This window comes from Lemur catta, chromosome 8, assembly GCF_020740605.2.
Source record: "Lemur catta isolate mLemCat1 chromosome 8, mLemCat1.pri, whole genome shotgun sequence".
In the NCBI taxonomy this organism is placed as follows: domain Eukaryota; kingdom Metazoa; phylum Chordata; class Mammalia; order Primates; family Lemuridae; genus Lemur; species Lemur catta.
In genome coordinates, this window is record NC_059135.1 from 12872309 (window position 1) to 12978816 (window position 106508).

At 42.2% G+C, this 106508-nt stretch overlaps 2 protein-coding genes and 2 long non-coding RNA genes across 5 annotated transcripts; 1 reads left to right on the plus strand and 3 right to left on the minus strand.

Annotated features, from left to right (window-relative positions):
- The first annotated feature begins 26341 nt into the window (after positions 1-26341).
- On the plus strand, positions 26342-85400 carry SERPINE2 (serpin family E member 2). Of its 2 annotated transcripts, none has more exons than XM_045559102.1 (9): positions 26342-26521; positions 62641-62921; positions 65540-65767; positions 70984-71181; positions 78302-78500; positions 80085-80185; positions 81202-81288; positions 83624-83707; positions 84658-85400. In XM_045559102.1, the coding sequence occupies exons 2-9, from the start codon at positions 62663-62665 to the stop codon at positions 84693-84695; spliced, it is 1194 nt and encodes a 397-aa protein (XP_045415058.1). In that variant the 5' UTR covers positions 26342-26521; positions 62641-62662; the 3' UTR covers positions 84696-85400. The 2 variants fall into 2 exon arrangements, with proteins under 2 accessions (XP_045415058.1, XP_045415059.1); XM_045559103.1 differs by having other exon boundaries at positions 26342-26513; positions 62640-62921.
- On the minus strand, positions 65530-69859 carry LOC123643537. The gene is made up of 4 exons (XR_006736823.1): positions 68977-69859; positions 68161-68290; positions 66903-67055; positions 65530-66460 (listed from the first exon to the last, which is right to left on the minus strand). It is a non-coding gene; the product is annotated as an uncharacterized LOC123643537 (long non-coding RNA).
- LOC123643538 lies at positions 81129-92871 on the minus strand. The gene is made up of 3 exons (XR_006736824.1): positions 92720-92871; positions 88567-88630; positions 81129-81948 (listed from the first exon to the last, which is right to left on the minus strand). It is a non-coding gene; the product is annotated as an uncharacterized LOC123643538 (long non-coding RNA).
- Positions 92872-93917: 1046 nt separating this feature from the next.
- MRPL44 (mitochondrial ribosomal protein L44) lies at positions 93918-102749 on the minus strand. The gene is made up of 4 exons (XM_045559104.1): positions 102495-102749; positions 99731-100199; positions 96644-96822; positions 93918-94245 (listed from the first exon to the last, which is right to left on the minus strand). Exons 1-4 carry the CDS (start codon positions 102671-102673, stop codon positions 94074-94076), a joined length of 999 nt encoding a protein of 332 aa, XP_045415060.1. The 5' UTR covers positions 102674-102749; the 3' UTR covers positions 93918-94073.
- Positions 102750-106508: the final 3759 nt, after the last annotated feature.

The following is a 106508-nucleotide window of genomic DNA, read 5'->3' on the forward strand; positions in this document are numbered from 1 at the left end:
CAGCAGGCACCTCAGAGAAGGGTAAGAGTTGTGGGGGAAGAGTGAAATGTGCTGTGGGTCACCACACCGTTAGGAGTTCACAGCAGAACCTTGTGTAGGAAAGAGGAGGCTAAATGAGCTTGGAGGTTACCTTCAGCTCACCAGTGCTGTGATTGTCAGGAAATTAGTGTCTTTGGTACTAGTCATCTCTTGTGTGTGCCTGCCAGCCTCTCTTCCTTTGAAAAACTGTCCCTCCTCCCTCCATGTTGGTAGGACAAGATCCCTGTTTGCCCTGACTCTTGGGTGGGCACATGACCTGAGACTGGCCAATGAGAGTAGACCATTACTCTGACCATAGTGATTGGTGTTCTCTCCTCTGTCTTCACCTCCACAGAGAAGCTGTCCTGCCAGTCTATAATAAGAGGTACTCATCAATGATTCTCTATGGTAGAGCCCCATTTGCTTCCATTGTGGAGCTAACCACAGGTGGTTACATGTTCATTTGCCTGCTTATTGTTGATCCTAGATTACAAGCCCCATGAAGGCAGAGGTCTGCCTTATTTGCCAATGCCCATCCAGCAACTAGCATGATGCCTGGATGGCATCATTTTTTGCAGAGAGCAACAACTGAATGAATAAAGTGTACCAGAAGAAGAGGTAATTTAGAACTTCTTGGTCCTTGGCCAGGCTAAAAAAAGCAAGGGGAAGCTTAACCTACTGGGAACAGATAGCTTCTTTCTGGCAGAAATTGGGAATGTGGTGAGATGGAGTTGGGGGGAGGAGACCAGATCATCTGCCTCAAACACCATCTGTGATTCCGCACATCGTACCCATTTCAGTGTATGTTCTCTCTGTCCTCACAAAACTTGCTCTCAGGAAAGAGCAGATAAACTCCTTCACTATGTTGCATGTGATTTAAAAACAGTTTAATACGATGAGCTTTTCCAGGGCATTTTGAATTTTAATATCAACCAAAGCCTCAAACTCTTAACAATCGATAACAGCCATGGGGGCTGGGGAGAATAAAGGATATGTGGGGTGTCCTTACAGCATACAAATAAGGCTGTCTATGATATCCTCAATTTGTAAAGAAATAACATACTATTATCTGTGTTTCCATACTTATTGGATTTAATCCTGCATTTCCCATTATATACATATTTCCCATCATATACGCAACACACAACATATATATAAAAGGAGCAAATCTTTAAAACTTGTGCTTTTAGAAGGTTCCGGAGCTGAGAGAAAATGGATTCTTTTTTTGGTAATCAATTCACTTTATTTGTGTCCCTTTTGTGGTAAGTTTTTTTTTAATTTTAAAATATTACAGAGGTACAAATGTTTTTGGTTACATTGATTGCTCTTGTAATGCCTCAGTCAAGGCTATAAGAGTGCCCATCTCCCAGATATTGTTCATTGTACCACTAGGCGGGTTTTCACCCATCCACTCCTCTCCCCCTCCCCTGCTTGATTTCCACTGAGTTTTACTTCCCTCTGTGCACACGTGTGCTCATCAGTTAGTTCCAATTTGATAGCAAGTACATATGGTATTTGTTTTTCCATTCTTGAGATACTTCACTTAGGAGAATGGTCTCCAGTTCCATCCAAATTGTCACAAAAGGCATTAATTCATCCTTTTTATGGCTGAGTAGTATTCCATGGTGTATATATATATATATATATATATATATACCATATTTTGTTAATCCACTCATGAACTGATGGGCACTTGGGTTGATTCCACATCTGTGAATTGTGCTGCAAAAAACATTTGAGTGCAGGTGTCTTTTTGATAAAAGGACATGATTTCCTTTGGGTAGATACCCAGTAGTGGGATTGCTGAATTTAATTGTAGGTCTACTTTTAGTTCTCTGAGGAATCTTCATACTGTTTTCCATAGAGGTTGTACTAATTTGCAGTCCCACCAACAGTGCATAAGTGTTCCTTTCTATCTATTGTTTTTGTTCTTTTTAATAAAAGTCATTCTAACTGGGGTAAGGTGCTATCTTATTGTGGTTTTAATTTGCATTTCCCTGATTATTAGTGATATTGAGCATTTTTTCATATATTTATTGGCCATTTGTCTACCTTCTTTTGAAAAGCTTCTGTTCATGTCTTTTGCTCACTTTTTAATGGGGTTGTCTATTTTTTTTCTTGCTGATTTGCTTGAGTTCTTCATAGATTCTGGTTATTAGCCCTTTATCAGATGTATAGCTTGCGAATATTTTCTGCCATTCTGTAGGTTGTCTATTTGCTCTGTTGATTATTTCCTCAGCTGTGCATATGCTTTTTAATTTAATCAAGTGCCATTTATTTATTTTTGTTATTGCTGTAATTTTCATTTGGGTCTTTTTCATAAATTCTTTGCCTAGGCTGATATCTAGAAGAGTTTTTCCTACATTTTCTTCAAGAATTCTTATGGTTTCGTTGCTTACATTTAAGTCTTTTATCCACCTTGAATTAATTTTGGTGAGTGGTGAGAGATATGAGTCCTATTTCATTCTTCTGCATATGACTATACAATTTTCCCAGCACCATTTATTGAATAGGACTTCTTTTCCCCAGTGTATATTGTTGTCTGCCTTGTCAAAGATCAGGTGGCTGTATGTGGATGGTTTTATATCTGGGTTCTGTGTTCTGCTCCATTGGTCTATGTCTCTATTTTGACTAGAGGTAAAGAAGGAGCAAAGCAAATAGCCTAGAACACTGGGGAAATTTTCATCAAAATCTTTGGTGTAAGACACAAGCAGAGGAATGGGAAGACATGAGGAAGAGGAAAGAAGGAGAAGGAGGACAAAAGACCTCTTAATGTTATGACGTCTAAAAGTGAGGCTGGAAATAAACATTTTTGCCTGGGGTGGATGGACCGGGTTTTAAAGTGTTTTTACATACACGTAGGAACATTTTTTTTCTTTGTTCTTATTGGGGCTTGGAACTGAGGTCTAAATAAATCTACCCTTAACCACTGTACTTTGGCTGACAGAGTTGTCTAACTAATATTAGTGGAATTCAAGTTTCTAAAGAAAAGTCTGCTCCTTCTCGGACACACCCTGTTGGTTTACAGGTTTCTAATCTCTCTTAAAACATAGAAGTGCACTTAATCTCTTTCTGGATGTGGGCCTAAACTGGTGGTGAAAGCCCTGTCACTATAGTACATGTTAATAGTGTGCTATTAATAAAGCACCAGGTCATTCGTGGTCACATGGATAAAGTCTTTACATAGTAGCCTGGCTGCTCTGTGTGGAAACTCTCATGTTCAGACCAGCTATTCTCAGCTAATTGGGTCTTCGAATCCTTGCCTATGGGCTCACTTCCAATCTGTTACTACCTGTGAGTAGTATTCATGCTACTATGTCAACTAAGCATTTGATTCCAAATTATGGAGGAAAATGTGAAAAATGCTACTAACAGTTATAGATGCTGGGTCTTAAATAAAATAACTGGTTTTTTATGTTTTCCTTCTGGAAGTCACCACTAGAGAATTAGGGGTGATGAAATGAATAGTTGAATACCCGGAAACATCTTAATGCCAGAAGAAGCTTGGTGACACCACAGACACCTAGAGAATGAGTCATGACCCCCCCCCACTTGTGGGCATCAGCTGCACAAAGGGACCTGAACCCAGTGCTCAAATGGTGAGTCATGTCTGGGTCATGAGCCTCCATGAGCCCCCATGACCACTTTTCTGTGGTCTTCTGCTAGGCCTCTGCTAAAAGAACAAATAAAATGGTAATTTATGCCTTTGTACCCACCAGTGAGCCTGTTAAAGGGATTTCTCAACTTTTTAATACCTCTGTTCTTAGCATGAAAGAACAAGTTGATGCTTCACTAAATATTGTCATTTCTTCAAGCATTTGAAATGTTTTCAACAGACCACAAAAGCTTTGAATTTCCCATATTATTTGTAACCATTTCAAATAGACTCTAATGCTTAATTTAATTTGTATTGGGGATTTCTACACTGATTGATCATATTCTGTCTGTAAAGTGGTTTTGGAAATCATGAATACTAGCATTTAATTACATGGACATATTTTTCCAATAAGGGTCTGTTCAGTTTTGGCCATAGATATGCCTCGGGTCAAAACAAGCTGCTCTATGAAAAATAAGGTACATAAACCAGTTAGAAAGAGAAACTCTGTGTAAGGCTACAGTTCAAAAATAACACACTCACAAAACTCCAGAATGTACATCGTCACTCAGTTCTAGCTGCATAACTCTGGAATAAAAATGAACTCTTCTAACTTTCCATTTTACAAATGAGACCCAGAGACATTGAAAGTCTTCTCCAGTCATAGTGCTGGTTAATAGCAAAGGTCAGACTGAGCTCTGTACTGTGTCTTTAAAAATGAAGCATCACCTTTGCCTTATGGTCCTTTTTAAGTCAATTGTGTTCACATATTCAATCAACATACCTTTAATGAACGATCACAAGGTGCCTAGCACAGGAATTTGATTGTGAAATAATGCAGACTTAGTCCCTGCCCTCATGGAGCTTATATTCAAGTAGGTGAGACAGATGAACAAATAAACTAATTTCAAATTGGGATATGTACTATAAAGCAGCAGTCCCCACCCTTTTTAGCAACAAGGATCAGTTTCATGGACGACAGTTTTTCCAAGGACTAGTGTCAGGGGATGGTTTCGGGATGATTCAAGGACATTACATTTATTACACAGTCAAACCTCTCTGCTAATGATAATCTGTATTTGCAGCACTCCCCAGCACTAGCATCACTGCCTCAGCTCCACCTCAGATCATCAGGCATTAGATTCTCATAAGGAGCGTGCAACCTAGATCCCTCACAGGTCCCGTTTACAGTAGGGTTCGTCGCGCTCCTGTGAGAATCTAATGCCACCACTGGTCTGACAGGAGGCAGAGCTCAGGTGGTGATGTGAGCTATGGGGAGCAGCTGTAAATACAGATGAAGACTCACTTGCTTCCTAGGTACTCACCTCTTGCTATGCAGCCCGGTTCCTAACAGGCCACAGACCAGTACCAGTCCACAGCCTGGGGTTTGGGTACTGCAGTTATAAAGGAAACAATCAAAGGATTGAGAGAGAGAATAACAAAGAGTATCCACTTTACCTACCTAATGGTACTTCCCACTTTTTGACAGAAGGGGCATTTAAGTTCAGAGATCTGAAAGATGATAAAGAGATAGCCATGGAAGGAGTTTCGAGAGGCATGAGAAGAAGATTCCAGACATCCAGAGGTGCCTTCAATGTTGTTGAGCATGAGGCCAGTCTAGACTGTCCTCTGATAAAGGACATGTTTATGATGTCCGAGGATGAACCAACTGCCCAGCCCCAATGCACACCTGGTTCAACTCTTTCTTCAGCTCAAGACAATTCTTCTTACATCCATAAGAAGAGAGTTCCTCTTGTTATTTGGAATGAGACCCACACTCTCACCTATTTTCTCTCATACCCCATCCATCTTCCAAAAATAGCATAAGGAAAAAGGCTGAGCTTGCTTAGGTTTCCTGCTCAAGGAGTCTTGACTCCTTCCTGATTTAATTAAGGACAGATCTTCCTAAACAGAAAAATATATATATACAATAAAACATAGGACTTAGGAAATTATTCAAATACTTCACAAGTTGATGAGAATTCCACTTGCCCTCATCAGTTATATTTATAGCATAATGAGCTCAGTTCTCCATATTTTACAGACTAAATAGATGTATAACTGAAAAATGATGCTCAGAAAATACATTTTCATGCAGCCTGCTGATTTGATAACATGGAAGTTCCTGACCATATCTGAATCCATTGCCCTTCTTCAAATCTGTTCCATCAAAATATCCCAGAGCCCCTGATGCTCATCTTTATTTAAATTTTTTATTGTATCTTTTGGGCATAAATAGGAAAGTTTTCTCAAAGTTTCAGCCAAGCCCATTCGAACTACCCAGTGTCAGACCTCATATGTTATGATATAACATTTTGTAGACACCATGAACATAAACCCACCCTCTCTAGCTGACATAGTACATAACTTCACCCCTCAGATGATCTTGGACTTGACTACTAACGCTCGCCTGAAGCCTGGTTGCTCTCCAGCCAGTTGGTTCAGCTGGGATGGTAACTAATGAAGTTGGAAACTACAGATTCAGTTCCCCTGGGCACTAATTAGCTTCACACAGAGAAAAATTCTTCCAAATTTCCCTCCTAGCCCCAGCCATCTATTTTGGAAGTGCACTCACTCTAGATTCTATAGAATGCCTCTTCTTTCCAACAAAGTTTTTCACAAGACAGGTTTAGACTCATCAGCTCAGCCCCCTTACTTCAGATTTACTTCTTAGTTGTCTGTATTCCTCTTTCCTCCCAACATCATTGAAATAGTTCCTACTAAAACCACTAGCAATCTGCTAACTGCCCTGAGTAACAGGGAGAGGGAAAAAAAGAAAAAAAAAGCAAACACAGTCCCTTCATGGAAGATGAATGAGTCCTAGTGGATACTGTGTGGCCAGATCCTTCCCCAGCTGCTGGGATGTCTGGGGGCTGGAAGCTCTCAGCCGAGTTGCTCTTTGGGCATTTATGTCAGCTGGAGGAAATTGTTGTCTTGCCCAGAGTTTTTAGCCTTTCTGGGGACAGTCAGCATCTAATAACTGGTTGATGGGGAGTGGGTATAAAGGTCCAGCCCTCTTTCCTTAAATTAAGAGAACCCTGAGGAGCCATTCTTGTTCCTGAGCCCCCTATAGGATAAACAGAAGCCTCTGTAGTAACTACCTTGGTATGACATCATCCCTTGAGGGGCCTGGCCATACAGTGGACTCTTTCCATCTTGCAAGGACAGTGATTGGTTCGGATAGGCATATAGACACATGTAAAGGGCTATATATTTGTCTTTCCTTTCCACAGGGCCTCAGCCAGAAACATTATCCAGGGGCTTACAGAGCATCTGACCCACTGACATGGGTCCTATATAACATCACATTGGACCAAAGAACATTATCATGGGATCTACTGATACCATTACTTACTGCACCATTCAGAAGCTTCAGGCCTGATAGAGCAATGGCATGGACTTTTGAAGGTGCAATTATGGTGCCAAATTGGATATGATACCCTGCAAGGATGCCCACTCCCCCAAGATTCAACATACACTCTGAATCAGTTAGCATTATATGGTGTTTGGTCACAAGTATGTAGGATGCATATATTCAGAACAAGGAGGGGAAGTAGTAGTGGTCCTGGCCACCATCATGCCCAGTGATGTGCTTTTGGTCCCAATAACACTAGTTTCTATGAATTTAAAGGTCCTAGTTCCTAGAGTGGTAACACTTGCAACAAGGAGCAAATCAAGAGTCCCATTAAACTTTAAGCTACTGGGCTGTACCCAGTCACTTCAGGCTTCCTGTGCCAAGAGACAGGAAGGCAAAGCAGGTTGTCTCCATCCTGGCGGGAGTGATTGCTTCTGGCCATCATGAAGAGGTGAGCCTACTATTACACAGTGGGGAGAGGGAAGAATATGGTAGATACCCAGGTGACCCACCTGAGGGTCTCTTGACACCTCTTTGCTCAGTTTTGATAGCAAATGGATAAAGGTAGCAGCCATAGCCTGAGAAGGGCATATTGACCAGTGTTCAGATCACTCACGGTTGAGGGTCTGGGTTATCCCACCAAGAAAACCCCCTAAACCAGCATAAGTGATAGCTGGGAGTAAGATAAATCTAGAGTGGGTAGATCAGTTGCAGCTTCAAGACCAGCTGCAGTGATGCAGGCTATAATTCATCCCATTAACCATTTTCTTGTAAGTTTTCTCAGGGAAAGTGATCAACCAGAATTCTGAAGGAGTTGTCCCCACAACTTATTATATGAAAAAATCAGATCCAATCAGCATAGGGGTGGAATGTAATGCGTGTTTTAGTGCACCACCCAGATCCTCCCTCTCAAGATTGGCATCTATTCACCTAATTGCTTGGCGTGTTGACAGCTGAAGATTTTCAGTTGAGTTGCCCTCCAGAAATTGCCCTATGTTAAGAGTCACCTCACACAAAGCCATGCCCACTTTTCACTTGCAGCACACATGCCATGACTGCTTAATCCTGTGGGGGTATAAAGTACAAACCACTTGGACTCAAGGCAGGACAACTCTGAAAGACCACTCCAGTTTCTGAGCTCCCCATGGGGTAGGATGAGGTCTTTGTGACTGTACCACAGGCCAGCTTCCCTGTCTGACTAACCTTGCTTCTCTCACTCCCCCATGAGTACTGATGTTGACAACACTCCCCAAAGAACTTTCCACACACCAGTCTCTGTCTTAGAGACTATTTCCTAGAGAACCTAAGACAAAAGCCTTAATATGGAAAGATGCTATACCATAGTGTTTAAGGGCATAGATTTTGGATTCCCATAAGGCTTGTTCAAATCCCAGTTTTCCATTTAATACTAATCTGTGAACTCTTAAACAAGATGCTTACATTCCCTAAGCTTCTGTTTCTGCACCTGTAAAATTATGATAACGTGAGACTCAAATGGCTATTCAATGAGTAAATTATTAATACATACAATAAAGTTCTTAGCACAATGTTTGACATAATAAATAATAAATGGGAAGCACGTACATTTAAGTGTTTCTGTTGAGTTCCCCTGAAGCAGACCCTGAGCCAAGTATTTGAGTGCAGGTAGATTATTGAGGAGGTGAGCCCAGGAAGCGCCCGAAGTGGAGAAGGGAAGAGAGATGGAGAAAGGAAGAGAGCCAATACTGAGTATGTTAAGGAGAAAGTTATTGCTGTGGGCAATTGGGGCTCAGTCCCACCAGGGACCTCTGAAAGACTGGATGGAACCTGCTTTCCTCAAGTTGAACCACCTAGGAATCTGGGGTATTTATCCCCAGCTCCTATCTTTTGTCTGTTGACATCCTTTTCCTCAGGCATTAACTTCTTGGTATTTTTAGTCTGCCTCAATTTCCCCAGAGCCAAATGCAACCCAGCAATCAGAGAAAGCCCTTAGGCAGAAAGTGAGAAGTGCATGCATGTGGAAGCCACTGGTGTGTGTGAGCCTGGTGAGTGCTGAAGGAGCATGGACAGGGCAATGACAGCTTTGGCTGTGACATGTATTTGCACACATTCTACAATACCAGCAATCTTCTTATACATTTTCGCTGCATTCATAAACTCTCCTCCTCTCTTGGTTCCCTCACTGCCTTATATTTTGGGGGTATAGTGAGGTGGATAACGTTCCCCCAAAATATATGTCTGTGTCCTAACTCCTGGGACCTGTGAATGTGAATTTATTTGTAAAAAGGGTTTTGCAGATACAATTAAATTAAGTATCTTAAGATACAATCATCCAGGTGGGCCCTAAATCCAATGATAAAGTGTCCTGGTAAGAGAGAGGCAGTGGGAGTTTTGAGGCTGGAGAGGAACCGCAGTGTGATCACAGAGGCAGAGAGTTTGGAGTGACGAAGCCAAAAGCCAGGGAATTCCTGCAGCCACGGGAAACAGCGGGGAAGGGCTTTCCCCCAGAGCTTTTAAAAGGAATGTGGCCCTGCTGACACCTGGATTTTGGATTTCTCACCTCCAGAACTGAGATAATAGATTTCTGTTGCTTTAAGCCACCTAGTTTGTGGTATTAATAATTTTCATGACAGTTCTAGGCAATTACTACAGAGAGTTTCTGGGGACTTGTTTCTGATCCATCCTCAGGGAATGCCAGCAGCCTTTACAGGAATTTAGTTTTCACGGAATAACTTGCACACAGACCAGTCCTCCACTCACAACTAGGTTTGTGCTTGGAGGACTTGCACCAACAGTGTTTCCCACAAGGGCTCCAGGTCTTGAGACCTGGGAGACCCTGGACCCTGTGCGCCTGGCTCCGAACTACAAGCATAGCCCTGCTCTCAAGTTCTCTGGCCATTTCAGAGAAAACATAGGACACAAAATCTCTTCTACACTCAGAAAGCTTGAAAAATATGAGTTAAATCAAGGCTAGTTGATGAAGCTGATGCCTCCATTAGAAACACTTCAAAATGCTTTCTGCAAATTAATGCAAAAGTTGGATATTTATTCCACAAACACTCATCAGCTTCCATGGTGTGTCAAGAATTTTGCTGGGTGCTAACTTTTTGTATGCAAGAATCCCCAAGGAAAAGTTTTATTAAACGCACATCTATTGAGGCCCACATTCCTCCTCTAGGCAAGGGCTGTGCACATGGTGTGTGAGGGTGGAGAAGAACCACTTTGACTCTCTTCAGAGAGTTCTGGACCTCTGACTACTTACTTGAGATATTCCTGCTCATCCCGCAATCCATTTGGTTCTGACGTGCTGTCTAGGTGTGATATATTGGGGAAGGACTGTCCCCAGGCAAACTGGATGCAAAGGCTGCAATAGCCAAAGAGTTCCATTCCCATTTGAGAGGATGACATCTACATGCTTGAAATAGGACGAAAAGATGATCCTTCTCAGCTGTCCTTCCTGGACCAGCTAGTCCAACCTCCTCTAAAATGCTTCTGGCCCGACTAACCCATCCACCTGTGGTATTCTGGGCTGAAATGCCCATGCTGCCCACACATTTATATTGTTACTTAACTGCTTTGTTAAGTGTCATCTCCCCCAGATAGTTGATGAGTACCTGGAAAGCAGGAACAGGATCCTATTATTGTCCTATCTCAGTAAAACAGGTAGGTATTCAATAATTTGTTTGAACAAGTGTTGGATGAAATTCCTTAAACAGTTGAAAGAAATCAATGAATTTTGACAATTCTCTGGTCAGCGCCTCCTATTGGCTTCTCATCACACCCAAAGGAATAGCCAAAGTTGTTACAGCAGCCCCCAGGGCCCTCTGCCACCTCTAGGACCTCATCTTCTAAGCCTTCCCCTTGCTCACTCTCCGGTCTACTTGCTGTTCCTTGAACACACCAAGCACACTCTTTCCTCAAGGCCTGGCAAGGGTGGCTAGAGTCAGCAAATAAAAATACAGCAGTCCCAGTTCAAGCTGAATTTTAGATAAATAAAGATTTTTTTTTAGTATGTCTTATGTAATATTTAGGATATACTTACAGTCAAAAATATTTGGTTTTTGAGATTCAACTTGAACTGGCATCGTGTATTTTATCTGTGAAGCCCACGACCTGGTCCCTCTGCACAGAGTACTCTGCTAGATGTCCGCAGGGCTCAGTCCCTCACTTCCCTCAGAAGCCACCTCAGTGCAGAGGCCTGCCGTTAGCACCGTGTCTGAAAGAGCACAGCACCGTCACCAGCTCTGCCTCTCTCCATTACCATCTCCAGACTTATTCATCTTTTTAGCACAAGGACAACCTGGCAGAGTACATGTTCACAGGCTGTTGTCCATTTTCAACCCCATATGAGCAGGGACTTGTGTCATTTATTGATGTATTTCCCATTCCCAAGACAGAGTCTGGCACAGGCTGGCCCTTAGTAACGACTTGCGGAATAAATAAATTTGCATGGCTTATAATGTGCTTTAAATTATTAATTCCTATAGAGATCATTTGCAGGTAAATTTCCAAGTTTAAACTTTCAGTATTATTTCCCTTCAAGGGTAATACTCCCCCTCACTCTCTCTCACCCATCACAACAGACCTTCTTAATAAGAAAACATCTCAAATGAAAAGGGAATTGGCCTTGACTCTCAGGCCTCTTCAGTTCAGTCTTTTCGCTCCTTTGTTGTGTGCTGAATGCCAGCTTGGAGACATAAGATATCGCTTATTTAGAAGTCACATGAAAACATTTCAGTTCTCATCCTTTAGTTGGCAGAAAAGCACAGCAACACAAGTCCACTGTTATTTGAATCAGGAGACTTGTCTGCCCTTGAGTTTTCCCTGCGATGTTGCGTGGGCCAATGTATCTGTAATTGACAATCTGAAGAAGGCAAAGATGAGCATTAGTAACTGAGGGGATGACCCTGCTATTCCATCCCATGTTCTGCTTTTCTATTTGGCCCTTGCCCAGGGATACGAAGAGAAACTGTCCTCCATTTTATTATAGAGTTCAGGTATAAAGGAAATTATAGCTGTTGTACAAGCTGCCAGACGAGGCATACATTATTCTCATCTCTGTTTCTTAAACACCTGAAGGATGAGGCATTCTGGCTTATGAGGAGTTATCAATAAGGAGAGGTGATCTCAGCTCGCTCGACCAGTACCCAACAGAGCAGGTGTTTGAGCCAGAATTGTGCTGGGTCAGTCTGGAAAAAATGGGGCTCAGAAGCTACAGCTCTCCAGTGCCCTAAAAGTGAAGATTCTTTGTGACTCTCTCCTGCCCCTACCACCACCACGCATCACCGGGTGTCTCATTCCTGGCCAGCTGACACCTGATTCCAGGCTCTGACTTGGGATTCTAGAGGTCCCCGCCAGGCACTAACCTTCATGATTTTTCTTGCTTGTTCAGAAATTGTTAGTGGTGCTCTAGATTTCTGCCCCATCAGGGGTCATCTGCCTGGCTCTCAGAACACTTTCAGAGTGTTCTTTTTGCCAACTTTATACACTGAAAACCTTTCTAGCCTTCAAGATCCACTTCAGCCTTTTCTTTATCTCTCCCTACCCTCAAACTTCACATTTAGGATTTGAGCAGATACTTGCTGCATTTGAATGTTTTCTGTTGCTTTTTCTCCCCAACTAAATTGTGAGTGCCTTAAGATCTAGAATGAAGACACGGAAAATAAAAACTACATCTGAGGATTGATTCATTTGTAAATGGCCTTAATGGCACAGTTAGTATCACACGTAAGTTGGTAGCTATACCTTTGGTTCTGTCCTACAAGCAATAAGAAAAATAGAGGTCTTTGTTAGTTCAATGATTTCCTGACATTGGACTGTAGACAAGCTTATTTGACCAAATGTGGGGATGTTTCTTGACACCAGCACAATAAAGGCTGGCCTATAGCCTCTTGTGAGGGATCTAAACTAAACATTTATGTGCTCATCGCTGATTATATATTATCCTGAATTCTTGCAACAATCTTGGATTGTTAACAAAAGGATTGTTATCCCCTTTCAGATTGAAAACAAGCTCAGTCAGGTAAGAAAATGTGCCCAAGTTCACATAGTTAGGCAAGAGTGAAATCAGCATTAAATACAGAATGGGCTAACTTTCAAGCCCTTAGGCTTTGGCTTCCAGGGCACCTTCCATTCACAGCACGGGTGTTCTAGATTTTAAGCACTGACACCATCAGGATAGAAATGGGTATGGACGCAGAAGAGCTATCTGTCAAATGCGCAAACACACTGGTAGCATTGCACACCTGTGAGTTAGTCGATACATTATTTCTTTACATTTCCACGGATATTTGAAAAAACTAAACTCCTATAGTCTTCAGAGAACACCACATTTGCTGAAAATTTTCACTTGCTGAACCTGATAGTGCTCAGGAAATATTAAACATCTAAATATGATTGATTGTTCTCCCGAGGGGAGGAAAAAAATCAATGTTTTACTTTTCCTTCAGTTTGGTAGAGCTTTTCTTTTTTCAGGAGCTTCCTTTAGAAATTTAAATGTTTAATCCAAGTAAGTCCTGGGAACCCACATAGCTCTGCCTTGTACAGTTGTGTCAGAAAAATGTGTGGTTCAATAGCCAAAAAGTAACTTAATGGAAATTCTACTTGTTGCTTGCATGTCTCATAGAATATCAAAAGGAATCAAATTCCTAAACCATCGAACACAACTCCAAACCCCATCATCCCTCACCGCCCCCCCACCCTGTTTGGTTTCTATACTGAAGTTTTGTCAAAGCCTCTCATTTGCCACATTCCCCAAATTCTTTCTGACATTCAACCCACATGAATTCTCTCCCTTCCACTTCTCTTCTCTCTGGGTCAGTATCCCTCTCCACCCCTTCTTCTCATTTGGCATCACAGGAAAAACAGCATCAGACTAGCAGAGTCGCAACATTTCTAAATAGGGGAAATTAATAATGGCCTCAATTTTTCATGACTCTCTATATCCACACCTTTTGCAATCTGACTTTGTAGCTCCTCCTGACTAGAGGTGGAAGTGACTATGTGCTTGTTCTGAGCTCAGACCTCAAGAGGCCTTGTCTACTTCCTATTTCTCTCTCTCTATCTCTGTCTCTCTCTCTCTCTCTGAACTGTAACACAGTTACGTGAACAAGCCCAGGCTGCCTGTTGGAAGATGAACAGAGGAGAGCCTAGTTGTCCCAGCTGAGAACATCCTCGATCAGCCTACAGCCAACCAACCCAAACATGTGAGAGCACAGCCAAGATCGGCAAAGCCAGCCGGCAGCTGGGCCACCCACTCATCATAGATGCATGAGCAGGCCCAGCCAAGAACAGAAGTGCCCAGCCAACCCACAGTCTCATGAGCTAATTTTGTTGGCTGTTTTAAGCCACTACCTTTTGGAATAGTTTGTTACACAACGCTAGTTAACTGATACATTAGTGAAAGAGGAGAAAAATCAGATCTGGGAACAGAGGGGAAATAGGGAATACTTACTCAGGAGTAAATTTTGTGGCGTTTTTTTTGGGTAGAAGCTGATATTTATCAGTGAGCTTCTAACAGCAATACAGGTGTTCAGTGTTATCATTTCCTTCTTTTTGTCTGATCTACCAAAATAACTCTGAGCAAATGTAAAAGCTATCCATAGACTTCCTATTACAAATGTAGAAATCTTTTCTAGCCCCTACTTGACCCTAACAATTTAATCTGCAATCCTACTTATAATCCAAAGCAAAGGTCTTTTTCCACCACTCACCTGGCTTCTGGTCAGAGTCCATTGCTTGAGCTTTGCAGAGAGCAGTGCCTACTGTATCAAAGAAACATTTATCACAATCTGTGAATGGCAACAGCAATGTGTAAGTCACTGGGTCCTGACAGAGCTGTAATAAAATCTACATATTGGCTGCATCCACCTAGGAAATATTCTCCCTCTGAGAATATTTGTTTGCCTTCAGACATTTTGGACATAAATTGTTTGAAGTTAGGGTATATAGCTCTGAGGCATTGCCAAACAAACTGCTTTCATCACATCCAAATTCTATCCCCACAAGACATTCTATAGCTCAGTTTTTAAAAAGCAGAGCTATAACATAATAATGATGATAAAACATTTTCTCAAGATTTAACAAACACATATACTTTGAGATAAATTGGATTAGGAAATTCTATGTAATGTCACCATCTGGTTACTCCTCCAAAACGTTACAACTATCTCTGTGCCAATAATCAACATTTTATTAATGCCTTAAAGCGAGAAGAGATAGGTTTTTAAAGGACCTACAGGAATTGTTTTGTAGTCTGATAATCTCATAAAGGACAGTGTATCAGAGTATCTTTGTGGGGATTTTCTTACAACACAGAAATCAACTATAACTAAATTAAGAAAAAACAACGTACTGAAAGGACACAGGACAACTTTTATAATCAAAGGCAAGACTTTAAAACAACAACAACAAAAAATACCAGACTCCAGAAGGGACAAGGAACAGAGTAGCTGCAGGTATGAAAGAGTCTAAAACTATTTAATGTGTCACCTCTTCAAATTGCCATTGTCATGATGAATGACCTCCAGCTGTTTTCAGTCTTTTCATGGGATTTAGCTTAAGAGTTGGATTGCAAAAAGAGAGCATCTACTTGCTCTAATTTATGTCACCTACTCAGTCTTGCCCAAGGGAAGGCAGGGCCACCTTGATTGTCACTCCCCACAGAACGGCTTCTAATGGGGTAGACTGTGTGGGGAGGGAAGGAGATAGTTCCCCAAAGCAACATGAGGGTCCTATAATCTGAAGAATGAACAATGAACACTGGGAAATGAAACAACAGAAGTCTACCACAGAAATCTATGCCAAACGTTTTGGTAAACTGAATGAAACCTAAATCTAAGACCCCTTCCCTCATTCCTCTACCATCTTCAGCTCTACGTGGACACTTGTAAACAGCATTAAAAATGCTCCATGGACAGGCCTAGGGGGAAGGTGGGGCATAAAATATTTTAAGGGCAATTTGAAAGGAGAGAGGGAGCTTTTGGTTTAATTGGGCATAAATCCGCATTATCATCACGGACGAGGCAAGGTGGGAAAGAGAGTAGAGAATGTGGGAAAGTGAAAATGAACACAGACAATCCAAAACCAAAGGAGAAAGAAAGAAAGAAAGTCATTATCAGGGGGAAAAAATGCCACGATAATTATTACTCTTCTGTGAAACTGTACAGACTAGACAGACCCAGAACAGGTGCCTGTCTGTGATAACATCACTACACTCTACATCTTAAATGAGTGTTGGATGCCTAGAACAGTCTCAATTTTTGTATCTTCCCAGCTAATTCTACTCAGACTCTCTCTCTGTTCTCTTTTTTGAATTTAAACCGACTCTTTTCTAATTTATTTAATTTAATCTTGTGCTATTATTGGTGATGGTGGAGAATATCATGTCACTATATTTCCTACAAATATCTTCTCATATGCTTCCCAATCCTCCTATAAATCAAGTGAAATGATTCTGCAACTTCTTCCCATTGGTCCTATGTGCTGAGCCTTTAACAAGCTTTTCTGAAAAAAGAGGCATCACCTTCACTGTGTTCCCAGAAGAGACAGGGGTCTGTTTGTTCTCCATTCAGAGTGGAAGTTATAAAAAAACAAACGATCACATTGAACTGACTTGAGAGTTGATCCCCATCCCTCCCTTAAAGATGTGTGCATGTGAGTGTCCTCTCACACAGGTGCCATGGCAGAGTTTCCCTGGAGAACATTAAGGCATCTCAACCTGGAGCTATATTGGACTCTCAACATCCAGATTGGTGGGAAAGAGGCAGAGGTCAAAATAAAAAGGAGCCAGAGTGAGGCCAAAGGACAGCCCGGGCCATAAGACCAGCCCCCACCCAAATTCGCTAATTATAAAATATAATAATAATACCACGTAACAGTTGTATGTGCTGGACTTTATGCCAAGTGCTTTGCATGCACCATCTCATTTATTTCTCTTACCCAACCTTGCTTTAGATTTATTTTTCTTACCTGCAGATGAAGAAACTAGGGCTCAGTAGGTAAAGAAGAGGATTTAAGGCTACACTTGCAGGAAGCATCAGACCTGAAATTCAGACCCTGTGGTCTGGCTCCAGGGCCCAGTCTCAAAAGCACTGTGCTCCCAAGGGCGATGACACCCAAGGCTAGAGGTGCAGAGGAAGTACCTAGTCCGATGGGAAGCTGCCTGGGAGTTCTGGGGGAAGGTGGAGGGCCAGCGTCCCAGGAGGAGATGGGGGACCCAATCAAGCCTGCTGGGGCTTGGCCCTGGTCTAAAATCTCAGCAGGAACCCATATACCAAACAGGGTCGTCAGTGTCCGATTGCCCCAGGCATGCCCATTATGAAGCCTGGAGACCTGTTACCTGCTGGGTCACTCAGGCCGAGCCAGTCAACATGAGAAGCAAGACTGGAAACACAGCAGCAGCCCCCAGGCCCCAGGGCGATGCTCTGTGTCTAGCCCTGAGCCTAGATAAAAAACCAACAGAGTTCCTGAGCCCCCTGTGTTCCTCTTACTAAAATATTTTGCATTTACTGCTTAATTTCCTCTCCTTTGCTCTGCCCTCTACAGCAGTTCTGCCTTCGCAAGCCCAGTTCCCATGATTGTTGTGATCCCGAATCAAGACAAATGTATGGAGACACGGTACCCGGAAGGATGGAGAAGAAGGTGAGGCAATGGTGAGACAATGGCCACATAGCCTGAAAGCTGGGGAAAGTGAAGGTGAAAGAGGGACAGGGGAATGAAGTGAGAATCCCAGAACTGCTTTAGGGTCAGGGAGGAGAGATGGAAGCCAAATGAGTAGATCTGGGGATGGATTCTAAAGTGCATTTTTAACAAGACTCTCAAAGATGCTTTTGCAGGTCATCCTTGTACTACATTTTAGTAAATACTGAGCTTAGTGATCTGTAAGGTGGCTTCCTTCCTCTAGAAATCTTGGAAGAGATGTTCGATGCTAAGATGACACAGACACCAATTAGCCAACAGCTTGCACTTACAGACCTCCTTGCTGTTTACTTGCTTGTTCCTAGAACCTTTAGGGTAGAAGTCTACAAAGTGTCAACTGGAGAGGCTGAAGAGAGTCCTCCAAGTGGCCTTTTATGGGATTATTGCTTAAAAAGTGACGGTGAATCTCTGTGTGGGATAACTTAATAATTTGCTTTTATTCTTTAATAAGAACCAGTTTTTCTTTAGGGTCTCATAAAGACAGCGGCATCATTATCCTCATTAAATCCAAAATGGTGTGCAAGGAGAGGTGATAAGTGGAAGCAGATGATGTTGGTGGGACACAGGGTCCTTTGTCACATTGGAAAAGCTGGTGGCCTGGAATGGTGAGAACCGCCGCTTTTCAGTCAGTACAAGATGCAGCACAAAAAAAAAAAACCTAACCCCTAAAAAAAAAAAAAAAAAAGATGCAGCACAATCAGCTCCTGCCCTGCAGCCAGGTACAGAGCTGGTTATGCAGCCTGCGATTTTTATAAAATTAATTAATTATTATAATAATTGTTTTTAACTCAGAAGCCATCTTAAGAATTTAAAGACTGTGGTTGTTCTCACTCTGTAATCTGAGTGAGTTTTGATGATTCAGGGGTCTGCCTCAGTGTTTGGAGACAGATCACTGTAATTCTCAGGGAGTTTTTCTAACCTAGCATGAAGTTAGGAACCTAAGAGAACAAATCTTTTTTTTTTCTTTTTTCCTGTTTAGAACCAGAAATCTCAGGACACTTGTCTTCATTTTCTATTCCCCTGAGACCTTTCAGTAGGGCCCAGGATTAACAATAATAAATGCTATCATTTATGGACTTGTTCCCGACACTATAGAAGGTGTACCATAAGGCTTGGTGTCTTAGCCCATAAGGGCTGCTATAATGAAATGCCTTAAACTGGGTGACTTATAAACAACAGAAACTTATTCCTCACAATTCTGGAGTCTAGGAAGTTCAAGATCAAGGTACTAGCAGATTCAGTGTCTGGTAAGGGCCCATCTCCTAGTTCATAGACAGCTGCCTTCTCGCTGTATCCTCACATGGCAGAAGGGGTGAGGCTTCTTTTATGAGAGCTCTAATTCCATTCATGAGGGCTCTGCCCTCAGGACCTAATCACCTCCCAAAAGTCTCACCTCCCAATACCATTCATTGGTGATTAGATTTTAATATATGAATTTTAAGGGGGCATAAACATTGAGACCATAGCATCTGGTATAGAACCAGCCAGGAACCAAGCTGAACCAATGAAGCACAACTGTGTGCTTCAGAATTAACAGTAGAAATAATATCTGTGAATTTCTTTGGACTTTACAAAGCACTTCACCTATTTTATCATATTTCTTTTTCTCAACAACCCTGTAAAAGGTATTGTTACTCTTCTTTTGGGAATGAGGAAATTGAGGCCCAGAGAAGTCAAGTGACTCACCCACGACCACAATTAAGAGGTGCTAGAGGACCCAGGTTTTTGGCTCCAGGGTTAAGTTTTCTGAGTTCTTCCCATCATGCAATGCCCTAACAGCTGAAAGAGGTGGGGACTTAGGACATATGAAGGAACAAAAGCATACAGACTGCCCAGGTGTCAAACCTAGCTTGGTATTCAAGTGGCTGTCCCCTTTGGAATAGTAAAATTTATTGCACTTTTCATTTATTCGACAAATATTTATTATAGACTTCTCTGTGCAAGGCACTGTGTGAAAATGTAAAAAGATACACCACATGGTCCATTGCCTTGTGGTTGAGCCTAAACCAAATGCTAACATCCAAGGCAGGATGTGGTCATGTGAAATAAGCAGCCCACACTCAGAGCCACAGGAGTGGGAAGTGAGGAGAGATCAACACTGGGCTAGGCTGAGAGGGGAAAGTTGTGAGGATGAAAATGATTTCAGTGGCAGAGAAGAGTGGTAAATTATGTCCAAAAATGGCAGAAGTAATGCTCCCATTCTGTGTGCCCTTTTTAAATGAGTTTGCCACTCCTTTTATTACAGATTAAATTATGTCCCCTAAAATTCATACATTATAGCCCTGACCCCTTAATGTGACTGTATTTGGAAATAGGGTCTTTAAAGAGCTAATTAATGCCAGATGAGGTCACAAGGGTAGGGCACTAAGCCAATAGGACTGATGTCCTTATAGGAAGAGGAAGAGACAGTCTGCAGCATCTTGTTATGGCAGCCCAAGCTGACTCATACATCTCACATCAAGAGGTAGAGTCTACTTCTCCTAATTGAATCTGAGATAGTCCTGTGACTTGCTTTGAATTGTGATAGCAGAAGTGACATTGTGCCAAATCCAAGGCTAGTTCTTAAGAGAACTTGAAATTTCTGTTTTCACCACCTTGGAGTGTTAAGCCATCATGTAAAGTTTAATCACTGCTGGAAAAATCACATAGAGAGCCATTCGAGTTTGAAATACAAGGTAGAAAAGGCCAATGAAGATTAAAAAAAAAAAACAAAACCTGGAGAACAGGGAAGACTGAGAGTTCCTCCCCTCCTCACTGAAGATCCACACACGTGAGTGAGGTCATTTTGAATCTTGCAGCTGCAAAAATGAAGTCAAAAGACACAAGACGGATCAAAGATGAACCATCCCAGCTGAACCCTGCCCAGCCAACCAATAGAATCACAAACAAATAAAATCATTGTTATTTTAAGTCATTAAAATTTGGGATAGTTTGTAATGCAAAGCTAGATAACTGATACAGCTGGCATAAGAAAAGGGTATTCAGGGCAGAATTCATTCAGAGAATGGTTTAAATAATGGCACAGTGGTAGAAAAATACAATATAGGTGAGTGAGTAATTCTGATTGGGAAAGGCTTTAGGAACATAGAGAAAATGAGAAGATAATGCTAGAAATGTAGGTTGGGGTTAGATTGTGGAGAGCTTTCATTATAGTAAATTTTTATTAAACATTTACTATGTGTCAGACATCCACTAAGTCCTTTTCATGTATTAACTACTTAATCCTCACATAACCCTATAAGTAGGTTATGCTATTATCCCTCATTTTACAAAGACAGAAACTGAGGCTCACAAGTTAAATTACCTGCGAAAAAATTTCATAGTGGTGACACTGGGATTTGTACACAGGCAGTCTAATGCCAAAGCTGTGCCCATAATCTCTACAGAAGATTGCCTAGAGCAAGAAATTTGGACCTTAGTGAGAAACATGGAATTATTTTAAACAGAGGATGGCATGAGAAGCAGAAAGACTAGGCTGGCAGTTGTGGAAAGAATCTGGAAGCTGAGAGAACAGCCAGGGGTACTATTGGAATGGTCCAGGTATGAGATGATAAAGGTCTGTACTAGTTTGAAAGCAATGGAAAAGGGATATGGAGGGATTTGGAAAAAAAAAACTATATTAATAACACCCACGGAGTGGCTGGATATAAGATAAACTTAAAAAAAAGAAGAGGAGTAGGAACTCATTCCCATCTTTCTGGCTTTGGTGACCGAGAGAGCAGGCATTCCTGTAAAACACATAGGGCATGAAGGAGGAAGAACTGGTTTGAGGATGAAGTTAATAAACTTAGTTGTAGACTTGTTAGGTAGAAAGTGATGGTGGGACATTAAATGGAGGCACTTAGAGATATATGAGTGGGACCTTGGGATAGTGGCTAAGGCCATCTGTAGACACAGGCTTGGATTTCCTCCATAATTAGATCATTTACATACATCTAGGATGGGTCAGTTAGGAGTCCTTGTTTGCAAGCAACAGAAACTGAATCTGGCTAAAAATAGAAAAAGCTCACAGAAACAAAAAGTCCACCTAGGATATCTACTTAGAAAGGGCAGGGACTAGGGCAGCTCTGAGATCCAGACTGGTGGAATTCCTAATCTCATCAACCTGGGATGAGTCAGCTCCAATTACTTTCTCTACTACTTTTGAAATTCAAAGTACTGGGAGGGAATCCAGGTAGCTAGGTCACCAATGCAATAGTCCCAGAAACTAATCGTATAAATGAACTGTTATAATCAGTCTCCTTTCCCCTGGCTGAAACAATCTTGCATAACAACATTTGCATCTGTAATGTGTGACAAGTTAACGTTATGGTGTAATGTCTTTTAAATAGGGGTTAGATAGGGGAGAAACAACTACCATTATCTTACTCTTCCAGTCAAAGGTCATACTGTTTGGGTGCATGGAGGAGCAGCGGAGGTAGGGTAGAGAGAGAAAAGACACCTTGACTTCCATTCCTAACAAAATGGTGCATAGAACAGGAGAAGTAAATCCACTATCAAAAGATGGGGCAGGGGTGTGAGGCAGAATAGATGCTGGATGGCCACAAACCAATCAACGTTCATTCCAATGGAAAAAAGTGTGGAGAAGAGAGGAGAGAGCTGAGGGCAGTCAGTATCACGGTGCCCAGCTATTGGAGGAGAAAGATTTAATGAGGGAAAGATGAAGGCAAGGTAAGGAAGTGGAAGAGAGAGAAGAAGCCGAGGAGTTTCCAAAAAATGGGCAAAACATGAAAGTTAAATGCTGCCAAGGGATCAAAGGTGATGAAAGATGATGAAAGGTGATGAAGAATGATGAAAAACTGCTGGGGTTAGCATTGCAAGTTATTGGTGACATTCGAGAGAGAAGGAGGGACACAGGAAGTGAGGAAGAGTGTGAGGGGAGCACGGATGGGGGTAAGATGAATTTAAGAGACTCCTGGAAGGAGAGAGGAAGCCTCTATTGTTCGGTCATAACAGGAAGCAGAGGAGCGAGGTTGCTGTTTGAAGGGATCAGTACCACAATGATTCTCAGAATCTGGCTCTTCCATCCCATCTGGTCAATTACAAGTAGAAAATAATACCCAGCTCAGCACTTAGTAATGTCTTTTCTCTGAAGCTTTTGGTGAAAAGTAGTGACGACAATAGGAAAGTGCAAATTGAGGCTCCAATTTAATCTGTTTCAGAAGTTACAGAAAGAGTGAATGGATTCATCTGACAGCCAACTTTAAAAGCAAACAAGAAGACAGATACCTTTTATGATCTAAAAACAAAACAAAAAACAAACAAACAAACAAACAAACACCCAATGCAATAGTCCTGAAAACTAATTATGTAAATGAACTGTTATAACCAGTCTCCTTTCCTCTGGTTGAAACAATCTTACAAAAACAGCATTTGTATCTATAATGTTGTGTAACAAGTAGCCTTATGGAGTAATGTCTTTTAAATAGGAGTTAGATGGGAGAGAAGCAACTACCATTATCTTATTATCATAATATCGGTTAGTCTTCCAGACAAAACATCATCACCCCGTTGGGAGTTAAGGACAGTTTTTACTTAGATACAAGGTTATACTGTTCGGGTGCATGGGGGAGCAGTGGAGGTGGGGTGGGGGGATTTTCATTTATTCCAAGGCACTCAACACTGGACCTCTTCCAAGAGAGGAAACAAGACTAAATAGATCATTTGTTTTATTCTGTTTGGGCATTTCTTGCGTTTCTCCCAACTGCGGCTTATGGACACAAAGCCAAACTCAGAGCCTGGCTGGAGCTGGCTAAACTCCAGGTCAAAGGAATAAACAATTTGAAGCTCTATTTGAGGATTAAGGCAAGACACACAATTGAAGGGCAAAATGAAATTCTGCTGTGAATACGAAGTTGCAAAGAGTGAGTCAGGTAAAAGTGTTAAATGATTTGGATCTCTCACATAAAACCACCGCTGTAGAGGTAGGAGGGAAGTGTTGATTGGATATACATCTGTGAGAAATGCATTTCAAAGAGGGTCACAAACCGGAGGAGGAACATGCTGCTTGTGGGCACCAACTGAGATAGGAACACAACTTCTTTGGGACAGCCCCCTAATGACTCCTAATGACGGATGTCAAAGAGCCTGGTCATTTGAATGTCATGGAAAGTGTAGCTTGGGTTATTGTTTCTGTCTTCTCTCTTCGGCATCAAGAAGGCCGGCCAACGCCAGCCATGCACACTCTGTAACAAGTATAGTTGGTATTCCCAGCATATCCCACTGGCAGAATGGGTCTTTGTCTTGAATCACTTTTCTTTGGGAGACATCCTTCATCTGTCCCATCCAACGTCCAAGGAGAGAGAAAGAAACATTAGTGGCTGGGCTTAGTTTACCATATTAAGTTAGCACTGCATGCTGTCTTATTTCAGAATTGACAAGTCATGCACAGTATTGCTCAAAATGTTCCTTCCACAGTACTGGGGAGAACAGGGAAGTGAATGTCAGTCATAAAAATGTAAACAAAAGAAGTCAGTCCTAAAGACTTCTGAATGTCTGTTATAAAGAATCTGGACCCCATTTATACTCTACTTGGGAAAATAATAAGGTTTTTTCCCCAGAAAACATTGGCTCCATTAAAAGACTGAAACCCTTTAAAATAATGTCTGTGCATTTCTCTTAAAAACTGGTTTAACTTTAGAATAACTTTACTAAAACCTTAAAGTTATAAATAATTAACCAAAGTGTGTGAGATATGAATCAATGTATCAATGTTGTGATATTATACAATAATTTTGCACAATGTTACCAAGGAGGAAAGCTGGGAAGAGTGTACAAGGGACCTCTCTGGGTTATTTGTTACAATTGCATGGGAACCTATAATTACCTCAGTTAAAAATTCTATTTAAAAAGGTGATTGAGATAGAAATGGATACAGGGAATCTGGCAAGCTTTCATAATCTGGCTTCACCTATATTTCCTGATTCTAGTTTGTTTCTCAGGTAGTTTCTTGAATGACTCCCTTATATCTGGAAGAGGCTACTCCCAACTTCCCAAACACACTGGGCAAGCTCATTCCCACTTCTGGGTTTTTGTCCCACTCCACCTCATCTGAATTTTTTCCCAGCTCCAGCTCAACTTCCCTGACTGGACCAAGCCACAGCACTGTCATTGAAGCAGTCACGAACTAATAGTTGGCTATTAGCTCCACCTGCCAGCAAACATTTACTGAGCAACTGCTAGATGTGTAGTATGGCTCAAGGCACTAGGGATGGGGTCAGCTGGGAACCATATTGAGTTGGTTTCTCTTCCCTGCTCTCTGGGAGCATATTCCAGTGAGGGAGAGCGGAAGAAAACTAGCAAGAAACAAGCAAAATAAATAAAATCATGATGAGGGCTATGAAGAAAGCAAGAGGTTGCAGGGGAGGAAGTGACCTTAGCTCAAGTGGTCAAGGAAAGCTTGTTAAAGGAGCGGACATTTGAGTTGTGACCTAAAGCACAGGGAGGCAGTCATGAGGAGACCCTGGGGCAAAAAGCATTTCAGGCACAGGAAACAAGAAAAAAGGATGTATACGCTGCCCTGTAACGGAATACGAATATTCAACATGACTGCAAAATAATTAAACAGGTTTTCTTTTTGTGGACCGTGTTTCCTTCTTATCTCAGGGCCAAAGCTCTCATGCTTGTTTCTATGTAAGAAGGACTGTGACAGCGTCGAACTGGCTCGGACTTTATACTTTTACAAGCAGCCCCTCCCCTAACACACGTACGCACTGTGTGGCATGGCCACCTACATGCCAAGGGGGGATTGCAAACCGATCTTCCCAATTACTCTCAGCAGCAGATGCAGCCTTAATTCAGAGCTGTGTCTAAGGAAATTTACCACATGTCTTCCTCACAGCTGGGGCCGTGGGCCAGCTAGTGAGGGCTCTGCACTGAAGGCAACATAAATTATGTCATTAAAGTTGCGCTCCTACAAACCTAACTTGCAAAGGGGGGCTGGATAAAGCAGATCCGGGTAACAGCGCCCGGGGTGGGACAGTAATCTGTGGCCTTGCCTCCGGGTCTGCGCCTCGGCCGCGCACAGGGTCCCATCAGCTGTAGTTACCCGCTGAGAAGGGCTGGACTCCAGGACTCTGCCGGTACGTTATGCTGTCACCGCAGCCAGGAATCCAGTTTTCTGGATTCCCTTGTCTGCTATCTGCCTAAGGCGACCTTCTGTCCCCCAGGCAGGGAAAAGTCGGTTCTAGGACACCCCATAAAGCTCCTCGAGGGGTGATCTGCCCCTTCCCGGCTGCGTCCTGGCACCGTTGGTTATTCCAGCACCAGGAGGGGCGGGCGCTGTCCCAGGGCGCCCTCTGTCTCTCCCACGGGGCAATCAAGACGACTTGTCCTGCGTCTTAGGGACGCGCCACGAGCCCTTATATCCCCCCAGCAACCCCCCACGCACCCATCCAGGCGACCCACGTGCAGCTCGGCCCCGGCTGGCCCGCACCTCGGGATCGGCGCGTCTCCCAGGCGCTTTCCGGGCGCTGCCCCACGACGGGGACCCCTGGGGGGCACGATCCGGGAGGCCGCGGGCGGAGCGGGGGCGTCCCGGAGTGCGGGCGCGGGGACGCGGCGGCCCGCTGGCACACAAAGGAGGCGGCGGGAAGGCGGGGCGGGGCGGACCGGGGGCGGGGGCGGCAGGAAGGGGCGGGGGCCCGCGCGGCGCCGCCGATAAAGCCCCCGCCGCCGCGGCCGCCCAGCTCGCGCTGTGGGGCTGTCCGGGCTGCGCGGCGTCTGCAGGCGCCACCGCCGCCTCTCTCCCTGCCCTGACCCTCCCGGCCGCCGCCGCCGCTCTCCCTCCCGCGGCTCGCCCGCCCCGCCGAGACCCGGCTCCGGCTCCGGCCGCGCCGCCCTCCGCGGCCGCCACCTGGGGATCCGAGCGCCGAGCGGTGAGTACGCGCTGCGCGGTCCCCGGCGCGGGAGGGGCGCGGCCGGCCCTGCCCCCGGCGCGGGGGACGGTCCCCGGGGCTCCGCGCGCCGCCCGCTCCGCACCGCGACCTTGCGCCCGGCCCGGAGGCTGCGGGGCGAGCGGGACCCGGGGCGCCGACGTCGAGGCGGAGGGAACTTTCTCAGCTTCCCCCTGGCTGCCGCGGCCAAGGCTGGGTGCGCGCCGGGCTCATCGGTCCCGCCCGCTGGGCACCCCGGGTGGGACTCGAGCAGGGCAAGCCGGGGCGCGCCGGCTGGGGTGTCCAGATGTGCCCACACCTGGGAGCCCCGGGGCCAGCCGAGAGAGTCCCCGAGGCCGGCGTGGCCTCTGTCTGTCCATCCGAGCTGGCGCCCATGACCCTGAACCTGAGCTACCCAGCTACTCGCGGGCGTCCCCTGCCCCGTACTTTGCCTGTGTGGCGCCGGACACGGAAAGACAAACGGACTCTTCCTTGTTACCTCGGCCTGAGCAGGGTGGAGGTGAGCAGTGGTTTGGAGGAGACCCCTTAAATTGGCCTTTGGCAACCGTTTTAACCCTATTGAGCAGGTCTTTGCTATTTTCATCATCTGTAGAAATGCAAGTTGTGAGGCTGCTTAGTGACTACAGGTAAAGTGAAAGTACAGTACTCAGAAATTCTGGGCGAAATTAGGCGTTTAATTTGCCCACAAACTGAGCAGAGAGGGAAGGCTTCTATTACATAAGACAGCACTCCACCTTCAGGTACTGTGGAAGATGCTGTTGATGGTTTTGGTGTTTTAATGAACGAAACACAGTCTTTGTGTGTGTGTGTGGAGAAATCTCAGATGCTACTGCGTCTTGCTTTGACTACTTTGCAGAGAACGTTCTTATATTTAGCATCAACATAAAAAGGTGTTTGAAGGTTTAGCTTTCTCTTTCAAGCTAGAAAGCAGTTTACTTCTCTGAACTGTTCTGGAACAATTTATGTGATAATTTTGTACTTTGGAGATTTTATATCAAAAGTTGAACACAGAGAGCTGGAAGAAATGTCAACATTGCTAATCTGTGCATCCTAAACCACACTTTGAAAATTCAGGGTACTATCTGCATATCTAAATAAGTAATTATTTGCTGTTTGAGATACTTCATTAAAGTTTTTGGCTATGCAAATGAAAGTGCTAGCCTAAATCATCTGAGGTTTCTTTGAACACCCAAGTCTTGATTCTTTATTCAAATAATGTTTGAAAATACTGTACAGTGCAGGGCAATTACTGAAGGTCATGAAAATGTCATCCATCTTTTATTCTAAACACAAAACTGATCTATGCAGAAAATTTCTACCTCCCGTGAACTTCACATGTTAGTATAATTTTAAAATTACTTAGTCTCCAAAGGACATTAATTTTCAGTCCCTCACATGGGGATTAAATAGTAGTCAGAGACTGTTGGAGGTGGTAGAGTTGGAAATGGGGTGGTGACCTGGCTAGGTCCTTGGCTCCACCTCCATGTTGCCATCTCTTCCAGCCATTCCTTCTCCCACAGCATGGGGACCTTGGCTCATGGCTTTTTTCTCCTCCTCTTGTCCCAAAGTCTGTGTGGGGGATCTAGAGTCTAGATTCTCACTTCCTTGATCATCTCAAATCCAGTGGCCTCCACCCACTCCAGCTATTAAGTCCTCTACATCCAAGTCTCACTGTCTCCCAGAGATGCTCAACTTCTCTTATTTATTTATGTATTTATTTTTTGAGACAGAGTCTCACTCTGTCTCCCCAGCTAGAGTGCAGTGACATCATCACAGTTCACTGCAACCTCCAATTCCTGGGCACAGGCAATCTCCTGCCTCAGCGTACTGAGTAGCTGGGACTACAGGCGTGTGCCACCACACCCAGCTAATTTTTTTTTCTATTTTTAGTAGAGACAGAGTCTTGCTCTTGCTCAGGCTGGTCTCCAACTCCTGAGCTCAAGCAATCCTCCAGCCTTGGCCTCCCAGAGTGTTAGGATTACAGGCGTGAGCCACTGTGCCTGACTTGATGCTCAACTTCTGAAATCAGAAACTTTAGTATATTAGTGTCTCCATCCCACAAGCTCCTTCTTTTCTGGTTGCAAACTGAGATTTTCATTGTGATCTTCAACACAAGAGATCTCTAAGCTTCAGGTTTGCTAGGTGACTTCATAGCCCTCTCAATCAAGAAAACAGAGGTCACCAGGGTCTTTTTTTGTCCTATCCCCTCTCCCCCTACAAACTTTTCCGTATTTACCCAGGCATCCAATAAATCTTCTTAAGCATCTGCTGTGTGAGGGTACTTTGCTAGGTCCTCATGTAGGGTACATGTAGCAGATCCTCACTTTTTTGGAACTGTCATTCTTGTGAGAGAAAACAGACAAAAAGCAAACATAAATATATTATAAAATGTATGATAAAAAATGAATAGGGTAGAATGATAGAAGGAAAGTCACGTTGGTTGGGGAACTTAGGGAAGTTTAGAGAGAAAACCTCCTTGTGGCAGTGACTAATGTCTCCAGCTGTGTCCTGAGTCACAGTGCCTCCCTTTCCTCAGGAATCTCCCTCCCTTCTCTCATTTTATCTGCAGTCTCTCCCTAGGAACTCTTTTCTTTTTTAGCAGTATTTTTTAAATGCCTTAACCTCCCTTGTCCCTGCATCCCCAGCTCACCTGTAGTAACCACCACGTCTCCCCAGGCTTCTCGCATTGGTCTCCCCTTCCTGCTCTGTTCTCTGCCAGCTGGCCAGGGTCTCCCCAAAGCAGAAGACCCCATGATTTCCTGAACAAGCCATCTTCTAGGTACTCACCAGACCTCTCTGCGGCATTTGATGAGGCTCTTTCATTCCTTTCTGGTGCTTTTTTCCTCCCTAGTTGCCATCTTCTGGTTTTCCTTCTTCCTCCCTGGCATCTCTGCTGCTTCCCGGGGTTACCCAGGTTCTGTTCTCAGCCCTCTTCTGCTGTCTGTAGAGTCTTTGGGTGGATCACGTTTCCACAGCTTCCACTATCACCACTATGAAGTGAGTCCCAGATTGGTGTCCCAGTTAAGAGCATTGTCGTGTATTCCAACCGGTTACCTGCAGTCTATTGTACGTATCCATGTCCTTTAGGCAAGAAAACCCAAGATAAGTCTAGAACTGATTTTAGCTTTCACTGCCCACCTTATATCCGCTTCATTATTACCAGAGATTAGTCTCTGGGTTTTTTTTTTTTTTTTTTTTTGGGCAGTGGCTCCATCATCCACCGAGGTGTTAGAGCAGGAGCTTCACATTGGCGCCGGGCTCCTGCACTCCCCGCACCCAGACAGTTGCCAGCTCCAGTTGCTTCTCCATAGCGTGAACTCCCGTAAACCTCCGCCACAGTCATGCAGAGTCCAGGGTGGTAAAATGGTGGCCAATGTGCCACTTCCAGCTGGCAGATGTGTTGTTGGCTGAACAAAGTATGCAAAAATTGAGGTAATATTTAGGAATCTGAAGATGTCACTTGGATTAATAGTTTCTTTGAAAAGTTAGAAGACCTGGAATAAGAGGCATATGTTCCCGTGTGGCCACACTCGCCGGTGCCGAGTTTCCAATACCTGTCCCTGCTGGAGGCTGGTTACGTTCTGGGCCCCCCTGGCCCCGTGGCCCTCACTTACAGTAGCTTCTGGCTCCCATGGACTTCGGAGCTAGCGACTCTAGGCTGAGACGACCATTGGCCTGGGAATCTGGCGTCCCTTCTAATTGCCTTTCACGTTATTGCTGGTGTGACTTCAGCCCCCCACATTCCAATCTGCTTGTGTCTTTCCCGATAAAAATACAGTGCCTCCTTCTTGATTTGGGGATAAACCCCGACTCTGAAGGAGTGGTGATGTCACATCACAGGCTGGGGATCTCAGATTGAAAGGTGAGCTCTTTGTTGTCTCTATACCACGTTGCACCTGAGTGTCTCAAGGTGCTTTTGAACTTTGTAGGGTGGTTAATACAGAATTCTAGTGCTAGCTCACCTGCATCAAGACTGCAGCCTCTGCTGTTTACAAACCATTTCCACAGACCTCCCCACCACCACCTCCACCTCCTCACAGCCCCCCTGGGTGGAGATGGGACCGGTCAGTTCCACAGTGCAGACAGCAGTGGCGAGTCTGTACATAGGGAGGCACAGGCTGCCCCAGGAGCCCTCAGCCCTTGGGACAGGGAGGGCCCTGTTTCACACGTGGTGCTGAGAGTCATACAGCGTCTTCCCAAGGTCACTCTGCTGCCTTTGGACAGTGCTGGCCCAGAACTTAAGGTCCTCTTAGCACGAAGCTGGGGAACTTTCCACAGCATTACATGGGCTTACCAGGCTGTGGCCATTTGTAATGACCTGACAAAGTTGAAGCTTTCTTCAACCCCTTCCTACCTCCCGGCCTTGTCTCCTTTCTGAAACTTTATTTTCCTGCAAGCTGAACTTCCTGTAGACTCCGTGTACCGTGGGTGTACCGTGGTGCTACCCGGTGCCTCCTCACCTTTGCTCCTGCAGTACCTCTGCCTGCAGTTGTCTTTCTCCCACGGCATTCATTGTCGAGCTCATTTTCCCTTTTTCAAGACTAGTATCACCTGTTCTGAAAAGTCCTTCCTGACAGTCACTACCCCCAGCCCTCTGGGGCACATGTGCAGTGTGTACACACATGTACCACCTACCCCCTGTGGCATGGGTGCAGTGTGCACACGCATGTACCACCTACCCTGTGCATACCTCTGTGATGGCAGTTTGTGTGTTACAGCAACATGCTCTACCCGCTAGACTCTAAGCTTCATGAAGACGTGCCTGTGTTTTAGTCTTATTTGCACCAGCAACAGTGTGACCCAAAGGCATTTAACAGACATTTGAACTAAACCATATCTGCATTAGTTTACTGCATGCTTTATGGAAGAGTGCATGTATTTCAGGCTTAAGGGGGAGGTATCTCCCCCACCCTCTACATCTGGTTTCGATACTTTCAAATTTAATGTATGTGTCAATACTTTAAAATATTTTGGTCAACGCTGTCTTTTGAGATAACTCATTACTTAGAAAAAAACAGAAGTCTAATACAGAAGTGCTTCTGTGCCTGTGTTCACTTCAGTTATCCTTATCTGAATCTTTTTTTGGCTTGGTTCGGTCTTCCTTGAAGTCTGTTGGCTTGGCTACAATCTGCATTTCATGGTTTGTACAAAGTAGGATGCTTTTTGGTTTTATTTCCATTAACCTTCTTAGTGATAGTGAGATCTGACCTCTTGGTGACCCTTTTTAAGTTTTTTTGTTTGTTTGTTTGTTTTTTCCCATGGTAGTTTTTCAGCTAATATCTTCAGCTACATTTGGTGGAAAGAGCAGGGTGAAAGAGGGCGCCACCAGCAATCTGTATAGTTAACCATCTAGAACTCAGTTTCCTTGTCTATACAATGGGTATGTTGAAATAAATGATCTCAAGGTGTCTTATTTTTAAAAACCTATGATTTCTTGGCTAACTTTCTGATCCAGTTTTCTCATAAGTGTCAAGTCTTGATGAGATTTTTTTCTTAAATGCATTATTATGTGCTTTTTGTACTGTGAGATTCTGTCTCTCTCTCATTTAAAAGCCTGTAAAATCATTCTGTGTTAGTACTCAGAGCACTGTGGGCCAAAATGAAGATTTAGTTTGTATTCCCACTTAGACGCATTTATAAAAATGTTAAATAAATTGGGTCCCATCTACTTGGATCTTCTTTGTAAACCTGTTCTCCACTCATAAATGTGCCCATCTTCTCTTCCTGAACCGTCTCTCCTCGTGAAGAGGTTGCATGCCTGATCTGAAAATCAATGTTGGGTTTTAAAAAAATACTCTTAGGTGCAGAATGGAGTCAAAGGCAGTAAACTACATCTTTAGGTTATGTCTTATCTCTAAGTTCCCAATTTGTCTAAGAACACGAAAAGATTAGTACTGTTTTGTTTCTTTTTTGAGAAGCACTACCTTTCATCCAACAGGCCAAGTCTATTTCCACAGTCAGTGAGTCTCGTCTTTATTCTGCTGTTAGATTTCTGGGTCTGGCCGTAAGCCCAGTCCAGAGAAGTTGGCATCCCCTCTGGGGTTCTTTTTGTGTATGGGGTGGCCACTGAGCCTAAGCAATCCTCTGACTATTTGTAATTTCATTTGTGTGTTTTGACAAATATGTCCCCTCTTTCATCCTCAGAGTCCTCCAAAGGTTGAGGTGGACACCCTAGTTCAAGATCAGATCGGGAGCACTCAGGCTTCTAGTTCAACTGCAGACTCTGCCCTTTGCTTCAGAAGATCATTTGAGAATTAGAAGCCACTGTGCCTTTCCATTTCTATCAGTTAATTTTTAGGAGAAAGATAATATGGAGGAGATCTTTAATGTAAAAGAAAAAATATCCTGTGAAGAGGCAGAAAGGATTTCTCGCAGTGGCTGCAAATCTTGGTAAATACACTTTGCTGCTGTAACCCCCCAACACCCCAGTGAAAACTCCGGTAACCTGGGGAATTTCTCTTGAGAGCATACCGAAAATAGCATCAGTGCTGTCTCCCCCGCTTTCTCCCTCTGTGTAGTGCCAGAAAATATGGCTATTATAGAAAAAAATAACCACTTGTTTTTATCCTGAGTTCTTATGGACCAGATCTTGAAAGTGGGTGTGGGTATGTGAGAGAGTTTAATGCCAAATAGGAAGCCCACTCGAAATGAATCAGGTGACTACAAATAAAAATAGATACTTATTTCTTTCTTTGGGGAAAGTGCTATATAAATAATGGCAATGTTTGCTTCGTCTCCTAAGATCCCTTTTTCTCCTGCATATTTAAAATAAGAAATCCACTTAAGAGGAAGTTACTTTTATTGAGGATTTGGTCACTGTGCAGATTATAAGAACTATTAACTACTGTGTTATCTTTTGCTTACAAGTGCAGAAACCCAAATCAAAATAACTCAGACAGAAACCAGGGGAGAGCTGTTGCTTACATTGCCCACCCCCAGGCATGGCAGAGGTAGCTCTGGCCAAAGACTGGGGGCCTTGAGACTTTCTTCTGTCCCTCCTGGTCTCTTAACTCTGCTTCTCTCTGCTGATTGCCATGACTGCAGGTAGCTCCAGCCTCCTAAGCTGAGAGGAAAGAGGGTCTTCCCTGCCAGTTCTAGTTGGGAGAATCCTAGGGAGGAATTCTGATTGGCTCAGTTTTGGCCACATGTCCTTCCTGGTACCAGTGGCTATGGCTGGGTGAATGGGGTGCTGTGATTGGCTGAGGCAGAGTCACATGTTCAGCCCTGTGGTCAGGTGTGAGGGTGTATTGAGAAGGGTGTCCGGGGTAGGCAAGTTACCCAACCGCCATTGGTTTTCAGTTTTCCATTGACAGAGGCTCTGCGTGGTCTCCTTGAGCCTCATGCCTGCCTCTCGCATAGATATTAATATCATTCCCGCCCCTACAGCTGGGAAAGAAGAGTGTAGAGGAACTAAAGTGTCCACGGTCCTACAGCCTGTGTGTCCTGGTCACAGGGCCTGGGGGTGTCAATGCCAGAGCCTGGAGCCAGGTCTGTAAATGTGGGAACGATGAGCGGGTACCAGGGATTGCTGAAGGTTTATATCCCATCAATATTTATACCTTCTCAAAAAGAAATTCCTGTCAAACCACACACCTTCCTTTAGTAACACCACCAAAACACATGAGATGGAAGAGGCCAATCTTTTTGTGTCATGTCTGGAGTAATGTTTTTATGCCTTTTGCACCTCCCTCCCCATTTTGTTCCTTAGACACCTTTTTCTGGGCTTGAAATCTAAAATTAGTACTGACCTTTGGAGTGAGAAGGTAGAGTGCATTTATACGGATTTCAAGGGAATAACAGGCTAGCTGTATAGAACTCAATAGAACCAAAGAACAGGTGCGGAATGGTTTCTAAAAGATGCCTAATTGAACTTTGTTTAGGATTTAGCTCTTCTTTTTTCTAAAGTTTATAGTATTAGCTTTATTTCAAAATATGTCACTTCTGAATAGTAGTGATTTCCTCCTTTTCCTCCATAGAATAGTAATGAGTGGGGGGAATTTGGAGGCCAGCTGGGTTTGGTTTGAGTCTGTCAGTTACAAGTTGCAGGCTATGAGCCATAGCTCAATTTCTTAACTTCTCCAAGCTTCAGTTTCTTCATCTGCGAGTTAGGCAGAAAGGTAACCACCCTGTAAGTGTTGTGAGGATAAAAAGGAAGGTATACCTTAGGTGCTGAGCACAGTGGCAGGAATGGAACTGATTTTTGGCACACAGGTGGCCGTGGTGCTAGCTTTTATTTGTCACAGTAGTACAGGTGAGTACTTAACTTCCTCGAGACTCATGTTTTCATTGTGTCTTTGACTGGGTGAATGAGCGGCTTGCTCTGTGTGTTTGCGTGCTATGTTTCTGCACCCCTTTCCTGTAACACTCTCAGTGGGCACTTCTTCCCCGTGATCCGCTGGTCATCTGTCCTTCCTGGAGGCTTCAGGCTCTTGTGCACTGGCCACGAAGCAAAGGATGGCTGATGCATGAAATAACCTCCCTCCAACTCCAGCCTTGCATTTGGGAGGAAATGTAAACGGCCCTGTTACCAGGAGGTTTTTCTAGGGGCATATTGCAGGTAGCCCTGTTACAGTGGGTGTTTTTTTCCCCCTAGGTTAGTTGTGAAGAATGAATAAATGTCTATATAGTAGGAAGAATAATCTATTTCTTTGGTCCCCAACTCCCAGGCTGCAGGTACCGGTCAGCAGCCTGTTAAAACACACACACACACGTCCATGGAAAAATTATCTTCCGTGAAACCGGTCCCTGGTACCAAGAAGGTTGAGGAGCTCTGATTTGGTTTAGTATTTAGGTCTTTGCATGGGTAGCATCCAGACACTTCTCCTTTCATTCTTTTTTTTTTTTTCAGACTGTGACACAGTCATTCTACTATGTCTGATGATGTTCAGATACCCAAAAATAACCATTTTAAACACTTGCTGAATGTATTTAAAACACATGGTCATTTAATTACGATTTTATTCCTTTGATATGCAAAAGAGTTCTAAGAATGTGGAATTAACCTTAGCAAACATTCCCAGATAAGAAGTGTGTTTTCTGCTACCATTGATATGATTTGGGCGGATTTCTCTGGCATATATCCACTTGAGACTTTGTACAGTCTGAACATGTGCCCACACCTGAACTGTTGCTTTGTGAGGCGGGAGATGCCAGGGAGATTCTGTGTGATGACTTTATTTTAAAGAGAATTTTCTTTCTGAACATGTGGATTTTCTCTCTGAAATTAATTTACTAGAAGACTCAAATCATCTTATGCCAAATCTGTGGTAATTTCTAACATATTAGTTAAAATAGCAATTTGGAGGATTGGCTGAAGATGCCAAAGTATTCATAATAAACCTGTTCTTGTGCAGCAGGGTGGTAAATCATGAATATCAAAGTGCTGATCATACTAATGTAAATTAATTTAGCATAATTGAAGGTATGAAGACAGAGTTGTTCCCATGTATATATGTCACTTAGTAGCCTACAGTTTCTTTGCATAGGATAAGTACATTTTTTACATGTATGGTGGCAGAATTATATATTTTTTTTGTTTGTTTATTTATTTTTTTTTTTGAGACAGAGCCTCATTCTGTTGCCCTGGGTAGAGTGTAGTGGCATCATCATAACTCACTGCAACCTCAAACTCCTGGGTTCAAGCAGTCCTCTTACCTCAGCCTCCCTAGAAGCTGGGACTACAGGCACGTGCCACCACGCCTGGCTAATTTTTCTATTTTTAGTAGAGATGGGGTCTCGCTCTTGCTCAGGCTGGTCTTGACCTCCTGAGCTCAAGTGGTCCTCCCGCCTCAACCTCCCAGAGTGCTAGGATTACAGACATGAGCCACCATGTCCGGCCAAATTTATGCTTTTGTACTGCTCTCTACCTTGTGTTCTAGTTGTGTATGTATCTTATCTGACCCAGTAGGAACCTTCAAGTCTACCTTATTCTTTCGGGCTCCTTCTACCATACCTGGCACAGAAGTGCCCAAAAGATGCTTCAAAGGGGAGAGAAAGAAATGAAAAATTATGAATCATCAGTATGTCAAGTACTGTTAGGCATATTTTATACAAGATCTTGTTGAATCCTACTAACTCTTATAGGTAGAAATTAGTCCTAGTTTAAAGGTGAGAAAGCTGTGATTCAAGGTGTAGAACAACTGCTCAGATTCCCACTGGTGGGATATAGACTCCAGGTCTATGTGTCTCCATGGTAGACATTTCAGTCCTGAAACATTATTTTCAATGAATGACTGAGGCTGAGCAACAACACAAGGCCCCACCGATTAAAGGTCGGAACATTGCTGGACAGAGGATGAGTTTGGCAGTCAGATGAACTTGGGTTTAACCCTAGCTCCACACTTAGTAGTTGTTTGGCCTTAGGTGCAATACTCCACTCTCTGTGCTGCATTTCCATAGCGAGAGAATAGAGGTGGTGAGGACATTGCCCTCCTTGCAGAGGAAGAGTGTACTGTCCCTCACTCACAGGCAGGGAAACAACAAATACAGTGACTTAAGTCACGTGTCAAGGTCAGAGCTGTGGCAGGTTGAGAATTCCTGTCTCTGACGGCTATCACCTGTGCCAAGTCCTGGTTCATTGTGGCAGCAGAACTGCCATCACCTGCCACTCACACCCGATTAGCCCACAGAGGACCCCACTAACTCAGTGGCCCTCCCCACCCATCCCCTTGGGCCACATGGCTGATTCATGTCCCCTTTTCTCTGTCGTGTTTTCTCCCTTCACTCCCATGTTCTCAAGGAAGATTCTTACCAGAGAGCAGAGAGATTCCCGCAAGACTCGCTCTCGATGTATCTGCCCCGCACGGGACTTCAGGGGAACTGAAGGTCACAGCGCTATTGTGTTTGGGTGGCAGGCAGCTCAGAGCTAGCCTTTGAGCACTTACTCTGCGATAGGTTCTTGGAGGGGCACAGAAATACCTACGAAACAGGTCAACCTTGGAGGGGCTTGTCTATTTAGGTAGAAAGGGCATTTCTGTGATACTCTAACAAATTCAAGGTCGTCTAGACCAGTAGCATACCATAGTGGGGAGGAGAGGCAATCGGGATGCATTGTCTTTAGAGGATTTAAAAGTAATAATGAAATTGCCTTAGAATTGATTTACTTTTTATTATCATCATGCACCATAGTGATAAAATATTTCTCCACTGGAGCCAACGAGTTCTGCCACTCCCACCCTGTCCCTAATTCCTGTACTAGGTCAATAATCAACTGCCTAAATGAGCGCTACTAATGAGGTGTTTGGGAGGTCAAGCTGGCAGTGGTCAGTGAGGACTGAATTGTTGGGGAAGGCTGCACAGGAGTCCTTTCCCCGCCCTCTTGGTCATGACAAGACACCTGGAGAGCAGTCTGTCACCCTGAGGGCTGGAGCTGATGCCCAAGTGAGCCGTGGGCTGGGAAGGTGCTTTCTGTGCATTGCCATGCTGACGCCTCAGCGGCCCAAGACAGTTCTGCAGATGAGGAACAGGGGCAAGTGACAGGACGTCCAGGTCTTGATGTCCTCCTGTGTGAGCTGAGGGTAGTAATGCCCAGTTTCCAGGTGGCTGGCAGGAGGCTCAGTACTGCTAATGCCAAGCCTTGCACAAAGAGAAGGGACTTAAATGTCAGTTACTACTCATGATAATATGCACCAGAGGACAGTCTCTGTGCACAAGCGTGAATGTCTAGATAACCCTCATGGGTAATACAGTCCTTATTGTTTTCTTTTACTTAACTCTCCACAAAATCTTTTTTAACCCTAAACTTTGCAGAATTGGCATTTATTGATTTGTGTCAGTTAAGAGTTGGCTGGTTATTCTCTCACATGCTCTCTATGGCTGAATAAAAGCAGATAACTCTTTCACAAAGGGGAGATTAGTTCCCTTAAAAAGAAGCTGAAAGTTTTAATGGACAGCTGTGGAAAGGTGTGAAGCATTACTCACGTGTAACTTTTACTTTCATTAAATACTCATGACCACGAGACGCGGCAGTGTGCAACGCTGCATTACGTCCCGGTCTCTTCGGGGCTGGGCATGCAAACTTGCCTGAGCAGTGCCTTAATAAATCATTAAAAGGCACTGAAATGTAAAATTGTCTCTAGGAAAAAGACTGTCCCAGTTTAAAACTTGTGTACCTAGATATGAAGCAAAAAATTTCCTCAAAATTTTTCCTCGGAGAAAAAGGGAGTTGTAGTCTAGTAGGGTCCTTACAGTCTTTGCTATTACGAGATTCTGACACGTTCATCAGTCAGAGTTCACAAAAAAGCCTGGAGGGATGAGACTTACAAGTGACTGGTTGAGAACAGATGGGGAGGGCTCAGTAGCTTACAGTTCCCTTCGTCAGTATTTCCTTAGCAGTGCTTATTGAGGTTGCATGGTGAAAAGGGGTTAGATTAAAAGAGAGAGAAGCAAAGAAATTGAATACAGATTTAGTTACTATTCCTGAGGTCATGACTTCACCATTGCCAGATGCCGAATGTTGAATCAGTTAGGGCAATGCTGGTTGCTGCAACAAATAAACCCTGGCATGTACCGTGGCTCACACACGATGGAAGATTATTTTCCACTTGCATAAAGCCCAAAGTGGGTGTGTCTATTTGAAACCTGGGGATACAGTAACACAGCCATCTTGTGGCTCCACTTTATTTAACAGGCTGTTGCCAAGGTCATGGTGCTTGTCAGCATCAAAGCAGAAATACTGTGGAGGATGACGGCCTATGGGAGGCTTTGCTGGGCCAGCCCTGCGAATGGCATATGTTGCTTCACTCCCGTTTCATTAAGTATAATACCGTTCAGTCTTTTTTTTTCTCTTAATGTCTTTTTTTACATATATTTTTTGTTGAGATATATAATATTTGCACATATTTATGGGGTCCATGTGATAGTTTGTTACATGCATGGAGTGTGTAATGATCAAGTCAGGGTATTTAGGGGATGTATCATCTCGAGCGTTTATCATTTCTGTGTGTTGGGAACAAAGTCTAATGGTCACTCCCACCTACCACAGAGACTAGGAAATACAGTCCAGCTCTGTGGTTGGGAAGAAGCGGAAATGAGTTTGTCGAAAAGCTAGCTGCTCTCTGTCAGATGGAATTCTACTAAGACCATTAAAAGTCACTTTCTAAAGTAACACAGTCAATAATACACTGTGGGGATCATGAATATATTTTTATTAATATCTCTGAGGGCAACCGTCCTGATGCACTATGAAGGGCTTACTGCAGGTGTTTCGTGCCAGTGCCTCACATAGATTCGAAAAGTGCTGTGTCACAGGCAGCTGGAAGGTAAGGAGGTGCTGTGCTTGGGAAAATGGTTAGACACCTCAGAAGGTGAGGACACGCATGTGGAAGATGCCTGGGAAGACTCTGAATTGCATTACTTCATGGAAAATGGGGGTGGAAAGAAAAGCAGTATTTCTAATTCATAATATGTGTGATTTCATGTATTAGTCATAAAGTTTATTTAGCCAGGTTGACCAAAACTTGTGTGGGTGGGCAGGGATCTTTCTCATTGGGAAAAGAAGAGGGTTGCCTTTTCTGGGGGTTGCCTTATATTCAAGTACATATGGGAATTAGAAGTTAATCAAAGAAATAAAGGATTTATGCTGGAGGAAGGGGTGCCTACCAGTGTGGGGGAGGGTTGTCACATTTGCTGGCAACACAGTTCTGTGTCTGGGGGTAAACGGAGGGGTGAAAGTAAGGGAATGGGACCAACGCCAATCCTGTGCTCTGACTGGGGGCAGGAAAAGGAACCCACAGGGACTTGGCAGGGGGAAGGCAGGTAACCCTCTCTCTGGGAGAAGCCCAGTCTCCTGGTGGTGGGCACACCTGAGTGCTCTCTCTCCCCCCTTCTAAGTGACATGGGCAGGGCACACAACCTCTCTGCATCAGTGTGACATTCAGAGAGATGGCATGTTCACAGGGCTGTGCACGCAGTAGGAGCTTTATGAACATTTCCTCCCCCATCTCCTGTGCATCTACTCACCAGCCCCATCGCCGGGGAACATTATCTCTGTAATTGGCTGTGAGACACAGGGGAGGCGTTCTCACCTATGAAATGCAAGTTCATGGCAAAAGGAAGCTCGGCCTCCTTCATCCCTGATGTCCCCCGGTGTAGTATCTTATACTCCAGGTTAGAAAACGGTGAGAAGAACTCTCATTAAGCCATTGAGTTTTAAGTCTAGAAATCCTTGTTCTTCTATCTTAGCTGTGGATGTTGGGGTCGGGGGAGCAGCCTGGTCCCAAGAAGAAAAGTTCTGTGATGCCTAAGAGTGGTCACATTTCTCTCCAGCATGGTGTCTCGTGCAAACCTCACAGCAGCAGAGGGAGGAGGCTTATTGCTGATCTTCTAGGTGAGGGGACAAAATCCCAGAGCGGTTGTGTGATTCATCCCATGCAGGGAGGCCTGGGGCCCGACAGCAGGTCTGATCCACAATTGTGTCAAAGTGGACACAGGTTTCTTCTGGGAAACAGCCAAATGTGTCCCCAGCTCCACGCTCCTTTGGAAGGTATTAGCATTGGCTGCAGCAAAGGAAACTGAGTCGGGGTGAAGCAAGAACCTCAGTAGCTGAATGACCAAATCCATGTTTGGAATTGCACTTCCCGTCACCTCTGATAGTTTCTAAGCCTTGAAGAACTTCTCTGGTTTGATGGTTACTTGTTGGGGAAAAAAACCCAACATTTAAATATAGAGTGGTCGTCTTTTTTTAACATTCCTTTGAGATTGTGTTTACAAACTCTTTGGTACTGTAAGAAAAGAGCAAAAAGAGCAGAGTTGGAGGTAAAAGCGCAGGAACCTTTCTTAAAGTAGAAGTTTAACTACGTTCTCATATCCTCCCCAACCCTCTTTCCTTTTTCTTACTTTAGAAGTATTTCCAGACCCTGTGCCTATAGAAATATATATTTTTAATTTCCTTGCTTACTATATTTTGGACGATGACTCATGTATTCCCCGAGAAGTTAAAACAAGGAAACCAGGGACCATCTACCTGTTGTACCCAGCTCAGACTCTTTCTAGGTAACTATTTTATTTCGGTGACACCATAGAATTTCGATGGACCGAGCCTGTGTGGGTTTCTTGTACCAAGCCTGGGTAGAGAGGGTCTTAAATACAAGAACCAGAATGGAAAACTGAAAAAGAAGAGAATGTGTACCCAAGTATCACAGGATCACTTCTTTGGATGCTAAAACTTATCTCAAAGCAGCCCTAAAGTCATCTAATAAAAAATGGAAAATGTTTACTCCATGTTTCCTACAAGAATCCATTGTTTTAATGCAATGTCTATGATATATTTGGAGGGAGGGTAGGGAAGGTACTCTGTTTATTTTCCCTGAAGCTTTTTTTTTTAATTACTAAACTGCTTAAGTGAACCTACTTGGGGACATAGGTGTATCAGGAGGCTGATTTAGCCACACTGAGCTCTTCCTTCCCACTCTTCCCCGTCAGGTTCCATAACACAAGCTCAGCACCTTCCTGCCTTCCCTCCATTTGCCCTGGGAAAGGTAGTAAGTAGTAAGTAATTACTATCCACTGCAAAAGGCAGAAGAAAGAACATAGGACGGATCACCAAATGGTGCTGCATTTTATTTGCATGATGTCAGAAGCTGGCTGTTTAGATGAAGTCACTCAGGGGTACCCCCAGCATGAAGCACAGGAGACAGACTCAGAGTTTGTCGGGACAGCAGGGTGGCTGCAGGTCGGAGAGACTGACTAACAGTTACCAGACTCGTGAGAGATGGATGAATGATAATAAGAGGGCCTCTTGGCCAATGAGCACATTCCCTACCTTAACAAAATCTTCACAGGAAGCCTGCTTGTTATGGGAAGGTTGGTTGGTAAGTACCACGTAAAAGCAAGTTGATGGCCCACGTCACAGAAGTAAAACCTGGGTCAGTTCCCTATGGCCTGTAGGAAATTCCCTGATCAATCAGGAAGGAGGGGGGCGGTTAGTGGATCAACAACATCGCACACACTAGGTCCCTTCATTCCTAGATGTTGAGAATGCCTTATAGACTAATTGTAGTGTAGGATAATGTAAGAGAATAGCTCCTGATGACAGGTTATTGAAATTGATAATTTCTGAGTCCTTTCATTATTTCTCATTTTATTTAGAAACTTGTGAAACAAAAGCCAAGGGTTAAAGGTTTGCATATCTAAGGAATAACACTAAGTTGTGACTAGTACTTTCATTCATTCAATAAGTATATATCTAGTGTCCATTATGTAACTCTTTACATTCTGATGCTTTTAATTCTTTGCTGGTTATCATTTGTCAGTTGCCACCACCTCGAGTCACTCTCTCTCATCTTGCCCGTTAGAGAAAGGTGTGGCTCCGTTTCCATTTTCACCTCTTCTTACTAATTTGTTGCGTGGAGGACATTAGTAACCCAACAGTGCTATTGCATGTACAGTAAAAGCAAAGAGTGCCTTCTTCATTCACCTGAAGCTCTTAATACCACATGTCACTTTCTACCTCATTTCTTAGTCCTTAAGGATTTTTATCTTCTGTTGGTCTGTAAGCTCTTCAGGTCAAGCTTTGCTTTCTCTTCTTTGTAACTTGTCCTTTCCTCAGGGCTTAGGAACCTCATTAACTGTTTCATTAACTAGGAAAGCTCTTGAGCTGTTTGTGCAAACTCTAAAGCTCAATTAGAAATGAAGATGATCATAAACCTCATGACACCTTTTCCCCAGATCCCAAGATTCGGGACTCTCCTCCTTCAGCACAGGTCACTGCGGCAGCCCCTCTCTTCATCTTCAGCCATCCTTGATCAACCATCTTGATCAACTACCAGGAATATCGAGGTGGCCTTTCTAACTCCAGGGCAGCAGCTATGAGCACTTAAGAGATCACAGTTTCGACTCTTGATCGAAGGACGTTCTTGTACAGGGTCCTTCCTCCTGGCAGGCATCTCCTGGCTGCCATTTGGGAGATTTTCTCTGGGTCACAGAGGTTTGAACCAGTCAAGTCTGGAATATTTGTTTTCTCAGGAAAAGCAGCCCTATTAAAGCCATTGTTTTTAAAAGTCACTTGGAGCATTAAAAACCTCCGATCATCAATTCAGCTGTTGAAATTTAGGAGTGGTCAGGGCTTTGGGCAAGCAATATTGAATTAAACGTGTGGAGCCCTTTAAGACAGCATTTGATTGTACATTTGAAATAGGGAATGCAAATTGAAATTCCTCATGGGTGCTTTAAATCATGCATTATATGTGCAGTATTTTCAATTAGCTGCAGGAAAAAAAATACATTCAGTGTGGCTCTATTTTTACAGCTGGGAATTGCTCAGAGAACACAATTGACTATTTCATACATATGAGATTTATTTAAATGACTCGTGGGGCATTTGCAGTTTAACCAATAATTGAAAATATTGTTGCAGTGTGGCAGGTAAAAGTAGGAATCATTTTGCATTCCTGAAGAGGTGCTCCAAGCTCAGGAGCATTATATTAGTAAAAGGGCATCGGGTGGAGAGGGAGTTAGATCAGTATTGAGACTCAGCCCTTCACATCTCCTTGCTGGGTTTTGCTCCACCACGGAAAGAAAGAAAATGTTTAACTGCGGGGTGATGCTTTCCGGAAGGACCCCAAACACTAAGGCGTTCTCTAGTGTCTCCCTTCTGTTCTTATGTGTCACACACAAGGTTGGATCAGACATGAGGAGCCCTGTCCTTCCCCTGACTCCTTTCTGACTCCCTGTACCTTCTGCACCAATTCTTTGTGCCATTTCACATCACCCGTCACCTACTATACTGACACAGAAAGCTAAGTTGAGCCTCTCAGGATGGAATAATCAGCCCTTCCATGGTTGTTCATAAATGTTACTAGGGATTTGGAATGCATGTTCCCACTGAAATGATGTTGTAAGTGGTGATTAGGTAATGCTGTATTAAAATGCATTAGTACTCATGTGATTCGGACAGTATCAGTTAATTAGGCATTTTTTTTGCAGAATTAAAATACTAACCTCCAGTTTCTAACCTTTCTCTGTAATGGTGGTTCCTAACCAGGGTGATCCTTCCAAATAACCAGGGCCATTTGTCAATGTCTACAAACATTTGGTTGGCACATCTGGGCAGGGTGCTACCAGCATGTCATGAATAAAGGCCAGGGATCTGCTGAATATCCTACAATATGCAGGACAGCCCCCTACAACAAGGAATATTCAGCCCAACACGTCAAGAGTGCCAAGGTTGTGAAACCTTGCTGTAGAATATATGTAAATTCTTAAAAAAATAAAAATAAAAAAAAAGATCTCCCCAGATACTTCAGACCAGCAGTCCTCAACATTTTTGGCAACAGGGACTGGTACCAGGGCCCGGCCCAGGGATTGGGGACTACAGCTTTAGACTATACCTGCTTGTAAAATGGTGGCTTCTGTAATCGACCTTAGTATATGATGCAACTTAAGTTGACCATCGAAGGCCTGGCTTCTTCATCAACGCCTTAATTGTGTATTGAGCACCTCGGTGTCCATGTGCCATGTTAGATGCTGGGGTACAGGTGACAGGACAGACTAGGTCCCCACCATGCTCACAGGCACAAAGGGAAGGGAAGACAACAAATGTACCAGTTAAAGGGAACATAAGCGTGGAGGCCTGAGGCTAAGAACAGCTGGGCAGGTTCTGCAAACTGCAAGGACAGGGCACAGCAGTCCTGCCTTATCCGTAGCTTCAGCTACCCGAGGTCTGAGAATAGTGAGTACAGCACGATAAGGTATTTTGAGAGAGAGATAGACCATATTCACGTAACTTTTATTACAGTATATTGTTCTAATTCTTCTTTTATTATTATTGTTCATCTATTACTGTGCCTAATTTATAAATTAGACTTTGTCATAGGTATGCATGGATGGGGAAAAACATAGCATATAGAAGGTTCTGTACTATCCATGGTTCCAGGCATCCACGGGGGTTCTTGGAATGTCTCTCCCTCAAATAAGGGGCGGGGGACCACTGTCCCGAGAAGGAAGCCAAACCCAGACCAGGCAGGCCGACGCGGAGGCTGTGGGAGGAGGTTTGCGTTTCCTCGCAAGCCTGTGGGAACCTGTGGGAGGGCTTGACTCAGGTCTTGGTGTAGAGTCCGGGTCGGCTTTCCCTGTCATTGGAGCAGGGCAGGCAGCGAGTCGGGTCTCGGGGAACAGTGTCCTCCTGCAGAGATGCTAGTGGCACGTGGGCTGGGGGCAGAGGAAACGGAAAGAGGTGGACCATTCAAATGATGGTGCTTGTTGATGGTTCCCTGGGATAAGCGAAAGGATGAAGGGTGAGTCCTGGGCTTCTGGCTTAGATTCCCAGGGGTTGGCTGGTGCTGTCACTCACTGAGATGTGGGACCTGGGAGAAGAGCAGCGTTAGGGGCGAGGAGTATTTATTTTTCCTCCCATTCTAGAATGTCTGTGAAAACTGATAAGGGGACTCCTGTGTATCTTTCTACCCCATTTTAAAATAAGAAACACTGTGTTTTAGGGTCTGCTTGCAAAACTGGAAGGTTTTCTCCTGGATTACCTCTTCTTTCGGTTCCCATCGTAACAGGCTTTCCCATGGAGCTCAGGATTATTTCTAAATGGCCTCTTTGGGCAATTGTCAAGCATTTTCTGTATTAGGTGTTTCATCCATCAAAACAGAACAGTGATGAAGGTTGGTGCAAGATCCAGACTTCTACCACTGCGTCTCTTGACCACCAAGACGAGGCTGGTCTGGCTTTGCCACCTTAAAACTTTTTAAAATTAGTATAATCCCACCCTATTTCAGGTCCAGGCTGGTAGGAAAACACTTCCTTATTCACAAGCTTGGCAGCCTTGGAAAGAACACGAGGAAAATCGCCAGAGCCTGACGCCCATTTCCTCAGTCGGCCGGTGACCATCAGACGTTTCCTGACCCCGTCACCAGGGCCGTGGGTGGAGGCCACAGGGGCTGGGCTGCTGCCCCCGGGAGGGCACGGCCCCTCAGGTCTCCGTCTCTGAGGGCTTATGACCAGATGTGACACTCTGATAAAGTCACATTTGAGACCCCTGAGCCCCTCCTGCAGCAAAGAAATAAAGGAAATCAAAAAAAGATCATGAGTCAGTTAAAAAAAGGCAGCTTTAAAAAATCCTTTTGATTTTGAGAAATGAGAATTCTTGAACATTTTGCAGTTGAGGAGAAAGTTAAGCTGGCGTCGTATAGACCTTCAGAGGCAGAAGAGGGGAACCCAGCCCTTCATGATGAGGGTGGAAAACAGGTTAATGGCAGAGACCAGCTTCGGCTGGGGCCTCAGGAACTGTCCCAAGAACCTGAAATGTAATAAAAATGTAATACCTTTTGTGAGTCCTCACAACAACTCTTAAGGCAGGGACTACGATTAACACCCATTTTACAGATGGAGGAACTGAGGCACAGTGAAGTTAAGCACTTGTTGAAAGTCATGCAGTTAATTGGCAGTAGAGCTGGGATCGGAGCTTAGTTGGTTTGTCTCAGGAGCCTGCAGAGGCCAAGTACAGTGTCTGAGATCCTTTTATTTATTTCTTAAAGAAGAAAAGTTGATGCTGCCACAGACCAAATAATTATGAAAGTGTACAATTATGCGAAAACATATTTTGGTAACTTTTTAAAAAATATCTACAGTTTTAGTGTGCTTAGAAAAATAAAGTAAGTGATAGAAATATCTGTCTTAAGGTGCATTGGCATTTGTTGGCTAACTAAAATTTTATAGTAGATTTTTTTTAAAAACCTTTTTATTTTGAGATACTTGTAGAGAGATTCCATCTACCTTTCACCTGGCTTTCGGCAAAGTGCCATCTTGTGTAACTATAGTACAATAGCACAACAAGGAAATTGACGATGGTACAATCCAGCCACCTTATTCAGATTTTACCCATTTCACATGCACTGGTATGTGTACTTCTGTGCAGTTTTACCACATGTAGATCCGTGTGACCACCACCACAGTCAAGATACAGAACAGTTCTGTCACACAGGCCCCTCATGCCCCTTCTACAGTCACACCCATCTGCCTCCCTCCTGTCCTCCCTAACCCCTAGCAACCACTAATCTGGTTTCTACCTCTGCGATTTTGTCATTTCGAGAATGTTATATAAGCGGAATGATACACTGTGTAACATTTGGGGATTAGTTTTTTCACTCAGTATAATTTTCTTGAGATCCACCCAAGTTGTTGAGTGTCTCAGTAGTTTCTTTCTTTTTGTTGCTGAGTAGTGTTCCATGGCATGGATGTACCACAGTTTGTTTAACCATTCACCCATTGGTGAACATCTGGGTTGCTTCCAGTTTGGGGCTATTAGAAATAAAGTTGCTATGAACATTGGTATATAGGTTTCTGGGTGAACATGAGTTTTCATTCTTGGAATAAATGGTCAGGATTGCTGGATCATACACTTAAGTGCATGTTTAGTTTTGTAAGAAGCTGCCACACTGTTTTCCAGAGTGGCTGTGCCATTTTACATTCCCACCAGCAATGTGTGAGTTAACTATCTCTGCATCTCACCAGCAGTTGGTGTTGTCACTGGTGTTTATTTTAATTATTCTGATAGGCAGGTAGTGATCTCATTGTGGTTTTCATTTGCGTTTCCCTAATGGCTAATAACATTGAACATCTTTTCCTGGGCTTATTTGCCATCCGTATATCCTCTTTAATGGAATGTTTGTCCATGTCTTTTGTACATTTCCTAATTGTATTGTTCTTTTTATTTAAAAAACAAATAATAATTGGATTGTTTGGTTTTTGAGAGTTCTTTAAATATTCTAGATAGTAGTCCTTTGTCACATATGTGTTTTGCACATATTTTCTCCCAGTCTTTTCATGATGTTTGCAGGGTTTTTTTTGCACTTTTAATGTCAAGTCTAAGAAAAATATAGGGTCTTGAGCCCTGCCTCTTGCAATGTGCTATGACTGGATGTTGAGAAAGAAGGTCATGGAACAAGATGGACATTGGAGTGTGAACGGCTCTTCCAGCTTCTGTCCAGCTGGGCTCTGGTGTGTGTCGTGATGTTTGCCACGGTCATGGCCACGGGGTCGGCCTTGTCTTGCAAAAGCTGTAAGGTGTTGATGGTGCGAAGAGAAAAATATTTTGAATTTTTTTCTCTTGACACAAGGCGTTTTTGCACTTGCGCTCCTGCGTCTGGAACACGCTTCCCTGCCTCCTCCCTCTGCACCTTGGTCAGCTCTGTCCAGTTTATCCTCCAGTGTCTGCCCACGTGGCCCATCCCCAGAGCACTTCCCTGGTCACTGCCTGTCCCCTCTGCCCAGGTGGGCCTCAGCTGCCTTGGTTGCATGCTCCAATTGCTGTCAGGGCATTTGTAAAGTAAATATGTAAAAAATGAATGTAAATATCAATTCAATAATACGATGATTTGATTAAAGTTTTTTTCTCCTCTAGACTAGGCATTCTCATCCTCAGCACATACTGGCATTTGGGGCCAGACAATTCTTTGTTGTAGGCAGCTGTCCTGTGTGTTGTAGGATGTTTAGCAGCATCCCCGGCCTCTACCCACTGGATGCCACAGGACACCCTCCCTAGCCTCACCCAGTTGTGAAAATCAAAGATGTCTTCAGACATTGCCAAATGTTCCCTGAGGGACAAAATCACCCAGGTTGAGGACCACAGCTCTAGACTATGGGAGCTGGGAGAGTAGGTGCCCAGTCCCTTTTGGTCCCTCTCCTCTCCCTAGCAGCCCAGCACTGTGCCTGGCACACTGATGCTCCATTAGGATTTGTGGAATAAATGAATGGACGAACCATACTTAGTATCAAACACAAGGTTCTGAATGCAGCAACCTTGGAAATACCACCCTGACATCAAAGGAACGGAGTGGGTTTCACTGGGAATTTGAGCCCTAGGAATCTAGAGTCCCTCTCTACACCCTGTGTATGTGTTTCCCTGCCCCTCTGCCCGCCGACTGAAATAGGAGCGGGAGCCAGCAGTTCCTGCCTGATTAAAGCCCACATCCTCTGTTAATGCTGCCAAAGCGGGGCCCTCACCACTAAGAAAAAGCATCTCTATTACTTGCAGGGCTCGGAGTCTCCTACGGACTCAGGCCTCTTCTGAGAAAAAGGGCATCCCAGCCCACAGAGCGGGACCTCCTTCGGGTGGCCTTTCGGGGTGATTGGCACAGGGCTGCGTGGAGACCTAATGCAGCGCTCCCTGCGGAGATGCCTCTCCTCTCTAGCTGGGCTCCTCCCTTTCCGTGAGGGGAAGGAGGGAACTAGGGGTCTGGGCTCAGCTTTGCTTAGCTAAGCAGGTACCTGGCTGTCATTGGTTCAGAAAGTTCCCAGGGAGTGAGTACAGTGGTTGTAAGAACAATTGGGGGTATGTGTGAACAGTTTAGGTACCTGGCAGTTCTGTTTCCTGAACATGCATGATAGAGCTGGCTGTGGTTTAGCAAGAAAAAGGCTGCCAGGGCGATCAGCAGGGAGGACAGGCCAACAGGGGGCAGTGACCGGTGGTGTGACCCCGCCTCCCCGATGCTGCTGCACGGAAAGGATTTCAAAAACTGCCCGGCACTGGGAGGCTCCTGTCCTCCTGCAGAGGAACAACTGCCCAGCGACTCGGCCTGGGGTTAACGCCTTCCACCATGCTTCTTGCAGGAAGCTCAGAGTGACGTGGGCTTCCCCACCGGTAGCTGCAGAACTCCTCAACAGGCTGTAGCTGACCTTGGGCTGGTAAGTTGGATCAGGTGGGCTGGCAGGCCAAAGCTTCAATGACTGGTACCACAAACCTTCCCTTCTAGGACTCACAAAAGTAATTGGTTGGATCCCTTCCTCTCCCATGTAGAGAAGCCTTGGATGGAAAATGCCAGGGAGAACCAGTATGTGAACTGGTCTCAGTGCAGTCGTTGCTTTGGTGAGAAACGGTATAGGACTTCAGGCCGAGACCTTGATTCTAAATTAAGAAGTCGTGTGTGGCACCTAGGCGGAGGGTGGGCATGTGTGCTCCATTGTGCTCCAGAGCGGGCTCTCTCATCCTCGGCACGCCTGGCGTTTTGGGCCGAATAACTCTCTGGTGGGTAGAATGTTTAGCAGCCTCCCTGGCTTCCACCTACTAGACGCCCGTAGCACCTTTGTCCCAGATCTAGCAACCAAAAACGTCTCCAGCCATTGCCAACAAATGTCCCCTGGGGGGCGATGTCACCTGCCACCTCTAGTTGGCGCTGCACTAAAGTAACAAACATTATGTTCAATCCTATTACCTTGTAAAGTTGTGGTCACTTGTTTACTCTGAGTTCTTGATGATTTAAGCACTGGACAGAGAGGTAGTAAGAAGGCCGTTTCTTCACCTTTTCCTTGGTTGATTCCTTAAACCCCATCACAAGACGCAGCATGGCATAGTGGCCAAGAGCATCGGCTTTCAGGCATCAGATCCTTCACCATGTTCAGTTTATACAGTCTGGGCAGATTATTTAATTTTCCTGGGCCTCAGTTTTCATCATCTGTAAAATATGAATACTAATGCCTACTTCTTAAGCTGAGAACTAAACTAGATGTTGAAAATAAAGCTCTAGGTACAGTGTCTGGCATATAGTGGAGGTCTTAGTTTGTTCAGGCTGCTGTAACAAAATGCCATAGGTAGCTTATAAAAAAAACAAATTTACTTCCCTCAAGGCTGGGAAGTCCAAGATCAAGACATCAGTAGACTCTGTTTTCTGAGGGTCCACTTTCTGTGGCACCTTCTAGCTGTGTCCTCACGCAGCAGAAGGGATTAGCCAGCTTTCTGGAGTCTATTTTATAAGGGCACTAATCGCATTCATGATCTAATCACCTCCCAAAGGCCCAACTTCTAATGCTGTTACCTTGGGGGTTAGGATTTCAACATATGAATTTTGAAAGGACACAGATATTCAGACCATAGCAGTAGACATTCAGTAAATGATAGCTACTACTCTTGAGTACTTAAGAATGTATTACACAAATTTTAAACAAATTGGAATTTCTTTTAAAAGTTAGCAATAACAATTGCTGCTGCTACTAAAATAGTAATGGCACAGTTAATTTCCATTGAATTACAATTTATTTCATAAACATATATTGAGTTACTACCATGTACTAGGTATTATGCTAAACATAGGGAATAAAACTGTCATCCCTGCCATTAAGTATCTAATATGTTGATTTAGTCACATAAATAGGGCAAATCATGTTCATCAAAATAGAGGCACTGTTTATAGAAAAAAACTCAACATGAAATGATATGAGTTGTAATGGGGTGTAACATTCATCTTAGTGTACGTAAGGGGATCCCACTCTATTATTTTTCAGTGCTCTCCTTTTCCAATAAATACCACTTTTTGTTAAAACATTATGATCCTCTTATTTATCTCTGTAGCATTCTCTGCTCCACTTTAGTGCAAGTTTCAGCTGATCCAAAGTCTAAGTTCCTGCTGCTCATGTTTTTATAAACAGAATAGGGATGCTTGTTTTAAGTGATGCGTTCATTACAGAAATTTTGAAAAATATAGAACAGTATACAGTATAATTAAACTATATTTATATCCCCACCATCAAACATAACTGTGTAGATATTTTAATGTCTTTGTAATCTTTTTTCTGTGCCTCTGTATAATTTTTACATAGTTATACCATCAATATTTTTCTTTTTTACTTATTTTTTATTTTTATTTTTGGGATGGGGGTCTTGCTATGTTGCCCAGGCTGGTCTTTAACTCCTGGGCTCAAGCAATCCTCCCACCTCAGCCTCTGGAGTAACAGAGATTACAGGCATGTGGCACTGTGCCCAGCTTTTTTCAGTTAAGATATATCTTGAATATATTACCGTGTCTTTAAGTTTTCTTCAAAGATAGATTCCTAACAGCTGAATGATATTGTGTTGGATGGCTGTCCTCAACTGTTCCTTATTGTTGGATGTTGTAGGTCATGTTCTCCCAGAAGCAATCCCTGAGCCAAGAATAAAGTTCAAGTGATTCATTAAGGAAGTGCCCCCAGGAGGAACAGTAAGGGAATGGGAAAAGTGGGAATTAGAAAGGGAAGAAGCCAAGCAAGAGATAATACCTGGTGAAGTCCTACACTCAGAGCTTCTCAGAAGCTCTAGAGAGTCATTTACATTCAGACCAATGGTCAGTGGCTGTTGGCCTGTGGGGTGGGGATGGTGTATGTGAACTCTCAGCCATTGAAGGCTCACTAACAAAGCGAGTGTCACCTCCCACTAGTAGTTGTCCAGAGTAACAGATGCAAACCATCAGCAGCAAAGCACACAGAAGCTAGAGGATAAGTGCACAAAGCTGGTAAAAGGTCATCCACAGCGTCCCCTCCATTGGAGATTTAGGTTGCAATTATAATTGCTATTGCAATTATTTATTGGAAAGAATATTGCAATGCTTTTGCTACTAGAAACAACAGTGAATATTTTTGGACTCAAATCTTTTTTATTATTACATTGGGATTGATTGGTAAAAAGGGCATATTACTACTCTAATAGGTATATACATTTTTAAGATTATGCATACCAGAGATTGCCTTTCAGAAAGATTTTTTTTAAATCAGTTTATACTTCCAACACTCACTACTTGTTTTTTATTGGCAACAATCTAGAGAGTATTAATATGTCATCTATGAATTGGGGACCCATAGGCACATCAGGATTTTTTTAAATTTCAAAATATTAAGGAGGTACAAGTGTTTTTGTTAAGTGGTTGAATTGAGTAATGCTGAAGTCAGGGGCTTTTAGTGTACCCATCACCACAGTAGCGTACACTGTACCTGAAGGTATGTTTTTATCCCTTACCTCTCTTCTGACCTCCCCCCTTCTTAGTTTCCAATGTCCTTTACACCACTGTATCACCATGTGTACCCATCGTTTAATACCCATTTATTAGTGCACATCAGAATTATTCCAAGGGATCAGAGAAGTCATGTTCATGGTCCAGCTCTGAGTATAGATTGAATAAGTAATATTTCAAAATATGATTTTTTAAATGGATTTAGATTCTAATAAAAAGAATTTGCATTCTATTAAAGTGTTCAGGAATTCATGGCTATTTTTTATCATGTACTTTCACAAGTACTAGAAATATAATTAGTCTTGAAATATCTGTAATATCTTTTTATGTCTGAAAAAGGTATATCCTTGTTTTTAAAGATTGAAAATCATTTATGAATATCACTATAATGTCTTGGCTCATCTCTTGGCTGTTGGATGAGGAAATCACCCATTTGAACCACTACATCTTAAAGATTTGTCAAAAAGAAAAGTCTATGAACTTGATACCATGAGTAAAATGGATTGAATGACCTAAGTCAGCAGACTGAAAAACATATCTCAGCAGACTGAAAAACATATCTCAGAATCATTAAAAGTTTTTTGGAACATGCTCACCCACCTCCACTCCCATCATAACCATAACCGACCCTTCCATCCTCTTATAGAGACTTTGAAACACACCAGCATTTTCTCAATCTATTTCTGTGTCTTAAATAGTCTAAGGAAGTTATAAAAATACAGACAGGGCTTTATCAGGGTAGAAATGCTGGACTGTTTTCTCAGCTTGATCCTTGAGACTTTCTAAATAACTGTTGAAATAAAAATCAGAGACTATTTCAGGTCTTGAGCATTGACAAAGATAAGGGAAAGGGAGCCGGCATTTATTGAGCACCTGCTCTGAGCCAGGCACTGTACTAGTTACTATCTGTATTTCTCTTTGCACTTGCTGAATTCCTGTGACCACCCTTGAGATATGGTTTCTAGAATAACATGATAGAGGAGAAAGCTGAGGTTGATGAAGATTGTGACTTGCCTTAGCCTTCCTGGTTAATCGATGGCAGAGCTGGGCTTTGAACCTTAGATGAATTTTCCCTGAAACTTACAGGAAAATAGAGTACATGTCCAGTAACCTTGATTTTTAAAAGGTAGACAACTAACAAAGCCCCAGTCCCCTTCTTCCTTTTATCCTTCTCCCTTCACCCCCAAAGAGACATCAGAATAAACAAGTGTATGTACAAAAGGCACTTGGATATCAGTGAGAGTGTATTTAATAATAAAAGATGTGTCTTCTCATTGGAGAAACCTTTTAGACATCGTTGCCATACTTTTCAGTGGCTGAAAAGTTCTTTCCTAAACATTTTTAGGTTCCTTTTTGGCCAATTAGAGTCATACAATGAACCTACGCTTTGAAGTCAGATAAAAAAATTAAGAAAAGATTCAGAGGACTCTAAGTCTTTCTCCAGTAACGTGAAAGAGCACATTTAAAACCCCCCAAGCTACTGTCCCTTTGATCAGGGACAAGCAGGGAAGAACAAACAGGACATTGGCATTCCTGTTCTTTCTCTAAGTTTTAAAGATGCTGAGTCATTTTGGTAACAGTACACTTCCCAAGGATTATCAAGATGCACTTTAGTTTGGTTGTTCACCTGATTTGGTATCTTAAGTAAACATGGTAGATATTTGGAAAATGAAGACAGGTCTTGGTGGGTACATTTCAGTAATGTTTATACAGGTTTGGGAGAACAGATTCATCCTCTTGCCATCATAAGACCATATTTGAAGCTTAACCCCAATAACTTCTGTATTAACAATTGCTGTCACTTTGCAGATACAGCCTTAATCTCCATGGGTCATCTCTTGAAGGGTCTATAGAGTGCCTTTTGCCAAACACCCTTAAGAGTTAGACCTTTGCCTGTTGGCAAAATATTGGTGAGAAACATTTGGACTGACTTCTGGACAGCACAATCCTACTTAAAGCCACTTAGCAGTCTCAGACTGGCAGCCCAAAACCTTTCCTATACATTTATTCCTTTGGGAAGCCCTGGCAAGAGGAGCTATTGAGATGTCATGATTCTGATGCCATCTGATAGGCAGTTTTTCTCTCCCTACAGTGGCCCCTCTAGAAGAAATGGTTGGTCGAGAGGCAGATTAACAAGGCCCCTTAGATTCCAAGAACTAGGATCCTAGAAACACAGAAACCCAGTGTTTTCCAGTCCCCGAGAGAATGTCAGCTTTCATTGAGGGCCTGGGGGCAGGGGCTGAGATAAACTGGGGACTCTCCTTGTCATGCTGTGTGTCAGTTGTTCATTCCATTCACCTGCCTGTTAGGATCCCACTTTTAGGAGGGGCTTGATTCCGGAGACTCACATGAGGGAAATCCATTTTGATTATCCCAGCCCAGCCTTAATGCAGCTGTCTCCTCCACCTTCTCGTCATCCAGTGGGCCTCTTCTGGTCTCTGTGGCCATGGGAGGGAACGCTATTCACATATAAGCAGTCTGCCCTTTGTAATTTGATTTTCAAGTTAGATGTAAGCAGTCTGAGTAAAACTGTGTAAGCAGTTTGTCTTTCATAATTTGAATTTCAATATTTGGATATAGTCCAGAGAGTGGTGAAAATGGATTTCGGATTTTCCTTATCACTGATGCCCAGTATTCTCACAGTTGATTTAGAGTACATTTGATGAGGGTGCTCAGATTGTGGTCTCTAAATACTGTGTCTCACTAAAAGGAACCAGAGCTCCCTAGAGAAGTGACTGATTCTACCCAGGGCAGAAAATATACAAAATGAGCCCGAAACATCTTGTCAAACTAGAAAACAAGGAAGCTGACAAGACTATAGGGTCATATCAAAGGTTTAAGAACCAACCTGAAGAGACTCCATTTTGAGCATCAATAAGAATAATATTTATCGTTCATCAAGACCTTTAAAATATGTTGAAAACCACTAGTTCACAATGATACAAAAAAACAAAACAAAACAAAAATCCTCTGGTCAACCAATTCATTATGAATTATTTTGAAAACTGTTAGATGTAGGGAATGGATCAAGCATTTATCCTGGCTTTGCTACACGGACTGACCCTTGGGGTAAACAAATAGTTGGTTATCAAAACTTTCCTTTTATAGAAATATTGCAACCAAGAAATGAAGGTGGAAATTTAGAATTATAATAGCACCCACCATTTGGCAACTCCTAATTTATTTTTTTTTTTTATTTTTTTTTTTTTTTGAGACAGAGTCTCACTTTGTTGCCCGGGCTAGAGTGAGTGCCGTGGCGTCAGCCTAGCTCACAGCAATCTCAGACTCCTGGGCTTAAGCGATCCTACTGCCTCAGCCTCCCGAGTAGCTGGGACTACAGGCATGAGCCACCATGCCCGGCTAATTTTTTTGTATATATATTTTTAGTTGGCCAGATAATTTCTTTCTATTTTTAGTAGAGACGGGGTCTCACTCTTGCTCAGGCTGGTCTCGAACTCCTGACCTCGAGCGATCCACCCGCCTCGGCCTCCCAGAGCTAGGATTACAGGCGTGAGCCACCGCGCCCGGCCTGGCAACTCCTAATTTAAAAAAAAAAAAAATACACTCAGGGAATAATCCTGAGTAGCTTAATACCACAAAAAGAGACAGTCAGCCCCTCTCTCCTGATTCCAACACCTTCTACAACACCTCTACAAAATATTCTTGCAAAAAGTGAAAATTTACTTGAAGCTGAGCAGTCTCTAGACCTGGGGTCAGTCAGCCAACTTTTCCTGTAAGGGGCCAGAGAGTAAATGTTTTGGCTTTGCTGGCCATACGGTCTCCATTGCAACTAAGCATTTCTGCCTGCTCAACTCACTATAGTGGCACAAATGCAGCCATAGGCAGACAAAAAGTGTGGCCAGATCTGGCCCACGGGCAGTAGGTGGCTTGCAGACCCTGCTGCAGATCTGCCAATTTACAGGAAGTACAGAAGACAGAGGAATTTGTTAATAGCATTGCATGAATAAGTTAGCAAAATCCAGCCTGGGGAAACCACAGGACAAATAACCTGGTGACTTCAACAAAAAAGTTCCCAGGAACAAGTTAAAGAAGATTAAAAAAAAAACACACACACAAGAGAAATAACCAGTTGCAATTTGTGGAGCTTATTTAGATCCTAATTCAAATAAACTATAAAAAATTAGAACACAATCAGAAAAATTTCATCATAGACTAAATATTTAGCATGTTAAAGAGTTATTAATTTTGTAGTGGGATAATGATATTATGGATATATATTTTAAATCCTTAGGTTTAGAATGTATGTTGAAATATTTTGAATGATATGATGTCTACGATTTGCTTCAGAAATCATCTTTGATTTGAGATGAAACAAACTAAGCCATGATTTGATAATTGTTTTATCTGGATGTTATATACTGGGGGTTTATTATATTTTTGCATATATTCCAAGTCTTCTTGGACATAAACTTTTTAAAAGTATATACATTTTAGGCCAGGGGTGGTGGCTCGTGCCTGTAATCCTAGCATTTTGGGAGGTTGAGGCGAGAGGATGGCTTGAGGCCAGGAGTTCAAGACCAGCCTAAGCGACATAGCAAGACCCCATCTCTACAAAAAGTTAAATTAGCCAGAAATGGTGGCCCATGCCTATAGACCTGGCTACTCGGGAGGCTGAGGCAGGAGGATCGCTGTGAGGTCACAGAGACCTATGATCAGGGCACTGCACTCTAGCCTGGGTGACAGAGACCCTGTCTCTTAAAAAATACACACACACACACACACACACACACACACACACACATACATACACTCACACACACATTTTATAAAATATATCGCTTTAAAATATTTTAGAGAATGAGAGGGGATGGAATACTTTTCCTTCATTGAAAACTCTGGGTCCTCCCAAAACAGGTTTTCATTATCTGGCTCAGAGATAGAGTTCTTTCCAGTGTTTTTCCCCCACCAAACCGTTTACCTACAACTTACTTGTTAGGCTAAATAGAGCAGACAGATATCATGTTATTTATCATTTGCTCATGTGTTATCTGTAAACCATATTTTATTTGTAAACAGAATTTATTAGGTAGAAAATGGGCTGGAGCTGAATCTTTCACGACGGGCTCTCCTGGTCTCCCTTGCTCAGTCGGTCAGCACTGGCCCGGCCCGGGGTCTGGTCGCAAGTGCTGTGCAGCCTGGGGGCAGTGACGGGAATGGCAGCTGCTGGCCGGGCATGAGGCACCAGGAAAGCACGTCCTAGCCTCTCAGGGCAGGGACTGTGCAGAATGTTTGCTTTGGGGCCCAGTGAAACCAGAACTTCCATTCTTTTTTATTTTTCCTGAGAATAACTCTTAAGTTTAGGCTTGTATGTGACATTTCTTTTGACTTTTAGTTGCTTAACATACTTTGAGAACACTCTGTATTCCAAACCACTCACTTGCTGGGTTAGTCCTGTGGGTCAACCTCTGATTTAGTGTCTGCCGGCCGCACGGCCCTAACTTAGACCCTGTGGGCACCAGGAATCTAAAGCCCCTGCTTTCTGTGAGCTTCCAGTCTAGCTGTGAGGAGAGACAATGTAGGTGGAAAACAGAGGAGCAAATTGGAAACGCTGTAGGAATTCAAAGATGAGGATAAATAACCCCATCTGGGCCAATCAGGAAAAGCTTCAGACGGGCATGGAGGGAGCTGGGGGAACGTCTGAGTGTTGCTAGGTGGAGGGCAAGGGAGAACAGCAAAGGCCCAGGCTCGAGAAGGTCAAGGCCTGTGCACAGAAAATATGAGCCTTTAAGAAGAGAGTTGGTAGATGTTGGAGACAAGCGGCCCTCCCTAGCCCACCAGTGGAAGATTTTCCTGAACAATCAGCATTGCAAAAATTCAGTCCTCTGCTGAATTTCAGTGTCACACTTTGAACAATACGAGGATTAGAGCTGCAGATTTGAGCACTGGCTGTGCTGAAGTAACGGTTGAAGCCACTGGGTCTGTAGAGAGTGTGTTCCTCTAATGTCTGCCATCGGCAAGGGGCGCATTGGTGAACATGGAGATGTATTTTGAGTCTGGAATTTGCAAAACTACCAACCACTATTTACTACACTAAATCATGGTTAAGGCTCAAAGCAGAACCCAATTCAGAAACCTTCTCCCCATTGGGAAATAGAAAGGTTTGGAGTAAGAGAAACTAGAAGAATGTGGGGAAAGAGAAACCCGACATTTCTCAGGATATGCCTGTGGCGATGGCCTTTATGATGGGTTTATGATCTCCCTTCAAGCATGGCCTAAACTAGAAACTTATTTTCTACTGTTGTGAAAACATTATTCAAGAATGGAAATACTTAAACAGATTTATGATCTTCTATTTTGATGCTATGCAACACATTCGAGCAATACTTTTATTCTTTCTCTCTAATTTGAAAATTTAAAGTGTAGTTTATCTTAAAAATGAAAATAAACGGGTGGTTTCTATGTTCTTCCCATTATGAGATCTGCTTGTTCTAGAGATTAGCATTTCAAAGCCTGAGAACTCCAAAAGTTATTTCATGTAAGAGACTATATTTGGACATTTGTATTTAGGAATTATACAAGCCTAAAGTAATTTATGGATCAACACCCACTTTGCTGGCTACTGAACTTTGGAGAGAAGTGAAAGCTTATTCTTAGACATGTATATAAACCAGGTGAGTTTAGATGACTGAGCATTTGGCCTGGGAAACCAAGGCCAAGAAGAAATTGTGCCCAGAACATCAATCAAAAGTGGCTCTGATTCCAAGTTCTGCACAGCCCTCACACTGTCCCAAAGCGCTATTACGAAACTGTGCGTAGACAGCTCTCAAAAACTTCCCAAGTCCAAGAAACCAAGAAAAACACCCATGACAGTTTTCCTCCATGTCATAATGAAACTGTTCTTTTAGCAGAAATTCATAAGCAGGCAAAATTCTGTTAAAGAAGATCGCGATTTCTTTGGAAGACTGTCCTTGCTGACTCCAAGACATTGGAGCCGTTGGGTTTCTCCCTGTCACTGATCCTTTCGCCCTGTCTGACAGCGTTCTATATATATCACTAGTATTTGAGTCAGTCGACTTCAGACTCCCAGAGGCAAAACCAGTTGGGTGTCTTTTATGCCTTGTGAATGCAAATTGAAATATTGATTCAAATATTCACTAATCCAAGAGGATTTCTTTGAGGAGGCCTGGGGAGAGTAGCTTATAGCATGTTGAATGTCGATGCCAGAACAGGCTACGGTGCAGGAGTCAACCCTTGAGATGGATGAAGTTGGCACCAGTCACTGGATTTGACCATTTGGAACAAAGATTGTATGTGTTGTTTTATACTTATGATGACTTTGTGGTATATTAAATTTTAAAGGGGAAATGTTATTGCCTGAAAGAAAGAAAGAAAGAGCAAGAGGGAGGAAGGGAGAACACCATTCCTAATTTTTAGATGAAATGAGTAAAGCTTCCCTAGGCAGGATTTGGAAGCTCTCCAGTGTCCGGCGGGCTCCAGGAAACTCAGGGGATTGTCATGGTATCGGAGCCAGTCCGAGGTGCCAAAGTCAAAATAGGCCACGCTGGCCATCGTCAAGCCCCAAGTAGGAGCGTATGTAGGTCACTTACATGTTTTGAATTTAGACAGGCTGAGTTTACACAATTGTTTTACAATTAAGCTCTGGAGAAACACTGAGTGTTCTGAATTTTTTTTTTTAAAAGGTACTTGTTTCACAATATATGAGAAAATTGCCACAGCAACTTGAAGGATGGTCTCAGTGGTTCACCTCGGGGCCCCCTGTGTGCTGGGGAGCCGGGCGGGGAATTCTGTTTATGCCGACAGTCCTTGCCCAACCCAGGGCTAGCTCTTTCCTTCTTTCCTTGGAGAGCGTTGGCAGCTGACACGGAGGATCGAGATTAAACACAAGCATTTCCTTAGGCACACTCAATAAATGCTATTCTGATGCAAGGAAAAATAATTAGTAAAGGTAGAAAGTACTCACAAACCATCAGATTTAATCTCACAGTCTTTAGTGAACATCTACTGTGCCTAAGGGTGGGAAGCACAAAAGGTGTGTAGGAAGGAAGGCAAGTGCCCGTTCCTTCCCTGAGCACCTACAGACACTGCTTCCCCTCCCTCCAGGTCACCTGTCTCTTAAAAGCCTCCTTCTCTTTTATTCTCTGCAAACACTCCTAACCTCCCACACATAAATGCATGTGACAAAGGGGGACAAATTGGCTCCATGGGGGACTTGTGCTTAGTGGGAGCTCGGGCCTATAAGGGAAGAACCAAATTAGCAACGTCACGAATTCTGCTTTTGTTTTACCAGCTGCCACTGTTAAGTTCTTATTTAATGAAAGTATTTGCTTTTCCATAAATACATGTACATTTCCTACCTCTTGTCATAGCCAAAGAAGGCTCTGCAAGTGGTAATCAAGGAAAGAAGCTCATTTAAAACATATCACAGTGATTGAGCGTATGGGAGTAGGCAATGCCCCGTCCTCACAGTTTATTAATTTACCAATTGTTCTGCCCTGTTGTCCCTTTAAAGCTGTCACTTAACGTTTATTTTAATTGATAATTATTTAATTTAAAAAGTAGTAGGCTTCTGGTAAGAGTCAGGTGCATGTGGCTACAAGACAGTCATAGCAACCTGAGGGAGTCAGTCCCTTGTTTAAGACCCTCCAGTGATTTCTTGTGACCTTAGAATGAAATCCAAGTGCCTCACCAGGCTCTACAGGCCCTTCCGGATCGGTCTCTCCTTCCTCTTCACCCTCCCGTCCCACCTCTCTCCTCCATGCCCTTGACCTTGCTCCACACTGGCCTCTAACACACCAAGCTTATTCCCCCCTCAGGCCTCACCCTGCTGTCCCCCTGTCCAGTGCGCGCTTCCCCCACGGGCTCTTCCTCGCCTTTGAGCTCCCGTCACCCACGTTCCCGCTGCAGAGGTGGCCCCCAGCCCTGGTCCCCAATTCACTCACATTCCTTTGTTCTGTGCTGTTCTATTCTATTTGTTCATGGCTTTTATTCCTCTCTGAAATTACTTGACTGCTTGCTGGTTTATTTTCTGTTTTCCCTCTAGACTGTGAGCTCCACAAGGGCAAGGGTCTTGTCCATTGCATTTATGTCACATGCCCGGCACTTAGCAAAGGGCCTGGCACACAGGGAGCCCTCACTATATATTGGTTTCATTGAATGCAGGGTGGTTATGAGAGTTAGATAATGATTAGTATAGGTTCTGGTGCATGGTAAGGATCCAACAAATGGAAGTTTGCGTCCTCTCCCTCCGCACCTCCCCAGGGTGTGTGCTGAAGATTGATTTAATGTACACGTTCTATCTTAAATGTAGTCACATGGCGTTCAATTATGCCAAGCACAGTAAGTCATACCTAGTTGAGTACAAAGTATTGCTCCCAGAAGTCTTCATTTTAAGTATAATTTAAATTTTTTAATCTAATCTTGTAGGCCGTCTTTGCTGGAAGGAACCATGAACTGGCATCTCCCCTTCTTCCTCTTGGCCACCGTGACTTTGCCTTCCATCTGCTCCCAGTTCAACCCTCTGTCTCTCGAGGAACTAGGCTCCGACACAGGAATCCAGGTTTTCAATCAGATCGTCAAGTCAAGGCCTTATGACAACATCGTCGTCTCCCCGCACGGGATCGCGTCGGTCCTGGGGATGCTTCAGCTGGGGGCTGACGGCAGGACCAAGAAGCAGCTCACGACAGTGATGAGATACAGCGTGAACGGTGCGTGGGCACCGCACTCACCGGCAGGGGCCTTTGCCCAAGAGTCTTGTGTCGGGGGGCTTGGTGGCTTGGTGTTTGCTTACAGCCCTGAGAAGCAGAGCAGCCAGATGGGGTTTTGCTGGCAAGATCTGGAGCTTAGAGTCGGCCTCTTCTCAAGGCCAGATGCTGCGGTGCTGGAAGATGGGAGGACCAGGCTCTGGTTCCCTGTCCTGCAGCTGTGGGGCTCTGGGTCCGTGGCTGGATCTCCCAGTGCTCCAGTCTCATCCCTGCAGAGAAAACTTCTGTCTCACCCACCTCCCTGGGGTCCAGGGCCAAACTGTAACTTGTAGAACATGTGAGCAGGGAAGGCAGGAGAGGGTGGCTGTGGGGGGGCACCACAGAGCCTTGTGGTGTTGGGATCACCCTGCGTCTTGACTATGGTGATGTCACAAGAATCTGCATGGGAGATAAGGTTTTGTAGAGTCACACACACACACACACACACACACACACACACACACACACACACACACGCACACACACAGGAGCGTATGGAAAGCCAGTGAAGTCAGAGTGAGCGGGGTGGGCTACACCAGGGGCCATTCCCTGAAATGATGACGGTACCATTGAGGAAAACTAGACGAAGGACGCGTGGGACCTCCCTGCATATTGCTTTGCCACTTCCTATAAATCCATAATCATTTCAAAATAAAAAACTCAAAAAATTGTTTTAAAGCCAGGCCCAAGGAAAAAAGTTTAGTTATATTAAAAGGAAAACCTATTTTTGCCTATTGAATTGCAGGCGCATAATCTCCTGGCTCTGCGTTTTGCTTTAGCTCAGGGTCCTTACCCAGAGGCAACTCCCACCTGCCTTTCCACAAGCGCAGTGTGTACAGGAGCAGGCCTGGCTCTTTCTAGCCAGCAGCATGCGCCATGGCCTCGAGCAAGTCCCATTCACGTCTAGGCTGGAGATGAGGGAGTTTTCCTCCCTGTGTTCTTACATGGCCGCCAGTCCAAAGCTCTGAGAAGCTTGACTGCATCGGCGCCTTTGGCGGGAGAGTGCAATGAGAGCGGTGGGGATTTGGGGCCTGCCTTTGACTCTGTTCTCAGCGTGGCCTCCGGGGTTGCCAGGCCCAGATGCCGAACCACACTGCTCTGTTACCACACTGCTCTGTTACGCGGCATTAAACTTCTGCATGAGTTTGCAGTTTGTTCACCTGTTAGAAGCATGGAAGGACTAAATACTTGGAACACACTGTTCTGCCCCTTGCTTGGAAGTTCAGAAAACTCTTGGTAATTTATAACTTCATGGTGAATCACTGCTAAAATTTATGGCCTTTCCTAGTGTGATCCAGGCCCTGTCGGCCAATACCATTCCAAAATAGCAACTGGACTTCTGTTGTTTGTTTTAATGCTGACCCACATTCATTTTAAGTCATTATTTCTGAAGTTGTGACGACATTGGCTTGTCAGGGGTGGGGAACCTGCGGCCTCAAGGCCACATGTGGCCCTCCAGATCCCCAAGGGTGGCCCCTTGACCAAATCCAAACTTCACAGAACAAACAAACATAGGATTTGTTCTGTGAAGTCTGGGTTCAGTCAAAAGGTGCCCTCAGGGATCCAGAAGGCCATACGTAGCCTTGAGCCCCCAGGTTCCCCACCCCTGGATCGCACTTGGCCTTGGAAATGTCTTGGCCTCCGAAGCTGGCTGTTCCCTTACTCATAAACTGGGCCTGCCCCACAGAGCAGGTGCTCGGGAGAGGTCCAAGAAAGGGCCGTGCACACTGTAAAGCCCAGTGCGGTCCCCCGTAAGGACCATGGGGAGACTTTGCCCTGCCTCATGTCAGGGGTCTGAAGAAGATACACAGAGTCACAAATCGGCTCTTCAGGGGACCATCAAGGTGATTCTGGTAGGACATTTTGGGACAGTGTCATTTCGAAAAGACCCGAAATGATGTAAAAGGATCTGTAATTTGAGCTCTCTGCGGAAACCCACTTCATCCTTGTAACTTATTTTCCTCTTTTTCATGCTCTCAGACTAAATGGAGCATGTATGAATGGCTCGTGTAAAATAAAGCTTACATTGCCATAAAATTAATCTCCTTACTTTTTGAGCTTGATACCAAGTAAAAATCACATTGTTCTGGATGGTGGCACATGGTAATTTTTTATAGTCTCTCTAATGCTTATTCATTTTTTTTTCCAAAATAGAAAAAAGAAATCGCCTTGTTAAATCTTTGGCAAGAAAGGAAATAGCCCTTAATACTGTTAGACACGAGAGAGAGGATGAATTAGGAAGTTCCCTTTAATTTGTTTCCCCGGCTACAGAACTGAGGGGCGTGCCAGCGTTCATGGCCACCTGGTACCCGGGAGGATGAGGTCTACGTTGGGACAGTGTCGAGAACACCCCAAAGTGCCTGTTTTGATGCAGAAGCCCATTGATTTTTGAGACCTTTGATAGTAACCCCACCCCAGTTTCTTAAGAAATAGGCCCCTAGAAAAGCTGAAGACTTAGTCTGTTGCTGCTCATTCTTACCCTGTTTATGCTGTTCTTATTTGCTGTAATACAAAAGATTTTTTTTAAAAACTTTTCTAAATTCTTAGGGAAATACTGCTGTATTTTCTGATTTCCCCTTTAGGAGTCGGTAAAGTGTTAAAGAAGATCAACAAGGCCATCGTCTCCAAGAAGAACAAAGATATCGTGACAGTGGCGAACGCCGTGTTTGTCAAGAATGGCTTTAAAATGGAAGCGCCTTTCGTGACGAGGAACAAAGACGTATTTCAGTGCGAAGTCCGCAACGTGAACTTTGAGGACCCCGCCGCTGCCTGTGATTCCATCAATGTGTGGGTTAAAAACGAAACCAGGGGTGAGTGGCCGGAATATTTTGTATACCTTGTGAACGAAAGTGTGAGTTACACTCCAAGATTCTAACTGGCGTCCCCAAGTCCCATGGCCCTTCCGTTGAGAAACTGCCTGGACCCGAGTGAGCTCTGGGCCTTCTCTTCTTTCTCAGCAGGTCCCAAGACTCAGTTTCTCTTCCTTCCCCATTCACGCAGCTCACTGTGCCCTTGGGGGGTTTTCTCCCTGTAGTTTGGACAGTGGAGCAGAATGCGGCCCCCACGGCTCTCTCCTGTCCTTGCCTTGTGGCCTGGCCAGAGTCCTGGCCACAGGTGCTTGTCTGTTTCGAAGGTTTTCTTGTGCATCCCTTCCTACTTGTGCGTCTGCTGTTCCCTTTGCTGCGATGTCCACCTCATTAGATTTCTCTATTCACCTCCCAGGCCTTTTGCTTCTGCCATCGCCAAGACGTACGTGCCCTCGTCAGTTAGGACTGGCACGTGCTCATGCCTTTTACAAACCCCTCCACCACAGCGCTTTCCATATCACATAACCGTTACTCACTTACGGGTGTCTCTTCTCCCTTTAAATGGAAGAAATGTCTGGCATCGGTGTTTTAAGCCTGTTAATTTCTACACCGGAGGTCTAGGTGGCAACACGCAGTGGGAGCTGTAGGTCTGGAACAACAGAGGACCGTGACAGCTGGGAATGCAGATTTGGGCACCTTTTTTCATAAAAGGGAGAGTTAGAGTCACAAGAATGGAAGCAAAAGAGACTCAATAGGGAGAAGAAGCCCAAAGACAAAACTTGGGGGAAGCTGGCCTTTCAGGCCATGTTTCTCAAAGTGCGGTTCATGGTTCACTTGTGTCAGAATTACCTGGGCGGGGTGTGTAGAACTGAGATCCCCGGGCCGCAGACTAAATCAGAATCTCTGAGGAGGAGTTAGCAACCCCCAGTCTGTCTCTGCCACCCATCGCCACAGTCACGTACCCGAATGTTGGAGGACCGTCAGCAGAGCTAGTGACGAGGTGGACGAGGCATGCCCAGAGGGAGTGGAGGAGACCCGGGGTGGTTTTCTAAATCCATGGCCTCCCTCCCCCAGGGGCCCGGACCATGCAGGTGAGGCTCCCTTCCCGAAACCGCAAACGGTCAGGAGCCCGGCAAACCTGAGGGCGTGCGGTGGTGTTTCCGGGCTGCGGGAGGCTGCAGGCCTGAGAAGAGTGGCTGGAAGCAGAGGCACGCAGGGCCGCTCTCGGTCCCGACTCTGTGGCTGGAGACTGTGTGACTGGGGCACGTCATTGTACCCTCTCAGCCTTTGCCTGTGGAATGTGTCATTAAACCACATTAGTTTTACCACTTGACAGTTTGCAAAGCACCTGAACGTGCTGGGAAGGGAAGGCGTGGAGACCCCAGCAGCGCTTTTGACCCTATCGGACCCACTCTTCTGTTTTACACACATATCTTTCATCCTGTCTTTGCTATCCTGAAATGAAACTCATAGCTCATATACCCTATACACACACGTATGCAAATTTATAAAAAATTAGTACAATGCCAAACTATAATACAAAGGAAAACAAAATAAAAGTAATTTGTGTATACGGTTCAACAGGTAAACCCTGGGATATAACTGCACATGACTATAGCAAAAGTAGTCAGATTCTGAGAATAATTGGGAGCTGACCAAGGCAGGTACGTTGTACTGGGACACGTGACCACGAGCTGTGTTACCATTGCTGATGCAAGTTTTTCTGAAACGCTGCAAGACTCTTCATAAATTTCCAAACAAAACAAAGTACAGGCTCCATTTGATCTGCACGGTAGTCACATTCCTGGCACATTCACCATACGTTAAAAGGATGTAAAAAAATATATGCTTTGTATTTATATGTGAAAAAGAGCAAGGTTCTGGGCTCAGATGATTATAAGGAGGCATCTCACCGACACAGGTATCCAGTGGGGCATTTGAAAGTTACGAGAAAGCAGACAGTGCTTCATCGTGTGGAACTGTGTCGAGTATTGCAGGACAGGGAGCATCGCTGGCCACTGCTCCACTCAGCCAAAATTGCTCCCCCAAGTTTCCAAACTGCCTGCTGGGGGTGACCTGCCCCACCGAGAGGTACTTGACTGCATGATGAAGCTCAGAAGGACCTTGGAGCTCCACAGTCTGTGTCTAGACGATTGCCAGGCCTGTTCCATGGAGGTGACAGTTCATTCCCTAACAGAGTGGGAGAGTGTAACATGCAGGCCCCTTGCAGTGTCCCCGTGATGGTCTGACATGCCAGCCTCGTGTACTGTGTGTTCCAGCCACACAGCCCTCCTCCCTGTGCCCTCACCCCATCCTGTCTCCTGTCACCTTGCAGCCCCTTCCCCAGCCCCTGTGCATGCAGGCCCACTGCCTTCTCCTTGTCGGTGCCTACTCACCTCTGCACCGCCACGTGAGCAGAGTGATAGTTAAAAGCACAAGTTCTGCATTGGAATCTCAGTTCTGTCACACACTAGCCGTGTGGCCTTGGGCAAGTTACCGAACCTTCCTGTGCCTCAGCATTCTCATCTGTCAAATGGAGAGGTATAATAGTAACACCTATTAGAATAATTCTAACAGCATTAAGGCTGCTACGAGGACATGAATAATACACTCAGCAGCGTGCCCTGCATTTCATAAATGTTCAACCAGCGTGAGCTACTGTTATAGCTGTTGGCTCATGTGATGCCTCCTCAAGGAACCCGTCTGTCCCGACCTCAGTCTCCAGGTCAGGTCTCCCTCTTATTTGCCCTCATAGCTTTGGGTGCATCCACTTCAAGGTATTTGTTAAAGTTGCAGCTTTGTAGTTTTTTCCAAGTTATTTATGTCAGTCCCCACCTCACTCTAATTCATAGCTCTTTGAAGACAGAATTCCTTTTGTTTTCTTAAGAGAGTACCGGGGAGGGGGGGTGGTCAGTGAGAAATTACTCAATGGGTACAATGGACGTCACTGCAGTGATGGATGCACTGAAAGCCCTGACTTCACCACTATGAACTACATCCATGTAACAAAATTACACTGGTACCCTATAAATTTATACAAATAAAGTAAGTAAATGAATACACTTTTTAAAAAAGAACAAGTATCTGTCATGTGGTAGCTAGGTAGCTATCCAGGGATGGATGGATGGATGGATGGATGGATGCACATTTGTGGCAGTTATTGATGGTGGGTTTCCATGTGCCTTCTTGCCCCTGCACTATGCATTTCTTACCTTTCTCTCTTTGCCCTTCCTTTTTCTCTTTATATCTTCATAGCCGCGTATTATATCTTAGTCCTGCTGGTGGCAGTTGGAGGCATCATTTATCTCTGTAAAAAAGAACTGAGATTTCTGCAGACTCTTGTTGAGCACTGACTGTATACTGAACATAGTGGTAGGAGTGAGAAAAAATGAATGGCAGAGGGCTTGTTCTCATGCAGTTCGCAGTTTAGTTGGGGGAAACCAACACGTTAAGGTTGGCCAGAACGAAATACCACAGGTGTCATGGTAGTGCTAAGCATTGGGCTTTAGAGAAACCGAGAAGAGAGGCAGGCATCTTCTGCCAGGTGGGACGGAGGATCAGAGAAGGATTAGAAGGAGAGGGGACCACTGAGCTATGTTGTAGGTTCAAGTAAGAACTGGACGGGGTAATGTTCCCAGCAGAGGCGAAAAAGAACACTCACTGTGGGGGAACCAATTCTAATGAGCTTGCTAGTGGGAGAGCATAAAGTTCTAACTTCTTTCCCACAGGACAGTCCGTGGGCAGAGGCCAGCCTCTCACTGAACTGAATGATGGCTATTTATAGCTTATGTAGTCTCCTTCCTGTTCCTGACTTCAGCTGGCATTGGTGCCCCCTTGTGGAAGTAGTGAGTGGGTCAGGGAAACTTCAGTGTGCTTGTTTATCATGACTTATTTAAATGTTTGTTTCTTGTACACCAGGATCCTCTCGTAACTTCATTTAAAAGGGCTTAAGGCTCTCACTGCTGAAGAAGATACTCTTGCTTCTTCAGAAGTGGTTGGTTTTACTCTTGCCATTTGAAGTAGTATAACTTGCATTTATATTATACATTTGTATATATATGTATATGCCTACATATATTTGGGCAAAAAAATGCAGTAAACTAATTTTTAATAACTTTCAGCATTAGTGATCCCTAGTAAAGCACACACACACTTCTCTCGTTCTCTCTCACAGCTGAATCTTAAAAGGCCAAGTAAAAGGAGCCTAAATGGAAAACCAAAGCTTCAACCATAGATAACACTTTAAAAGGAGCTTTGTTTGCTCCTTCATTCCCGACACCAGTAAGATGGACCATTCCCAATATCATTTTCCTTCAAAATTAGAAGTTCTTCTAGGATAGATGCATCTTTTTTTTTAAGTTGTATTTTATTTTTAATTGGCACATATTAACTGTATACATTATGGGGTATAATGTGACGTTTTGATGCATGCATTCAATGTGTAATGATCAAATTAGGGTAATTAGCATATCCATTACCTCAAACATTGATCATTTCTTTGTGATGAGAACATTCAAGATCCTGTCTTATAATCTCTGTAATATCAGGGCCTAGCTTGATGCCTGACTCATAAGTACAGAAACCAATTTTTAGTTTCAATTACTCTTTAGTGAGTTATAGAGACTTGTGATATCCAGGGATTCTAAAATAATCCTCAGCATTTCTGAATGTTAAGAAAACTTAGGAGAAATCTTAAGACAAATAAAAACATTTACCCTAGATAACATTGTGCCAGCTGAAGTGTTTATTTTTGACTGGGATTAAATCAATCCAGGACTTCAAAACAAACAAAAAACAAACTGCTCATCTTGTGCCATGCAAAAACCTTCACTGCTAGTCACTTAATTAGCAAAATAATAATAATAATAATAATAAGGATATTAATTATCAAGTATAGCTTATTCGGTTGAGTAAAATCTTCTAAAGCATGGGCTTACAGGGAATTGGTAGTAAAATAATTTCTCAATGAAAAGTTTGGTAACCCCTAAATAGGGATTTCTAAAGTCTTTTCCAGTTCTCTGACTTTTAACTTGTTTTTAACTTTAATTTTTAGTGAGGGGGGGAAAAACTGGAAAGTACAAAAGTGTGTTTTTAGAAGTTTCTTTTTAAAATACTTTAAGATTCCCTTTGATTTTTCATTCTACCTGATCAACAGCTACCATTTGCCCTCAAAGCAGCCGCCAATCCTGAGGGTTTTTCCTTGTTCTTTGACTTCACAGGTATGATCGACAACCTGCTGTCCCCAGATCTGATCGATGGCGTGCTCACCAGACTGGTCCTTGTCAATGCAGTGTATTTTAAGGGTTTATGGAAATCACGGTTTCAACCTGAGAACACAAAGAAGCGCACGTTCGTGGCAGCGGACGGGAAATCCTACCAAGTGCCGATGCTGGCCCAGCTCTCCGTGTTCCGCTGCGGTAAGTTCACGCTCGGCGAGGCCTGTTCTAGGACGGCAGAAAGTCCTGGAAGTCTAGGACGCCCCTGAGTGCTTTAACTTAATCCAAGAGCAAATCTGACTTTTTATTTATTAAAGAAGTGGGGAGCAGGGCAGGGCACTGAGAGGCAGGATTTTTAAAAAGCTCATGGTAAGTCTTTGTGTCGTGTGCAAAGGTTATGAATCAAGACCTAGCATATGTGGGCTTTTTGAATGCAAACTTAAAGATGAAAGGACAATTCACAAAATAAGAAGTATACATGGTTCATAAACACATTAAAACATTGTCAACTCATTAGCAACAGTACATTACCAAATTAAAAATAAACATAAAAATTAGATTTCTTTTTCACTCATGAGATTAGCAAAAATTAGAAAGATTGATAAAACCCCGTGATGGCTCTGGTATAGGGGAGGTGGCCCCCTTGAGCACTGTTGGTGGCAGGGAACTGTGGTCTAAAGGACTTCACCAGGGGCCTTGCCCTGCAGTCCCGCAGGGAATTTATACTCTGCAGATAAGCACACACTAGCAAATAAATAGAAGTCAGACACAAATACATAGTGGACATGTGATCATTAGGTTTAGATTTACATAAGTGGAAAGATTATATAATATATGGTTGATTTCAGAAAACATGTTATAGAATAACAGATGCCGATTCATTTCCCTTATGTAAAATACTGTCTTAATATTCACACATCTATAGAGGTTTGTCTTGGAGGATATTCATTAAAAATGTTAATAGTGCTAAGATTTCAAATGAATAATTTTTCTTTACTTGAACTCGAATTCATTTTTAATGAGCATGTGTCAATTTTATAGTCAGGGAAAAAATGACCCATGTCTGCCGTCATTACCACGGCATAGGTTACTAAGCCTGGTGATTGTTTTTTAAATCTAGCTTCATCGAAGCACTCTTGGTCCAATTTAAATTGATCCTTTTTTTCCTCTGTTAGTTAGTCTTCGTGTCTCCAGTCTACACCTAGACATTTGGGTCCTAAATATTACCTTTGCATGTTCAGTTTATATCAGCTCCAGACACAGCTGAACATTTCACCAGCTGCCTAATTCTTGAAATGAAAGAATGACTCATGTGAGGGACACAATAAACAAAGTCACTTTCAGTCATCGGTCCAGCTTCTGGGATAAATATTGACATGTAGTGAACAAATATTCTTTAAAAAATGATATGTACCTTAAATCCCCACAGAAAGGTGTTGTCCTGAGCAACTGAAAATAATAAAAGCAGTCTCGCCCTGACCTTACCAACCCCCAGGCTGAGTTGCCCAAGGGGACTTCAGAAACGCCCCACGGCCGCTGGCTCGTAGCCAAGGCAAAGTGATTTTATTTTAGGTCAATCTTTTGTACACACTCCACAGTCCATAAAAAAATGAAAAGCCAGGGGGCCTCATTTACTGTATGTTTCTTTGGCCGAAAAAATGACAAGTTATTAGTTCAAGATTAAAATGTAAGGCTTCTACTGACATTCCTATGGAAGATTAAAATGTTTGCTTTTACAGGACGATAACATGCTTTTCTTGGGTGTATAGGCTGTTCCCAGAGAGTTACATCTCTAGGTAGCTTTTCAATGACGAGCTGATTTGTCTAAGGATACACGTGTGTGTTTTATAGAAAGTAATGCACAAACACATTCTCGCTGTCAGAGAGTCAAACCCTACAGAACCCACGTGTGCTGGACGTCCTCCCTCCCCTTCCCTGAGTCCTGCCTCCCTCTCCACCCGCTCCCACCCTGTTCTAAGCCCCTAGGAGGCTGCATCAGTGGCTCCCTTGCTCTGTGGCTTCTTGGTGGGTTGGCTAGTGGGGATCAGCAGGCGGCAGGGGTGAGGGAGGAGAGGGGTCGGGGCATAGACTCCTCAGCCCTCTCCCCCTAGAGTCACTGGGGCACTGTGTCCCTCCTCCAAAGGCTCAGCTCCTGCCAGGCTTGTGCCCAAGAGCCCTTTCTCTCTGAGTCACTGCCCCTCCCCAGTCCCAGCCTACGGCTGGCAATGGTACCACCACTGTTTGTAGCTCAGGGTACGGCCTGTACTGTTTCTCTGTATTCTGCCCATGACTGGTAAACTCTGCTTAAATGACCCAGTTTGATGTCTTACCTGTTTCCTGCCCACCCTGGCTGCTCTGTCCCGAATTCAGAACAGAATAGGAACGTCTCCTGCTCGCTGCTGTTCTCATTCCCTCACAAGTAACCACTCTAAACAGCTTGGTGTTGTCCTTCTCGCCACCCCCCCCCCTTTCTATGCCTGTGATCGGGTCAGTAAAACCTGGAACTGGACCCAGCTCCTCTCGTGGGCCATGCCGCGGAGCATGAGGGTGTCATACACTGCCCTGTTTCTTGCTTTGGACAGCAAAGCGGCTCGTCACGCTAAGACAGGGCGGGTTTGTCTTGGCGGAGCCGTGAAGGTCCGTGCTGGCCCCAAGCAGGCGTGTTTTCATGACCGCAGCTCACTGTCCCCTCCCACTCTGGCCAGCTTGCACAGCCAGGGCTCCGGCGGCCCTGCCCAGATTCCCACGGCCTGTGGTGCCACCTGTCGAATGTTCCCTGGGCCTCAGCCAGGCCTCATTACTCCTGGTCACTTTGCCAAAACATTGTCATTCAGTTTATCCATTTTCTTGACACTTCCCCCACAAGATGCCATGAAAATCCCCGAGAAGATTCACGTGGTAACACTCAGGAGCAAGGGGGAAAATAGAAGAGGAGGAGAAAACCCTTCTGACTGGTGCCCCGTAAAGTATGAGCACCCCCAGGACAGAAACTTTCCTGTTAAAAGAAAAAGCTTTAAAATCATTTCTAATGGAAGTGTATTTTATGCCCACTGCAAAATCTTTAATACATAGTATGTAAGTAAACATTCCCCTATAATCCCATTTCCTGGGATTAAAAAACCTTATTAAGTGCCAGTTATATATAATAATGAGACCTTTTCTGCAGATATTTATAAAATGTATCTATGAACATTTTCTGCATACAAAGGATTATACTTTAATTTCTATTCTATAATCTGCCTTATACATCAGACAATATATCATGGAAAACTTTTTATGTCAATTCATGAGGATTTACTTGATCCTTTTATCAGCTGCATAATAATATTGCACGGCATAAACATACCATAATATCCTATGGGTGGCCATTTGCTTTTTTCCTATCATAAACAACACTGCACTGAGTAGTTCTGTATATACAGTCTTTCCATACTGGTATCAGTACAAAGGTAATTTTCCTTGAATAGGAATTGCTGAGTCATCGTTGTGATTTTTTTGTTTGTTTTTATCGTTACGAATTTAGACCTTAGAGTCTTTATTTTGAAAAAGACCACAAAGAATAACCAAATTTATATTTCCAGTGTCCTTTCTCCTCTGAGTTTCCAGCTCACACTTGTCTACCCACATTACTGCTCTACTTGGTTGTCTCCTAAGTTCCAGCTGCACAGACTAAACGTACCATTGCCCTTGCCGTCTAGTCCTCCCTGTAGTTCCTCAGCAGCAAATGGCACCGACACACACCAGTTGCTTATGCCACACCTCCTTCCCAGCACCTCTCCCCAAACTCCCTTTGGACTCCAGCCCATGCAGCCTGAGCGGAATGATTCAAGTAAGGGAAAGTTATTTGGGAGCCCGGTGTCAGAGCATGGAGCCCCTTTTTATTTATTTATTTTTTTTTTATAATTAAAAAAAAATTTTTAATTTTGATGGGTATGTAAATAATAGTTGTATATAGTAAGTAGACTGCTGCATGCAGTGGATCTGTTACTGTTTTTCCAAAATGTGTATTTCAGTTTCCACTAAAGTATGGTCTGAACATTTCCTTAAGCGCTCAGAAAATCCATGGTTACTTGTAGTAGAAGGTAACCAGAGGGACTTTCATCTATAAAGCTTTCCTGACATTAAATATTTAAGATATTCTCTTTGATTTTACAGGCCGAGAAAAGTCCTTAACATTTCAGTGAGCCTCGTGATGCCCTCCCGTGTAGCACTCTCAGTGGGAGTCACAGTTCTTTAGGGGCTTTCTAGAAAAACTGGGTTACCCCAAAAGCACCACTTATGGGAAATTCTAAGTCTTCTCCACATTTTTAGTACTTGATTCTTCACCTAGTATGTCTCATTAAAAGTTTTGTCGGCCACGATTTGTCTAAGAGGAAAGACTTCTTATCCCCTTTCATCTCTGCTTCTTTTCAGAATGCATGAACCTGCTTCACATTTTTATATACTGCAGAAATTATTCTCATTAAAGAACACACAATCTACTTTCCATGGCCGGGCGCAGTGGCTCACGCCTGTAATCCTAACACTCTGGGAGGGGGAGGCAGGTGGATCGTTTGAGCTCAGGAGTTCGAGACCAGCCTTAACAAGAGTGAGACCCTGTCTCTAATAAAAATAGAAAGTAATTATATGGACAACTAAAAATATATAGAAAAAATTAGCCAGGCATGGTGGCGCATGCCTATAGTCCCAGCTACTCGGGAGACTGAGGCAGGAGGATTGCTTGAGCCCAGGAGTTTGAGGTTGCTGTGAGCTAGGCTGACGCCACAGCACTCTAGTCTGGGCATCTCAGAAAAAACAACAACAACAACAAAAAAAACAGTCTACTTTCCAGGGGTTAAAGAGAGCCTGGAGTAGGGTATTTTAAAGGGAAGAGCTCTGGGACAAGAGGCTTCATAAATACACACAACTCTTATTTATGTACCCATCATAACTTTAAAATTTTTTTAATTATTAAAATAAATGAAAATTTAAAACATAAAAAGGGGCTCAGTGCTCTGACACCAGGCTCCCAAATGCCTTTCCCTTACCTGATCCATTCTGCCCAGCAGCCGTGCGTGCGCCAGTGCAGCAAGCGTGGTCCCCCTTGGTGGGTCGATTTTGTGTGTAGACTGTGAGCAGTGACCTCACATTCAAGAAGTGAGGTATTTTACAAAGCTTCTCACGTCAACAGATGGAAGTTTTTGCCGTGTTCTGGACTGTTGAGCACTTCGTATATGTTATCTCACTGAATTTTCATAACTCTGTAAGGTAGGTGCTATTATAGCATTTTACAGATAAGGAAACTAAGACTTGGAGTTAAGGAACTTGCCAGAGTCCCAGAGCTAGGGTGCTGCAGGTGCAGGATTTGAATGCAGGTCCCACAGCTCCAGATCTCGTGTCCCGTAGCCTCGGCATGTATCCTCCATACAAGGATGCTGTGAAAGCGGTACCTTAGTGACCAGGTGGAAAGAGAGGAAAGCTGTTGTTCTGTCTCCCTGCTCCTCAAGCCACCATGTAAAGATGAGCATGGGTATGTCTGGAAGTATCGTGGCTGCTGCTGGTCATCAGCTCCTGTGGCCAGAAGCAAAAGTGGAGCTAGGATGGGGGAGAATCAGTCACCAGGCAGAAATGAGAGACTGGACGCACAATGGTGCATGGTTATCAGTATCACTGACGAGTCACCGAAGGATCCCTCGAGGATGGATTAACTGGTGAATGTGGCTATTGTCTCCCTTCTGGAACACACCCAGCCCATAACTTTTCATTATTTATAACCTCCATCCTTCTTATCAGAACAGTAAACATGTCTAGAAGCAGTTAGATCCTCCGGGTCCTTATTTCATGCCCTGGAGCAATCATTTATTAACTACTTCCCAAACTTCACAGTTTCTAAAAATTAGCTCTGCCCGAGTAGGGACTTAACGTTTCCTTCGAGGATTAAAGAGCTCATTAGGAAGGAATTTTTTTTTTTTTCTCACTTTCCCATTGATTTTTCAGTTTTTGCTGAGACTATTTTATTACATGGCTAAAAGTAAAGTTGAAGAATCCTATCTTCCATTCTTGGGTAGCCCCAAGACGAAGCCAGGCTAGAGAGTTGGGCACACATCCAGAGCCGAGGCTGCACGGGTCACTGAATGGCCCACAGGCAAATGCGGGTGGCAGGACCCAGAGAGACCGAGCGGCTCCGCCAGTCGCCTGCCTGTTTCTTCCTGGAGGAGAAACTGTGGTGTCATCCTGCAGTGTCCTATACTCTAGTCGCTACACTATGTTTATCAGATTTTATGGCTAGTAGTGTCCATTGTGTGACAAGGACGAATTCCCTCCCTTTCTCTCCCTTACTGTCTTTCTCTTCCTCCCTCCCTCTGTCCCTCCCTCCTAACCCCCTTCTGTGGAGAGCTGGCATATTTTTGAAGTTCCCTGTCTCAAATGCAGTGACAAGCAAAGGTCGTCCCCCAAGGAAAGATCAGTGAAGATCACGAAAGAAACTTGCTTTCTCCTTTTCTTGCTTCTCAGCTGTGTTGTCCTCCCAGGTGACATAGAGGAGGAGGAGACGGCTCACGTTCCTTGAGCACCAGCCACGGGCCAGGCCTGCTAAGTACTTTACATATTGTTTTCGCATTTAATCATCACAGCAACCCTGTGAGGTACATACTTTAATACCATGATATCTCCTTTCTAGATACAAGGAAGCATAGGTCACCAGGGGCACAGAGTTTTTCTTTAAAAGTTTGAAGTGTTTAATAAAACATTTCAGAAATCCGCCATAAATCTAGACATGCTGGTTTTCCATTCACCTAGTTAATTTTTATAACTGTTTTCATTAGATGCCCAGCTTAAACCTTTCCTAGGATCCTAAAGCTGGGGAAAAACTCCTTCCCCCAGGGGGCTCATAGCGCCTCCGGGCCCTGTTAGCTGGGCTGCTGGCTGGCACCCTGACTGCGCCTTCACCCACTCTAATCGGCCAGTGCTCAGTTGTGCTGCTCAGTTGCTAAATATTTTGAACATCTTACATGAAATAAAAGGGTCCCAAGATCAAGTTAGTTTGGGAAGCATGGCGATAAATTCCTTTACTTCCAATGGTCTCAGAGCCTTTACGGTCCTGGTGGACATTACGAATCTGCCCAAAGTCATGATGTCTAGACTGTAGAAAGAGAATTCTTCACGAAGGAAGGAAGAAATAATTGTCCTTATCTTTGTCCTTCTAAGGAAGCTATTTGTGGAAAAGGGAAGTTCTGCAGCTGAATTGCCCTCTTCCCTCTGCAGCCACCCGGTGGCCAGCAAGCACTCATGCCACTTCTAGGAGCCATCAAGGATGCACTGAACCTGCCTCTGATTTCTTTAGGGTCGACCAGCACCCCCAATGACTTATGGTACAACTTCATCGAACTGCCCTACCACGGGGAAAGCGTCAGCATGCTGATCGCGCTGCCCACTGAGAGCTCCACCCCGCTGTCGGCCATCATCCCTCACATCAGCACCAAGACCATAGACAGCTGGATGAGCACCATGGTGCCCAAGAGGGTGCAGGTGGTCCTGCCCAAGTAAGTGGCCTCCCCCTGCAAGACAACGATGGGATCGTCCAACCAGTAGCTACCGGACAACGTGATGCAAAAATATGGCATGTGATGAAGCCTTGTTTTATTTTGCAGAAATTGCACGGTGGGAATACCAGGCTGTGCTTTTCTAAAAACTTATTTTTGAATCCCTGCACTGGTGGTTTGGTAAGATGATGATAAAAGAGAGAGAAGGCAGCTTTGGTCGCTGAACCTCCAGATTAGTGCTAACTCTTCATGACACAGTGATAGCTTTTAACATACCTCTGTTCAAAAGACTTAAAAACACATGTGTATTTCAAAAATACATGTGTGTTCAAAAGACTGAAAAACATGTATATGTAGTATACATGAAAGTACAATAAAGTTTAATAGAGTTCCATGTATTTTGATAAGGAACTTCATTTTAGTTATTCCTTAAGTTATAGCTGGAAGTTGCTGAAGACCAAGGCCCAAAAGCTAGGTGGTAAAGAAATATTTTGAAACCATCCAGGCAGAATTCTTACATCAGTACCTAAGGCAGTTTTTCTGTTATACCCTAAAACTAAAATATAGATGCCATTTGAGCTGTTATGACTTGAAGCCAAGGGAAAAGTAATCCCAAACTCTGTATGAATCCTAAATTTCTGAGAGCTCAGAGAATGCTTTGTCCAGACCTGTGAGGGAGGCAATGAATGTCGTCCCCTCTCTGTGAACTTTGCAACGTTAACTGTTCTCCCACTCTCCAGAGCTTCTAACAACCCAGGCCTCGGTGGTACTAGAGAGTTCTAATAGCTTTTGATTCTTCAGTCACTGAGTTAAGTAATCAGAGTAATACAGTCACAATAATTACTTGTAATCCTCCCAAGATTATTATTTTTTTGGTAAAATTAAGCCTTGAACTAGGCAATGCATGACATAAACGAGTAAGATCATGGCACAGTAGGCCTCAGTGGGTGAGGAACAGGAGGAGGCTTACGGGATGAAAGTAAATCTGGTAAACCATCCTCTAACAATTGGTTTAATAAATAAAATTTACATATATATGGCCCCAAGGCCAGATAAGGTACAAATATCCAATAAACCCATATTATACCCAAATATAATACCATATCACCTATGCCTAATGTTTGCTCCCGTTTTAACAGTAAAATGCTTTCAGAATCCCAACATGAACTATCAGGAATGTGTCGCCTCTGTTCTGACCATCTCCAGTCCTATTAAGGATGATGTTTCTTACCACAGTCAAAATGGATGTGGGGAAGAACTATAGATATTCCAGCGTGCTGAGATATCTCTGGATATAATAATACTCTGAACCTCCACATAGTGTAAGAGAAGTGCTTTTGTAGATCTTCCCAAGTATTGGGACAGGGACCCTGTTGCACGAGAGGGTAAGAATGCCCGTACCTGCTGCTGGTGTGTGCTGCCCATTTGCCAACTCAATGTTCGAGAGATGAGTTGTTACCTACTTACCTGGAATTTAAATTTGGGGATTAAAATTTGAGAAACAATTCAGATTGCTGTTCAGATCTTACTTGCATCATTTATAGCCTAGTGATTTTTTTCCCTTATTTTCTGCTTTTGTGCTAGGTTCACAGCTGTAGCACAGATAGACTTGAAGGAGCCGCTGCAAGTTCTTGGTATTACCGAGATGTTTGATTCATCAAAGGCAAATTTTGCAAAAATAACAAGTATGTTCAATTTAAAACTTATTTGTATACTTGAAGAAAATGTTACAAAATGAGTCTTTGATTTGTTTAGAAAGAAAAGGTTGGAATTAGGAATGTATGGACCTAAAACTGTCCAAGGTTTAATTTGATATATCACCAAATGATACTATCAACTGTCACCACTTAAATCAGCATGCTTCATTCTCCCTAGATTTTGTGTGTACATTTCATGGGATGCCCCAGTGATGACACAAAGTAGTTCATGTATTGCCTCTATTATTAATACTTAAAAATTTGGCTCTCATTTGGATGTTAGTTTCTCTTTGTTTTCAAATGTGAACTCTTTCCTTTTGTTTGAAAAAAAATCAAGATATCTGAGCTCTCAAATACTTGCTTACTTCTATCAGGCACATCGAGTGAGTTCACTAGAAGTTCCCTGAGGCATAACTGCATTTCTGCATCCCATCCTCCACCAGCATCTAAATTCTTCTCATACATGACACTCTCTGACACTAACATGCCTATAACATGAACGGTGGTGGTTGTGAAAAGTCAGCATTTACTCTCCTATTAACTGGCTGTATGAATTGTGGGCAGATTTCTTAACACTTTGGGCCTCAGTTTCCCCATCTGTAAATGCTGTCTCAAATCCTTTCTGGGTCTGCATTCTGTGATTGAAAATTAATAGTGTGGCCTTGCTGCTTCTGGAAAATTGGGCTTCCTTTTTAAATCTCTGCTATTTTCTTCTTTTTTTTTTTCATAAAATTCTACTGATCAGAATTGGATTGATAGAGGCACTAAAACATTTGGGGCCTGGGCGCCCCTCCCCAGAAGTGAGTATCACAGTTTACTTAGCAGGGACTGAAATTCACAAGTGACAGCTGTCTGCGGCCTTCAGTCACCAGGACTGTCAGAGGTGACATCTCCTCACAGTTCTTAAGAATTGGAATTTGCCATGGCTTTGAGGTTACTTCTCCAGCCAAAAGATGACTTGAATATCAAACAAATGCTGATTTTGTTTTATTTTCTGGAAACAGGGTCAGAAAACCTCCATGTTTCTCACATCTTGCAAAAAGCAAAAATTGAAGTCAGTGAAGATGGAACCAAAGCTTCAGCAGCTACAAGTAAGCACTGGGTCCCGTGGCAGGGCTAGCTCTGGCAGGGAGGCAGACACACTCCCGTTCAGTCACCAATTCAGCATATATGTAATGAGCCCTGTTCCCAGCCAGACACTGTGGGTTCATCCTTGGAAGATGGCAGTGAGTACAGACAGATCAAGGACCTGCATCCAAGAAGCTCAGAATCTGTTTCATTAAAGAAAAGCATTTCAGTGAGAGAAATTCCTCTAGGACAGGAGTCAGCAAACTTCTGTAAAGAGCCATATAGTATGCATTTCAGCTTTTTAGGCCATACTGTCTTCATCACAACTTCTTACCTCTGCCATTGTAGCATGACAGCAGCCATAGACAATACACGTGAACCATGTGGCCATGTTCCAATAAAACTTTATTTATACAAACAAGATTTGTCCCCATAGACTTGGCTTGATGGCAGTACTTTGCTGACCCCTGCTCTCAGGAGGATAAAGCACATTCTGGCTTCTTACTGGCAGAAAAAAAATCTTCGAATTGAAACATAAAATAACAGCAAGTACTTATAGGAAAATAGCCAGTTAGGTCTATGAAGGACAAAGCAAAGCATTAGTTTCCATTGAGCTGCGGCAGGCTTGCTATGCCACCTTCCTTGACAATTAGAACATCCGCATCTGCTTTCTCCTCAGTGGGCTATATAATGAAGGAGAAAATAGAACAATCTTAAGACAATTTTTCCCCCCTAATTATCGATATGAGATTGGATAATTAGATCTGGCAAAACTCTGTGAGCTCATAAAGTGAAAATCTTGCTACATTTATAACTGGGTCCAATATTTCTGGTCATTAAAAGGTACCATTTACACTTGCCTTATTGCTTTTCTCAAACAAACATTTTTTATTTCTTTAAAATAGCATTTACAACAAAGATCTAGAATAAGACAGCTGGAATTGTTAAAATGTTCTTTGTCTTTTCTAGGTGATTGTAAGTGACATCTAAATTTTGCCAAAGTTATCGACCAATTTTGCCAACTAGCATAACTATCAGGACCAGCTACATAATTTATGGGGTTCTGTGCAAAAGGAAAACACAGAGCTCCTTGTTCTGAATTTATCAAGAATTTCAAGATAGTAATTCAGAGTGCTAAACCAATCATAGTGCAAGGCTCTGTATAACTGCTCAGGTCCTGCTATTGCTATCTTAGTCTACTTGGGCTGCCATAGCAAAATACTGTAGACTGGGTGGTTTAAACAACAGAACGAGGCTGGAAGTCCAAGATCAAGGTGTCAGCAGGTTTGGTTTCTCCTGAGATCTCTCTCCTTGGCTTATAGATGGCACCTCCTCACTGTGTCCTCATATCCCTGGTGTCTGTCCCCCTTCTAATAATGACACCACTCCTATTGGAATAGGACCCTTATGGCCTCATTTAACCTTAATTACCTCCCTAAAGGTACTGTCTCCAAGTACAGCCATATTAGAGGATTTAACATATGAATTTTAGGGGAACACAGTTCAGTCATAACACCTACTAACTTATTTTTAACAACCCTGGGTGGAGTGGTTTGCCCCAGCATAACTGCAGGTGTTTCCTTTATAACATCAACCCCAAGTTGTCAATGCCAAGTTGTCAGGAGTTTGAGGAAGAGGACTGAGCCATTGCAGCAGGTGTGTGGTAGGAAGGCCACACGCCTACCCTCCTTGCAGGCCTTGGCTCAGGATTACTAAAGGGAAGCCTCCACTGGTAAGCATGGCAGAGCAATGGCTAAGACCTGTGAGCCTAAAGGCGTTTGATATCTAAGTCAGATGTCTACACCTGATAAGTTGGACAGCAATGTAAGGTAGTAGGTCCCAGGTGAGTGGTCTGCATTGCCCATGCAAAGGAAACCTAAATGATGTACCAAAGAAGAAAGGATAGGCAAAAAAGCTAAAAACTGGGCTGAACTTGATATACAGAAAGGATTTGGGTAGGTGAAAAAGGACCAAGGGGCTTCATCAGCAAAGCAGATGATGTGAATAAAAAATAGCTAATAACAACAGTGAATATGCATTGCATGTTTATTTAGTGGCCAACACTGTTCTAAGAGCTTTAGTATGTTTTTATGTCATTTAACCCTCATCAGAACTCTATGAGGGTATGTTTATCAGATAAGACGGTGCTTGTATAGAATAAATAAGACATTAACGTAAAGGGCCTGTCACATGGTAGGTGCTCAATAGATGGTGACCACTGAGCCTGTTACAACACGGCCAGCCTATGGGACAGGCCTTAAGTGTATCCTCAAACACCAGCATCTGAGGGTCCATCAAACTAACTACCTTGCTGACTTCACACTGGGTGTATGACACATTTTCCTTTTCTTCCCACAGCTGCGATTCTAATTGCAAGGTCATCGCCTCCCTGGTTTATAGTAGACAGACCTTTTCTATTTTTCATCCGACACAATCCTACAGGTAAGTGATTCTCCTCTTCTATTGTTCACGCATTTGATTTCAGAAAGGTATGTTGCAGTCATAGTTATATCCAACAGTGTTGCCCTTGATCCATTTTCCTTGTGTCAATAATTGCAAACACCTTGAATAATACAGCCACCCACATTAAAGAGATAGGAAAATAAAGGCTGTGTTTATAGTATAACGGAATCTTTTAAACACTGACAGGATTTTAGGTTTTGGGAGTTGTTGCTATTTTGAACATATCGAGAGGCTTAGCATTTGGGGCATTTTTGACATTTATTGATTTTTCCATATGTTTATAAATGCTGTAAATTTTGCCAGAAGCTACACGTCTTCAACCTTTGTAAGCCCACTCTATTGTTATGACCTGGGAATTGTTAATTCAGATCTTAGCTCTGAGTCATGGGTTGAAACTTGGCTCTGACCTTTAGCTTCATCTTTAAAATAAGGATACAATAGTTCCTACCTCTTAGTATAATTATGAAGTATATGATTGTCTTTGTGGAGAGGTTGGCTTCATGTTGATACAGAGCAGGCACTAATAGATTTTAGCTTATTATCTTATTTGATTAGTAATATAGGATAGTTCCTTATCCTTTTATCTCATTGCATCTTTAATGTCCTATGATTAATGTGCTCCAGAGCTAAGCAGTCCAATGTGGGAGCTTCTAGCCACAGGTGGCTCTTTAACCTTAGCTTTAAAAATTCAATTTCTTAGTCACACTAGCCACGTTTCAAGTGTTCTATGTCCACATGTGACTAGTGGCTACCATACTGGACAGTGAGCATACAGACCATTTCTATCATTGCAGAAAGTTCTGTTGGTCAGTACTACTGATAATAGGTTAAACATGGCTCCTTCCCCTCCCTTAAATATAGTACCTGCAATCTTATTTTAAGGATTATTCATATACAGAGTCATGCATCATTTCCTTTTAATTTTGTAGGTGCTGTCTTATTCATGGGGCAGATAAACAAACCCTGAAGAGTATACAAAAGAAACCATGCAAAGACTACTTTGCCATGAAGAAAAGACTCCTTTCCTACATCTTTCATAGTTCTGTTAAATATTTTTGTACATTGCTTTCTTTCTCAAAACTAGTTCTTAGGAACGGGCTCAATGATGCAAGCATTTCTGTTCTGGGAGGTATTAGAAGGAAAAAAGGGTGGGATGACTGGAACACTCTACTGAGGAATGAATAGAAAAGCTTCAAAATGTCTAAAAGATTCTTTAAACTACTGAACTGTTACCTAGGTTAACAGCCCTCTTGAGTATTTGCTGTCTGTCCAGTTCAGGATTTTTGTTTTGTTTTGTTTATATGTGTGGCTTTTCAGAAGAAATTTAATCAGTGTGACAGAAAAAAAAAAAAAGATGTTTTATGGTAGCTTTTACTTTTTTATGGAAAAAATATTATTTGCCTTTTTAATTCTTTTTCCCCACCCCCATCCAAAGTCTTGATAGCAAGCATTATTTTGGGGGTAGAAGTAGGAAATCTCTAGTCTCTTTGTGTGTTTTTGTTGTTGTTTTATATAATGCATGTATTCACTAAAATAAAGTTTAAAAAACTAATGTCTTGCTAGACAAGGTTTGCTGTTGTGCAGTGTGCCTGTCACTACTTGTCTGTACTCTTTGGAGTTGCATTTTTGTATTTTGTACAAAGTAAAAATAAAGTGTTCTGAGTAGTAAAAAAAAAAAGCCATTTGTCTACTATTTGAAAATACAACAAAAGAAACTGACATTTTTTAAAAAAAATATTTCAGCCTCTTGTAATAAACCTTCGGACTTAGGCAAACATCAGGAAATTCAAAGCCCCTGGACTTTTCCTCTTTTTCCTGTAAACCTGGCAATCAAACACTATTGCCCGCTTCAACACTTCTGTTTTTAGATTCCTTCAAAGGAGTAACTCTCGCAGTAATACTAGTTCTAAACCTAACTGCAGTTCTCTCAAGCAATGGCAAAGTATTCTCAGCAAGGATAGGGATTTTGTAGCAAGCACAGAATGAAGTTGCTGGGTACTAATGTACTTTGAAAATCTGAGGGAACAGTGAATGTTTCATTTTTTGGTGATAGGCTGTAGTGTTTTCTGAAGTGACCATTTCTGGTTTTGGAATAACTTTCCAAGTTGAACTCAAATATCACAATTCTAACGTTACAACATTTGCCTGATTTTTTCCATTAATTTCTTAAAGATTTATGTAGTCTTACCTAAATCAGAATGGTTTAAAACATTTATCAAAACTTAAAGCATTTTTTTTTTTTTAGCCCATGAGCTCTACTTGTCACTCTTTAACTATACATTAAAACTTCACATTCAACACTCCATCAGTTTGCCATTTGTAATTCTTATTTGTAAAGTGGGCTGAGCTTTGCTGTTGGCAACTACTTAATTATGTACACTTTGGCTAACCAAGAGAGAAGGGAGAAAGGGGAGAACTATTTCCCTTATTTAGGAGTAAATGCCAAAAAACTGTTTTGAAGGGCTCCCTCAACCCACATCTATTCTAGCAAACATGCCAATAGTTAGTAACGCTCTTTAGAGCTAGTCGGACTCGGTTTTCCAGTATTCTGCTCCCATGTAGTCATATTATTTTCAATACTTTAAAATAGTAATAATGTTGGCAATAAAATGAGAATTATATACTCACTCCATTCATTCATTCAAGTTCTCTGTTGGTCAGGGTTCTCCAGAGAAACAGAACCAGTAGGATATAGATATATTATAAGTACAAAAGAGCAGATTTATTATGGGAATTGGCTAATGCAATTATGGAGGCTGAGAAGTCCCATGATGTAGTGTCTGCAAGCGGGAGAAACAAGGAGCCAATGGCATAGCTCAGTCCAAGTCCGAAGGCCTAAGAACCAGGGGAGCCATGATGTCACCCTTAATCCAATGTGAAGGCCAGAGAACCTGGGGGTTTGATGGGCAAGGGTAGGAGAAGATGGGTGTCCCAGTTCCAGAAAAGAGAGTGAATTTGCCCTTCCTCTGCCTTTTTGTTCTATGTGGGCCCTCAACTGATTAGATGGTGCCCATCCACATTGGGTGAGGGCGAATCCTCCTTGCTCTCTTCCCTGATTCAAATGCCAATCTTTTCCAAAAACACCCTCACAGACATTCTTAGAAATAATGCTTTATCAGCTATCTGGGTATCCCCTAATCCAGTCAAGCTGACACCTAAAATTGACCATCACAAGTGCCTACCAGTACCAAGTACTAGAAGGTACAGAGATAAATATATGCTTTCCCTAAGTAATTTAATCTTCGAGAGAGACAGTCCTAGCACAGCAAAATAGCTCACTACTGCAGTGTATTTACAGGATGTGGAAGCAGAACAAAGTGGGGATGAGAGATGTAAAAGTGGCTGCAGGGCCACAAATCCCTGGGCTCCTCCAGCAGTGCTCATTCCAGGAAGGACCAGAGAGTTCATCTTTTTTATATTGCCAAAATGAGTGACCCTATTCTGTGATACAGATAGGCTGCTTCCCAATAGTATTTTGGTCATATTTTACTGAGCACATTAAATTTTGAAGTGTCTGGTCCCATTTCTGAGTACCTCTTTGATTATTAAATAGTAAAGTTTCAAACTTACAATATATAGAACTTAGAAAAATTATAATATCAAGGTTCCCAGACTATCTATCCTCTCTATATTTTCACTTGATCCTTCTAAGTTCTTCATCTTAATATCCTCTCTATATTTTCACTTGATTCTTCCAAGTTCTTCATCTTTATATCTTCCTCATCAATCAACACCTAGATTCTGATCCTGGCTGACTTTTTGAACCTCTTTATAATCTCTGGACTAGGGGAGAAATCTCTTACTAAATTTTTTTTATATACTTCAACTTTTACCTTTTGATAAATATACTTAAGTCAATGTCTATAGGCCTTATCTTACTTCAAAGTGATCAAATTTATGAATGCTTCTTTCCTGGAAGAAAACTGGAATAAATTTAAGATATGGAGACTGCCATAAAGATTACAGGCCTGAGCTCGATCATTTTTGCTATGTAGACATGTTTGGGCAAACAATTTATCATATAGATTAGAGGTCACACTGAGTTTGAACAGGAGACAGGCGGCAATTTTCCTAAAGTAACAGAATGGTAGACCTATGGAAAAACTGAGGCCACAACCAGTGAAGTCACTCTTTTGACGCTTAACAAGATGGGTACTTCCACCTGAGACACAATGAAGAGAGAAAGTAGGCACTGACCCAAATACATTGGACACTCTATGTCTTACTGGCCTGAGAGTCTCTGTCTTGAAAAGATGATGACAGGTGACCTGAAAAAAATCCCAATCATAAGAGAACTCTACAAAAAGGAAGAAGGGAGTAGCCTTTGTACCAGTAACTCTTTGTTTTTCTGAAAGTGAAAAACTGAATGACACATAAGCTCCACATTAAGTTGTCTAAAACACTGAAGAATGGCAAGGATTTGCTCTGAGCCAGCCGAGCGGCAAATGCCCACTTCTAGGTCTGCTCGGTGGTGACAGCTGGGAGAGAGGTGAGAGCTAAGGCGGCAGATGACTTCTAGGTCCCCAACCCTCTGTGAATGCTGAAAGACACACTGTGTGGTTTGCCTATTCAGAATCCACTTTGGGAGGCCAAAGGGTGGAAGACACCGCTGGCTTTACAGCCCCATTTCTTTGGAGATTCCCAAACTGCTCCTTTAACTCTCCCTCTCAAATCTTCAAGAAAAAGAGAGACAGATATTATGATTTAAATGAACAATTTGCTATGAGAAATCACTGTTCATCATCATATCAAGTATTAATACATGGTTAGTGTTTACAGATGAAACTACTGAATATTAGGTAGCAAAATAGAAATGAATTTATTTCTTACTGCTGTACCTCCTTCATCTGAAGTTTATAATCCCAGCTACCAAGGCGTGGCAGGCCTTTGTTCCGGTCCTTCCTAGACAAAAAAAAAAAACAATCCTAGGACCAAGAACTGAGCCCTGGTCGCAGATTGTCAGGAGCCCATGAACATCATTGTCAAGCCAGTTCATCTGATGATGGTCAGCTGAGTTTTTGCTACATTTGTCTTATGTGCTATACAGTCTACTGCTGAATGTCTCCAGGCCCTCACTGACACGTTGTCTGGGTGTGAAGAAGCTGACATCAATAATTTAAGTGGAGGAAGCATTATCAGAAAGTCAGGCAAACTCTTCTCCACTAACTTAGAAATATCCTCCTCTAACTCTCAGTGACCTCATTGCCTGTCTTCTCAGAAGAGGATCGAAATGCAACAAACTCAGTTCATTTGCAATTTTAATGTACAACAGCTCTAGGAAAATGATATTCTGTAAATAATCAAATAACAGAGTTCTTCCTCAGTTGAAGGAAGAATAAGTTAGTGTTTTTAATTTTCTCACTTGTTTTTCTCCCCCAATTTTTCTTAAACCATTAGTCTTCTGTTAGTGAACATTAGCAGGCAGGCAGATAAATGAACAGGAACAAATGCATTAGTGGAAAGCACAGGCACTGCAAATGCCAAAACAGCTTTTTTTTTTTTTCCATCAGGAACATGTGTGCTTGTGATTGTGATTTCTGATTGCATGAATTCTTGGAAAATTGTAGGGTTTTTTGTTTGTTTGCAAGATGGGATTAAATCTAGCAATCATTTTTGGTATTGTAAGGAGAACCATGGCTTTCGAGTGATACCCAACCAAAGTGCCACAGCTCTAGGTCCTAGAGGACGATGGTCAAGGGTCTTTACAAACTAAGATTTGGAGAGATGATACAGGGATCAGCTGAGGGGAACAGAAACCAACATGGGCCTTAAGATGCAGAACTTGGGCAGCAATCTAGCAGCTGAACACCCTCAGTGGGCGTCCCTGAAGGGGGAGGGATGCGTGAGCTGGCCTCCCTGATGGGGAGAATGTCTACACCTGGTTTTAGGAAGTGTCAAGGTGGACAAAGGATTCCCTTGTCTCTGCAATGCATTGTCTCCTATCAGAGAAAGGAGGGAGAAAGGAACAGCAAGAAGAGGCCAAAAAACAAATGTCTTAAAAGTTTTATCTATGGCAGCCTGACAATTTTCCCTCTTTCCAACAAATATAAAAAAGCTCAAAAATCCATGTCTTGGCATCAGAGGTGAATTGAAGGGAAGTGAGCCAGCTCCTGTAAACATACTCATAGAATATTAGAGCCATAAGGGGCCTTGAAAAGTCATATTTCACTGTAATCGTGTGCCATATACAAACACAATCTTTGCTGTGCAGGTAGAAAACTGTTCCCCATAATGGCACATTGCATGCTAAACTGTGCAGGATTAGAGCACCATCTTGTGGCCAAAATCAGTATAGTGCTGAACACAAAAACAGGCCCCATTTGTTTGATTTTTTATCATTCTGAATAGTTTCTAGTTCACTTTCTCATGACCACATAAAACACTTTGAGAATAATAATCCCCACTGCATATATGCATATAATAAAAACAGTATGAATTTAAAAGAATTGGGTTTATGTAATTGAGTCTACTGATATTAATTTTACATTTTTGGTTAAGGGATTTTTTGGTGCAATTACACCTTGGGCTTAGGGAATTGGAGAGTGGGAAAAGGTGGGAAAGGAGGTCAGAATTTCAAAGTAAATGACTAATATCTTCCGCCACTGCCAATCCAACTTCAACTATTGGTGCTTCTATATCCCAACAACTTCTGTATGGTCTTACAACTGTCTTCTCAATATGGATTAGTTCAATATGGATTAGGCATTAGTCAAAAAGCTAATCCTCCAAATGGTCACTGAATGCTCTTGGTCACATGCCTCATTCGATCATACCCTGTACCAATATATTCCTTTTGCCCATAAATTATATATGAGTGTTTATTCTCATAGGACAAATAAAATAGTTATTCAGAGATTGGTTCCAAGTTTCAAGCTATTTCATATGGAACTGCAAATGTATGTTAATTTTTCTACATTCCAGGCCACCATATTTCAATGGGTGCTTTTAAAAAACACAATTTAAGTTCAGAGAAGACTTGACTTAGAAATATGTTGGAATCACATGCTTTATAAGGGATATGGATCTTTACTTGCAAAGTAGTTTTAAGAACTAGAGCTAGATTTGTCCCATATATAAATCTAGCAGTATTTAAGGTTTAGAAAGAAGGTTGAAAACCTAGTCAAGGATAGTTCCCCTCCAAACTTGTAGGTTAAGGTCCTGCAAACTGCCCTGAGCAGGAGATATTTGAGATTGTACTATCAGCACTCCTTATTGGGGGTAGAGGGGGAAGGATTACTGACTTGGCAAATAAATCCTAAAAACTTTTGTAAAATGTTCACCTAAAAAAAAAATTAGAGTTGTACTCTAGCTAGATTCTGCCATTTCATATTCGCTGGATGAGTAAGTGGTTAAAAGACATTTACTGTCTTTTGCTCCCGAGAAACTTTCATTATATAATCTCTTCTCCTACTGTGTCAATGAGATGCTTATCAAATTAGGTTTACTTCATTGGGGAAACACTTCAAGACATTGGTCTGAGCAATGATTTCTTGAGTAATATCCGCAAAGCCCAGGTAACCAAAGCAAAATTGGACAAATGGGATCACATCAAGCTAAAAAGCTTCTGCACAGCAAAGGAAACAATCAACAAAGGGAAGAGACAATGCACAGAATGGGAGAAAATATTTGCAAACTACCCATCTGACAAGGGATTAATAACTAGAGCATATAAAGAGCTCCAACAACTTAAACAGGAAAAAAATCAAACCATCAGATTTAAAAAATGGGCAAAGGATCTGAATAGACATTTCTCAAAAGACATACAAATGGCCCAAAGGTATGTGAAAAAATGCTCAACATCATTAGTCATCAGAGAAATGCAAATCAAAACTACAATGAGGTTTCGTCTTACCCCAGTTAAAATGGCTTTCATCAAAAAGGTGATAACAAATGCTGTTGGGGGGAATGTAAATTAGCGCAACCACTATGGAGAAGTGTAAAGGTTCCTCAAAAAACTGAAAATAGAACTACCATATGAGCCAGCAATCGTGCTACTGGGTATATACCCAAAAGAGGGAAAATCAGTATATCAAAAAGATATCTGCACTCCCATGTTTATTGTAGCACTATTCACAAAAGCCAAGATATGGAATCAACCTAAATGTCCATCAATGGATGAATGGATAAAGAAATCATGGTATATATACACAATGGAATATTATATAGCCTCAAAAAAGAATGAAATCCTGCCATTTGCAACAACATGGGTGGAACTGGAGAATATTAAGTGAAATAAACCAAGCACAGAAAGATAAACCTCCCATATTCTCACTCACATGTGGGAGCTAAATATTAAAAACAATTGATTTCATGAAGACAGGGAGTAGAATGATAGTTACTAGAAGCTGGGAAGGGTAGCAGGGAGGAGGGGATAAAGTGGGGATAGTTAGTGGGTACAAAAATATAGATAGATAGAATGAACAACATTTGATAGCACAACAAAGTGACTATAATCAACAATAAGTGAGAGTATACTTTAAAATAACTAAGAGTGGAAGTGGAATGTTCCTAACACAAAGACATGATAAATGCCTGAGGTGATGGATACCCCAATTATCCTGATCTGATTAATTCACATTGTATGTCTGTATCAAAACATCACATGTACTCTATAAAGATATACAACTATTCTGTACTCATAATAATTTTTAAAAAATAGTAAGTTTTTTTCCATAAAAAAAAATGTTTAGTTGTGAATGACACTTAAGCAGCATTTTACTACTGGGTTTGGTCCTCTATCCTTGTGTTTAATTAGAAGATGGAGTTAACTCTCAAGAAAAGGTAAAATACAGTTGACCCCTGACAGAAAGGGCACCAACCCACTACGTAGTCAAAAATCCACGTATAACTTTTGACTCCCCAAAATCTTAACTACTGGAAGCCATCCTGGTAACATTAACAGTTAACTTACTTTATATGTATTATGTACTGTAACAACAAAGTAAGCCAGAACATGTTAAGAAAATCATAAAGAAGAGAAAATATATTTACTATTAAGTGGAAGTGGATCATCATAAAGGTCTTCATCCTCGTAGTCTTTACATCGAGTAGGCGGAGGAGGAAGAAGTTGGTCTTGCTATCTCAGGGGTGGAAGAGGCAGAAGAAGAAAATGCACATTTAAGTGGATTCACACAGTTCCAACTCATGTTCAAGGGTCAACTGCAACTTACAAGCTACTAATTCAGCCAACTAGGTACCTCTCAAATTTTCCCCTCCAAAAGCAGGCCCCTGCTTTACCTGTGACAGCTGTAAAGCCTCTTAGATATGATTCAAGTTCCACTTTCCTAGCTAGTCTCAGGAAATGAGTTTCAAAGGTCTTTCATCTGACTTTATAAAAAGATTTCATGGCAAAAGTGTTGTTGGTATAACATTTTACCTCTTTTCTATTCTCAACTCTCAAGTCCTGCTTTTCTTGTAAAGCCCTGGGAGTAACTACTGGCAGACTGAAACTAAAAATTATTACTGTTGCCAAAAAGTTAAAAAGGAATAAATCAAATGGAATTTGAAGTTGGAGGATTACTGAACACAAAAGATTAAAGAGCTAGAGGGAAACTCTCTAATGAATTAAATGTGTTCCAATACTTGGCAACAGTGCTTGGTACATACTATTCCATGATTATGTATTTCATGATTGTGGAATACTAAATTAAATTGATACTTTATTTTTCCATTACCTTCAACATTTTAAGCTGGTTTTGAGTTTTGACTTCTTAGAAAAAGCAATTTCTTGAAACCATAAAATTTACCTATTCTGCCATTTATTTTATGAAACGGAGTAACTAAGAAACATATTAGAAATACACAGAATTTTCAACATAAAGATCATATAAATAGCTGTCTAGTTATAATCTGTATCCCGCATTTCTAGAAGAGTTGTAACATTGCTACTTTAATTAAAATTATATTAGAAAAGCAAAGTTCATCAACCTCTTACCATTCCCGGTTCTATCGAACTGCAATGTACCATTAAGAGAAAAAATAACTTTATTGGTATTACAGCACAAAATTCACATAAGATATATATTCAAATTATAATACCTCAAAGCTAGTGGGGAATAAAATATACCTAACTATACAAAAGCTCTACAATAGTAAAATAAAAAACTTTAGGAAAAATCTCTTGGAAAAAATGTCAAAAAACGACTTTTGATTAAACAAAAAAAAAGATTTTTAAAAAACAAAACCAAAATACTCTGACTTGATTAATATTTATTTAATTTTAGAACACAGTATGAAGAATAAAACGTATTTCTTTACAATTTTGAAAATGCCTAACTTGAAACACCTTTAACATTTGTCTCATTGTTTTGCTCACAAATTTCGGGTTGCCATATCTCTGACTTGGCTAGCTGGCAGTGATGGTCTTTTGTGCTCTCAAGTTCTCTTCAGGTTTGGAATAGTCCCAGGGCCGTCTATTCTCTGTGAAGCCATAAAGTTTTCTAAGTGCCACCCGAGCAGCTTCTTCTTCTGCAACCAATATTGTTTCCCCAGGTCCTTCTGCTATCAACTTTTTATCACTAGAAAGAAAACAAACACTAGCCTTAAATTGTGTGGTACACAGTAAGACCCAGTACACAAAGCAGTTATGCCCTGTAAATCTTATATATTTTGGTAACAACAAACACCAGACACAACACAATAGCTTTAGATACATCACCTTTTAGATTTTAACTAGTTTTGTTGCAAATTCATTATCTATGGTAATTAGACAAAGATACACTTCCATTTCCAGAGAAATAGAAACAACTTTCTAGGTTCAGTACTTTTAAAGGCAAAAAAGCAATGCGTACCTATGTAAGTATGGGTTTAATTACTGATGAGAAAACTGGAAAAATATAAATATCTTCTTATAAAAATCTGAAACTATTATAAATATTCTCAGGAACTATAACTAAATTATTTGTAATTCATTTTGAATGTTTGAATGTGTGATATAACATAAGGAAAGATTCTGTTAAAAAATTGTGCCTTTTGTCATTTAAACATTGGCACAAATGAGAAATCAGTTCTGTATTTTAAATTGAGAACTTTAGATTCAAAACTGGCTAGATTTAAAAATCATTTTCTATATCTATAATCCACTCTAATTTATTCCCAAAAGACAGACGTAGCACAGTAAACATTAAATGCTGGCTACCAGTGTTCTATTAAAACTAGATAAAACTAAAACAGGTATTCCTCTGCTTTACTGATATTTCTCTTATCATAATTAGCTATCTTCTTTAAAAATGTAAAAATGTTTCTGCAAGGGGGCAAAGGATGTGCACATTAAATAACTATAATCCTATTTGTTTTGCTACTTCTTTAACTGCAAATTTCCTGACCTAAAATTTCACCTATGCAATTAAAAGAGGCATCTTTCTGAAAGTTTCCTTTACAGCAACTCCACTTAATAACTGGGATTCAATGTAAGTCAACTTGAAAGTGAAGACTACCAGAACTAAAGAAAAATGAGTGAAGCTACACAAGTAAAAGAACAACAATGTGGAAGCAATTTGCTAAAACATTTGTTATTTGACAGTAATTTGAAATGAAACAATAGTTAATCACGTAAGTTAAACTTCATAATAATAAACACAAACATATTTATACGAAGTGGAAAATAGAGAAAATCACCTAAGTAAATTTCATGCACAGATTTATGTCTCTAGTCTAATGATGTTGATTATTATATCACTGATCATCTTTTAAAAACTCATTATGTAAAATCTAGAAAAACACTACACCCAAGGCAATCACTGTTACTAATACATAATATGGCAAATTATTTCATACTTTTTTTAGATAAAAGATCATTCTCCCAAATTTCTCAATGTCATTAAAAATTCTTTTAAGAATGTCACCTGTAGTAGCTGTACTATTATTCTATCATGTGCATATATCATTTCTCTTGTGTTGGATACCAAACTTACTTCTCATTTTTATTAGTTCAATAACTATTTACTGGCCACCATGTCTCCCAGGTACCATTCAAGGTATGAGGTAGTAAAAAGTAAAAAAGAAATGAACACCTTTGTTCACAAATTTTTGTCGGCAATCTTAAGACAGACAATCAAAAGTAGAAATACCAAATCCAAGTACGTGCAAGTTTTAAAGATTCTTGACATTCTATTGAAATTATTTGCATAGTATTGTACATTTTTCTCTTCTACCAGCACTGTATGAATTGATGATAAAAGATGTATTTAAGGTTTGCCAATATGATAAGCAAAAAAAGAGTATCTCATTATTTCGGCTTTGTACTTCAATTAAAACTGATGATGAAAATTTTTACAACACTATACATTTTCTCTTTTGTGATGTTTTCCATTGCTTTTATATCCATAAGTCTTTTGTGATAAGATTAGAAAAAGACTTAAATTTTAATCTAGCTATCTTAAATATTCAATGTTTACATTTAACACTTTAATCTCAACACCTGAAATTAATTTTGGGCAGTTTTTATTTACAAAACTAAAAAACTCTCAACATGGTTTGAAATTTACATTTTTATGGATAACTAAGCCCTTCCTTTCCCAGGTCTAAGCTCAGTTGAAGCTACTGACAGGGATAGATTAAGGTTAAATCTATAACACGTATGAGTCAAAACTTGTACTTTTACATGAAAAATTTAGGTTAACATATATCCTATGAAATTCTACAATAGTTGGCCAACAAAAGCTACCATTAGCAAAACATATATTACTTACCTTCCCCTTAAGAATGACAAGCAGAAAAGGAAATAATGTTAACATAAATAGATAATCATGAGGAAGAGATTTTTAAAAACCTTTTAATGCAGTTAGAGGGTATATAAAGGAATTTGGAGAGGTTATTGTTAAGGAATGTCAACATTCCTTATGTTGTGGAATATGAAGAGTTTCTTTTTAAGGCTTCCAATCAAAATTGTGAAGTTAAGATTAAAATTTCACTAACCAGTATAAGCCAACAAAATACAAAGGCAGAAGTGTGGTACTTCCAGACTGCCTAGTAAGTCTAGGTTCAGGAGCTGAAATATTCCTTTTCTTCAATTCTTCTAACAATAGTCCCATGGGATTTATTATCTTCCACATCTCAAAGAGCTCTTTTCCAGTCATTTGGGTAATTAAGAAGTCCTGCATATAAAAATACAATTTATACATTTAAATTAGTATAAAAAACATTAAGACCACAATTCAAAGTCCTTTCTTTTATGCTGTTTGAATTAGAAAAACCACAAGGTATATTTTTAACAGAAATTTAAAACTTAATGGGAAACAAAAGACAAAATGAACTATTTTTTTTCAATCCCATAGTTTTTTCACGTAAATTTTATTATAAAAATCATAGTTGTATAAAAAATTTTGAAAGCCTGAGAAAATTGTCTATTTTAAGCAATATCATGAGGAGAATTCCATACAAGGTACAATCCTATCTTATAATTTAAAATTATATTCCTACCAGTAAGAAAAAAAGATTTAAAAAGTTGAATTAATGAACAAACAGTAAAAACTTCTGGCAGAAACTCATATCAAAAGGCATTCAGGATCTCCAGATATAATACTTCGTCCATTAAGTTGATGATTTTAAAAAAAAAATCATTTAAATAATACTTTAACATAAACTGCCTTTTAAATCCATGACTTATTAATACTTCTTTATAAGACTAAGAAAACTGAGAAACAAATTATGAACATTCAAAGCAGAATTCATTTTGCCAGTAAAAAATTTAATTATGTTGAACAGTAACTATAGAAACAAACATTAATTTTCACAACAATTTATATATCATAATTTACTTGTGTCAACAAACATTAGTAATATGGTAAGAGGACGGATAAATGAGGGCAGGACGGAAGAAATTTTAAAAGATCCCTTAGTTTATGAAATAAAAGCAATGTCATTACAATAGTCCTCCAAGCACTAGAGCTCTACTTCATCTTGCTTAATAAAAAATATTTATTAAGCCCATTCTCAGTGGGGGATTTTGAATGTTTTAATGTACAGAAGTAGAGGTGTCTTATGGGACACATACGTATATGCATGTATATATGAATCACTGAATTGTCATCCACCATACTGAATAACCAAATGGAGGGTAAGGAACAACGATTCTTTTCCAATGCCTAACATATTAGTATTAGGAATAAAGAAAGAAATCTCAACTTTTCTGGTGTGATTACCTTCCACTACCTCCTATTTTTTCCTATTTGCTCCTGGTCTTATTAATTTCTCGTGGGAACTTTTAGTAGGCTGTGGGTTGAATATTCTAATCCCATCTCCCCAGGATAGGGAGGCAATATGAAGAAATGATGTTCTAAAATGAACAACTGATCACAGAATCTCCCACTTAGAACTCTTCCAGCTGTCTGTAAACAAGATCATCAAATAGATCTTTATTATGGCTGAGTGCTGCTCAAATTTCCGGCTGCAGAAAAATCACCAAGAGAGCTAGTTAAAATACAGACTCCTAGGCCCTACTCCCAGACACGTACTCTGAGGTGGTGCCTGAGGAAGTGCATTTCTAACAAGTTATCAGTGATGCTACTGATACTAAATGTCCAAACCACTTTCTGGGTGACAATGTTACATAGTCTGCATACTGGCTCTCAAAGGTTCATCTTTGACCACTCCTCCGGATGTAATATGAAGCCAGGAAAAATTAATTGCAGTTCCCAAGCACAAGCTCATCCTTGACGCATCTTCTTAAAATGTCCTTTTTAGGGACAAATGTCACTTCTGTAAAACCTTCCTTACTAGACAGAGTTGGTTGTTACCTTCTCTAAGTTCCCTCTGAACCTTAATACTACTATGAAAGCACTTCCCACATTCCACTCCATCTGTCTAATGAGCTGTGAGCAGGATCGATGCCTATTTAGTCTGTGGCTCCAGAGCTCAGCAGAGTGCTTGGCACATAATAAGACACTCAACACTAGGTGGATAAATGAACGAATGAAGATAATCCAAACCTGTCAATTCTACTACAGGAGACACTCAAGCTCTTGACTTAGAAACAGACATTTGAATTATCTGTGTTTAACTGGATCTTTAATTAGAACTGTTAGCAACACACTACAATATGGTAAACAACTATTTCCAAAACGGTCTCAAGACTACCTTTTGGAAATTTCAAAGTCACAGCCAAATATTGTTTCGACAGTTTTAAAACCCAACAGAGGATATAAGGATAAAGAGAATAGAAATCAAGGAGGACTTTGAGAATTTCTTTAGAAAAAGCTATCTAACTAGGGAAGGAGGAAGACAGGTGTTACCAATGAACAAAATTTGAAGTGTTGGTAAACACAGATATCATTCGCTAACAAAATGATCAAATTTGGTATCAAAATGAAATTAATAGAGTCCAACAACATGTGTGCTGGTTTAAAGAACTTGACATTCAAATGTCTGAATTGAGACTGTGTTTATTACTTAGAAAGATTGTGTAGACCCTCTATTATTGAAGAGTGAACAAAAACTCATGTTCTCATCCAATGGCAGAGGATAAAACTTCTCCCAGTTAATAAATTTTAAAAGGACAAGGAAAGTCAAAATGTACCAGTTATGTAAGAATTTTAATTAGCTAAGCTACTAGCTAACAAATAGTTATTTATCACAGAGACTGAGAAACCCAAGACTTATCACTTGGAAAAGCAGAACAGCTGCTAATACTTAAGCATGGAGCTCCTAACCATGCTAGGCCTTTGCATAGTGTCCTTTGACCTCAATTCATTCACCAAACATCTACTGAGTATCTACCATGCAGGCAACTATCCTTGGCCCTGAGAACGTAAAGCTAAAGATGACACAGCTTACAGTCCTTCACAAGTCACAACCCAGAATTTCATGTTCACTTCTGATGATGTGAGGACAGCTGTCAATAAGAGACAGCTGGAATAATGAAGGCCCTACCAGAAAGCTTTAGGTCTTTTTCAGTTTTTGTTGGGAGAAAAATTCACTTCCAAGGTGATATATCAAAGAAATGAATTACAAAAGGAAATTTTTCCTTCTCTCCACCTCAAGCATGTGCAATTAATAATTACCTACCCTGATGAAAAGTGCAGTCCTCTCAGGTCCACTGCTCTGTAGGAGGGCTCCAATTACCGCAAAGAAAGTACGCTGTAATACAGGCAAGGGAACTGGGAATTCGGCACTCAACGTTAACTGCTCCACAGCCAAGTTTCTAGCAACATGACAAATAATTTCCTCACCAGTGAGAAAGTCAACAAGACCTTTGATGCCTTCAGTGGGCAAGTTGGGGTACTCATCTTCAAGAAATTTCGTGAGGCAAGTTTGAGAAAAAGATTTCCCTTGTTCAGACAGTTCTTCATTACGTTTAAGATTCAGAAGAACAGCTTCTTTCTCTATCCCAAGTTGTTGGCGTTTGGCTTCCTCACTTTTAATATAGCAGTCATTAACAAATGCAGTTTTAAGAAGATCTAAGGAAAAGGTTTCTTGTAACCGAGGTCCAAAGGCTTGTATTTCAGCATGGTAATCCCAGTTGGGCTTCTCTGAACTGAAAACATAAAGACAGTAAGTGATGGTAAAGAGAACATGTTACTATGATGTAAAAATTTTTCACTGTGAGGCCAGGTGTGGTGGCTCAAACCTGTAATCTCAGCACTTTGGGAGGCTGAGGGGGGAGGATCACTTGAGCCCAGGAGTTGGAGGTTAGAGTGAACTATAATAGCACCATTGTATTTCAGCTGGGGTGATAGAGCAAGACCCTGTCTCATTAATGATATAAAGGAAATGAAAAAAGGTTGTTTCTTTTTAATGCCAGGCTCTGCTAAGTATTCAAACTTAAGTCAGATGAATACTGACAATCCTTTGTTATAGTCATAGTTAGATTAATTTTCCCTTTGGCCCAACTGCCACTAAACCATTATCCTAATTTTTAGGTTCTTTATTTCTCTTTTAACCATGGAACTATGCTTTATACCTAGGTATGAGACATGAATTATAACTTCACAGATTCAGGACACAAACAGGTACATCATATTTATAGCTGCTCCTCGATATCCATGGGGGAATGGTTCCCAGAGCCCCCCCTCATGTACCAAAATCCATGGATGCTCCAGTCCCTTATATAAAATGGTGTAATACAGGCATATCTTATTCATTTTATTGTGCTTCATTTTGTTGCACTTCACAGACACTGCATTTTTTTTACAAACTGAAGATTTGCAGCAACCTCGCCTGTGCTCACTTTGTATCTGTGTCAGCACTGTTTTAGCAATAAAGTATTTTTTAATTAAGATATGCAGATTGTTTATTTAGACAAAATTCTAATGCACACTCAACAGACTACAGCACAAACAAAACTTTTATAAGCAATGTGAAATCAAAAAAATTCATGTGATTTGCTTTATTGTGGTGGTCTGGAACCAAAATCCAAAATATCTCCGAGGTATGCCTACATTTGCATATAACCTATCCACATCTATCTCTAGATTACTTGTAATACCCAATACAATGTAAATGCTATGTAAATAGCTGTTATACTTTATTGTTTAAGGAATAATGACAAGACAAAAAAGTCTGTACATGTTAAGTACAGACATAACCATTTCCCCCCCAATATTTTCGATCTGTGGTTCCTTGAATCCCCACATGCAGAAGCCATGGATACAAAGGGCTAACTGTAGTTTGTATTCTATTAAGTTTTGAAAATATCCATTTAAATTAGTAATTAAATAATCTGGCAACAATATATAATACAGAGGTTAAAAGTTCATAATCATTTCCAAGAACTAAAATCTCTTTTTAAAAAAAGATAAACCCAGAATAAAGCCCTTTTAAGTAAAAAAGAGCACTAAAGTATAAAGATCTGGTTTGAAAGTCAGAAGATCTACATAATATATAGACTTATATAATCTATACAATCCATAAAGTTTCTCCCAACTTCAAAAGCTTAAAAATACCTAACCTTATAATAAGCAAGGAAATGTGAAATAAGAAGAGATTTTATTTTTTGCTAATATGGAAAACAACATAATATTCTGTGTTAGAAGAATGTTCCTACTGGTGGGAGTATAAACTGGATCAACATTTTCTGAGGGGGCAATATTAAACTTATCAAAACTTCATACATACATACATACATAAAGTTCCGAAGGATAAAATATGGATATTCACTGTTACATCTGTTGTAACACCAATAATATGGAGTTCATATTGCCCATAAATGGAGCCATAAAAAAAGAGTGGGGTATACCTATTTGTAATGTCATGACATCTCAAAAAACACATTATTAAACAGAAAAGGCAAGATAAAGGACCATAAGTATGATCTCCTTTGGAGCTATGAAAACCTGCGTCTCTTTCTGCCAAACCTTCTGCTACTGGAACAAGATTAATCAGGGCAAAAACCTAAAGCTAACCTTTTTTTCTTTTACTCTAGACAGTGGAGTTGTGGTTGTAGATACTTAAATCTTTTCTCCCTAATTCGCAATGCTGCAGAATGCTTCCTGTCCTCTTATCCGTACCCGAAGAATTCTCAGGCATCACAAAACGGTAGCTACAACCCCCAGGCTCATGTTAAGGTTACCCTCCAGCCGACCTCACTTCTCACAATTTTCAGCAGATTCTAAATGGGAGTTCCAAAGCATCGGGAACAGCCCGGCGCTACCGCCCGCGGCACAAATCCATTTTCTTTGCCTCAGGCCATGTGCCCAAGTCCCATGGGTGTCTCTATGGCAAACCTCCTAAGGTTCAAGCCAGGCGGGCATCCGCCGCCTGTCCGAAGCTGCGAAGAGGAGGCCCCGTGTACCCGACCGGCACCCCGGCCCCTTCTCCAGGTGGCTCCTACCGGCGCACGGGCGGCGGCGGGCACCGCAGCAGGCGCCACCGCTCCAACTCCTTCTGGAAGCGGAAGGCGGCGCGAAATCCCTTCTTCACTCCTCGAACCGGCGGGACGAGCAGGGGGACTGCCGGAGCCAGGAGGCAGTGAGGCCCCTGCTGGAGCAGACTCACCAGCCTAGACGCCATTGCAGGGGAGAAAGTAATGGAGGACGGAAGGAAAAAAGTCGAGCTGGTGTTGCGGGAACACAGGTCCCCCGGAATCGGAGCGTGCGCAGAGAGAGCAGGGGCGGGGACAGCACCTGAGGGCGGGGCGACTACGGCTGCGGTCTCACTGCGAGTGCGCAAGCGCTGGTGCTCGCCCACCTTGAGGTTATGTACAGATGAGCCAGTTTAAAGGGCTTTGGGGTTCTGGAATTTCTGGCAGAAGTCTCTTCTCGCGGTCTGTTGCTCTCTTGTTCCTTCAGTTGCTCTCTTATTTCTTCAGTTGCTCTCTTATGCCTTCTTTTCTCATTAAAGCAGAACAAAAAACCTGTTTCACTTTCAGGTTAAAAAAAAACACCTAAATTCTCAAAAGCTAAAACATTTTCTGCTTATATTTAGTTTTAGAGTTCCAGACCATCAGTCCAGCCACTACTGAGCAAATATTTACTGAGCTTCTTCTTTTAACCCAGCACATCTCCAAAAGCCTTATTTTCAGAAGCCCTAGACTCAGAAATGTTGGCTTATCAAAATTAAAATTTTTATTGAAAAGCAATCTAACAGAACGTTTTTTAAAAACATTGGGAAAAAGACTGAGGAAAAAAGTACATCAAAGCAATGACAGTGGAATTATAAGTAGTTCTCTTTTTTTTTGGTCTTCATCTTTATCTTACACTCTTTGGAAATGGTATTATATTGCTTTCCTACCAAACTGTTAATACAGTATAATTTTTATAGGTCTTATATTAAATCACAAAGGGAAACTGGTTTGAATTCTCAATTTTGAGTTGCCTGCTGAACATCTAGTTGCTCAAAGGGGCACGGCTTTCTGTGGTTTCTCTGCTTATTAAAGGCATCAGTGTCCCCTGCAGCCATACAGATTGGACTCCTGTATCTTTGATTGTTCCTGTTTCCACCAAAACCCTCTTTTGTCCAGTTACCAAGTGCATTTTCAGTTTATTTCCATAGCAGGTACCTGATGGCTCTCCTTACCTTTTCCCCTGGTTATTGTAATTGGCTTCAAACAGGCTTGCACCTTCCTCCCTTCCCCAGACACAGCTCACCTACATCCGTCTTCTTGAAGCACAGACCAAAAGCATGTTACTACTTAGCTTGGAGAATCTTCAATACCAGGATCATACAACTCAGTTGGGTTTCTTAGCTTGCCTTTCAATAGGGAGAAAGCAAAAGAGGGGTTCAGCACACATCACAAAACAAGCCAATGGATCTGTGGCTGAAGCAAATTCTCTAAGAAGGGGTGAGAGGAGATTATGATTGCCTTTGTGTTACATTGTATGTAAAGTATTGAAAATTCATGTAACATCAGTCAAATAAGTGGTTTATAAGAAAGCACATGGCACTGTAATTTCTGCAATATACCATTGATTGGGAGAAATAATCTAAAGCTAGTTGTAGCATATTAATGTTAAGTTAAACTGAAGTGCCTTTGTATTGAGTTTCTCAGTAATACAATAATGAAAGCATGGTTTGCAAATTTTAAAAAAAAGTGTAGACTCTCAAGAGATTTTTCCCACTAACATACCTTGTGGAGTCCAGGAATTAACTGGTTTTTAACAATTTGTTATACACTTGTTAATTTATTCAATAAACATGAATTAAGGAGACTACTTTGTTCCAGGACCCAGGTCCAGAAACTCTAAGGAAGAAAAAGTCCAGTGTGGTTTTTTGCCCTCAAGAACCTGATTTTCCTTTAACCTGCTGTTAGCCCTAATTTAATCAAATCTCACCAATGTCAACAACCTTCTGGTTTTCAGTGGATCAAGGTCAGATGGAAGAGTGACCAAAGTCACACTTAGGAAGAGGAGAAGGTGAGGTGCTAAGGGTTCACTTTAACCCTTGGGGAACATTTTGACCCTTTGTATTTTGACCCCAGAGATATTGTTTATGTATTTTTTCAGTGATGGTGAGGGCAATTGGAACATAGGGCACAGAAAGATGAAGGAGAACAAAGTTAGCTTTAGAATAGTCCCTTCCTGGACAGGAGAGCAATTCTGAACCATCTCAGGTTACTTCCAACTATTTCATAGATGAGCTAAGGAATAAACACAAAATAGTGGACTTTAATCCTAGTCATAAAAAAAGTTACAGACAGAAATAACTGCCATAAAATAAAACTTACTACAGTTAAAATTGTTCAAAATTTAAAAATTTGGTTGCTGATAAATATTGATATAGAATTGAATCTTTTTCACCAAAGTTACATCTATAGGACTTAGCTTTGAAAAAATTGACTTGGCAGATATAATAGCCACAAAAGAAAACTCATGATAATAAAACTAATTCGCAAAAGCCTTGAGCAGTGAATAAAATCTTAGTTATGAAATAAATATAGGAACAAGATTCATGAATATACATTAAGAAATATAAGAATGAAAGTACAAACAGTTAGAAATAGGCTATTTGTGCTGTATAGAAAGTTGATCAAGAAATTAAACTGGCTTAATGAAGTTTGCTCCAGAAACAATTTCTCAGAAAAGTATTGATGTTGGTATAATTCTTTTATAAACACTTTAATTCATAATTATGGAAATAAAAATTTCCTTGATGGGATAGCAGCCACCAGAATGGCTCCAAACGATCCCCACCTCCTGGTATTTACACCTGTTTATAGTCCCCTCCCACGTTGTACTAGATTGGTTGTATCACTTCTGAGCTTAGGTAATAAAATACATCATAGTTTCCATTTTTATCAGATGTCTTGTATTTCTTTGATTACTCTCCCATTGGGAAGTTAGCTGCCGTGTTATGAGGAGTCCCAAGAAACCGTGTGGAAAGGCTCCCTTAGTGAGTAGCTGAGGCTTTCTGTCAATAGCCATGTGAAGGAGCCATCTTGGAAATGGGTCCTCCAGCCCATCCAAACCCTCAGACGACTACCTTCTGGCCCCCTTACCTGCAACCTCATGAGTGACCCTCAGCCACAGTCACCCAGCTAAGCTGTTCCCAAATTCCTGGCTTTCAGGAACTATGTGAGATAACAAATGTTTGCTGCTTTATGCCGCTAAGTTTTGGAGTAATTTATTACAGAGCAACAGATAATTATTAATTAATATATTTGCATCAAATCAGTTGGGTGAATATGGCAAAATAAAAAATAGTCCATATTCACCCTCTGAGACTTAAGGCCTCAGAGTTCTGGGTGTAGAGGGAAACATGAGATTTTGCTACATGTAGAGAAGCAGAGAAGAGAACAACATTCCATAGCATATACGAAGGCATCCAGGCAAGAATGGTTATGACTTAGTAAATTCCCCTCCAAAAAGCAAAAACTGCCTCCACCCTTTAATCCCTGTAGGTACAGATTGTCTTTCCTGTCATTAGAGATACTTTTGAGAAACAAGGTTGGGAAATATCACAGTAGAGGATCTTGAGTGCAGCGTCTTCACTTTACCTTTGTGATGATTCTGCTCAACCAACCAATGCTCACATCTGAGTGAGAGGGACACCTATTGTAGAAAGAGGAATATTTTATATTTTAAAGTGTTATAAAAATAAGTAAAATAAGTGGAGATATGAGACCACTATGACTATAATCTTTAAACTTCAAACACTGTTTTTGTTACTGAGCAATCAATGGGCTCACTGTCTGATGCACATAGAAGCCAGTTCCATGGCACCAGCCTTTGACAAAGGAAAGCTTTATTGCAAGTCTACTAGCAAGAAGCCAGGAAGAAACACTCAAATCTGTCTCCCCAAGCTGGTTTGAGTCAGGTTTTATAAGTAGTGGGTAATGAGACATGACCTGATTGGATTCTGCCAGGAAGTGACACCAGGGCTCTCTCCGATTGGATTCTGGGTCCTGCCA

Coding starts and splice junctions, on each gene's coding strand:
- SERPINE2 (XM_045559102.1), top strand. CDS start 62,663: ATGAACTGGCATCTCCCCTTCTTCCTCTTGGCCACCGTGACTTTGCCT. Junction 62,922..65,539: donor GATGAGATACAGCGTGAACG/GTGCGTGGGCAC, acceptor TTTCCCCTTTAG/GAGTCGGTAAAGTGTTAAAG. Junction 71,182..78,301: donor GCTCTCCGTGTTCCGCTGCG/GTAAGTTCACGC, acceptor TGATTTCTTTAG/GGTCGACCAGCACCCCCAAT.
- MRPL44 (XM_045559104.1), bottom strand. CDS start 102,673: ATGGCGTCTAGGCTGGTGAGTCTGCTCCAGCAGGGGCCTCACTGCCTC. Junction 96,823..99,730: donor GGACTGCACTTTTCATCAGG/GTAGGTAATTAT, acceptor TTTTATATGCAG/GACTTCTTAATTACCCAAAT. Junction 94,246..96,643: donor TATTTTGTTGGCTTATACTG/GTTAGTGAAATT, acceptor TTTTCTTTCTAG/TGATAAAAAGTTGATAGCAG.